General features: G+C 42.8%; 1 protein-coding gene across 1 annotated transcript; it reads left to right on the forward strand.

Moving 5' to 3' along the window:
• The first annotated feature begins 5,994 nt into the window (after positions 1 to 5,994).
• On the forward strand, positions 5,995 to 80,408 carry ADAMTS18 (ADAM metallopeptidase with thrombospondin type 1 motif 18). Its single transcript, XM_040408947.1, has 22 exons — positions 5,995 to 6,376; positions 11,646 to 11,962; positions 43,774 to 44,002; positions 44,116 to 44,306; positions 45,240 to 45,323; positions 46,345 to 46,504; positions 47,580 to 47,685; positions 49,571 to 49,708; positions 50,885 to 51,038; positions 56,121 to 56,216; positions 56,435 to 56,583; positions 56,676 to 56,848; positions 58,068 to 58,198; positions 59,464 to 59,587; positions 61,016 to 61,260; positions 72,569 to 72,707; positions 73,334 to 73,460; positions 73,635 to 73,839; positions 74,958 to 75,149; positions 76,669 to 76,881; positions 77,019 to 77,166; positions 79,396 to 80,408. The coding sequence occupies exons 1-22, from the start codon at positions 5,995 to 5,997 to the stop codon at positions 79,527 to 79,529; spliced, it is 3,837 nt and encodes a 1,278-aa protein (XP_040264881.1). The 3' UTR covers positions 79,530 to 80,408.
• Positions 80,409 to 144,179: the final 63,771 nt, after the last annotated feature.

A 144,179-nucleotide genomic window follows, 5' to 3' on the forward strand; every position in this document is an offset into this window, starting at 1 on the left:
CCATGGCTCGCTATACTGAAGTTCAGCGGCAACACCACTTGCCCATTAGATGTCTGATTTGTGACTGCCTAACGTGCTGGAACTCAACTTTGTATATACTTGATAGATTTCTCCATCAGAAATGTGCCATTAACGACTACCTGTACAAACTCTGTGGCAGGACAGGTTCTGGAGAGCTTGGTTTCTTTTCACCGCGCCAGTGGCTGCTCATGTGCGACGCATGCAGACTTCTGCGGCCATTTGATGAGATCACCAAACTGGTCAGTCGCAGCCAGGGCACCATCAGTGACATCGTACCTTACGCCTTCTTTCTGGAGAGTGCATTGTGTTGTGTCATTGATCAAGCCATCGAGAAACAGGAGCTGGAAGATGAGGAAGTCTCTATGCTGAATGAATTCCCATGGGGGGCTACTCCATCTGAGACAAGTCAGCAGGAGTCTGAAGAAGAGTCAGAGGAGGATGGTGCCTGGGGGGAGGAGGAGGAGCAAGAAGAGCAGGCTTAAACTTTTTGAGGATCCCTGGTGTTGTCCGTGGATGAGGGGAGAAGACTGAGGATGACATTCTCCTGGGCGATGAGCAGGAGCCAGGGCGCTCCACCGCTTCCAATTTAGTGCAAATGGGGGCTCCAGAGGGACCCCCGTATAAAAAGCATAAAGGGCAAGGACCACTACTGGGTGGCAACGTACTTAGACCCCCGGTACAAGCACAAAATGGCGGACATGTTACCAGCATCACAGAGGGCTGGCAGAATGCAGCATTTCCAGGCCTTGCTGCGAGAGATGCTGCATTCTGCTGTTGTGGGCGCTGGCAGAGGAATTTCCACCCACAGAGAAACAGTTGCGGGTACCAATCCTACCTGCAAGAAAAGGGAGGTTTGAAAATGTGTTGGTCACTTCAGATATGAGATCATTCTTGCAAACATCCCATCGACAGCCACCCTCCGGATCCAGCCTCAGGGAATGCCTAGACCGACAGGTGTCTGACTACATCGGGTTAACGGCCGATGTGGACGCTCTGAGAAGCGAAGAGCCCCTTGACTACTGGGTGTGCAGGCTTGACCTGTGGCCAGCGCTGGCACAATTTACCATGGAACTCTTGGCTTGCCCCTCGTTGAGTGTCCTGTCCGAAAGGACGTTCAGCGCAGCAGTGGGGATCGTGACCGATAAGTGCACTCGCCTAGCTCACGACAGTATGGTCTACCTCACAATTTTAAAAATGACTGACTAATGACTAATGACTAATGTTTGGGGCCTGTATTCCGCTGGCCTGCAGAAAAATTGTTATGTGTTGACCGCCTAATGTACCTCCAGCCACATAATCACTTGATCTTTTCTGCCTTGTGAATGCCTTAATGTTTGGGGCCTGTACTCGACTGGCCTGCAGTAAAATTGATATCCAATGACCATCTAATATACCTCCAGCCACATAATCACTTGATGTTTTCTGTCCAGTGAATGCCTAATGTTTGGGGCCTGTACTCCACTGGCCTGCAGTAAAATTGGTATCCAATGACCGTCTAATATACCGCCAGCCACATAATCACTTGATATTTTCTGCACGATGAGTGCATAATTTTTGGGGCCTGTAATCTAACTGACCAACAGTAAAATTGTTATACGGTGACCACCTAATGTACCTCCAGCCACATAACCACCACACAGAACAAAGAATGGTCCCTGTCTTATGTAAATACAGTGGCATAAAAGGCCTTTTCTGTCCGGTGAATGACTAATGTTTGGGGCCTGTATTCCGCTGGCCTGCAGTAAAATTGTTATGCGTTGACCGCCTAATGTACCTCCAGCCACATAATCACTTGATCTTTTCTGTACGGTGAATGCCTAATGTTTGGACCCTGTACTCCGCTGGCCTGCAGTAAAATTGTTATACGTTGACCGCCTAATGTACCTCCAGCCACATAATTACTTGATCTTTTCTGTCCGGTGAATGCCTAATGTTTGGGGCCTGTACTCCACTGGCCTGCAGTAAAATTGATAACCAATGACCATCTAATATACCTCCAGCCACACAATCACTTGATGTTTTCTGTCCGGTGAATGCCTAATGTTTGGGGCCTGTACTCCACTGGCCTGCAGTAAAATTGATATCCAATGACCTTCTAATATACCTCCAGCCACATAATCACTTGATCTTTTCTGTATGGTGAATGCCTAATATTTGGGGCCTGTACTCCAGTGGGCTAAAATAAAAAATTTCTAGGCTCCAGCAGGGCACATTTTTTTAGAATTTCCCTTTTGACGCATAAAAATGGCCCATGATTAAAATACATATTTTTTGTGGGAATTTTTGTTACTGATCCCCTTCTAGTATGTCACTGTCCATGTTGTGGGACTATTTGTGCACTTCTAGTAAGTATTTGGTGGCTGCAATTATGACCTGAAGGTTTTTCAGGTTCGCCTGCCAATAAAGTGAATGGGGCCTGCCGCAAACTTGCGTTTCGCGAACATTTGATCGCGTTTGCGCATTTGCGATTCGTCCCGGCCGATGTTCGTCCATCACTATCCTTGAGTCCTCCATGTGAATGGAGTGGTAGTGCACATGCGTGAACACTGTTCTACTTACTATTATAGGTCTGCTGGAGCTCTCTACTCGACAATACTATAGACTTGAAAAGAGTAGTGCTTATACAGGGACTGGGCACTGCTCCATTGACAAAGAGGACTCAAGGATCCATGTTCCTGCGATTGTGGGATTCTAAACTGTTGGAACCGTGTATGATCTGCCCTGTGGGTAGGTGTTAAATTTAGCTTGTGCTAAAGTCCTTTAAAAAAAAGTAAAACAATAGAGTGGGCTTTTACAATGTGGTAATCATCGTATCCAAATGGTGAACAATCAACGTCCATGATCGTTGGCCAAAATAGTCAAAATTGTCCATTTTGGCTGACATTCATCTTCAGACACTGACAGATACCATAGTTGGGGCTTATCTTCACTGAGAACAAAAGAATTAGTCAGACCAATTCAACATATCCAATCGTTCCTTGCCCCATCATTATCTGTTGGAAGGCTCCCATGCACAGTCAGCTAGTTCCAAAATTAGTGGGTTTGGCCAACTTTTCTCCATGTTTATGTTAGTTTGTAGTGAACTTTCTAGATAGATCTGGTTCCCTTGTGTTTGGGTTTAGTAGAATACCCTACATAATAAATGCAGAGAAAATAAAGCTAGTGATGACATCACAGTGCGGCCAGCGTGATAATGTGGTGACATCTTCATGCTTTCCGCAGGTCCTTTGGTGGGTTTTATTCAATCAAGACAGGAGCAGATGGCCTCTCCACCATCAAGTGGATGAGGTGAGTATAACTTTTTGATTTTCAGCCACCATTTTAGAAAAATGGATTGGTTACCATGAAGCACAAGGAAGTTCGGATTCACTCAACACTAGATCCAGGCTCACAAAACTTTGTGATGATTTTGATTGCAGTTAAATTTTAAATAGGGTGCAAATCCGGGGGACGTGCATTGAAATCTGCTGCGATGTCACGTGTGCTCCTCCCTTCACACATGAGAACAATTTTGATACAATGTTCCTTAGATATGAATCATATGATCATTCACATGTACCCTAACAGTGGAGCACAGCTACATTACTGTTCATTTAGCACAGAAATAAGACTGCTTCTTTAAGCTCTTTAACATGCTGCCCCTATACTGTATACAGTAATTAAAGGGCACCCAGTACCACTTTTCCCAAACATTATTGGTTTATGCATCATACTTAACAGCCTCCAATGTCCTGGGCACCAGAACACTGCATTTCCAGCATTACCTATCCCATAACCCATTATCATGACAATCTTTTCAGAGTTCTGAGAGCTTGCTTTGCTGCTCCTACTGGCTGCCTTGCTCCTGGGACACACTCCAGAGATGAGGAGAGGAATGCAGCACCTGCACGCTGGCGCTAGTCTTCTTAATATATTCTGCGGATTTGCCACTTCACTGGCATTCTGTTATGATGGCTGCCTGTGCTCACCACTGCTTTGCTCCACTGGGCAGGCATGGGAGCCATGTTACTCACCCTTCTTTTCTTGCTCAGCAGCCGGGATCCACTCACAATCTGCTACCAGAATCCCATGCGGCTTCTGCAGGCTGTGACTTGTGCTTCTTAAAGGTCTTTCAGTCTGGCGGTTAAAGGTCCAGAAAGTGTGCCAACCAATGGCTGGCCATTAATGTGTATTTCAGACACCTTCTCCTAGTGTTCTAGTTAACCAGTGAAGGTGTACTGTTCTGACTATCTGCTTGTGTACCATAATCTTGCCCGTTTAAGAACTCTGATACCCTCTGCCTGCCCTGGCCTCAAATTAGTTTCTAAGATACGTATGAAGTCTGCCTGTCCTGACATCCGATTAGTTTCTCAGATATGCACAAACTCTGCCAGCCCAGATCTTGGCTTTTTTTTTTCCTGATTATAAATGTTGCCTGATCCTTTAGTGCTTCACAGCTGTGGGTCAGCTGTCAACTACACCACCAGAAGGCAGCTTTTTGGTTGGTTCCTTACAGCAAAGTCCAGATCCCTGTACAGGGGTTAAAGGGTGAATACAAGAGGACTGCCAGGACAAAGCCCTTAGGTTTAATGTCCAAAGATAAAATGGTTAGTTGGCACAGTGGGTCCACGCCCACTGCCCATTATACATTCAGAGGGCTGCACTGGACTGAAGCACCATGCTTTTACCCGCAAAGGAACTGGAGACCAGGAGAGAGGAGACTGACTGCTGAAGATGCTTGTGCAATGGGTCCCCCTCCCTCCATGAGCCCAGTTGTGGTCGCACCCCCAGGGACCGCAATTGTTACGCCCCTGATAATCACTAGGAGAGCATAGATGTATACAGCGTCATTAATTTTCCCTCTGGTTATCAATTGTGCACTGCAGGTTCCAACAAAGGCTCCAAGATTATCACTCAATGATCAATCTCCTCTTCTTCCACAAGGTATCCAGAAGAAATAGCCTTTCTAGCCTTTGTTCACACTAGCATCATGACTTCCCTTCATAACAGAACCATGACATATGCTTTTTTGAATGGGTCTCAAGTCAATTGTGATGGATTCCAATGACATATTATGGTCTCTATCAGGTTCTGTTAATTTGTATCATCACAAATAGCTATGAAGACCAGTGATGGTCAGTTCGCAGTGTTCGCCAGCGAACTCATGCGGGCTGCCATCTTTAGTAAGGTAGACTCACCCGTCTGGCGATGCACAGGTAAGCCCTTACCTGTGCCTGTGCCGGGAGCCGGTCTGAAATCAAACGCAGTGACTGGGAGCAGGCAGTTCTGAGAACAGCCCGATGAAGGCCCCCGGCGGCTGTTCTCGGAACTGCCTGCTCCCTGTGACTGCGTTTGATTTCAGACCGGCTCCCAGCACCGGCACAGGTAAGCGCTTACCTGTGCATCGCCGGACAGGTGAGTCTACCTTACTAAAGATGGCAGCCCGCATGTGTTCGCTGGCGAATCACTGATGAAGACTACATAACTCTTACTTGAACCCCTAAAAGTGAATGATGCAAGTGTGAAAAGACCCTCATAGACGGAGTCTTGACCTCCTTGCATTTTTCACTTGCACTGTGAATTTGGGGATTTATTTTGAATGTGTCTAGAAGGCTTTACAGCTGCAGCATGTCACATTTTGTAGTGTAGTTGTGAATCAATTCCCATCTGCTCAAGTTTTTAAAACTTGCATCTCATATGTTTATACAATTCACTATTGTTGTTGCCTTTGCAATTTGCCCAAAAAAAAGTTTTCACAACAGAAGCTAAACCTGCAGTATGATCAAAATTTCAAGGAATGTACTTGACTTGAGTGACAGAAGGAGGCGTGAACAAGGGAAGGGGGCAGGAGAAGAAATCCTATGCTGCTTTTAGAGTGCATTGTATTATTGGGAATGCTGCTGCATGAAGCCGAGTCTAGGGTTAAGATGATCAGTGCAATCACTGGCTCTTCCTCCCACTACCTGAGAACATCAGCGAGCAGAGGCACCTTACATGCCCTTGATGCAAACATGCCACCTACTTCAAGATGATGAGAACATCCTGTCTGTTGCTCTGCATGCTTCTTGGAGCAGATACAGGCTTGCACGCTGTGCAGAAGATGGATTATTTTGTACTCCTCCTGTGGACATTACCTGTCACCATCCTGAAATGTACCTCTATGCCTTTTTTGACAATCCTGTGGATTGGAAGCTTGGACAAGGCAGGTTCACTTATTTTGATGAACTAAAATGTTTGAACAGGGCTCAATCCTTCCATGCACGTATGTCACTTCTATCATCTGTTCTTGTTTTTCAGACACTTCAGCTCTACTGCCTATGTGTATCCTTTGCTGCCTCCTTAGCTACTGACAGTGGATTTCCAGGAATTAATCACGGTTTGTATCAGCCCACTTTATTTATAGAGTTTTTACCATTGCATATCTTACTTTTTATTTTTTAGTATGCTAATAATTAAAAGTTATGGACATGCAATATACCCAGTCACGTCTCGTCATATTTTCACAATGTATGCTGGTTTACATGAAGGTACAGGTAAATCTATTGAATTATCTCAGGTCTTCACAAAGCGCGAGTGATGTGGCACTAGAGAGTTTCATGACAAATGAATTAAATAAACTTTACAGATTATTTATTTATAAAATCTTTTTATCATACTATTTATTTATAAAACATCTATTTAGCAAATCTATTTGTTTATAAAATAAAAAAAATTAAAAATACATTCTTTCCTTTAGCTTGCATTAGGCAGCACCTACACGCGATCTTGGCCAAGACACCTGTCGTGCAACCAAAGTTCTCTGTGTAGCGATGATTGGACATGCAGCACAAAGCAAAAGTTGCTACGACCACGACCTCAGAATCATATAAAATTCCAACACTGATGGATTTTTTTGTAAGCTCTTCTGGGGATACGGTAACTTGCGCGTTGTGTTGTGACCCCATTCAGTTCAATGGCTGCACTGCTTCATAGCGATCGTTCGACGCGTGATAGGTGATGTGGCCTTAATTTTACACTGTTATTTCATGTTATAGCTACATAATATACCGGTAATACTGTATATATTAAAAAACTATCCATTTAGCGTTAACAGGATCCAAAACCGAATTAACAAATATTCTGAATCGTCGGACACTAATGATAATAAAATTATTTATGAACGAAGAAAACCAACTAAAATTATTAGTCTTCTCAATGTCATAATTCTGATCAGATTACCATGTCGGGATTATCCTACTCCAGATCAAAGCATTTTTTTTCTCTCCGTTTCTACATTGAAGCTGCCACTTCAACAAATCCATTTATTGCACTCCTGATATCTATAGTCTGTAGAGTGACAATAGGAAAGGGTTAAAAAGCCAAAGGAGTTTTGGTTTGGAGGAACATATTTTCTCCTGTAACCCTTTCAGGGCATTTCATGCCTGCCCCGTCCTGACAGGATTAATTTACTGTCAAGTTTAATGACTAGGCCTCACGGTGGGGCTGTAAAGCCCTGCTCGCTCTGTGATATAATGAATTAATGACAGGTCTAGTGCATACTATGAGCGTTGCCTTTCAAGGTTGCTAAGGAATTCCCTTCTTCTGCAGATGTTGCTTCCTGAAGACCTGGTCTGGGAACCTCTGTTATTCATTTATTTCAGCTACATTAGCTACAGTCGACTTCTGCTCTTTCACAAGGATTACGATTTATATACCAGTATATATAAGTACGTAGCTAAATATCACATGTGCCTGGGATACAAATGTGCTAGAGTCTTCTGCAGATATGAGCTTAATATTGCCCCCCACTTCACCAATAATACAGGAAAATGACCTTTACAGGAGTAGGCACAGTGGGTACTGGCACGTGGCTTTGTTTGCCTTATAGGCCAGCAATCAGTGTGACCTCTGTGATTTCTTCTGCCAGAACTTCATATAGATGACTTTTACCCTCTACTCAATAAACCTCAGGGGTTTTTATTGTATTACTGCTAAAATAGTGGATTACCTATCATTGAGTTGTTTGAGTTGTATGGTTGTGTCAACAATAGCTTCCCTCCTCCTTTCTCCAACATGGTCCGTACCTGACCATTTTATTTTGTAGGTTATGGTCTACAATGAAGTATGGCCTGGACTATCTGACCTAAGCAAACATAAGATCAATGGGTGTTATGACTTTTAATTGCAAAATAAGCTCTTCAGATAAGCAGAATCTGACTAATTTGCCTGTGGTGGCCATGGACATGGTACTTATTCTATTTACCGCAGATGTGTCATCACATGCTCTTAAAACTAAGGGTGGCCATGCACATTAAACAAATGTCAGATGAACCTGCCAATTTCTGTGGGACTGTTCAGCCGTCTAATGTGTATGGTGGTGTTGTGACTCAACAGCAGGTATTGGGAGGGAATGAACGGTCGGGTCCGTTAGATTTTAACATGCCTGATCCTTTGTTCTCTGTTGAGATGAAATGCCTCCAGTCGGGTCGAGCATGCTTGTGTATGAGGAGGATTGAGAAGACCAGCATTTAACACATATGGCCAACTTTTAAATCTTTTACTAATGATTCCATTCCTAGCGATCACATTGATACTGGACTCATTGATAAATATGATGGAAATTAGGTTGTCTTGTACCGGCATTTTTCTGCTTTTACGACACGGTTTCAAAAATCTAGAGCACACATGGAAGCTTGCCCTTAATGGGGGAGTCCTGTGCATTTACTGTTATTTGTGGTCAAGTTGCTCATTGATCCTTGTAATTGAATATTAGGCCTTGTGGGGGTTATGCTGGCCCTGAAGATTGGGGTTAGGTGATCAATATCTGATTGTTGGGGGTCCCACTCCTGGTGCCCCTGCCAGTCAACTGTTTGAAGAGGCTGTGGACACTTACTAGGTCAGTGATATCACATTAATTGTTCACATGTCCTATGTGCAGCTCAGTCCCATTAAAGTAAACAGGCCTGGGCTGCAATACCAAGCACAGCCACTATACAATGTGTGGTGCTGTGCTTAGTATGCTGTAAGGAGACTGTAACGCTCATCGGCAGGGGTTCTGGGAGTCAGACCCCCAACAATCAGATATTGATGACCTATCCTGAGGATAAGCCATCAATTCTGAACTCCTAGAAAACTCTTTTAAAAACTTTAGGCCAAGCAAGCTCATTCAGTTGACATTTCTTCCTCCCAGTTTCCCCATATACAGTACAGACCAAAAGTTTGGACACACCTTCTCATTCAAAGAGTTTTCTTTATTTTCATGACTATGAAGGCATCAAAACTATGAATTAACACATGTGGAATTATATACATAACAAACAAGTGTGAAACAACTGAAAATATGTCATATTCTAGGTTCTTCGAAGTAGCCACCTTTTGCTTTGATTACTGCTTTGCACACTCTTGGCATTGTCTTGAAGGTCACCGGACCTGAACCCAATCGAGATGGTTTGGGGTGAGCTGGACCGCAGAGTGAAGGCAAAAGGGCCAACAAGTGTTAAGCATCTCTGGGAACTCCTTCAAGACTGTTGGAAGACCATTTCAGGGGACTACCTCTTGAAGCTCATCAAGAGAATGCCAAGAGTGTGCAAGGCAGTAATCAAAGCAAAAGGTGGCTACTTTGAAGAACCTAGAATATGACATATTTTCAGTTGTTTCACACTTGTTTGTTATGTATATAATTCCACATGTGTTAATTCATAGTTTTGATGCCTTCAGTGTGAATCTACAATTTTCATAGTCATGAAAATAAAGAAAACTCTATGAATGAGAAGGTGTGTCCAAACTTTTGGTCTGTACTGTACATACATGGCTGGTTGGCTGAGCATGTATATTTATTTCAATGGAGAAAGGGGAATAAACAGCTGCAAGCCACAAAAGTCATCACCATTGGAATAAAGAATTGGGTATGTTAAAATCCAACAAGCTGCACCATTTTTTCTCCAAACATCTGACATTGGCAAAAAGTGAAGAGGCCTTCATACACATTACGTCGTTGTATGATCCTGCTGACATTGGCAGGATCTGTGTTTTGTCTAATGTGTATGGGCACCTTTAGACTAGGCAGCAGAATTGTCCTATATGCAGTATGGACAACCCTTTGGATCAGAAAATGTTACACCCCATCCCATCTGACCCATTAACACATTTCATAACATAGGCAATGATGGAATGATCTGTAATTTTTTAAGACATGGAAGTCTCAGAGCAACCTTTTCTTAAAAATACACAGTCAAAAAATTCAACCAATTGATGGAAATATGATGTGGAATCTGTAGATTTTTTTGGTTGTGGTTGGATAAAAGGATAACACATTTGGCATGGTCACCAGTCAATTAGTATTCTCTGGCTTGCCATAGTTGATGTCCGTGTCAGAGGATCATTATGAGAGGGGCTAATTTATTTGATAGGCAGAGCATGAACAGAGCAGGCCCTTTAAATCATTTATTTGTTGACTCGTATTGTGCTGGATGAGTAATCAGTAGAACCCCCTGGTGATGACAAATGTTTTTTTTCTAAAGGGCTCATTGTGATCTTTCTTTCGAAAGTCGTAGTTTGACTAATCCTCTTTTTATGCAAGTACAAAAACATAAAGGTGGAATCCCTTGTTGACCTCTATTGTTTTGAATGAGTTGTCAAATGTGCATTTCAAGAACTCTTGCATCAGAACAGCCCAAGTTGCCTTTGTGGTGTAGTATTAGCTGTAGCCCTTTCAGTAGTACATAGCATTACTCAAATGACATTATCAACTGGGTTGTATTCTACAATGTCTCTTCTTAGGGTTCATTCACACATCCGCAACTATTTTGTGCTCCGCAAATTGGATGCGGACAAGAATAGGACATGTTTTATTTTTTTGCGGGGCCGTGGTACGGTGTGCTGTCCGCATCTTTTGCGGCCCCATTGAAAATGAATGGGTCCGCACCCATTCCGCAAAATTGCGGATGCGGACCCATTTAGCGGACGTGTGAATGGACCCTAAAATTGTTTTTATTTCAAGAACTGAAGCTTATTCATTGAGTAATAACCACCTATATACTATACATCCTGTTTCAGTTCCTTAGAATTTTAAGATCTCCACTTGGAGTCAACCAGCAGGATCCTTCATTTTTTACTGTCAGTGAATACAAAAATGACAGTAGAGTTATTGGATCATTATCACATATCACATGAAATATGCTTATAAATCGTCAACTTGACAGTCATATCCATAGTGTTCGTCCATGATGCCCTGTCTTTTTCTTAGACTGTGGTCTTCATCTTGGAAGCCATATCCATAGCATTCCTCCTCAATGTCCTGTCTGTTGCTTAGACTGTAGTCTTCATCTTGGCAGCCAGATCCATAGTGTTCCTCCACAATGTCCTGTCTGCTTGGACTGTGGTAGCTTCCACCAATTGTGTTTCTTGGTCAACCTCTTTCTCTTGTCTTATCTCAAATCTCAATTGCAAGGACCATGAACAATATTGGCTCAGGAAGTTGTAACCCTTTAACCTTCTCCGGTTTCCATATCTGATGCTACTTTTCTATTCAGGATGTATTCCCCCAACAGAACTATATCTTATCTACAAAGATTAAGGCAGGCCATACACTTATATAGCTGTTGGCATCTTCAGTCGACAGATATCCCTCCTGAACATTTCTGATCTCCTACTTTCTTTACCTGCAGATTATGTCTTCATTACACCAGTGGAAGTGGACTCCAATGGAGCCTACATCTCACATGATATCTTGCACAGTAGTAGGAAGAAGAGATCTATGCAAAGTTCAAAGACTTCCTTGCACTACAGATTTTCAGCATTTGGACAGGAACTACACTTGGAGCTCCAGCCCTCTCCGCTGCTGTCAAGTCAGTTCACTGTGAATATTTTAGGTCAAGATGGATCCTTAACAGATGTGGAACAGACTGCGGAGCCATGTTTCTATCAGGGATTTATCAGGAACTATGAGAACTCCTCAGTGGCCTTATCTACATGTGTGGGCATGGTAAGTAATTTTTAAACACCTTACGTCTCCTATAAAAGAGTAATTGACAAATGAAAATTTGATGTTGCTTTAAAAATAAGTTCAGTTTCTCAGTTTATCTCCAGCACTACAAAACACCATATGGCTTTTTAAAACAGCAGATATTTATACGCACTTCTATTTCATATGCACAAAAAATATACTGAGATGGATTACAAGACCATCTCAGTGGAGTTGCATATAGAGTATGAGTCAAGGCACTGAGTGTCTGCTTTAAAGAGGACCTGTCACCACTTCTGACATGCTTATTTTAATTGCTACTTGCATTCCCCATGTAATAACAATTCTGAAGCATCTAGTCTTATGACTCTATGTTGCTCCATTCCTTTATTATTTCTACTAGAAGTTATGACTTAATTGCTATTAGCCTTCAGTAAGGGTACAGAGGGGAGGTAACCAGTTGGGGGTGTGTACCTGCACAAACTCACTCTATCCAATCAGTGCTGCCATTTTCAGCCTGTGCAGGTACACCCCCCAACTGGTTACCTCCCCTCTGTACCCTTACTGAATGCTAATAGCAATTAAGTCATAACTTCTAGTAGAAATAATAAAGGAATGGAGCAACATAGAGTCATAAGATTAGATGCTTCAGAATGGTCATTACATGGGGAATGCATGAAGCTATTAAAACAGGAATGCCAGGAGAGGTGAAAGGTCTTCTTTAAGATCTGGTTATCTGGTGTATGTATTGCATTACAAACTCTATATCCATTGTATCAGGGCCTAGTTTCACTGGAGGATCCAGGTCCACTGGTCGACCAGTCAAACCTTGGTGAAGCCTATTAATATTTATCACAACCAATCAACCCAACAGTTATTATAAGACCATCTTGTTGGAGTCATATATAGAATATAGAGTAAAGAGGCTAGGGAAAAGGAAGGTTACAGCCAGCTCATCTTTGGTGTCCTATGTAGTGGTGCACGGGGCGGACTCAAGCCAGTCCTCAATATAGATCCACAAAGATAGAAAGAATGCTCCAGCAGGATCATGACTAAGAACACTACTGTTCGAAACACGTAGATCTATTGGGAATAAGTGGGAGCCAGTGCCACTGACTGTTGTATCCATTCGATGCATGGTGATAAATAAACACCGGGATTGTTGAAACGTCTACGTTTGGTGCTGGAGCATTCTTTCTATCTTTGTGGATCTAAAGAGGCTAGGGGTCTGACTTCCTTGAGCCCACCGGAGGAGATATCCATCATCCTACTGGAGGAGATGTCCATCATCCCACCTTTATCTGGTCTTTATTGCAATATAAATTCTATATCCATCATATCAGGGCCTGGCTTCACTGGAAGGTCCTGACCCATTGGTAGACCAATCAAGCCCTGGTGAAGTCTTATGTCATTTATCATGACTAGGGATGAGCAAATGGACTTCGGATGAAACATCCAAAGTTGATTTGCATAAAATGTCATTTTTAATACCATACGGAGCAAGCGTACAGTATTAGAATGTATTGACTCCGATGAGCCGAAGGTATTACTTTGCGAAGTCTCGTAAGACTTTGCATAATAACTTTAGAAATGTATTTATACTGTAAAAAAATATTTCCCGAACTCAGGTTCGGTTCCAAGGTACCACTTGTGGCTCATCGGAGACAATACATTCTAATACTGTACATAGCACTCGCTCCGTACAGTATTGAAACAAAGTTTTATGCGAATCGCTCATTCCTAATCATGACCAATACATAAATCAAGGAATGAACTGCGCCACTACAGTCTATGGGTTGTATCTGGTATTACAGCTTTGCATCAATCAAATGAGGCTTTTTGTAATCTAATATGGCTACTTTAAAGAGGTTTTGTGAGATAATAAAAAATGTCCCTAAAGCTAGGAATTGTGGTAAAATAATAGAAGAAACTATACTATTTAATCCAGTCCTACTTGCTGGGCTTTATTCTCCTGGCTGCAGCAATGACATGCCTGTATATACCCCACTTCACTGCTGTAGCCAAACACTGGCATCAGTGGTATACGGCACAACTGCTGAGGCCATTAAATGGCTGCCATGGTCATGTGGGATGAGGCGTGTCATCACCGCAGCCAAGTAAACAAAGGACTGCAGTGGTTCTGGATTGGCAGGGGATAAATGGGTAAATATATAGCTTATTTTATCATTTCATCACAGTTCCTAACTTTGGGAACATTTTTATTATCTCCATCTGTAAAATGGCACTAAGTCTCACCAATCATCCCCCATATTGTGATTTTTTTCTTTAATGGACAAATCCTTAATTACCAATCTATTATCACCAAATAAAATTCCTATGACCCTTTTCATTTGGAAGAAAGGCACAGGGCTGACAGACGTATCCAGTTACAGGTAAATGAACACATGAAAATGGTTTGCAGAATGAGAGACTAACCATGATCTAGACTCCACCCGCGGCACATTTACAAAGCTTGATTGATTCTTTTGTATCCCCAAATCCAAAGCTGATTTTTCCCCATGACAAGTATTACATAAAGTCCTTTGATTTTACCCATCCATCTGACCCTGTCTCCTTATAGCTTGTGTAGATGCATACATTCTTACCTTACATGAAAAGGAGCTCAACAATTCCTTTTTTGTTGCTTGCATCTTCAAACAACAAGCTGATCATAGGATGTCCCTTGTGTCGCCAGCAATCAGCTGTAATACATGGAAAAAACAAGTGTTCAATTTCCCTGCAGTGCTCCCGCAGGCGAAATGGAGCATCACACAGTGGACTTTGACATAATTGGGATATCTATGTAATGCACTGACGTGCTGGTTCCTCCAAAGCAAGATATGCTCTTTGTAGGCATTATGGCTAAGAGATAAGGTACCTGAATAGGATGTATGAAAACTGAATTAGTAATTCCACATCCCATGGTCTTCAAATCTTCCTGACTAGTATCAGCATGGCTCTCAGACATGCCATGGTATGGAACTGAAAATAGTAGTTAATTGTAAAGAGATTGCTTGTTTTGTTACTTGCTTGCTTACCTTTAAAGGGGGTTTCCTTGAGTAGAATATCCTCAGGATAGGTCATCAATATCTGATCGGTGGAGGTCTGACTCCTGGACCCTCGCTGATCAGCTGTTTGAAGAGGCTGTGGTGCTCTGGTGAATGCTGCAGCCAGTTGCATCATGTTCATTGGTCACATAGCCTAGGTGCAGTTCAATCCCATTCAAGTGAATGGGCCTAGGCTACAATACCAAGCACAGCCTCAATACAATGTACAGCACTGTTCTTGATAGGCTGTGAGGAGGCCACATCGCACACAGGAGCACCGTGGCCTCTTCAAACAGCTGATCGTGGCTTTGGACCCCCACCTTTGGGATGCCGATGCCGTATTCTGAGAAGAGGTCATCAATATTGTACCAAAATAGCCAATTTTCTTTGCAGCTGTTTTTTTGTCGCTTCATCTCTCAAAAAATAAATAAATAATAAGTGATCAAAAAGTCATACACACCCCAACATGGTATTAATGAATAAGCCCCTAGGAGGTCTGTAGACATACATATAAAAAGTTATGTGGGTCAGAATATGGTGATGCAAAGAAATAATTAGTTTGTTTCAAAGTTTTTTAAGTGTTAAAACACAGGAAAAACTACATAAAAGTGGTGTTACTGTAATTTTACAGACTCACAGACTTATAACAGGTCAGTTTTACCACATAGGGAACGGTATAAAATGAAACTCATAAAACTATGGAGGAATCAAATTTTTCCCCCATTTCCACCCCATGTGAATTTTTTAGAGTTAGGATAGGGGGGTATCTGTTGTTACTCCTGACTACTATATCCCCCCCCCACCATACACATGTACACTTGCTTTAGTTGAGTGTTCATGGGTTATGTATGCCAATAGGGCAGTAAGCTGATGGTGGGTTATCTCCTCAAAAGCAGCCTGATTCTTTCATCCTCTGACACCTGCCCATACACATTAGATAGTTGGCTACTCCTGACAAAATCATTAGGTTCACCATCATTAATCCATTGTGGATGGCCTGCCATACTTTCCATATTTAAGGTCTACTCTTTGGTATACTCGGTCATTTTTGGATGTACCAAGCATTGGAAAAGTCCTACTATAAGATGTGTGTTTAGGGCCAACTCTTTAGAAGAACGATGACTGATGATGTTGCAAAGTCATGCAGTAGTTGTGGACATAGGGGTTGCTACCCAAATATGAAAATAACAAAGAGTCCAATCAAGTCCAATCAAAATTAAAGGGGTTCTCTGAGATTTTCATACCCTCAGGATAGGTCATCAATATTTATTCGGCAGGGGTCTGATTCCTGGCATCATCTGTTTGACAAAACCATAACACTCACTGGATGTCCAGTAAGCGCCACGGCCTCCTCGCAGCTCAGCCCCATTCACTTGAAAGGGACTGAACTATGCCTAGGCCACGTGAATGATAAATGGGATGTTACATGGCCTAGGAAGAGATCTAAACAATCACTGAGCGCCGCTGCCTTTTTCGAACAGCTGATTGGCACCAATTAAATATTGATGAACTATCCTAAGGATAGGCCATCAGTATAATAATTCTGGAGAGCCTTTTAAATGTAAATATTGATCTGATGGACCATGACTCAAGAAAATGAGTTGCATGGTTCTTTTGAGGCTCATTTTGCTCTTCTAACCCAGTCCTTCATACGATAGTACTTTGAATTGGGCGATGGCCTGTCGAATGATCTCTGTTCGGTTCTTTTTCCCTTTCTGTCCTCTTTTCCACGCTAATAGTGAGCAGGTGTCTACTGGTAAGAAGCTGTTAGCCCTTTTAATCATGTCATTTCTGGAATCCTCCCCACAGGGTGCAGCAAAGCAGACCTGCTAATTACCTAATGATGTGATATGTTTAAGCTTTCTTAGTAATTTGGATGCTGATGAACGAGTGTAATTAAAAGCATCCTGTGTTCTCACCTTGTAGCAAGTTACTCTTCCTCTATCAGAGTCCTGCCTCTGGCTTTCCTTCCGACGGAGCTAGGGAGTCAAGTAGTTAAAAATAAGTGTCTGTTTAGCATTTGGAAAGTGCAGTAGACTGTCCCCTCAGAGGCCAAGTTTAGCCATCACAGTGTCAGTCTGAACAATATCTCCTAGATTGAATGGCTTCAATATCCTTTTTACACCAATTACTTTTGTCACTTGGATGCCCCTCTTTCCAGCAGGCTTTGTTCAATGCAATTAAAGTGGAAGTGGTGGTTCTTTTATATAGTTGGCAGCTCTTATCTTTTCTTTGTGTCTTTCATTAGCAGTAGCTTCACAACAATAAAAACTGCAACGACCCTGTTCTTTCAAGCCCCCAGTCTCCACAATGGGACTTGGAAGAAAATTGCATTTCAATAGACTGCAAGGGTCTCTTTGATCTAATTTTTGGATGACCCAAATGATTCAGTCATTCAGTTCACTGCTGTCTTCGAATACTCGTCTTGAATGCTCTGCGGTGAAAGAACTCATTTAGAAGGGGGTTGCTAGGCTGACAGAGGAACCACACAGAATCATACACGTATGTATCTGCACACTGATCGATGGCTTGCTAAGGCAAGTGTTTTTTTCCATTGTACATACAGAAACTTGATCCATTACCAGAAGTGGCAAAGACTGGGAGAATGTGTAGTATAATGATCTATGGGAACATCTAAGTTTCACATTCCTTTGAATATACGTACAAATGGGTTGCTCTTCCTTTTTGGGGAGTCTCTAGCTTGGCTGACATGCTCATTTACGTACAATCTTTGTAGAAAAACTGAATGCATTTAAATGAGACTTAGCTTGCAGTACCTTTCTCTGCCACTACACAGTGTACGGAGCTGTGCTAGTTCTGGTGCACTGGGCTACTTCTAACAGCTGATCGGTGGGAGTAACGGGAGTCAAACCCCCACCAATCTGAAATTGATGATTTATCCTAATGATAGGTGACCAATAGCTGAGCCCAGGAAAATACTTTTAAAGGTTGAAGGTGTAACTAGGGTTATATAGAGGGGCCAGAATCTATGCAGATGAGAGGTTTTAGAAGACGGGAAGGAATATGAGAAAAACCTAATTGGATAAATAATAGTCCCTTTGTTATCTCATCTTTATCCCGTGTTCTTGTCCTTGCCCATCTATAGTTACCCTTCCTATATTGGACTTTTACTTGGCAGTAGAGCACACCTTTAGAGGGATTCTCTGGCCTAGGAGTCAACAGTCCAGGCGGTTAGGAGATGTGTCCCTTAATAAAAAAACACCTGTCTACAGACCCGCTGTTCCAGTGGTAACGTCCTGGCCAGACCGGCAGTGGCTTGGTCTTGTGTATGTGGGTACCAGTCATGTCCTCAGTGGTTACATGTGCTTGAACAGCACATCCATGCTAGACTATTGTTAGCTGCAACGGTCATGGGAGCCAATCCACATTTAGTCAAACATGAGGTGGAGTTGGTTAAAAACAGGGCAGCGGTGCTAAAACGGTTGGGCTGTGGGCTGGTGACAGTGGTGAGTGTTTTTTTTTTTCAATGGTGCATAACATCCAACCACTGGACTAGTCGGCTCCTAAACCAAACAACACTTTTAAGGCAAGCAACCTAATACTAACTCAAAATGCATGTGATGGACATTTGTGCCCAAAGATTTACTTAAATCCTATAAAAACTTGCATAATTGTAATTTAGCTTTTCAGGTATTTTCTTAGTTCCTTAAACAAGTTTTTTATGCACTGATGTGGATGAACTCCTCCATAGACTTCTGTGCCAGCCGTTCTGCTCCATCTCAGGTGGTCCTCTCCTTTGGCTGGATTTGTTACACATTGTGATTTAATCCTCCCACGATTCCCAGTGCCCCCCCCTCCCCAAATGCAGATTTCCCACTGAATCACAAACGGATTTGAGGAGGTCAAATCCAAAACAGAACGTATAGTTGGACGTTTAGACCCTATTTATCTTTTGGAAGATTTTTCAGTAGAAAGGTCTTCTCCATGTAATCAAATCAAGTGATCAAAGAAAACTCTCAGATTTACTTGACTACGAACTAGATATGGCAAGACTTCTATTTTTTGCTTTGCCTTTTAGAAATTTTTGCTGTTTGTATTATTGCAGTGGTGACACCTTGCACTTATTGAAAGCAGTTTATGAGTCTAACGACAAGTGACAAGCCGATGTCACAACTGTTATGATGACGAGAAAGTTCTTTAGGTTTACAGATTCCCTATGGCTATTTTACAAGCTCCGACCTGTAAAAAGAGCTTGGGAATGGTGCAGATTTACGATATATGGCATCAAGGAAACTCATTGTGTCTTTAGTCCCCTTGAGATGTCACTTATTCTCGATTCCTCGATGGCTCAATTCACAAGCCATAAATAATGAAATTTTTTCCCCTCTACTAATTTCAGCTTCCCTTCTAGACGGCACAAGGGATGAATAACATTTGTTCTGCCATATCAGAGAGTGGTACATCAAAGGGACACATTTCTTTGCAGTTTTCTTTTCTTGTAAAGTTGTTAAGGTTCAAAAACCAAGCAATTCACACATGCATACAACATGAGGGGACAATGTCCTATTAAGATGTAAAACCAGCAAATTCGGGGCAGTTTATAGCCAATTGTAAAATTAAAGGTCCAATCAATATTGGTTTCCTGGCTTTCGAATGACCCCCCATAATGATGGAGAACATGGATTTTGCTACCTGTGAATTTTTGGGATTGTGAAGAGGATGAGCAAATATTTGACTTTTTTTTCCCATCCCAACAATCGGGATTGTCAAATGCAACCATTGGGTTAAGGGTGGGATAGATTGGAGGGTTAAAAAGATAGAAGCTTTTGCATTACACTGTATTGTCAACTCATATTATAAAATTATATATGCCTGCCGGATCAACTCTGCCGCAAGTGTGAAAGTAGCCTAAACCCCCCCCCCCCCCACCCGGCGGGACCTGTGATGGGAAGCATACTTAACTGCTCCCAGCTGTAAACTTCTGGCATTGATAGGGTCACATGCACTGCTGAAGCCAATGACTGGTCTCAGTGGTGATGCGTCCCCAAGGGGCATGTCACTGTTGGGTCATGTGCTAAGGTCAGTCATGGACGTTACCCAGTCCATGTCAGAAGTTTACATGCGGGGACCGACGAGCAGTCAAGGCAGCCCATGACCCTTGGACTCTTTACAGGTCCCTTCACATCTTCCCCTCACAGGTACGGTTGGGGAGAGGGTAAATTTGAAAGGCAAGAAAATCATGGAATATCTCTTTGAGATTCTAGATTGCCAAAAAGGAGATTTAGACTATTTGGGGTCATCACCTTTTCATGACGTGAACAAATGTGACAGATGCCAACCAAAGGCAGATATCTGTCAAAAAGCTGATCTGCCATTTTGGATTTTTTTTTGTCATTGTCAGGTCATATGCTTAAAAAATCATTAGTGCCAAATGACAGATCTCCATCCCATCAATAAAGACCAGACTAGGTGACAAATCAGTGTAGAGATCGCTTGGCGATTTGCCGTTTTATCTTATGGCATGCTCATCCAAGACCAAGCAGGAACAACAAGCCATCTGACATTCGTAATGTATGGCCAGGTTTAAAACTTGGTCGACGTGCTATAAAATGTCCACAAAAGCCTGAAAAAATTAAGAAAACTTTAAAAATAGAGAGGCTTCAAGAGGTTTCAATACCACATCAAAAGCACAAAAAAGCAGCAGATGGAGAGAATCTTAGGAACGTTCTCCTCATTCCCAATGTACATGAAAGCCCAGGACGCAGGTGTCACACCGCGATCAGTTGTCCCTTGATTTTTTTGAGATGTGAATCTGGAAAGGTTTTCATGTCATGTTTATCTAGACCTATATAATGCTCTAGTGCACAGAGATAATGGACCATCAAGTGACTGCATGTCCCACACATAAACCTTTAATGCTCTGTCCCTCAGAGATAAAGTCAAGTGGGTAAACTCCTAAATCATGACTACCACATGTAAATCGAGGACAAGAGGACTTGTTTTAATTTTATGGTACATTTACAAAGCTATAAAAATATTGGCAAGTCCTTGTGATGAAATGACATTAACTGGTCTGCATTACTTTACAGGTGAGCTGTGAATTCGCAAATTTCTCATACCCAAAGTGCATATATCAGCAGATGTTAAAGTATCAGGGAGCTCTGAGCTAATAGAAGGGGGTCTCTCATTCAGGACCCTCAAATTATAGCTAGGGCAGAGAGCAGCTACAGATGAAAGAGCATATCTCCCTTCTGGAAGACTTGTAATGTCGTTAAGTCACATCCAAAAGTAAGAAAGTCGAGGAACAAATACAGTTCAGATGGTTTATTTCAGATGCAACCACAGACTTTATAGCGAAACTGTGCATCTGGAATAAACCATCTGAATTGTATTTTTATGGAGTGCTGCCTCTACTTTTTTTTACTTTTGGATTTGAATATTGGAGTGAGTTGGACTAAATCCTGCAGCAGACCTCCCAAGTGTCCCTCTTTTGGAGGGACAGTCCTTCTTTGTGACCCAAGTCCCTCTGTCCCTCTTTGCTCTGTAAATGTCCCTCTTTTTGATCTGAGGTATAGACTTTCATTATCTCATTTACATTACTGATGCAGAAAATGCTTGGCTGGTTCTCCTCTGTATATTAGAGCCCACCTTGGATATTATTTAATTGCTTGATGCAATTAGAATTTTAGAAATTTCAATTTTTAGATAATTTTTGCTCTTTTCATAAGGGAAAACTATTAAAGTGTATAGATATGCAGGAAAAATTGATATTTCACGCAATAAACCATAAGTGTTCTTCTTTGAACGTCTAAAAAGTTGGGAGGTATGCCGCAGTGGTGAGCACCCACATTACTTTTCTTTGGCTGTTTGGACTGCTGTTCCCGGTTTTTATGTTACATCAACAGTTCATTGATGCCAGTAGGCCATGTGTTATACTTAGAGGAGCAGTCACCTTCCCTGCTGGGCTGGAGAGATATTGAGCACTTGGGAGGAGATTTTTCAAGCTGGTCTTGATATCCCATGCTCTGCCGGTGTAAATGAAGATAAACTCGTTTTGGATGTTGGCCATGCCCCTTTCCCCATCCTTGCCATGCCTCCTTTTGGAAAAATGGTGAGAGGGCTTAAAAAGAGGCACTTGTGACTTTTTTCCTTCCCAAAAGTTGCATTTAAAAAGTCGCAAAGACACAGCTTGTGACTTTTTAACACCGGTTTTGTGGCGCATGGGAGATAATAAATCTCCCCCTTGTTGCCCAGTTTCCCCACAGCTTACATTTGATCCCTGGGTGCAGCAGAACCCCCTGCCATCAGCTTATTGTAATTGAATCCTTTCAATAGGAATGTATTGCATCCCCCTCTCTGTTTGATGCACCTTCTACACCTCCCATAACATGCACTGTTTGCATACTAACTACCTCGGCACTTTTAAGTTATAGGATAAATAGTATATGTGCGTAATATGTACCCTATAGGATAAAAAAATAGGAAATACAGAAAGTAGCTCTCCTCCAGAAGTAAGAAACATGTCTCTCTAATGCCACCTATACGCAGCGACTTATTAAAGAGCCAAATCAGTTTCCTCCAAAAGAAAGAAAAACCTATCTGCAAACAGCTTTTTCTGGGTTCTTGTTTCCTGTCAGTACAGAGTAGTGATGAGCGTCAGGGGCAATATTTGAATTTGGGATATTTCATGAATATTTGGTAGAATATTTGTCATATATTTGCGAATTCAAGATAATTTTCTTGATCACGAAAAAGTGACAATATAATATTAGCGTAATGCGCGCGAAATACAGGCGTGGGTCACTATAGCTACATTTTTCAAGCTGCTAGAAGTTTCCCGAGACTGGAGAAAATGGTTGGCACGGCAGAACATTACAATACCTTTATATGCAGATAGAGTGCTCCAATATAATCGCGATTGCGAAATCGCCACTAATGATGTGAATACTTTGGCGCAATACGTGCAACTTCACATTTTAGCAGGTCTGACTACTTATTAGTGATTGGTGCACTAAGTATTGTTGTGACATCACAGCACTATGTCTGTAGCATGTATGTATGGACAGCAGAACCTATCAGCTACACTATATCAGGATATAACCTACACTGACTATCTCCCACTAACTCTCTGTATTATATATAGAAGCTAACTAACTAACTAACTAACTAACTAACTAACTAACTGTCTAATGTAATGACACAGCAAAGCACAGAGCACAGCAATGACACTACTCTCTCTCTTAGAACTCCATAAAACTACAGAAAATGGCTGCTGGGGAGGTTCTTATATAGTAAGGGGGAGGCAGATTTCCTATTGGTTGCTAGGGATGTTGCTAAACTCAGATAAAGACATTGCAGCCTTCTCATTGGCCCACAAGCAAGAAGGGAGGTTACTGATGAAAAAAAAAATCTAGAATATTCGAAATTACGAATATATATCACTATATTCAAAATATTCGGGAATTTTCGAAGTGCCGATATTCGCGATTAGTATTCGCTATTCGAATATATTCGCGCCCAACACTAGTACAGAGCAGAGTACTGGTTGCCTGGCTGAGAGGCCTATGATGTAGCCTTTGGGGGATACTCTTTTTTCCTTGTAGACATGCTAGCTGGCATTGTTAGCCTCTCAATCAACCAACCAGCACCCTGCTCTGTACTGAGAAAGGGGAAAGAACCCCAAAACTGTCTACAGATGTGACCCTCATTTTTAGAGAAGACTCTCGCTTGGCTAAAAGCCCTAGTCATGGTCAAATCTCTTTAATAGGTCAGACATTGACTTACAGAGCACCACTCTATAGGAGGCATTAGATTCTTCTGGATGAGAGCTAATGTGCATACCTTTTTCTAAGGAGCATTGCCTGTATGACTGCCTACGCAAGTTGGTATCTCCACAAGGAATAAAAGTGCCCCGATACAAAGTATGGACTCTCATTGATTGCTGTTGGATTTGGTGGTCAGAGCCCAAGTTGGGAAGAATGTCCATGTCAGGGGAGATAGGCATCAGCCATATAGCAATCTGCTGTGGCTTAAAAAAGGCTATATGTTAGATATCCACATAGATATTCATATACTGTAGCCAGTGTTTGCCTTATCTGATGATAATTCAATGTCTGTAGCCCATAAAAGATAACGGATGGTCAACAGATGCCACCAAAATGCCCAGAAATATCTAATGTCTATGGTGGCCGGCCACTCTAAGTGTAAAATGCAATTGGATGAAAATCTTGGACTGTGACAAATGGGTTCAGTCACTGATAATGACAATGTCATTTGATTGACAAGCTGGAGAACATACCCCAGGGTCATAAATTAGCAGTCACTTTACTCAGATTACAAGCAATTAAGACCTACTCTGTTTTGTAAGAGGGGATTAAAACAGTATTTTCTTCTGCATTTGTGCAGCAAGGGTTTTGTGTTTTTGCTTTGTTTTGAGCTTAGATAAAATACTGGATATGGAAAGAATCTTGGAAAGAATCTACCACTTTTTTGTCTTAAATTGGGCATAACAAAGAAGTTAAAATCTTTGTGCTCAACCCCATATATTACCAAGCTACTCCGTCCCATTGTGAACCTATTGTACATGCAAAATGAAATAACTTGATGAAGTTCTTATTTTTTAAAAAAAGTTCCCTTTCAATCCAAATTTTATAGTTTCATTTTACATCTGATCTCCAAAAAAAAAAGTTCAGTAAGTTTGGGACTGTACTGTATCACTTATCTTCTACAGCTCCTTAGTTGTGGCCTTCACTGTACTTGTAATTAATATTCTGCTGGTTGCACTAAATTGTAATCCGTTTCTTTCGATGTTGTCTCAGGTTTTTAAGAACAAACATCTCTAAAAAGGAAGTTTTTTTTGTCAAATCTGTTGTTAATATGACGATAGAAAAGCAATAGGGGGCAATTCCTGACCTGGATACAAAAGATGCAATGGTTGGCACAGTTGCAAGAAAGAAAATATTGCAAAGGCACCCTTAAAGGGGCATTCCCATCTCAGACATTGGTGGCATATTGCTAGTAATGGCCACCAATGTCAGATAGGTGTGGCTCTCACCCCTGAGACCTGTTCCTATCTTCAGAACGGGCTTTCCAAGGTGAAGGTGAGTACATGGCGCAATATACCCCTGTATATTTCTTGTCATGCCAATTTGATACGTGTTTCATATTATTATTTTTGAAACCGTCCACTTGTTGAACAGTTTGGCCCTACTGCAAGATTTGGGCATATCTAAATACCAGGAGACAACACCCAGAAATGTACCCAGGAAATGTAACTTCTATTGCTGAAGCCAGGGGTGGACTGGGAACTTAATAAAGTGGTCCTGGAATAAAAATAAAAATAAAAGTGACCCCTATGTTGTCTGAGGGTTTGCATTGATAGAAGGTGGGGCCAGAAATACTCTAGTGCAGCACAAAATACTGCCACTTCCGCTGCACTATTCAACTGTATCACTGTCCTGAGGATAGAGATACAGTGGATTTCAGGAGGGTTCCTGTGGTCGCCTGCCAGGCACCTAATGCTACTTGCGTTAATTAATACTGGGCATAATAGAGTGCTAGGTACTCGGACGCTAGCTGTGAGGAGGGCTCGGGCAGCACCTTGGGTATTGGCCAACCATTTGGCTCCTGGCTGAAGCCCTGTTCTTCAGTCTTGTGACCAACCAGCATCATTACAAGGGGCACCTTTAACCTTCAGCTTACCATTCAAATTACATCAAAGTTTGCCAAGAAGCTATTGCGTAATAGGACACCCCGAATGCCCCCTAATGGCAAATGTTGGATTAAAGAAGAGTCAGTCATTGTGGATCTCAGCATGCTCAGAAAATAATCTATTGCAAAGTGTCTGGCAGTCGCATACTCCCTTCTTCTCATTGAAATAACCATGCATGCTTGTTTTTGGTCCAGACAGGAGAGTTTCCTGCCAGCAATCTAATTTCTATGCCCACCTTTACGCTACAAAGAACCACTGTCCAGGCGTGAAAATTTCCCTCTTTGGCAATGACATTGATACCAATGATTGGCATGACCTGATAAGCTCCTAACCTAAGCTTTCCTATACTTGAAAAAATAGGAAATTTAGGAGAAAGAAACTAATGTCTTGGTCCTATTGGCTCATAGATCATAGGTTTAGCATCATCTGGTAGATGTAGCTATGAAGACTAATGCTAACAAGTCCTGTCTATTTCAAGGCAGTAATATAATAAGATAGGATATGATATCTTCAGTGGGTTTATGACAGATTAAGTGGAAGATGGCTTCACGTGGAAATGTTTTTACTATTTGGCTCCTTTTATTGAACAGGTACTTCTGCCTGTCTCCAGTGCTTGTCTCTTCTTGTCTTATAGTTTGCCCACCTCACATTACAGCTTATTGAAGTTTACAGGACTGACAAGACAATGATGTCACAGGTTACATCATTCCATTTAATGGCCATTTTCATGGTAATTGTCTTGGAAAAAGCAAATCTTCCACTGTAATGCACCACTTAAAGATCGCTTTTGCTGATAGAAACTTGGGTTTTAGTGTTACTAATCAGATCGAGTTATGGCTTAAAGAGACATAAGCTTTTGTAAAGGCAAGAAGCGGCTGTTACAACATGTTCCTTTGACGTCCATGTACCATATCATCACTCCATTCATTTTTCAGAGAAATATATTTATTCTTTTAACTATGGATATATCTTTTGAGGCAGGAATCACAAAACCCTAAAGCTATTAGACAATGTTGCCTGCTTTTCCAAGCAGCCACGTCCGCCTCTCAGTTTACTTGCTCACCCCACTCCGGGTTCCAGTGGCTCAGACCCACCGGCCTCCATCTCCTCCTTCCTAGTGGGTTTGCCCCCCGGAGTACTTCTGCTTTACCTTTCAGGCCGATAGCCGATAATTTATACCGATATGTTTTATATTATAATATATATTATAATATATATTATATTAGTTGCTAGTCACTGAGGTGGTGGAAATTTGTATTTGGCACTAGTATATTATAAATGGAAATTATAAATTAATAAAGTTTAACTAGTTGGTAGTCAATTTATAATTTACATTTATAATATACTAGTGCTAAACGCAAATTTCCATACCATCTCCCTGACTTTATTAACCCCTATCAGACCTTAGATCCGACTTTAATTAACCCCTATCAGACCTCAGATCAGACTCTATTTTTCCCCTATCAGACCTCAGATCAGACTTTATTTAACATCTATCAGTCCTCAGATCAGACTTTAACCCCTATCAGACCTCAGATCAGACTTTATTTAACCCCTATCAGACCTCAGATCCGACTTTAATTAACCCCTATCAGACCTCAGATCAGACTCTATTTTTCCCCTATCAGACCTCAGATCAGACTTTATTTACCATCTATCAGTCCTCAGATCAGACTTTAACCCCTATCATACCTCAGATCAGACTTTATTTAACCCCTATCAGACCTCAGATGAAAAAATAAAAAAAAACCTCACCTCTCCTGCGTCGCGGCTCCTCTTCATCTCCGGGTCCGGCGTCTCGCTCCCCTCTGTTTTCCGGCCCACGCTGCACTGTCACCTGACATCACTGTACGGGGTCAGGACAGTGCAGGGCGGGCCCCATCAAAGAAGACCAGGGAGGGTGAGTATCGGAAGCGCTTGCTGCGCTTCTTCCCTGCTCCTGGCACCCGATGCATACCAGTGAGCGCTTCCATAAGCGCTCACTAGTATTCACTTTATACGCATTATCAGCATATCGGCAAGGTTAGATGCTGATACCGATAATGTGCAAAATCCTTAATATTGGTTGATAATATCAGTACTTCCGATACTCGGTCAATCCCTAGCCGATAGGGCCGATGCATGCCCCCTCCTGTTCTCAGAGGGCCAGGTCAAGTGCATCCTAATCTTCTCTAGCCAATGTCGGGCTACCCTTGGGTACTTAAGGCACCTTACCCTTGTGGGAAGGTCCTCCAATACAAAAATACCTCCACATAAATTAATCAAAACTCCTTTTTATTGAATACAAACAAATACATAGACATAAATATAGCAGTCGATACTCCAAAAGAGGTCATCAAGGTCACTGCAGAGTCAGTCTACTCAAATCCACCTATGCCAAAAGTAAAATAAATTGTTATGCACTCAACACTTACTAATCGTCATATAGAAAAAGCTCAAAAGAACCAGTTAATAGCTTAGACGTAGTGATATGGGGATCGTGTCATTACATAGCAATAACACCTACATATGGATTACAGGCCAACTCTGCAGCGTCCTCTTCCCAATGCCGTTTCGTCCTAAGGCATTAAAGGGATTTTCCAGGATTACAATTTTGATGACCTACAGCATCCTCAGGATAGGTCATAAACAGTAGGATTATGACTATGATCATGAACAGTGGGGTCATGACTCTCGGCACCACCCTGATCAGTTGTTTGAAGGGGCCACAGTGGGACCTCCTCACAGCATTCCAAGCATGGCACCATACATTGTATAGTGACTGTGCTTGGTATTGCAGTCCAGGCCAACTCACTTGAATGAGATAAGAGAGATAGATGATAAATAGATGGATAGACAACACTTTCCCCCAGTGTTTTGGATCAATGCTTTTAGGAGGAAAGTTGTTGAAGGTCATGCCACAGTGTAAAGAACATAAACCACATATTCAATATGAGCTTAGCTAATAATCTAGGTAGCATATATCTAAAGCAAAAAAAACAACAAAAACTCAAAGGGTAATACAAAAGATTGCACGGTTCGTTACACAGGATTACAACATGTGCATTAAATAAACTCCTTACAGCGGGGAATGACTAATGCTATGTTAGAATATCAGACCAATAAACTTTCCATGACATTGTTGCTTTTATCCATTATAAGGACGACGTGAATACTGCTTAATACCATATGGCACAATTATAGAAAGATTTAGGGCATTAAAGTAAGCAGTTCATCCCAGCAGTGTAACGCAATAGGAAATAATTATAAGTGAAGCGGCCAGTTTAAATATTTTGGTGGCAGATTTTTGTTATTATGGCTTTTATGAGTTGGCAGAGTATTAGTAATACCATTTATTTAGAAGACTCCAGTCTATTCTACATGGCCTTTCACGTAGTATGCATGTCATATATACAGTAGGGGTTCCCTCACACACTGCGGATTTGGTTGAAGAATTTTCAGTCGCAGAAAGTTCTGCACCAAAATCTGCAGCTGGTATGGGGACCTAACTGGCCGATTCTCGGTCAGACAATCGCTAACAAGCATTCATAGGAACGCTTGTTAGCGATCATCTGGCAGTGTAAAAGTGCTGCCAATTACCATATGAACGAGCAAAATGCTTGTTCATCGGCTAATCGTATCATTGAAGTGGTCACAAAAATCGTTGTTTGCCGGCAGCCGATTGTTCTGTGTAAACATTGGCTTCCACTGTGAATACGATTTTCTCATCTAGTCCCAGTGGTCAGCGCAAATCTTTCTAGAAAAAAAAAGAAAGTTCTTTTAAATTGTGGTATATAAAGCCTAATACTTCCAAAGTTGAACTTTTTGTAAATAGCCTGAACGCTTATAGGCAAGGGCAAGAGTAGGAAGTTCTTAGTGTATTCTTCATTACAAAATCTCCTTAAGGTCCTTCTACGTGGATTGACGAAAAGGCAATTATCGGGGATGAGTGTTCCTAGGGCTGCCCTGTGTAATGGTGTCACTGATCACCCAACGAATGAGAATATGTTTGTTCATCAGGTGATCGTATCTTTTGTCTAACACCCATAATCATTGTTTTTGGGGCAGCAGATCTTTTGCCCAAAAACAATGAATCTGTATGGGGTCAAGCGACCACAGTGGTGATTATTTGTCCCCATACGGAGGAGATGATTGCTGTGTGCAAATGCAGCTTCGCCTCCACTGATGATCAGACAATTATCAGGAACCTATGGATTGTTTCCGATAATTGCCTGAAGAAGGTCTTATCTGATCTTGGTGAGATTCTAGGTGTTTAAATGACTTTATTAAGATTAAGCTAATTGCTTGTGGTTAAGGTGAGCTCTAATATGCCTTGATGCAAGTCTCTTTCATGTTTTGATGTAAGTCTCATTTTTAAGAAGATGCCAAGCAAAAGAAAGATCATTTATGATTTAATCATCTGACAAAATGACAAATGACATCATTCCATTCAATCGGTATTGAGATGGGTGTTGTATGTGTTTTATAGTCATGGTTTTGAGCATTAAAGGGATCACTATCAAACATGATATATAAATGTTTGAAGATGCGTGTACATATAAATGTCCTTATTAAAGATAATTTATTAACCACAAGAAATGATGGTATAGTCCTGGTATATAACATCACTGTCTGATCAGTGGGCTTCTGACTAGGACTCGCTTTCACCCTTAGACTGGTGAATCTGATTCCACAGCACTATTGCAGTTCATCAGTGGAATTACATCTGTGTAGTGATCTGCAACCCGTCCACAATCATTTGAATGGAGCTTTTTTGCAGCTCCTTGTACACTGGGTGATTGGGAGCATTGCTATACAGTGAAAAAGGTGATGGAACTATGGTTCCTTCGTTTTCTAAAACAGCAGGGCTACCAAGGGATGGATTCAGATTGATCACAATGCTAGTGCTCTGGCTATCCTAGTGATAGGCCAAACCATCCTAGACGGAAACACCATTTGTAGTGATTAGGGGCTGAACTGCAATATCAGACATAGATCAGTGCAGACCTAAAACAGGACAATTTAATATGGTTATTTTTAATGGAGATGAACGTGTGATGGCTGGTGTGTGGTGCAGAGGAGTGGCAGCTTCCCAGACAGGACGACATATGAAATTTTTATTTGTCATAACTCTCAGGCTAGTTTCCCACTAGCAATAAAAAAGATTCGGCAAGCTATTCCGGCAGGAAACAGCCTGCCGGAGCTATCTAGATCAGGCATTGCCGGACGTTACCTGACTCCCACCAGCCTCATTAACTATAATGGAGACCAGTGGAGATCCAACTGCAACCTGGCAAATATGCTGAGAAATGGCTGGACAAAAACCTTGTCTGGCTGACTCTCTGCATATTTGCCGGGTTGCGGCTGAATCTCTGCCATTCCCCAATATAGTTAATGGTGCTGGTGAGCATTCAAGTAGCATCCGGCTGAGCTGGAACCAGAGTGCTCCGGCAGGCTGTTTCTTGCTGGAACAGCCTGCTGGATCTCTTTAACACTACTGTGAATCTAGCCTTAGCATTTACCACTCAGGAAGTGACAAAAAGCTTGTTGGTTACAATTAGGTGGAGACACAAAACTTGTTGGTTACAGTCAGGCAGAGGCACAAAACTTGTTGGTTACACTTAGGTGGAGGCACAGTCGCTTAAACCAAAACAACATCAGATGAAGTTGTGATAGCCTCTGGAGTAACAAAATCCCAACCCCTACCCACCAAAGATTAAGGAGACTTGCCGGAATTTATTTTCATATTGATGGCCTATCTTCAGGATAGGTCTTCAATATTTAATTGGTGGAAGTTCGACTGGCAGCACCCCACTGATCGGCTATTTGAGAAGACCACAGCGCTCCTACGTGCACAGTGGCCTTCTCGCAGCTTACAAATATCAGTGGCGTACATTCGATAGCGGCTGTGCTTGGTATGGCAGTTCAGCACATTCACTTGAATGGGACTGAGCTGCGCCTAGGCCTTGGATTTGGCCTCACTTAGGGTCACTTTTGCAAGGGATAGTTATGTCCACCTGCACTGGGTCCTTAATGCTTTGATGTCATAATGCTCTACTACAGTCATATAGGCTCTTTCATCTGGTGCTCCTCAGCCATCTTTATGCCAGGCTGGAGTTTTCTTTCAGTTTAAAACCATCATACTGCTCCTAGTCTTAAATGGCCCCTGCTATCCACTACACTTCCCTCTGGACCTATCTTGACCCTGCGTCAAACCGGGGTTCTACGCTGGACACGGAAGATGCAGATGCACACGTGCTCAGCAATACACCCAACCTGACTTTTTGGCGCCACATGTAACAGGACTCCAGTCCCTCTCACAGAACGCCCCAACACAACAACTATGCAGCAACATGTTATAAGATCATCCAGGGTTCCATAGCAAAGGTCCCTGTAAGTGAGAAAACCTCCTGCAGAATTGCAGATGGACTCTCGTACTGGTCTTCACTGTTCCAGTTATAATATGAGATTGCCCTATTTTAGGAGCCCAAATTGACCCCTTTCCTAGGACGCCACCACCATACATTAATGTAATAACATTGTAAAATGCAAACACACAAAAATAAAATTTGAGGCTAAGTTAAAGGGGTTTTCCAGGTACACAACTTTGAAACCACATGGGAAACAAAGCATTGGTAGATGCCTTTTGAAATTGAGCTGTCCATTTAACACATGTTGGGTACTGAAGAGCAAGAGGCTCTAAGAAATGAGGCATTGAACCAATGGACTGGCCTCTATTAAAGGGGTTATCCCATGATTAATGTAAAAAATTAAAACCATACATCGTCTAATACATGCCAATATCTTTCTAACTAAGCTAGAACCAGCCCTGTACCTTATGTGCCTCTAGAGATCTCCCCATTCATTGCTCAAATTGCTCTGCTAGATTTATATCAAGCTGGCAGCTCAAGGCGAGTGTCCTTTCTGCTGCAGCTCTCTTGGTATCACAGGTCAGGAGGCAGTTGACAGATGAAACTGAGCATGTGCGGCCATTTTAGTGAGCCGGATAAAAAAACAAGAAAAAAACCTACAGCAGGTGGCGCTATACATACACATTTTATTGAATAGCTCATTGGCTATGCTACATTTTCAATTACACACAATTACAAAAGTATCAGATCCAGGTGCTGGTTTGAAAACTGTAGAATATTTTTTATGGGACAACTTTTTTAACTCCAAATGCCCAAATTATGTGTTTGAAAATTATTTTTGTAAAGCAGAATACTGCATTTTGCAGTTTCTTTTTTGTAATATTATACTGCATTTTTTTTTAGATTAGAAATCCTTGAGTGTGACAAATATGCAATATTAAAAGACGCCTGGAAGGATGCAAAGCACTGTAAAATGGTACACAGATTGTCTTTGCCTCGAAAAGCATTTAATTTCGAAAACTGATTTGTGCATGGGCTTTTTGACAGATGTTCTAGCATTTCCAGAATGTTTGTCACACAGTCTTTTTGATATTTAATATATAAGTCATCTCTTCAATATTATATATTTTTTGCTGCAGATTTATGACATTATTTTTTTCAATCTTCTCTCTCCTGATTGACAAGCCTTTGAACATGCTGACTTCCTTCCCCAGGTGCATTGTGCTGCCAGTCTTCATAAATAACTCCATTAAAATGTATTTAAGAGATCAGAGTGTGGTCGGCCAGATGTTGAGAGCAAAAATTAAGATTCTTTATTTTCTGCATCAGGAATGAAAACCCTGTTCAGGATCAGCACTTGACATTTTTCTAAATATTATGTTTATGGAAAGTTTTGTGTTAAGTGATCACCCCCAAAAATTCTGGTAAGATTTTGACCTGGAAATGAGCACAATCTTCCAGTCCCACTAGCAATGCTTGAAAATGTGATCTGTGAAGCTTTTTGCCACTGAACCAGTTGCTGTTTCATAAAAAGAGCAAATTAGTCACTGGGGATTTTCCTCCAGTCCTTAAGGAGCCCTTCAAAAATTTTTAACCAAATGAAATATTCGTTGGGTGAAATTTAACCAACTGACCCTTTTCTTCTGCTCTATCTGACAAAGTTAGAGAGTTGGGGACCAATACACATTAAGTGGTTGGTCATTCCAGTGAAAAAACTAATTTAATCTAATGTGTGCGGCCAGCTATGGTCACTAGTACACTAAACAACCTACCATGAAAGAATGTTTCCAAGATTGTTCATCAATCACTCATTTGCATGATTGTTGATGTCAATATGACCTACAAAGTCAATTGTTGGTCCATTTCCCCCTTCACTTATGGGACTAACCTAGATAGCACTCTGTAGGTCCCATAGAACCAAATGGAACAGTGGACCAACATGTGCACTATAGCTTCATTCAGTTAGGGGACTCGGGGACCTCTTGGTCTCAGAATCAAAGGGGTTCCCAGTAGTGGGCTCCACCATGATCTGAATCCACATACCATTATTGCCCCTTGATGGCGTGTCGTCCACAGCTGCCGGTCACTACCACATGACTGTATCTTACTATGGATAACATGTCAGTATGGTAGAATCGAAACACCAGTGTGAGACGAAGCCATGGAGACCGACATCGAGACAGGCACAAACTTTCAAGGATAAGTATATTACAAAGTGTCTTACTTAACATTACAATATACAAAAGTTTTTTTTATTTTTTTTTATCACAAAACACAAAATTCTAGCCGCAGTTAGTCCAGATAATCTTCTCTGAAGCAATTCTGTGCATGCTAAATATCCAGCATGAAACCCCATTTGGAGCCTACATTAGAGCTGATCATGTGAGCAGGGACTATTCTGCTCCAGAAGCCCGGCAAAGAGGCAGGAGAGGTCATAGCCTGAGACTTGTGATAGAGAGGTAGGAGAGGGCTCGGCTTGAGGGTTAATCAGTGAGATCTGTGCTCTACTTAATTCTTGCAGTGAAATTGCTCAATGTCAGTTATTGTAATTTCAACCTGGTCCCTGTGTGAGCTAGATTCCTCTGTGCGTTTTCGGAGTCTTCACTACCACCCACAGGGACTGCTCAGGGTTAACTAGTTAAAGTGGTTATCCCTTTTTAGACAATGGGGGCATATCGCTAGGATATGCCCCCATTGTCTGATAGGCGCGGGTGCAGGGGAGAGTTGCGGCTGGAGGACCCCAGGTTTCCCGGGGTCCGTCCACCACCAGGCGCAGCTCCCTGCCTCTCCTATTGAAGTGAATGGGAGCACACCGCGCATGCGCGGCCACCGCTCCCATTCATTTCTATGGGGCTGACGAAAATAGCCGAGCCAGCGCTCGGCTATTTTCAGCGGCTCCATAGAAATGAATGGAGGGTGGCTGTGCATGTGCAATGTGCCCTCCTCAACTTTCTCCGCTCCGTTCTCCTTGTAGGTGCGGGTCCCAGAGGTGGGGGCATATCCTAGCGATATGCCCCCATTGTCTAAGATGGGAATACCCCTTTAAGTTACAGAGTGATATCTCCCTTATTAGGGCAGGCTTTCCAATATAGGCAGGGCACTTGTAGTTATAGGGTTTTTTCAGGGCAAGTTGGGCAGCTCTTGCTGAACTGGGTATTTGGCTCCAACTCTGGCAGCGGATGTGCAGTTTGTTGCACACATTACTGTGCCCAAGCATCCAGCACCAGACAAATGTCCCAGGAGCACCCCCCCCCTCCCCTAACATCCATGGATAACTACAAAATGTATGATGCAATTAAAAGTGGGCATGCCAATGTTTTATATAGGAATCTGAGGGATGCAAGCAAAATATGTAACTTGCTCTGAGAAAACCCAATGTAACCTGAATCCGTTTTTCATAAATCTCAGCTGTTATACAGTCAATCATTTCTTTTCATTGCATTGCAAGATCCTACTATTTGCATTGCCCTTACACCAATTGTGCCTCTTTTGTTAAACTTACAGGAGAACATCAGCACTGTTGCGGTTGTACTCGGTGAATCACCTTTAAATAGTTGATCTTCCAGTCAAGCAGCGATGAATGTATATAGTAGAGGTTATTTCCTCTACGTGCTTTTGTAGTTTTTAAGCATTTTGTAAACGCCAACCCCTATAGGTATATTGTCATTCGGTACTTTAAAGATTACTCGTCTCTTTTAAACGTGCACAATGGGGCAGAAAATGAGTCTTGTAAAAACACCATCTCAGCGCGAGCGGTAATTGTACAGATAAATGGTAAATACGGCGTCGTTAACTTGTCAAAACAGCTCTTTCATGGTCCTATATCAAACACTCTTTCCTTTGTGTAGGGTCAGTGTTGTCACCTTGCCTCAACCTGCTCGGAGGGCATTGGCCATTTTGGCACTTTGTTCTGTTACTCGAGCACAAAATGTCCCTGTTATGCCGAGCAAATCTGTATCTGCGCCTAAAGCTGGAAAAGTAGGATGAGGGAGGACTGGAGGTTGCTAGTGAAACTGAGTCATTTCTAGGATGTACCTTGTTTCAACTTGTCTAGGGTAATTTAAAGTCCAGGTGGTGTCAGGTTCATTCACAAGGCTTGCTCTGCTTCACATGACTTTCACTGAAAAATAGAATTTTCCAGTTACTAGAATGTTGCCTGTTGTAACCAAGACCCTTCATTAATCAAGGGTTGTATTATCTATGAGTAGGCCGGGGACATGGGATTGTTTATAGAGAAACCACAGTTTGCAAGAAACAAGAAAAAGAAAACACTTTTTATTGCTTTTTTTTAATGGCTCTTTATACCACCATTCTGTTGGTTGTCTCACCTAAGGCTTTCAGCCTTTCCCCAATGGTGTCAAGACTTCTATTCTGAGCAGTTTTTTTTGGGCGGTCCCTCCTCCTTTGATTGGTGGCACGGCCAAGGGATAATGTGTGCTCCCGACGTCCCCAGGTATACTCATGACTGTATAAAACATCTCCAAGGTGCATGTACTGGAGCTGTTCTATATTAAAATCCATAGGACATATGAGGTGGTTGGTGAGTAGAGCTTCAGGCAATATGAGGTGGTCTGGGATGGGAGCTACTGTGCATGTGCAGGAGACTATGTGTGCTCGCTCCCGATATCCCAACCACCAGAAAGGCTGGCTTTTTTTCCTTCTAGAGCAGACCCTAGTGATGACCCAAACCCAGACCCTAGAGATGAGCAGCATATAAAAACAAACAAAAAACAACATAAATATCACTTAAAGGGGTTGTCCGGGTTCAGAGCTGAACCTGGACATACCTCCATTTTTCCCCCAGCAGCCCTTCTGACTTGGGCATCGGAGCAGTTCATGCTCCGATGCTCTCCTTTGCCCTACGCGATTTAGCGCAGGGCAAAGGCATTTTCTTTTTGATCCGGTGGGGCTCTCGATGGGGCTACCAAGAAGCCTGCTGACGTCACCGGCACTGATGGGCGTGATTTAGCGCTGCCCTAGCCAGTAAAAAGGAAGTTTCCGCCCGGCAGTGTGTTATGATAAACAAAAGAGGCCGTGCCCTGCACGATTTAGCGCAGGGCAAGGGAGCGGAGCGCATCGGAGCATGAGATTCTCCGATGTTCAGCTCTGAACCTGGACAACCCCTTTAATGAGATGAGACAACCCCTTTAAGTACTGATAGCCTATCGTTGAGATAGGTCAACAATATCACATCCATGGGGTACACCCTCGGAGATCAGAGATACAATATTGATGATCTATCCTAAGAATAGGTCATCATTACTTATAGGCATTGTCCAGATTTTTTTTTTAATCTGCCCCCTAGGGACCTGGGACCTGTGGAGAAATCCATAGTCACGTGGTCCCTGCCCCTGGGCTCTCGCCCCCGTGCTGCCTTCACTAGACTTTCAGGCTGACTGGCCTAAGTGGTGACGTGTGCCCAAGTGGCACATGACCCAGCAGTGACATGCCAGTTAGCGACATACCACCACTGAGGCCAGTCATTGGCTGTAGTAGTGCATTTCATCCTGTCCATCTAGAAAGTTCATAGATGGAGACCACAAGTCAAATGAAGGAAACCTGTGTGCCAGAACCCAATAGTAGGGACCAGGATGACTTTTACCACAGGTCTTATTGGCTGGGGAGCAGATAAAAAATAAAAAAAATACTGGATTACACCTTTAAAGGGCTTCTGTCACCCCATTAAACCGTTTTGTTTTTTTTCTTTATTAATAATCCCTACACTGCGATCTCAGCATACATAAGCTAATTAATGATTTTCGTTCAGTAGAATTTGCTAAAAATCGATTTTTATAATATGTAAATTACCTTGCTACCAGCAAGTAGGGCGGCTACTTGCTGGTAGCAGCCGCATCCTCCGATCGTAATGACGACCCCCTCCGCTTGTTGATTGACAGGGCCAGCGGACAGGATCTTTCTCTGCTGGCCCTGCCTGTTTTCAATCAATATCTGGCGCCTGCGCAGCGGCCGTAGCTACTTGCTGATAGCAAGGTAATTTACATATTATAAAAATCGATTTTTAGCAAATTCTACTGAACGAAAATCATTAATTAGCTTATGTATGCTGAGATCGCAGTGTAGGGATTATTAGTAAAGAAAAAAAAAAAAACGGTTTAATGGGGTGACAGAAGCCCTTTAAGTCCAGGAGAACCAATTTAAAGGATGTCCAAAGAACAAAATGTATTACTAATCCACAGGATAGTGATAAATGTATGATCCCCGGAGGTCGAACCACTCAGATACATACTGATCACCCCAAATCAGTAGTGCCTATGTGTGACCACCACCCCATTCATTTCTATTAGACTTGTGAGTCCAGCGCCCAGTACTGAATAGAGCAGTGGTCATGCATGCAAAACACTGTTCCATTACACAGGAGGCTTGAAGACCCCCGCCCTCATGATCATTTGGGGTCCCAAAGTCAGGCCCCCTGAGATCATATACAGGATAGATGACAAATGTTCTTCATGGGCAAACCCCTTTTATGAAGCTATGTCTTGCATGGCAGATTCCCCTGAATTTTGATGGATCCTATTGACTGACATAATGGAGTCCATCAGGTGTCCGGAGCTTTTGACAACAAGAATAGCATGATACGAGATCTGAATAAATAATTACACATTTACCGATTTCCACGATTAGCCAGATCTGACCACTTGGCCAATTTCACCGAACCATATTATACTGTAGCTACTATGCACAAACCGCTATAGTTCTCCTGAAGAGAACTGAGATGACCAGAGGTTTGTAGAACCACAGATGTCCTGATGTAGCAGCATAATACAGACACCTAAATGTATATATAATGGAGGTGTAAAACTGGCCATTTAGTTTTGTTTTCTCTGATTCACGAATTAGCAAATTACTAGGAGGAAGGCAATGAAAACCGGCTGCAGGTGAAGTAATGGAATTGAGTGAAAGACTAAAAGACTCAAATGGTTTCTCAGTGTTCTCATACTGACTGCATATCTAAAAATGACAGGACACTTCTGATGATACATCCTTAGGCCTCTTGCAAACGGCTCTTGCCCCGCCGTGGCCGTATTGCGGCCCGCATACCATGGGTCCGCAATACACGGGGCACTTGAATGGGTCAGCGAATCCGGAGATGCGGTGTGTTTCCGTAGGGTTCCGTTCCGTGCTTCTGTTCCGCAAAAAAATAGAACTTGTTCTATCTTTTTGCGGAACGGACAGATCGTGGACCCCATTCAAGTGAATGGGTCCGCGACCCGTATGCGGCTGCCCCACGGTCGGTGCCCGTGCATTGCGGACCGCAATTTGCGGTTCGCAGCATGGGCCCGGCCAGCACACAGTCGTGTGCAAGAGGCCTTAAGCAAATACCGCAGTTCTAGCGATCTAAGAGATGACGTGGTGTAGTGTTGCATTTTGATTTCATGCCAAATAATTCAGTGCTGTAAACTGACAAATCCAGAGAAAAAGGAATTCAGTTTCAAAGGGAAAAGAATGACATCTAAATTGACCAACTTTATTTCAAGAACAAATGTAGATAGATAGATGATAGATAGATACACTGAACAAAAATATAAACACAACACTTTCGGTTTTGCTCCCATTTTGCATGAGCTGAACTCAAAGATCTGAAACATTTTCTACATACACAAAAGACCCATTACTCTCAAATATTGTTCACAAAGCTATCTAAATCTGTGTTAGTGAGCACTTCTCCTTTCCACTCCACCGGTGTGGCATATCAAGGTGCTGATTAGATAGCATGAATGTTGCACAGGTGTTCCTTAGACTTCCCACAATAAAAGGCCACTCTGAAATGTGCACAGTTTTGCCTTATTGGAGGAAGGGGGGGGGGGGGGATGGGGTGTTAGAAAACCAGTCAGTATCTGGTGTGGCCACCATTTGCCTCAGTGAAACACATTTCCGTCGCATAGAGTTGATCAGGTTGTTGATTGTGGCCTGTGGAATGTTGGTCCACTCCTCTTCAACAGCTGTGCGAAGTTGCAGAATATTGGCAGGAACTGGAACATGCTGTCATATACCGCGATCCAGAGCGTCCCAAACATGCTCAATGGGTGACATGCCCGAGGAGTATGCTGGCCATGCAAGAACTGGGATGTTTTTAGCTTCCAGGAATTGTGTACAGATCCTTGCAATATGGGGCCGTGCATTATCATGCTGCAACATGAGGTGATGTTCGTGGATGAATGGCACAACAATGGTCCTCAGGATCTCGTCACGGTATCTCTGTGCATTCAAAATGCCATCAATAAAATGCACCTGTGTTCGTTGTCCATAACATACGCCTGCCCATACCATAACCCCCCCCCACCACCATGGGCGATCCACAACGTTGACGTCGGCAAACCGCTCACCCACACACGCTGTCTGCCCTCTGCCCTGAACAGTGAAAAACCGGGACTCATCCGTGAACAGAACGCCTCTCCAACCTGCCAGACGCCATCAAATGTGAGCATTTGCCCACTCAAGTCGGTTACGACGAAGAACTGAAGTCAGGTCCAGACTCCGATGAGGACGAAGAGCATGCAGATGAGCTTCCCTAAAACAGTTTCTGACAGTTTGTGCAGAAATTCTTTGGTTATGCAAACCGATTGTTGCTGCAGCTGTCCGGGTGGCTGGTCTCAGACAATCATGGAGATGAACATGCTGGATGTGGAGGTCCTGGGCTGGTGTGGTTACATGTGGTCTGCGGTTTTGAGGCCGGTTTGATGTACTGTCAAATTCTCTGAAACGCCTTTGGAGATGGCTTATGGTAGACAAATGAACATTCATTGCACGGGCAACAGCTCTGGTAGACATTCCTGCAGTCAGCATGCCAATTGCACGCTCCCTCAAATGTTGTGACATCTGTGGCATTGTGCTGTGTGATCAAACTGCACATTTCAGAGTGGACTTTTATTGTGGGAAGTCTAAGGCACACCTGTGCAATATTCATGCTGTCTGATCAGCACCTTGATATGCCACACCTGTGAGGTGGGATGGATTATCTCGGCAAAGGAGAAGTGCTCACTAACACAGATTTAGACAGATTTGTGAACAATATTTGAGAGTAATGGGTCTTTTGTGTCTGTAGAAAATGTTTGATCTTTGAGTTCAGCTCATGCAAAATGGGAGCAAAACTGAAAGTGTTGCATTTATTTTTTTGTTCAGTGTAGATAGATAGATAGTGTGGGGATTCGCTCTGGCAGACAGGACAAGCGGGTGCAGTATAGAGGCAAAGACACGTTTGTAACTCAGAAACAGTCCAGTGTATTCACACTAGTTGCAGGTTCACAGTATGACAGTCCATTTTCAGTATTGGTGTTAGTTCACACCCAAAACAGTCTATACAAAAAAAAATATATTCACCTTTGATCCTGGGTGTTTAATCCACACCCGGCTGAATGCTCAGCCTCAGAAAGTCCACCTGCAGGGTTTAGGCGGCCTGCTCGCCCGACACAGTGTCTTCAGCTTCCAGCCCACACACAGGCTTCAGATCTCAGCAGAGTTTCACACAGCTCCAATGTCAGAGAGGAGTAATCCATCCACCTGACACTGCTGGCTGTTTTTTATAGGCTTGTCAAAACCCTTCCTGGATCGTGCGGAGTAGTCACTCACCCAGCACTTTGACTACTCCCAGTAAGAGCCGTCCCGGATCAGCTATTTACAGCCGTACTAGATAGCAAGGTGTCACACAGCAACTGCTGCTGACACATGAAAACTGGATCTTACTCCACCGAGGCCAGGAACCTCGGTGACACATACCTATCATCCGCGATGATTCCTTGTACCTTCTTACAATAGATAGATAGAAAGAAAATAGTAATGAAAGCGGCACAGTGATCAGAAAAATTGCGGTGTGCCAGCGGCTGTGGAGGTGATCCAACATCCACTAAAATAAAATAACACAACTTTTAAATCACATCTGTGGGAGTGCCGTGGATTTTTATTTTATTTTAGATAGATAGATAGATAGATAAGCAAACAGAAAACCACAGGATTGCAGATTCCAAACCGTGTATTCAGACAGTCATGTCCACCATACAAAAATGCAACATTTCGGCAGTACGACTGCCTTTTTCAAGCATTTGTACTGCTTATACATCACATTTTTGTATGGTGGACATGACTGCCTAAAAAAACGGTTTGGAGCCTGCAATCCTGTGGTCTTTTGTTTGCTTGTACATTCCGGACGTTCATTTGGTGATTGCGGGCACAGTGGCCAAGTGACTCTGGTACTGATTTTCGTGGATTGTGTTTTAAATAGACAAATAGATATAGATAGATACGTTCATTGACAAATAGAATAAGGCGCCAAGAAGTAGTTGTTGAAATAGAATGAACCTTTCTATGTGTGAACGTAATATGATACATGGAAGTGATTACAATACTAGAGCGAAAGGTGAATTTTATTGGGGAAAACTGAATAGAAAGGAGGCTCTAGGACCCTGTTTGTAACCTCTAGCCTGGATACAAGATGACATACGGTTTGGCATGGAGGCATACAGGTTTCGTATGGTATCCTGCAGCACATTTGCCCATAGATGTTGTAGCTGGGCCGGCAGATCCTACACATTCATAGGATGCCCAACCTGGCGTCCCAGCTGGTCCCATAAATGCTAGTTTTTTGGTAAATCTGGTGACCGGGCAGCCAAGGAAGTGTTGTAATCTGGAGGAGACATTCCTGGGAAACGCTTGCTGTGTGTGAGAGAGCATTATCCTGCTGAAAAATACCAATTGAAAGCCTTGCCATGAGAGGTAGCCCATTTGACTGCAGGATGTCCTGCACATATCACTGGGGTTAGTGTTTCTCGTATCACTAATAGGGATGACGGACTTATAAGCAATGGTTCCACAGATCATCACACCAGCAGTTGGGGCAGTGTGTCGCTCCACAGCAAAGGCAGGACTGAAGTGCTCACCACAAGGCCTCCATACTTGAACCCCACCATCCTAGGATCCCAAACAGAACCTGGATTCATGGCTAAAGATTTCACGGTTCCAGTCCATGGCAGTCCAGGGTTCTCATTCATAACGCAACTGCCCAACGAAGGTGACAGTGGCTGGCTGTCAATGGCAAGACAGATAATGGGAGCTGTGACAAGAAGTTTTCTTCTACTAGGTGCTTATAAAGGGTCCAGTCAGAGACAGAAGTGCCACACGTGTCTGGATGGTGGACGGATCAAGCAATCCTCTCTACTAGTGGTCTGACTGGGCTGTCCGGAGCTTGTTTGACCTGTGTGCATGCCCTCATGTAAGCATTACTCCCAACCATCTCCTAACAGCTAGGTCAGAATGACCTAGATAGAGGGCAATTTGTTATAGCAACCATCCTGCTTCTATCAGTCCAATGATGTGCCCCCTTTCAAAGTCTGTCAACGGGGCAAAATATCTAGAGACATATCTAGCAGTCAACAAGCTCTCTCCAAGGGGTACTATACCCAAAAGTGACCTCTGAGAACATTTTATAGGGCAGTGGGGGAAGAGCTTTTATTCCTTCTTGTGGCAAAACCCAATGTCTACTCAGTTCACATCTGTAATCATATATATATATCTGCCTGAGACCTAACTGCATGCAGCGATCTGCATTGCTATCTGGGTGCGGTATTCATTTTTTTTGTCAATGATTGTAGATATAGAATATAGATAACACATAGAAGACGTGGAGTGACCTGTCTCACCAGGTGATTGGCTGAGCGGGGCTTTCTTAGCATTTTTCGGTGTGATGAGCGGCGGGGACTGGAGCAGCTTTGTCATTTAATGAACTACACTAATAAAATCTCTTGTTTTCAGTCAGGTTTCTTAAGGACACGTTCAAGTGAGTATTTTATATCACCGATACCGAAGCATCTTGCTGAAACGCACAACTTTACCTCTCCTGAAGGACACCACCCCCATGTACTGTATAAACGATCAGCAGAAAGTAAAGTAAAACTACACTCAGGAAAACCATACGACAGCTCTACCAACCAATCACATGGAAACGTGCAAAAGCAACATTTCTGTGGAAGACGTAAAAAGTGTAAGTAAAAAATTATCTATCTATCTACATATATCTATCTATCTATCTATCTATCTATCTATCTATCTATCTATTTCTATAACATGGCTATCCTTCTATTCCTTTCTTTCTAGATATGAATAGAAACAACACCAAATTAAAGGCAGATGAGTACGTCCATCTGTCACGATCTAAGCGCTCGGCAGCAAAATCTCAGCACAGTGGGAGTTTGGTTGTTGAAACCCTTGTAGTTGCGGATAAAAAAATGGTGGAGAAGCATGGCAAGGAAGGAGTGACCACCTACATACTGACAGTGATGAACATGGTAAGCCAACAGCTTTCTGTACTTACTACTATATCACATGTTACTATGATTTTGGATTTAATGCTCCCTCAGTGCAGGGTTCCCTCTACGTATTACATATAAAGCCTTTTCAAAGGATAAATTAAAGTGATTGTCCAGACCTTCCCTTTATGAAGGAGCATTTAGCAGTTGGACTCTGCCTCATAGAAATCAGCTCTTCATGCAGCCTGTGATAGATGTGTATATATACAATGCAGCCAATCTGAGGATGCAGAGCTGGAGGGGGAGGGAGAGAACAGCTGTATGAACCAATGAAAAGAGAGGGGGCGTGTCTCAGTCTACCTCAGACTCCGTTTAGCCACTGTAGCTAAACTGTAGTCACAGATCACATTTTTGCCCTGATGGAGCTGAGCCAAAAAGCAGGCAAGGAGCAAGCAGTGAGGAAAATCAACACCAAATAAGCATCACCTATAGATACTGACTTTTCATTTAAGAGCTGACTGGACTGTTACTTTAACAGATGTGATCATCCAAACCAACTACAAATGATCATAGCAAGGCTATATGAACACGAAAGTGAAAAAAAAAAGTCAGTTAAAAATAGATAAACTGTCCATTTTTAACAGATGTTTTTTCCATTGATGCCTTTTGGAGAAACAGACGTTAGAAATGGACCTATTCAATTGTATATGGGCAGTCGGCCACTAAGAAAAGGATAAGATAGAACATATTACATTTTTTGACGTACGTTATTCATTGGCTGTCAAAAAAACTGCCATGTGAATAACCCCATAGACTACCATTGGTCTTAAAACGGACGTGTGATGGCCATTATAAAAGCGTCCATCACATGTCCATTTTTCACTGTCGTGTGCATGTAGCCTAAGGATAGGCACGCAAGGAAAGTATGTACCAATATATGACTATCTTTTTGTTTTTTTCATATCTGTTTAGGTATCTAGTCTATTTAAGGATGGGACCATTGGAAGTGATATTAATATTGTTGTTGTGAGTCTTCTACTTTTGGAAGAGGAACCAGTAAGTTTCTTTTGTTTATGATCACTGTACAGGAAGATATCTCATGATCTTGATCTTTTTGGCCAAGTTCACCAAATGACCTTTTTCGTGATATGAATTAATAATAATAATAACGGTTTTTCAAATAGATTCTAAATTAAAATCAAATTCATTATGATTTCCATAAAACTTCTGATTCTATTGAATCTGAAACTTTTGCGATTCGTTTTAAACAAGTCCTTCAAAATGGTGGCCACCATTTTTTAGATCAAAAGACAGAGAAGAAGGCATCTGCCATAAAAAAAAGTCAGCACTTTTGGACCATTTTTTAATTTAAAAAAATCAGACAATGCAGTGCTTTACAAAACGGCTTTCATCCATTTACCCATAGCCGTATACAGTATGTCACTTTGACATTACTAATGATGTACAGTGGTCCCTCAAGTTACAAAATTAATTGGTTCCAGGACCAGCATTGTATGTTGAAACTATTGTAACTTGAGTAATCAGTTCCAAAGTTCTAAAATGTCATCCAAGATAAGAGAAAATTAAGATTTAAGAAGAATACGCAGATAACTAAGACAAAAAAAACAAGTTGTTACATATAACAGGCAACTAATATAGCGAGGTTACCAGAGAAGTGGCCTTCATTTGATAGATAGATCTAATTTATTGTATGTTGAGTAGTTTCAACTTACGATGGGTCAGAAAAGACCATTTTAAGTTGAAAATATTGTTTCCTGAGGCCATTGTACCTTGAGGGTGCACTGCATTGGCTTTAAAAAGCTTGAATCGGTTTGGATACAGTCCTAGTAGACCTCAAAGTCTCCTACACAACTTCTCAGAGCAATTGGGTCACTTTTAAGCCAGGTCAAATTTATTCAGACCTGAATAGAATCGGACAAATCTGTGTGTATTGGAACTAAAATGAATTTCACGAAATACACTCTTTTCTAATTATGAACCCTAAAATTCAAGCTCAACTCTACTATTTTTGTCTTTCCTAAAGCAATGCTTAAATTCTTCTCCCAATTTTTTACAGGCTGGGCTTAAGATCACTCACCACGCCGATCAGACCTTAAATAATTTTTGTCAGTGGCAATCTGCTCTTATGGGAAAGAATGGGAAAAGACATGATCACGCCATTTTGTTGACAGGACTGGATATCTGTTCTTGGAAAAACGAACCTTGTGATACTTTAGGTAAATATTCTAGAGCAACTATAACATGTTGGCCTACTGGCTATGTCTACCTTTGGAAAAAAAAATTTTTTGTATTCCAATGAAATTAAAGTGAAGCAACTTTGCAAAAGATCCTGGTAGCAGACTACAAGGGAGTTTCTGTGTAGTCTGTAACCATGGAAACACACTTGTCGGCACAGATTTAGAAAAAAATGCTAGGAAGTTTTTTTTACTTTCTTCATTTTTCATTTTAGTTGCACAGGGACAATTATTTTTTTTTAAAAAGAGGTTGTTAATGTGATATAGTCTTTTATTCAAGCAATATTTCATATATATTTTGGTATATTAAAATAGACATTTTTGAAGTGATACTTTTGCAGAAGAAGTGCAACGACCACCTGAGGAGCTGGTATAGAGTATAGGATTGGTACTAGCCGTGATTAAGTATTTTATCAGGGTGTACTCCATCAGGGATATAGTACAGTAAATAATAGAGTACTAAAAAAGGAGGCCAGAGTTAAAAATAACAAAGTGTTTTTTACTAAGTACAACGTAGAACTGGAAATACACACAGTAGCAGCAATCTCCAAGTATAATTCTCTCTGGCACCAGCAAAGAATCTGGAGGCAGGTTGGATGGCTGCAGTAAAGCACTGAAGGTGTACTGGCTTAGTAATGGGTGCTTTAGCTATGGTCCCTCACCTTACAGCAGTGTCTGAGATGCTGATGTAGCAGTTCATGCTGCTGTCTGGAATCTCAAGGCTTCACTTAAGGACAATTAGAGTAGTTCTCTTTGGAGAATTTGGTAACAGGAGCAGGAGCACTGCAGGTTACTTCCTCTCCTCTCTGAGGTTACTCAAGGACTCCTCCTCTTGGCAAGGAGCAGGGTTAGTCCACTCCTACCAAGAGGGAAGAAGGAACAGGGTGGTTAGTCCTGTTCCTAGCCAACCTTTGCCATCCAGCCCTTGGTGATAGCTATGGGCAGAAATAAAACAAAGAAAGACATTATGCAATACACTATAGCAATTTGGTCTGGGGTACTACACAAGCAAATCATAATGTTGATCAGGTTTCTTTATTTGTATCTATTTTAACAGGTTTTGCACCGATTAACGGCATGTGCAGCAAATATCGCAGCTGTACCATTAATGAAGACACCGGTTTAGGTCTGGCATTTACTATTGCTCATGAGTCTGGTCACAAGTAAGTCCATTACCTATACATTAATTACTGTACAAGTAAATAACTGGTAATAATCAGATTCATGTGCATTAAGATATCTTCTGTAATAACATCAGTGGTGTACCTTCCACGCAGGGCCGGCGCAACCATATAGGCGAACTAGGAGTTCGCCTAGGGTGCCGGCCTGCTGGGGGCACCCTGGTGGGCTCCGCCTGACTGGGGCTGCAGCACTGGGCGACAGGGCGAGCGGCTCTTTAGCCGCCCCCAGCGCCATTACAGGGGGCCAGGATGTGGAGGTCCTTCTTAAATATGGCAGAGCAGGCATCTGCTTACCCTGATGGCAGGTGCCTGCTCTACCAGTAAATTACCGGAAAGGAGACAGGTGTCAACACTGAACCCATTCTTTTGTTCCTGGTATGAAAAGACTGCATTTTCAGCTGCCACTAGGATAAGCGCAGTGCAAAGAGATTTTTTTTTACAGTTTTCATTGCAGCCAGTGGTATCTGTATTTATATATCTATGCACTAAACTCCCCCTAGTGGTGGCCCCAGGTAGACATTTTTGTAATACACTGCAGAGCTGCAGAGTTAGATCTATAGGAGGGTAGAATTATCAATGTATTTATGCCAGTTTTATGGTGGATATGTTTTAGAAAATGCAATATCATTAAAAGGGACGGGGTGGCTATTACATCCTCATTGTGGGTCAATCACCAGTGTAGGGTCATAATTTCCCAAGAATGTATGCAGCAGCCCCTGTCCTCCTGTGTGATGGTACCAGAGATGGTACACAGCATTGAGGTGGGAAAATCTTCCTCAAAGCAATAATTGATCCACAACAGGAATGACCATAATCCCATGTGGATCCCTCCATAAGGTCTGGGATCTCTCCCTACTATGAAACTAGCGGTATTTTGCTTTTAAAATTATTAGGGTTAAAACCATATGGATCAAACATGGCCGCTGGACTATTGCAGCAACACTGTCCCTAAAGCATGAACACTTGCCATGTCTCTCCCTATGCTCAGTTGACATGACAATGGCGGAGACGGCGCGGGGTGAGGGCTTTATAGGGCCGTGACATCACAGGTGATGGCTCCCTGCGGATTGGTTGCCTGCACGACATTATGGGTCATCTCACATTCCCAGGCTTCTTACTTTCACTTTGTAACACGTACATTTTAGGAAAACCTGATTCGTTACGATGAAGCGCGAGGAAATTCGGCTTTGTTGCGAATCAAAGTTTTGCTAAACTTCAGACCAAATTCCGCTTTGAATGCTTTGCTTTGCTCAACACTATTCATGAGTATGAAACAGTTGGACAACACCTTTAAATGGGTGTTGCAGCCTAAAGCATTTATCAGTTATATAGCAGATGGGTGAAAAATGCTGGATCGGTTGCTATCTGACAGCTGTGACCCCCACCAATCATCAAAATGAGGATGCCTAGTCCATTGTTTCTTGCAGCCACAAGGCCACATCTAGGGGGAGTTTGAATGGAGCAGTGGTCAGGCATGCATATGGCTGCTCCAGTCAAACAGCTTGGCTCTGTTTTTTCCATCAGTGCCATAGACTTTGAAGAGCGCAGCAATACACTAAAAGAAATGGTGCTTCATTCAAACCCCTCTTAGCCATGGTTTTACAGTTGAGGGGACAATGGTCTGGTGATACTATTTTAGTATTTATCCACTGGATGGAATACCTCTTTACTGTCACCTTGAGCATTCCTATATTGTAGACCAAAGAGAGTAACCATCTTGAATACAACCTAAAAAGATAGTTGGATGGTCCTTCTTCACTTTTGTTTCACCTTCTCTCAGTTTTACTGCAGCTGTGCATGGTTGGTGATTGTTTGAGAATGAAAAAGTTAATTTTAATAAGATTTTTTTACATTTATTTTTAATTAGCTTTGGAATGGTTCATGATGGAGAAGGGAACCCTTGCAGAAAGGCTGAGGGCAACATCATGTCCCCCACTTTATCTGGAAACAATGGTGTGTTTTCCTGGTCCGCCTGCAGTAGACAGTATCTGAAGGAGTTCCTCAGGTGAGGATGACTGTCTAACAAACATACACAGCCTGAATATTTTGTTTTCAACTAGTGCGTTGAGTTTTTGAATTTTACATGTGATAATGGAGCTCCTACGAATTCCAGTAGGATCGTAACTGGCAACTTTATTAGTTCTTATATCTGTCACTTCTGTCAAAGCCGGTCCCAAGCCTGCATCATGTTACTGCTGAAGAAGAGCAAACCAGATGTTCTTCTTGTTATCTGAAAATTGAGCGATTCTGAAAAAAATGACCTTTTGTTTCGATCTCCAGGTGTTGCTGTTAACCAACACCTTCCATTTTACTCCTGTTTCCTGTTAACGACTTAACAGAATTTCTGTGCATGTTGGAACATCTTGGAAGACTGGACTCTGTACATGTTGGCATGAATCTAAAAAAAATTCCCATGACCCATAAAGCCATATTTTTCGTTTTGTTGGGAAGTTTCAGGCCAGAGTAGTAACATAATGCATCCTGCATTATCATAAAGTTGAGCTCCAGATGTATTTATTAGCTTAATAGTGGTAAATCTTCCTATGCCTTTTTGTTATTGCTTGCTTCTATTTTCCTTAAGGTGGTTGTCCACTTTTGGCTAAATGGGTTGATTATCAGAAATTTCTGTGTAAAGGGAGTTTGGGTACAAAAACAAACAACTTAGCTCCTCTCCTCTAAGAATTGTGTGGGTCCCTTTGTTTATTTTTCACAGAAGGAGAATTTTTTTTACATTCTTTTATGGAAGTGACAGCCGCCCATACGTGGTCATCCTCCATGCATGGTCGCCTGCTCTCTCTTCACTTTGAAGGCCTCGCTCTGGAGATAGAAGAGGGTCCCAGATGTGGATGCCTCATTGTCCCAGATGAGCCAATCCCTTTAACCATATACCTGGCCATCCTTATTTTAAAAAAACAAAATAATTGGGTATAAAAATTTGTTTTCTGCATTTTTCAGACATTTTCTGCTGTAACAGTATATCATTTCATATTCAGCTGGATGTTAGACGCACATTATAATGCAGTCTAAGTGATCTACAGAATTTGTATTGCAAAACCCATATGCTTTGGTTAAAATTGGATCAATTTCACTAAATTGTCATTTGATAAAGCATGACTCAACTGAATGTAAACCGGTTAACAGTGGTCTATGAGGGAATGAATCACTCTGAATTCCATCACAGCACAGCTCAATCCTCCTGCCTCGTTGACGAGCCAAAGCAATTAGGACATTTCCAGTACCCTGAGAAGCTGCCCGGGCAGATCTATGATGCTGACACTCAATGTAAATGGCAATTTGGACCAAAAGCAAAGCAGTGTAGCCTGAGCTTTGTAAAGGTACGTGAGCTGTTATCATGTTTTTCGTGTAGCCAAGACTGTTCTGAATTACTAATGCATAATTCAGTGATCCCTAGGGTAATCCTCGGGATTTTTTGGGATTTCCAAATATTCATCTTATTGTAGTCCCAATCAATAAATGTGGTTTTGGGAAAAGACTGGCAAGTATGTCAAGGGTCGGATTGGCCCACCAGAGTGCCAGAGGATCCTCAGATGGGCCCAGGTACTGATTTTATAGTGGGTCTCATACAAAAGGTCCAGGAGAAGAAAAAAAAACACTTGGAACTGCCTTTGGAGATTTTCACTTACTATTTGGGTCTATTTTTTTTTAATTTAAAAAATACTAGACATTATTCATGATATAGAGTTTGGGCCCTGGAAATAATTTCCTCTGGTGGGCCCAAGGCTCCTTGATGTGGACCATTTTGTCAGAGAACACAGTATAATAACTTGGGGTAATGGGGTAAAACATAGGGTAAAATGTAGGTGCAAAGTGTCAATGGCTTTTGGTGCTACTCAGAGATTTCCACTGATGGAGCTCTACAACATGATTCTAATGATTGACCTCTTGGACAGACTGACCATTCAGGCATAAGGGAAGTGCACAAGGATCCATGGCCCCATAGTGTGTTACCCCTTACTTTTTAAGTACAGGACCTAATGCAAGTAATAAGTGCTCCTCAAATGCACTTCTATCGCGTCTATCGTGGCTATAGTGACCAGTCAGGGGTGCAAGAGCTTTAAAGGGAATTGGTCACCTAGATGTATTTTTTTAATAATTAATTTTATTTTTTTATTTACTTTCTGTACATAATTATGATGGAGTCCATCTTGCCTAAACTGCTAGTCTGCTCTGTTAAAGAGGTTGTCCCATGAAAAATATTCTACAGTTTTCAAATCAGCACCTGGATCTGATACTTTTGTAATTGCATGTAATAAAAGATTTAGCATAGCCACTGAGTTATTCAATAAAATGCATCTGTACAGCGCCACCTGCTGTTTGTTTTGTTTCTTATTTCTTTGTCCTGCTTACTGAAAAGGCCGCACATGCTCAGTTTCATCCTTCAACTGCCTCCTGAGCTGTGATAGGGAGAGCATGGACACGCCCTCCTGAGTTTTGATAGGGAGAGGATGGACACACCCCCTGAGCTGCAGCAGAAAAGACACACCCCTTGAGCTATCAGCTTGATATAAATCTAGCAGAGCAATGAATGGGGAGATCTCTGGACCCATGTGAGGTACAGGGCTGGTTCTAGCTTTGTTGGAAAGAGATTGTCATGTACTATATGATGTCTGATTCTCATTTTTTACACTAGTCATGGGATAATCCCTTTAAGAGATATGCCTTATGACTGACAGATGGACTCTTAAAAAACAGTAGTTTGGAGAAGTTCATTGACTTCTGTGAGAAAGTGTTCATGTTCTGTGACCAATATAGAGGTCACTGTGCAGCGAGAAGGAGGCTATGAGCTCTATCACCTGTTGTCATTAGTGGACCCTGTGTTCTCTGCCTCATTGTAATCCTGTGTGATGATACTTAGATGACTACCAAGAAGTGATTTCTACAGAAAAATAAGTTCAAGCCTATTATGAGGCTCATTGAAATGCATATAATGACACAGAAAATAAAAATATACATCACAAAAAGTAAAACGAATTATGCTTTGATTTAAACAATAGGTCATTATCTGACAATACATTCCATTTAAAGCAGATGGGACATGTCACTGATTAAAAGACATTTTGACTTGTCAGTTCATACATCATGGCAGAATCTTCCTTTAAGAGATGTCCTTTCCCCCTAAATTGGGCTCAACAATGACAATTTTAGGTAAAAAAAAAATCAAAACTGGAACTTTTCTTGAAATAAAATCATATTAAAGGGGTTTTCTCAGGATGCATATACATATTTATATATCTTCACCAAATTTGGCACACAGGTACATCAGGTGCCCGGGAAGGTTTTAGACTGGGTCTCAGCTCTCTAGGATGTACCGTTCCTGAGATATTCCCAAAAAATGACCCACATTAGCCAATACAAGTCTTTCTCTTCAAATCCCAACTGCCATAAACACAGTTTTACTCCAGGTTTCCATAACAACCCAGCCATTTTTCTTTACTGCTTAAAGGGGCGGGCACTGTGGAGGTCACTGTTTTTAAATGGGCAGGCACAGTGGAGGTCACTGGTATTAAAGGGGCGGGCACCGTGGAGGTCACTGTTATTAAAGGGGCGGGCACTGTGGAGGTCACTTTTATTAAAGGGGCGGGCGCTATAAAGGTCCTGTTAAAGGGGCGGTCACTGTAAAAGTCACTGTTAAAGGGGCGGTTACTGTTAAAGGGGCTGTCACTGTTAAAGTCACTATTAAAGGGGCAGTCATTGTGAAAGTCACTGTTAAAGGGGCGGTCACTGTGAAAGTCACTGTTAAAGAGTCGGGCACTGTGGAGGTCACTGTTAAAGGGGCAGGCGCTGTGGAGGTCACTGTTAAAGGGGCGGGCACAGTGGAGGTCACTGTTAAAGGGGCGGGAGCTGTGGAGGTCACTGTTAAGGGGGCAGGGGCCACTATTAAAGGAGCAGCTGCTGTGGAGGTCACTATTAAGGGAGCAGGGTACTGTGAGGTCACTGTTAAGGCAGCAGGTTACTTTGGAGATAACTGTTAAGGGGTCTGCACCTGAGGATGTCACTGTCAAGGGAGTGGGGTGCTGTGAAACTCACTGTTAAAGGGGCGGGCTGCTGTGAAGGTCAAAGTTAAGCGGATGGGCTGCTGTGGAGGTCCAATTTTAAAGTGGCGGGGCACTGTGGGGGGGTCAGTGTTAAGGGGTGGGGGACTGGGGAGTTCACTGTTAAAGGCGCGAGGTGCTGTAGAGGTCACTGTTATGGTGGATACTGTTGATATATTTTAACGACACACACAAACATTAAATTAAATAGATGAAATATATCCGTGTAAAGTCGGGTCCTTCTGCTAGTAGTATATAAAAAGGGGATAGAAAAGGTAAAAAAGAGTAGCATTACTAACCTCATTGATTCCTTGCCACTGCTGTTCCACTGCGACTCCAGTCACCATTGCTCTCCACTTCATGTTTCCAGCTTGACACACAGGAAATGCCTTGGAATGCCCTCTCAGCCAATCACGGCTGCAGCAGTGACACTCCTCAGTCAGTGATTGGTTGAGTGAGCATTCCAAGCCGTTTTCTATGTGTAGAGTCGGGATCAGTAAGTGGAGAGCAGCAGGCGGGAGCGGGATCAGTGAGGTAGGTAAGTATAGATTATTTTTCATTCCTTCTTTTATTATTCCTTCCTTTCTGACCCATTGAAAACTTATCTACCCAGAAACCCCCTTTAAAAGAATTACATATAAGGCTACAGTTGACTTAACATGGTAATAGGGATACACTGCGTGCAGAATTATTAGGCAAATGAGTATTTTGACCACATCATCCTCTTTATGCATGTTGTCTTACTCCAAGCTGTATAGGCTCAAAAGCCTACTACCAATTAAGCATATTAGGTGATGTGCATCTCTGTAATGAGAAGGGGTATGGTCTAATGACATCAACACCCTATATTAGGTGTGCATAATTATTAGGCAACTTCCTTTCCTTTGGCAAAATGGGTTAAAAGAAGGACTTGACAGGCTCAGAAAAGTCAAAAATAGTGAGATATCTTGCAGAGGGATGCAGCACTCTTAAAATTGCAAAGCTTTTGAAGCGTGATCATCGAACAATCAAGCGTTTCATTCAAAATAGTCAACAGGGTCGCAAGAAGCGTGTGGAAAAACCAAGGCGCAAAATAACTGCCCATGAACTGAGAAAAGTCAAGCGTGCAGCTGCCAAGATGCCACTTGCCACCAGTTTGGCCATATTTCAGAGCTGCAACATCACTGGAGTGCCCAAAAGCACAAGGTGTGCAATACTCAGAGACATGGCCAAGGTAAGAAAGGCTGAAAGACGACCACCACTGAACAAGACACACAAGCTGAAACGTCAAGACTGGGCCAAGAAATATCTCAAGACTGATTTTTCTAAGGTTTTATGGACTGATGAAATGAGAGTGAGTCTTGATGGGCCAGATGGATGGGCCCGTGGCTGGATTGGTAAAGGGCAGAGAGCTCTAGTCCGACTCAGACGCCAGCAAGGTGGAGGTGGAGTACTGGTTTGGGCTGGTATCATCAAAGATGAGCTTGTGGGGCCTTTTCGTGTTGAGGATGGAGTCAAGCTCAACTCCCAGTCCTACTGCCAGTTTCTGGAAGACACCTTCTTCAAGCAGTGGTACAGGAAGAAGTCTGCATCCTTCAAGAAAAACATGATTTTCATGCAGGACAATGCTCCATCACACACGTCCAAGTACTCCACAGCGTGGCTGGCAAGAAAGGGTATAAAAGAAGAAAATCTAATGACATGGCCTCCTTGTTCACCTGATCTGAACCCCATTGAGAACCTGTGGTCCATCATCAAATGTGAGATTTACAAGGAGGGAAAACAGTACACCTCTCTGAACAGTGTCTGGGAGGCTGTGGTTGCTGCTGCACGCAATATTGATGGTGAACAGATCAAAACACTGACAGAATCCATGGATGGCAGGCTTTTGAGTGTCCTTGCAAAGAAAGGTGGCTATATTGGTCACTGATTTGTTTTTGTTTTGTTTTTGAATGTCAGAAATGTATATTTGTGAATGTTGAGATGTTATATTGGTTTCACTGGTAAAAATAAATAATTGAAATGGGTATATATTTGTTTTTTGTTAAGTTGCCTAATAATTATGCACAGTAATAGTCAACTGCACACACAGATATCCCCCTAAAATAGCTAAAACTAAAAACAAACTAAAAACTACTTCCAAAAATATTCAGCTTTGATATTAATGAGTTTTCTGGGTTCATTGAGAACATGGTTGTTGTTCAATAATAAAATGAATCCTCAAAAATACAACTTGCCTAATAATTCTGCACTCCCTGTATGAATGTAGGATGGTGTTAACATGAAAGGATCAGTGGTTGTGTAGGTATTCCCATACTCTCAGGGTACGTTGAAGAATGGATGGAAGGTGAAAAACTGTATATCACATACTTCTTTTCTCTGTAGGATATATGCAAGTCCCTGTGGTGCCACAAATATGGGCACAGGTGTGAGACGAAGTTCATGCCAGCTGCAGAGGGAACAGTCTGTGGTCTAAATATGGTAAGATTTTCCCCTATTAATACACTGCATGACTCAACAACTCCAGTCATGTTAGTACCCGGCTCCAAAAGAAGAAAAGCTTCTGTCCTAGACTATAATTTGATGAATATCTGTTATACTGTTCTTCAACATTGCCCACAACGCTTCGGTTATTATTACATTTTATTACACCTCCTGGGAAATAATACAATATTTTTTCTATACTTGACTGAACATAGTGGTGCCGAAGAGGACAATGTGTGAGATTTGGAGACAATGGGCCAAGACCAGTTAATGGAGGATGGTCAGACTGGTCGGATTGGTCCCAGTGTTCCAGAGACTGTGGTGCCGGAGTGAAGTATCAGGAGAGGTTCTGCAATAACCCAGTGTAAGACACTAGTTCTCTTTTGTCCCGGTTAAATTTGATGACTAATAATTTGAGTGATAGGCTAATGATGCCATGTTCTTTATGTTATATAGACCTCAGCATGGAGGGAAATACTGCCAGGGCTCAAGCCGTATTTATCAGATTTGTAACACCCAAGCTTGTCCTCCTAACACTCCTAACTTCCGAGCACAGCAGTGTGCTGAATTCAACAGCAAGCCATTCAGAGGGTGGTACTACAAATGGAAGCCCTACACAAAGGTGGAAGGTGAGGCGCATAATAGTTCAATTGATAGTCTTACGTAATTGCCAAACATTTTTTTTGATCATTGGTCTGTCAAATTGAATCTAGTTAGACTTTGAATTGAGTCTACTTGCAGTTGTAATAAAGTTTCAGCTATAGACAAACACAATTTAACTAAACTAATAACACACAAACAGTTGTACCGTTCATGTCTTGAGAAAACAGATACAGTGCTTACATGTAGTAACCTGAAGATCGCCCTTAGCAGCAATCACCTCCACCAATCATTTCATGCAGCTGCAAATAAGATTTGTCTACTGTTCAGGAGGAAGTTTGGACCATTCCATCACAATTGGGTTAAGGTAAGGACTCTGACTATGGGTCATTGTCATGTCATCACTTGTCTCTTCAGCTTGAGGTCATGGACTGCTTCCCTTACATTCTCTTGTTAAATATTCTGATACACATTAGAATTAATTGTTCTCTTAATGATCACAAAGGGTCAAGGTCCTAAGGCAGCAAAGCAATCCCAAACCATGATGCTCCATCCATTGTGCTTCACAGTTGGAATGAGGTTTTTGTGTTAGTGTGCAGTATTCCGATAAACTAAAACACATTTGCAGGGAGGAATGTTCCAACATTCCTCTACACATTGTACAAATTTGCAGATACAGGAAACTTTGGTGGGGGTGATTGTTACTAAAGGTGGCTCTATGGTTTATTAAAATCAAGGGTTCACCTACTTTTCCCCCCTGCATTGTGGGTTTTTACTCAATGTGCTCCATGAAAGACTAGGGCAATTCAACTGTGTGTTATTAGTTTAGCCAGATTGTGCTTGTTTTTAGTGTGCTTGATTGTAGTAACTTTCTAATTAAAGACCTTAATTTAGTTTAAAATTTGGATTCTTGAAACACTTTCAATGTGTTTTTGTCCCAAGTTGCTGCAAGCGTATGCATTCAGCCTTCTGGTATCTCCCTTTTGGTCCACACTCTTACGTTTAGTAATAATCCAAGTGGCAAATATTGTAACATTTCAATCCATTCAATGTGAGCCTGTGAATACAATTGACATATGCCTTAGGAGCTTTCCCAGAACTAAAGCTTTGAGCTGTCCTCTTGCGTTTCTTTTAATCTTTCATTCAAATCCATGCTTGAATGAAAAGACCAATGGGCCAGGAAACCTATCACTGATCTTCTGCAATTACTTATTGACGGTCTTCGTGTGAATCTCTTATGTGTTCCAGAGGAGAATATCTGTAAGCTGTACTGTACTGCTGAAGATTTTGACTTCTTCTTTGCCTTATCCAACAAAGTAAGAGATGGAACACCTTGCTCTTCCAATGGACTCGACATTTGTATTGACGGCAGTTGCGAGGTAAAACCACTGAAATTAAGTAGCCTTTTTTGGCAATTTCAATGAGGTCATCTGGATTCAACAAACCCTATACCAGTACTGTGTTCAGTTGACAAATGAGGATTTTCCATTATGTGTCCCTTTCTGTTAGCTAAATGGAGATCTGTGCCTAGCACACGTCTCATCTCTGGAGGCATGCAAGGTTCCTTGAAGTAAGTCATTGAGGAGATGCCAGCAGATTGACCAAGTATTAAATTGGCTCTCTCACCTTAGACATTTATAGTGTATCCACAAGATATACCATATGATAAATGTCTGATATGGAGATCCTACCATTTGAACTTCGACTAGAGAGCTATTTAATTCAAAAATTTTGAAATTTTCCAAAAAGTTCTGATTTTAACCAAATTTGTGTGATTTGATTTGGGACATGAGAAAGAGAAAGGCTTTTTCAGGCAATTGGGACACTTTCGATACCAAATTCATTTGGACCCAAATCGAATTGGCCTGCTAGTTTGGCCAAATCAGACGCTAAATTGAATTTTATAAAATTTGTTCATCTCTACTGGCGACTTTAGGGAGAATAGTAGTCCCCTGATATCTGTTCTGCCAGCCAAATTGGCGGCATCCAAAAAGAGACTAAATCAAGAGGCGTCCATGCATGTCTATTGGTACACTAAATGCCTAAATATAGTAGTAAATATTTCTGCTTTTACAATACAACTGTTTAATCTATAGAAGTTTTCAGTAAGTGGGTCCAGCAGATTATACACCTGGGATCAATATGGTGCAATAATAGATTTTTTTTGACTTTTGGACCATATCTTTTTTACAATGTCTTACCTTGATCAGCATGCATCATCTAATGTACATCCCATTAAAAAGCATCATTTATATCCACTGATATCATCTCCAATGTATCCAATCCCTATGACTAGATAGATAGAAACGGCTGAGCATTCCGTAACTGCACAATATCATCAGAAATGCAAATTTATCTAACTCGAAAAATAAAACTACAGTAATGTCAGCTTCAATGCGGTATAATTCATATTAACCTCAGAATGGCAGATAACTAAGTACTTAATTAATTGGATTTCTATTATCCTTTGTGGTGTAAAATATCATCTTACTAAATGCACTGTGCGGGCGCGTGAATGGATTTTAATTTCACTTTGGCTCAGAGACAGCATGAAGAAATGATCTCTCTGCATCCTGTGATATGATACGTTCCAACACTTCCGATCTCCTAACGCACATTTTATTTCTGTAAATTCCGGTGCCAGCTTGTAGGGTGTGATTATGTCCTTGGATCAAAAGCAAATTTCGATGCCTGCGGGGTCTGTAAAGGTGATAATTCAACATGCAAGTTCTACAGAGGACAGTATCTGAACCATCACAAAACTAACGGTAAGAACTTTTTGTAATGGTCTAGCACCTAATCCAGTGACTTGACTCAAGAACCTTGTGTGAGTCTAGACCTCCATCCATGTGGCTCTCCAGTTGTTAGAACCTGAAGATACAAATTTGCATCAAGGATGTTAAAGCGTTGCTAAAGTTTGGCTGGAAGGATAGATCCATAGGGCTGGCAGGTGGCACCACATTAAGAACCATTAATTGGCGCTTGGTTCAGGATCATATAACAAACACTTAGTACTGCAGAACCAGACTGTGCAAGGTCGATTTTTTATGGTCACTTGATATTTTTCACAGTCTTATTTTTTGATTATTACATTGTTATTGCAAATTTGTTGGAAACTGTGAAGGGCGCTGTTTAGACAGGACGGGATAAGAGAGGGTCAAAATAGTTCATAGTTGGTTGTTTGCATTGCTGGGTCAAGTGAGCTGACTCATAATCACTACAGTCACAGTCTATTAACTGTCTGGTATTTTTTCAGGTTCATACAAGGTATAGATTGCCATGTACAGTATGTAATACATTTCTGGAGTTGTCCCACCACATTTACAGGATAGGGGATAAGTGTCTGATCAGTGGGGATTCAACCAATGGGGGCCCAATAGTCACGAGAATGTGGGCCCGTGCTCCCCAATTTGAAGGGAGCAGGTCAAGCATTACAATAAACCCTAAGGGCCTTCAAGAGATGGCCAAACGCTTGTACTTGACTATTTCCAGCATTCCCATAGAGTTGAATGGAACGATGGACATGCATGCATGTCTGCCTCTCTATTCAAATGGGGTGCTTGGACCCCAATTCTCGTGATCAGCGGGGCTACAGCTGATCAGACACTTGTCCCATACCTGTGGTTAGGGAATACGTTGTCGTAATGGGACAAAATATTACAGTATACATTAATTTCACTCTAATGCAAAGGCCTAAAAGTTTAGAAAAACTTTCTGAGCATTTGAAATGTTGATCAGGTTTAAAAGAAACCTTACTTTTGCTTATCTTGCTTCCTGATTTGACATGTTTTCTTCTCCATTTACATCCAAAGTTAACTAACTGGGGTTTCCATGGCTGCCTCTTCTTCAGAAACACCTTCATATACCTATCCATGGTTTGTGCACGGTATTACAGTTCAGCTCTATGGATATCAATAGGGTCCAGCTGCAATACCATACATAACCTGTAGACAGGTGTGGCACTGTTTTTAGAGAAAAGTAGCCATACCTTTCTAAATCTGAACAAACTCTTACTAGCTAAACACTTTCTAGACTTTCTGATGAGCCTGTTTTCAGCCAGCAAGGAAAGATAGTGTTTTAGTGGCATGTAGGTCACAGTACTCAGACCCCACAATTGATCACTATGACATGAAACATTTTTGAAGCTGCATTTATGCCTTGAAACTAAAATAACTTTGTCATTGTCTCTCCTGTAGACTACTATTCTGTAGTCACTGTTCCAGCGGGTGCTAGAAGCATCCATTTCCGAGAGCTCCAGTATTCCACCAGTTACCTCGCTGTGAGAAACCTCAACAGAAAGTACTATTTAACAGGAGACTGGACCATTGACTGGCCTGGAAAGTTCTCATTCGCTGGGACCACTTTTAATTATCAAAGATCAGCACAGCAACCAGAAAGTCTTTATGCAGCTGGACCAACCAACGAAACTCTGGTTTTAGAAGTAAGTACCTATACACTTTTATTTAATACTTTTTTAATGGTGGACATGTATGGCAAATAAGTAAAACTATGTATTGTTGAAAGTTGTCATGAAGGAGCTTTGGGTGGGGGAAGGTCTTAGGTTCCCCAGACCTCCTCACATTCCCTTTTGGTGTGCCCTTTGTCCACAGGAGTCATAAATGATTGAGCCATACTATGTCTGTGAAGGTTCTCATTCATCCAGGTCATACGTATTATATACGTAATAATTCAGAGCAACTAAACTTGTATTTTCTCTTGACGACGTTTCGCTAGTCATCCACTCATTTGATGACAGCACATGTTGAGCACAAAGGACACTGGTTTGATGACAGCAAGGTTCGCATCTTAGACTCAGAGGAGGACTGGTTCAAAAGAGGTGTGAAAAAAGCTGTCAAAATAGAGAAACCGAGCTTGAACAGAGGTGAAGGCTGCCACCTACAATGCTGTTCTAACACCTTTCCCAAAGAAGTTAAATCACAGCTATTAGATTAATTCATACTAATTGCAATCAACATCTTGCCTCCATGAGGTCCTTGACAGATTATACTTACTGAAGCATGAGTCTTATTTTTTAACATGTCTCCTATGAGTGGCATGGTATGGAAAAACAAGACTGGAAAACACGTGAAAACTGGCAATGTGCCTGCATATTAGGGAAAATTGGTTGTGGTTTTAGAAGTGGCAAATGTGTCAAGAGGAAGTTATTTATTTTTAAGATATTATAAAGGTTCCTGCTGTCAAACTGTAGTAAAAACTGATATACCGCAATATGCTCACAGCATGGAGTATTTCTTTGGTGGTCTTGGATTCCATGGGTCATGCTTTGCCCCTCAAGCTCTGTGCTTAGCACAACACAGAGTATCAGCTTTGTCCAGAGTTTTCCTTTAAGGACAATGCTCTGTAGCCGTACTATGCGCTATACTAAGCTAAGCAGCTTAAAATAGAGCCAGACTATAAATCATCCAAACTGTGTTATTTGTGTTAAAACCTGCCATGTGAGCCAACTTTATCAGCCTATGTGCACTAATCCCTTCCAAGTGGCCCCAACTATTAATTTGAGGTCAACACGATGAACATTCAGAGATACTTTCCCAGTGACCCGTGGATGTTGAAGATATGAATCACAGATTTGGCTACAAGTATTTTTAGTCAAGCTGAGACAATGTGTGGTTTGCTTGAGATCAAAGCTCTAACTACAACAAACCAGACATATCTGACCTAATATAAAAGTACAATAGTAAGTAGGGCTGACTGGGTGCCACCCATGATGTTTATAATGAATGAGATGTGGTGTTGACAGGTTTCTGGTGATGTCTGGGACTTAGGGCCTTATAATAAAAGCCTTATGAAATGTATGTATGGAGTCCGGTTGGCTAAGTACCCTGCTACTATAGACGGCACTCGAGAAGCATCATGATACAGTGATACAATGGAACATTGCAGGATTTGTATGGATTTCAAGAGAAAAAAACATGTGGGTGCTATATTATGGCTGTGGACAACTAGGAACTTGGTACACAGCAATATTATAAGACAACACTGTAAAACAAGACACTAATTCAGCTTACAACATAGGACCAACCACCCACTGGTGGAAAGCCTGACCCTTAGAAATAGATTTCTTAACATGGGATCCACAAAAGAAATGCAGCATGAGAACGCCTAGGTGTTCTCATGCCTTATTGGACCAATCACTCTGTCGTTCACCACCAATCCAGGACCAGACCAGACTGTCACAACATAACTAAGTATCCCCTCCCAACAGATATTAACAGAGCACACATTAGAGGGGTTATCCGAGTTATATCTATATATGTTATGGTGGCTTATAAGGTTATTAAAAATACATTTGTAATTTACTCACATTTATTCTGCAGGCTTTCTGAACTGCCGATGTGGGTCACGTGACCCCTGACGTCATCCACCAGGCTCCGGTGGTGACGTCTCGTGTACAGGATTCTCCCTGCCTTTAGGGAGTGGCCCGGCTCTGTACACGAAACGTAAGAGCCTTGTGTGCCCGCCACCCTCTCTCTCCTCGGCTCCTGTGAGGGATCGCGCATGGTCGATCCTTAGCAGTTCCGACAGCCGTGCGGAAAGATCCAACAGTGTGCCCGCTCCCCCCCTGTGATCCTATCTAAGTTATATGACAGCTATATGTATCTAAGCTATATGACAGGCTGAAGAAATTCCACGGCACATCCAAGGCGTAAAATAGTAGAAAAACTTTATTCACCAGACCCGCGGGTCTGGTGAATAAAGTTTTTCTACTATTTTACGCCTTGGATGTGCCGTGGAATTTCTTCAGCCTATTATTTGGAGGGGGATCGCCTCCACAGCCGCTGGCACTCCGCCTATACCTTTTATACATCTGTGCTGCCCAAATTTTCATTTCTTTCTAAGCTATATGACAGCTATATGTATCTAAGCTATACGACAACTATATGTATCTAAGCTATATGACAGCTATATGTATCTAAGCTATATGACAGCTATATGTATTTAAGCTATATGACAACTATATGTATCTAAGCTATATGACAGCTATATGTATCTAAGCTATATGACAGCTATATGTATCTAAGCTATATGACAGCTATATGTATCTAAGCTATATGACAACTATATGTATCTAAGCTATATGACAACTATATGTATCTAAGCTATATGACAGCTATATGTATCTAAGCTATATGACAGCTATATGTATCTAAGCTATATGACAACTATATGTATCTAAGCTATATGACAGCTATATGTATCTAAGTTATATGACATCTATATGTATCTAAGCTATATGACAGCTATATGTATCTAAGCTATATGACATTTACTGGCCAAGGAAGAAGCTACAGCACCGGAGCCTCTTCAAACAGCTGATCAGCAGGGCTGCCAGAAGTCAGACCCCCTCCAATTAGATACTGATGGCTTATCCAGGAAAATGCCTTTAATGCAATAATACAGATATATACGATACTAAGCAATAACATAATAGAGAGGATTAGTTTGGCAATCTAGTGAATTTAACAATTTTTCTTGCAGATCTGGCAAGTACCAGGCTTGGAGTCTGTGGTTTTAAAATGAAGAAACTGTAAATTTTATAAGTCTTTGCTCTGTGGTCAGGCTTGCTGAGTGATGTGTCTGAAGTCAGGTGGCTTATGTGTCAGTGGTAGACCTAAAAGCTTTGTTCCGAGCCTGTCCGTACATTAAGACCTCGATCACCAGCTTTAAATGTAGAAGTTATTTCCACTTGGCTGAGTCGGTTCTGGAGGAAGGCCAGTTAAGTAGGCTGTAGCCCTGGAGGTCCTTCCAACATGAAAGGTTTACATTTCTGGTTCTACATCCAGATTTTTTAATGTGGAGTTGTTAGGAAATAGCTTAATTTATTATTTAGGAAAATTTTAAATTACAGTTGGACTTATTCCACGTGAATCTTAGGAAGTGAAGTGTTACAGTAGAGACCGCGTTACCACTACTTTGAGGGCAGATTTCAGAAATAGCAATGACATGATCAATGGGATCTTTGTTTTGCGCTGCTGCAAAAAACATTGCTTATCGGTCTCTATCCAAGAACTTGTTATCTATCAGTTTCAGTAATATTTCATGTGAAATGATCACAAGGAATGCCTTTTTTTTTGTGGGAGGTGGAGGGATCCTTACACACAAGACATTACAAAACAGGGGCACAGTATTAAAGGGGTTGCCCGAGTGTTTAATACTGGATAAATTCGATTTGCCGCAAAGCCGAATTTCCTTGTGCTTTCTGGTAGCGAATTGATTTAACCTGAAATAGTGTAAAAAACAAAAAAAATCATACTTACCTCCTCCATTTGCTCGCGATGGCTGGCGTGACAATGTCATCTTGGTCCGCGCAAGATTTTGCGCCAGATCTTCAAGCAAGATGGCAGCGGCCGGCCAGTCGTGAGCAAATGGAGGTGGTAAGTATGATTTAATTTTATTTTTCTGTTACTTTTACACTGTTTTTACTCTCAGATGCTGTGATCATGTATGATCGAGGGAAGGGAGGGGGGGGATGTCATAGTAGTTTATCTGATAGAAACACACTTGTGATGTCATAGTAGTTTATCTGATGGAAACACACTTGTGATGTCATAGTAGTTTATCTGATGGAAACACACTTGTGATGTCATAGTAGTTAATCTGATGGAAACACACTTGTGATGTCATAGTTGTTTATCTGATTGAAGCACACTTGTGATATCATAGTAGTTTATCTGATGGAAACACACTTGTAATGTCATAGTAGTTTATCTCATGGAAACACACTTGTAATGTCATAGTAGTTTATCTGATGGAAACACACTTGTGATGTCATAGTAGTTTATCTGATAGAAACACACTTGTGATGTCATAGTTTATCTGATGGAAACACACTTGTGATGTCATAGTAGTTTATCTGATGGAATCACACTTGTGATGTCATAGTAGTTTATCTCATAGAAACACACTTGTGATGTCATAGTAGTTAATCTGATGGAAACACACTTGTGATGTCATAGTAGTTTATCTCATGGAAACACACTTGTGATGTCATAGTAGTTTATCTGATGGAAACACACTTGTGATGTCATAGTAGTTTATCTGATGGAAACACACTTGTAATGTCATAGTAGTTTATCTGATGGAAACACACTTGTGATGTCATAGTAGTTTATCTGATAGAAACACACTTGTGATGTCATAGTTTATCTGATGGAAACACACTTGTGATGTCATAGTAGTTTATCTGATGGAATCACACTTGTGATGTCATATTAGTTTATCTGATGGAAGCACACTTGTGATGTCATAGTAGTTTATCTGATGGAAACACAGTTGTGATGTCATAGTAGTTTATCTGATGGAAACACACTTGTGATGTCATAGTTGTTTATCTGATTGAAGCACACTTGTGATATCATAGTAGTTTATCTGATGGAAACACACTTGTGATGTCATAGTAGTTTATCTGATGGAAACACACTTGTGATGTCATAGTAGTTAATCTGATGGAAGCACACTTGTGATGTCATAGTAGTTTATCTCATGGAAACACACTTGTGATGTCATAGTAGTTTATCTGATGGAAACACACTTGTGATGTCATAGTAGTTTATCTCATGGAAACACACTTGTGATGTCATAGTAGTTTATCTGATGGAAACACACTTGTGATGCCATAGTAGTTTATTTGATAGAAACACACTTGTGATGTCATAGTTTATCTGATGGAAACACACTTGTGATGTCATAGTAGTTTATCTGATGGAATCACACTTGTGATGTCATAGTAGTTTATCTGATGGAAGCACACTTGTGATGTCATAGTAGTTTATCTGATGGAAACACAGTTGTGATGTCATAGTAGTTTATCTGATCAAAACACACTTGTGATGTCATTAGTTTATCTGATGGAAACACACTTGTGATGTCATAGTAGTTTATCTGATCAAAACACACTTGTGATGTCATTAGTTTATCTGATGGAAACACAGTTGTGATGTCATAGTAGTTTATCTGATCAAAACACACTTGTGATGTCATTAGTTTATCTGATGGAAACACACTTGTGATGTCATAGTAGTTTATCTGATGGAAACATACTTGTGATGTCATATTAGTTTATCTGATGGAAACACACTTGTGATGTCATAGTAGTTTATCTGATTGAAGCACACTTGTGATATCATAGTAGTTTATCTGATGGAAACACACCTGTGATGTCATAGTATCACAGCATACTACCTCTTTGAGACTCACTTATGATTTCACAGCAGCTTACTTAACAGAAATACATTTGTGATGTCCCGACATATTATATTACAGAGACCCACTTGTGATGTCACATTATTTTACCTTCCTGAAACCCTCTTGTCACAGCAGCTTACCTGACAGAGATTTGTGATGTCACAGCTACCTACTAGAATGAACCTAGTGATATCAAAGCAGCTATAAACAACAGTATGTGAGTCCTTGATACCCAACTACTAATTTCTTGGTACATAAGCCTAGCTAGAAAATAAGCTGTTATGTTATCTAACAGATAAATGGAACTACTATGATGTTGGATCCTTTTGCCAGCATGGCCTCTGTATAGCTGCAAAGGTTGTAAAAGCAGTATGTGCCCCGGGGATCTTCAGGTTATATCTTTGTCACAAGGTAAATCCTTGTGACTGCTTGTGCCATAAACTACAATATCATCACTCCCATCATTGTCTTAATACAAGGCATCCATCTTGGGATCCACTAGTAGTCAGTGTTATCATTGTCAATAGATAGAGTGTTAACCTGTAACTGCCCTTCTGTACACCTCCGGGTCACATACCTGTGCCATAGAGACACAGCAACACTGTAAAGATTTCATGGGCTTTCAATTTTTAATTAAGTAACGGATAGTAATGTGATAACAGACACGTGCATAATAACTCTACTAAAAAATAATACACAAATTTTATTGCACAAAGGTAATACTGTTTGGCTAAGAGCTCTCTGAGCCACCTAATGATCAAGTCTGGTACTGCACTATTATACAAAATTTGACTAACATGGAATATCCAGTAGATGTCTATAAACAGAAAACAGTATGTAAAACAACTGAGTCAAATATCACTCCAGTCCCGATTTTATTGCAATGTCTTTATGTACAAGTTGTACAAGCCTCATTATTTTTGATTTGTCATTAAAGGGATACTACCATCAATTATTCTGTCACATTAACAACCTCCATGAGATTATTCTTTTTTTATTGAAAATATTGATAGTTTTCTTGATATAAGTATTGCTCTCATTCTAAGTATTCAACTTCCTGTCCTGGCTTTTTTAACTTCCTCTTTGGACCTTTAGCACAGCAAACAGCCTCACTTAACTTTTTCCGCCAGAAAATTCACTCCAATGAGACAGATCCCCCTATAGTGACTCATATTAGAGAATTAGAGCAGTGTTTCCCAACCAGTGTGCCTCCAGCTGTTGCAAAACTACAACTCCCAGCATGCCCGGACAGCCTTTGGCTGTGCAGGCATGCTGGGAGTTGTAGTTTTGCAACAGCTGGAGGCACACTGGTTGGTTAACACTGAATTAGAGCATCTCAGATTACACTAATCGATGCATTACTCATCTGTGGACATCTTTACCTGGGCCTATCAAGCAGTCATACTGTCTTGCGAATTCAACACCTACTATTATCATGAGGATTACCCTTTAGATTACATATTCCCCTCACAGCAGCTGTGGGTTGACAATGAGTTCTCTGTCGACAAAGGAGTTTTTTTTAACTCTCTGTGCTGACTACTGCAGACGGACAATATTTTGTATTTGTTTTTTAATGGTATAGAACTGCAGAAATGAAAAACAGCCAAAAATAAAAAAATGTTTACTATGAATTTAATATGAATTTAAAGTTTTAAAAACTACTCTTTCTGATTGAAGTATCCCTTTAAGAAAGCATCAGTAAATTTCCCAAGTCCAATGATTATGTGAAGTCTGTAAAGTAATTAACATGTACATAATAAACCCGGGTGTGCCTTCTTGAAAAATTCCTGATTCATATGTGTCTTAAAGTGGCCAAAAGGGAAAAAAAAATATTTTGAGGTCATTAATATATTTAAGTGCAATCCATTAAATCCAATGTTATTGACCTTGACATAAACACTGGGTTAAAATTGATGATTTTTCCTGTAGTGTTGCTTATGAAGGCATTTTATTATTCATCTGGAACAACGTTCACATTTTTGCATTCCCACTTGTGTTAATTAAAAAAGTTATATTCTATTTTCTCAATCATAAAATAAGTAAGCACTCCATTTGGCCAGCGCTGAAGCCTTAGGCTGTCTCAACAGCCACCAAATGGGATTTATATTACTTCCGAAGGAATGAAACTGAACAAAATATCTGTCCAAGGGCTTGATATGGACCACAGTCAAATTTATGGCAATAAGGAGGCTAAAGATAATTCACATTGGGAGCCCCATGATTCATAGCACTAGAGAAAGAGACGTTAATGTATAGACCATTGCGTTATCATGAGGGGTCCACAGTGCATATTGTTCAAAAATATTTCCATAATAATTTCAGTATTTCTATATTTTTCAGATTTTTTAACTTTTTAGTTACAAGTAGAATTATTTATGGGCTCAGTTGAGGATTAACAGTAAAACTATTTATCAGTCTGCCAAGAGTTATTTTACTATGTGAATCAAGAGAAAATAAATTCTGAACTAAAAACATTGTGCATAAAAGCAACTTTTAAATACTAGTTAACATACTAAAAAAATTTACAAAAATCAGACCAATTATTGATTTCAAATAGTCAAATAATAATGATAATAATAATAAAAAACATATAGAAGAGAATGAAGCATCATTAAGGCACGTACTCAACCACTTGCCATGATTAATATAAAAATAAAAATCAGACATCGTATAGTACAGGACAATCTTTTTCTAACAAAGCTAGAACCAGCCCTGTAGCTTGCATGGATCCAGAGATCTCCCCATTCATTGGTACAATTGTGTTACTAGATTTATTTCAAGCTGGAAATTCAGGAGGGGTATCTTTTCTCAAGGTCTGTGTCTTTTTTTGCTTTTGATGCTGATGGCAGTTGAAGGATGTAAACGAGCATGCGTGTCCACCTCAGTGAGGTTGACCGAGAAATTGTGAAAAGAACAAACAGCAGGTGGAGCTATACAGATGGATTTCACTGAATTACTCAGTAGCTATAATACATATTTAATTACAGGCAAATCTGATCCAGGTGTTGTTTGAAAAAATGTAGAATGTTTTTGTGGACAACCTCTTTAAGCTGGCCATACACATTAGACAAAAGTTGGCTTGAATGGCCAATTTTTGGCCATTTGAGCTGACTGTCCTGAATGCCCATAAATCACAAATTCTGCTGTGAAATATTTCTCTTATGACTCTAAGGCCTGATGCACACGACCGTTGTGTGCATCTGTGTCCGTTGTTCCGTTTTCCGTGATTTTCTGCGGACCCATTGACTTTCAATGGGTCAGTGGAAAACTCGGAAAATGCACCGTTTGTCATCCGCATCCGTGATCCGTGTTTCCAGTCCGTCAAAAAAATAGGACCTGTCCTATTTTTTTGTTGGACAACGGTTCGCGGACCCATTCAAGTCAATGGGTCCGTGAAAAAACATGGAGGCACACAAGATTGTCATCCGCGTCCGTGATCCGTGTCCATTTTTTTCCTATCATTTTCAAGGCAAACTTGACTTGACTTTTTTTTCACTTAGTCTTGTCTGGTGATCCTCCAAAAATCAAGGAAGACACACAGGAAAAAAAACGGATACGGATCACGGAACAACGGAACCCCGTTTTGCGGACTGTGAAAAAATACTGTCGTGTGCATGAGGTCTAAGGGTACAACCACATGGTCAGGTATCCTGATGCAGGTTTGGAAGCTAAATTCAGGAGTGGATCATAAAAGAAGAGAAAGTATAAAGGACAGATACGACATCCTCTTTTTTCAATCTGGTACTTTTTTTTGGCTTCCAAAATTGCATCAGGAAACTAGACCGTTTGGCCGTACCAAACACAGTAGAATCGTTCTGTAATTCTGGCCAGAGCTGGATGACAACAGGGTAAAATGCCCCAGGGGCCTCCACAATCTAATGGCCTACACCACCTTGCTCCAGACAGTTATAGTTTTGGGCAGTGAAATATATTCTTTTGTAGTCGTTTTTATTGGACTATTGTTTGTAAACTTTGTCCCTTTCCTTCCTTACCCAACAAGGGGCAACAACAGACTTGGATCAGACCTTGACTAAAAGTGGCTCCGTTTTGTAGTTGCATCCAAACTAATGGAAGGCAGGGCAATACCATATTGTGGCACATTATACCACCCCAACAGAGTCAAATACCACAGTCCATCGTAAAATACTGCCAGCAGCACAAGACACATCCCCAAAAACCTTTATTGGCCAGCCTGTAAGGTCTATGGCCAATCCGCCCCTGACTGTAGAAGTAATTATGGTGGCCATACTTGATTTCACCACTGGTGTGACTTAAAAATCCTGATCCCCAGTGAAATATTTGTATTGACATGCGTCATTTAAAATACTATAGTGCTTTAAGTGGTAGAGGGGCATCTGGGTCCCTTTGGATACAAGTGTGAATTCTACCTCTGCACCCCTATTTCTATGTTTCAGGCTTTCACATACATTTCCTATTTTGGAGCATTGCAGAAGACAGTCACTTGAGGACTTTTATATTGGTGTTTATTTTTTATTGCATTTTTTATATAAATACTTTATTTTTAATATTAGATGTGCATTCTTAAAAGGTAATTTTACAGAGTAACTGCACTTTCACACAATTTTTGTTATTTTATAGTGACATTCCAGAAGTTCTCATTGGTGGGGCAGAGCCCTGTGCCCTTTCAGCTGTGATCAGTTCTTCTCCTTAGCTGAGGATAGGCTAATAGATATCTAAGAAGCTAATAAGAAAAGACAAAAACAACCAAAGGGTCACACAGATGAGCACTTCTGCCCCTTCATTTCAATGGTGGATGAGGTTTCAGTATCCGGACCCCAACCATTCAAAACTTCTGACATATCTCAATGATGTGTCAAAGGGCAGTTACTCTTTAAAGGGGTTATTCCATGATTAATGTAAACAATGAAAATCAGACATCATATAGTACATGATGAGCCCTATATCTCACATGGATCCAGATATCTCCCCATTCATGGGTTCAATTGCTCAGCTAGATTAATTTCAGGCTGGCAGCTCAGGGGATGTGCCTCGATTCAGGGGGCAGGTCCTTTCTGCTGCAGCCGGTGGCAGTTGACAGATGGAACATAGCATGTGCAACCACGTCACTAAGATGGATAGAGAAATTAGAAAAACAGCAAACAGCAGGTGGCGTATATGGACACATTTCTCTAAATAACAGAGGATTTACAAAATTTCATGCAATTACAAAAATATTCAGATTAAGGTGCTGATTTGAAAACCGTTGAATATTTTTCGTGGGACAACCCATTTAAGCACTGATGGCCATTTGTTCTGCAGTTTTTAGGATTACTGGGGGGATGGGAGGTGAACTCCTCCCATCGCACATTGATGACCTACGTGTCATTGGGGATCAATGTCAAATCTCAGAACCTCTATAAAAATTGGCCTGGTATAGGCCAGCCTTGCATAGCCTGTTTGTCAATACTGTGCGCCCCTTTTTCTAAAAATTTTTATTTTCTATTGGCGAAAGTATGGACTGAACTAAAGCAGAATTTCTAAACTAGAGCATTGTCAGTAAAGACATGTCATCTTCATTCTAGGTTCTTTATCAAGGAAAGAATGGGGGATTTGCTTGGGAGTATACATTACCCTTATCTACAAATGATGAAAGACCGGTGAAGAAAACCAGTTTTGCATGGGCCCCTATGTATACCGAATGTTCTGTGTCATGTGGTGGGGGTAAGCAATTTTTTTCTCAATGCATGGTATGAAATACTTTTATAGAATCTAAGGCAGGGGTGTAGCTCAGGGGGTGCACAGGTAGCGATAGCCTCTGGACCCAACATTAGAAGATGTTAAAAGGGGCACATGGTAGGTGCACGTTCTGTTACAGATTTTACACTTGGGTTGAACCTGCTGACCTAACAGCTAGTGTGTCTGCACCTATTCATATTGTATTTTATGCGTTTTACTGTATGTGTTGTAGTGTTCTCTAAAGTGACTTCACCCATTATGAACTTTTTTTTTTCCAGCGAGGACCCATTATGTACACAAGTCATAATTTTATAGGGATTGTACAGGGTTATACAATTAAGACGGCTTTCTTCCTTGTGTCTGCTATTGCAGGACAGGTCTCATGTGAACGGAATGGGGCTCAGCTGCAATACCACATACTGCCTGTGGACAGATGTGGCACTGTTTCGGGAAGAAAGCAGACATGTTTTTTTTTAATCCTGTACAACCTTTTAAATTGTAATCTATCCAATAATACTGAATATTTAATAATACATGCTATATTAAATATCATATACTGATCTGTATATCAATAAGTATAGGGTATTAATGAGACTTTCTATATTTTTAAGGTCAAATGAATGTGAAACTTGTGTGTTTGCAAGATCTCCAAATTCAAGTTAATTCCAGCATGTGTGGCTTGTTGAGCAAACCTCTCCTGGAACCAAGATTGTGCAATACCCAACCATGTCCAGCCTAGTGAGTAGCTTTCAGTAATCCAATTTCTGTCTACAGTATCTATCTATCTACCTACCTACCTACCTACCTACCTACCTACCTATCTACCTATCTATCTATCATCTATCATCTATCATCTATCTATCATGCCTTTCTGATATATGTTTTCTAAGACTTTATTATTGTTGCTTATAGTTGGTCAACTGGCCAGTGGAGTCCATGTAGTGCTTCTTGTGGTGGGGGCCAACAAACCAGGACTATTAAGTGTCTCCAAAAAAAGATGATGCAGGGTGAGGAATTGGTTGGACATTCCAACTGCCCAGTGACTACTCCAATCCAAGTCCAAAAGTGCAATACCCAGGACTGTCCAGCAGAATGGAGCACTGGACCCTGGTCTCAGGTAAAATGAGAAAGAGTTCTTGAAGAAGATAGAATAGGTCTTGATTTATTTTATTAGCCTTGTTGCCTTTCTGTTGGTTATGTAGCATTTTTGTTGGAGGTTATGTAATTAGTATAGACTTTTAGACTTTTAGACAGCCACAATCTTCTCTGCATTATATATCATTTTTTTACAGTTAGAGGGGTTGTCCAAACACTATATATTTTTTTTTTTTAATGGGTCAAAATGAGAAACAATAAATGTTATGCCTCACAGACCCTAATTGTTCTTGCTGGTATCTACTTCCTGGTCCCTACTGACACATAGGAAATAACTGCACATGGTCATTTTCTGTGTGTCTAGTGGAAAACTAGAGGTGGATTGGTGAGGTGAGTGTCACATTTTTTTATGCCATTCTACCTTAAAGAAGTACTTACTTGACAACCCCTTTGAAAGGACTTCATGGGTTCTTTGTAGTGTTCGGAAGCATTACATGGTACCCAGTGAAATCCACTAAGGCCTTCTAGATCAGAAATGGTGTGTGACTCTGGTTTTGGGTAAAAGGAGTCCAATAATAAACTAATTTTCTTCACATTAAGGCCAGTCATATTATATATGCAATAAAACTTATCCAGACATGGAATCCATCAATCAGTAAATATTAAAAGTTTAGAGGTCTACTCGTGAACAAGTACATTTTAGGTACAGCATCCCTGAAAGAAAGGTTGTCATATACTTGATTAATAATACAGGGGATACACCCCGGCCTAATAAAAGCATCAATGACAAAAAATTCTTAGATAGTAAATTTATCTGAATTTATATTGTTCTCAAGAGCCATGCAATGTCTCCTAGGCCTTGTAATAAGCCAGGGCTTGTAGCTGTCACAAGTTAAGTAAAGGTGCATCGGCCAAGCTGTCTGGTTTCATGACTGAGACACTCAATGTAAAGATTTATTTTGGGGAACAGTAAGCTTAGAAAAATTCCGTCTTGGCTTCATACTGACTCCAAAGACCCAAGGTGTTCACCTCTGATATATATCCATGTAAGTTAGCCCTGCTAATGTCATGTTAATATAATCTTTGTCCATGAGCTATGCATCTTAATGTCTGACAGCTTGCATTCCTCATCCATTCCAGTGCTCCCGATCTTGTGGAAAGGGAATTAAGAAACGAGAAGTTTATTGCAGAAGTGTCAACTTGGAGAAATATAAAATACTTCCAGAAAACCTGTGCATAGCCAACTCAAAGCCGGAGTCCACTGAGAGCTGTATGTCAGCACGCTGCCAGAAAAATGACAAATTGCAGTGGGTGATATCTGCATGGACTGAGGTAACCTACATAAAAATCTATGTAAATATTAGAATACATTAGAAAGTTTTGTTTTGTTTTTTATTAGTCTTTAATTGATGTTGGAATGCTTGTCCTCATCTTGGCAATGATAGCAAGTATGTTACAGTAGTGGGTGTGGAAGCATTGTGTCAACCAACCAGTTTGGATCTGGACTTAACCTTAAGGCATTATCCTGGCGGTTCAGTGGTATTAATCTTTTAGCCCCTATACAGGAATCTGTACTTCGCTGCAGGGAACCACCAGACTGCTACCTCCTGTATGGTTGACAGCTGACCTATGGGGTCAAAGACACTGTTGCAAGGCATCGAAGGATCAGGCAAAACATGTAGTTAGAAACAGGCGGAGGTCAGGGCAGGCTGAGTCTGTACAAATCCAAGAAAGTGGTCCAACTTCAAGGCTGGCAGTGGAGGAAAACAGGCATTGGTCAGTACACAAGCAGACAACAGGAAATAGCGCACCATAGCAAGGAACTTAGCAAACTTGGACCCTAATTGCTCTGGCATGGAAATGAGGTCAGCAGCACAGAGTCATAGCAGGAGATGATTAGCAATTAGAAGCAGTTGTGCAGAAACACACAGAGAAAGGGGATAAGGGGAATGGTAGTGAAGGCAAAAAATGGGAGTAGTAGTTGTTCAATAAGTAAAGTTCTTAGTGGAAGTAGCAGAGCAGTGACAGACCCAATGTAGCAATGTAAATTATAAGGTGGAGAACAACTAGCAACTAATGTGCGTATAAAATCTCCCATGCCTTTTAGACTATCATCAGCCAAGCCCTCTATTTTTGGTGGGACTGGGTAAGAGTATAATGTGTATGGTGGCCTCCAGACCCTCCACCGATAGATGATGTTGGGGAAGTTGGGGGGTTAACGCTCAATCCTTTTGTTCTCCAGGGAGCTAAATCACCGTCAGAGTTGCCTGACAGTGACTTTCTCTCTCTATAGAAAACACATACCTGCCTGAATTGAGCATGCATTGTGTAATTGTAAAGTCAGGAGAGACTGCGGTCACTTGTACAAGCATCGGTGGAACAGCTGTTGAAGGTGCATTGGCACTTTTAGAATCACAAAATATCTTTTCCTCTATGTTAAAGGTTTGTCCATATGGAAGAACATGTTAAAAAAGCAGAATGTCTTTAAAAAGTTTAAATATTAATGTTTCAATTTTCAATCCGTCTCTCTTCAGATGCTGAAATATTTATTAGAGGGCGTGTTTATTTTTGTAGAAAATATAGCAGATCATAACATAGCTCTATGGATCTCATATTTGGGAAAGAGTAAATAAGATGCTAGGGCTTCATAGGGGCAACAACTGAATTTTTTGCTTTTGCTTGGAAATCAAGAAGAAAGGATCTACAAATATGTCACAAATGTGTCAAAATATCTGCAGATAAATTCCTGTATGTCATTTTTAGATATAGAAATGCATTGGATATTTGGTAATCTAGTGGATAGTTGATTTTATTTAATGTTATTAATAAATTACCATTTGCTTCTCCATAGTGTTCAGCAACATGTGGTCCTGGTGTAAAAAAGCGTGAACTGAAGTGTGGAGAGCAAGACAGTCATGGTAAACTTGTGACTGTTCCTCAGAGAAGATGCCGTAGTCTCAGAAAAGTGAATATACCCCTGGAGCAGTCGTGCAATAGCAAACCATGCCCTGTGGAGTCACCCTACTCTGCATTTTATGGATGGCATACATCACCATGGCAACCGGTAAATCCTTTATCCTTATGCCACAAAAACATTAGTTGCTGTAAACGTTATTTTATATATAAGTATAAAATAAGTAAAAAACGAAAAAACCTATGTATACAATGCATGTAACGAGAACATGTGTCTATTCTGACCAGTGTACAGTTACATGTGGTGGAGGCGTGCAGATGCGAAATGTCCAGTGTCTTCATCAAGGTAGACCTGTGGTAGGATGTCTGCCTAATCAGAAGCCATCAACTTCCCAAGCGTGCAACATGAACTTCTGTCCTTCTTCAGGATCCAAAGGTATGGATTCTAAAAATCAAGGAAATGCTTAGGAAAGGTTGTATAGGTGGATTATTTTTATTTTTTTCTGACTTTCCGATGTTGCTGTGGTCCCTGGTGCTCTCTACTTCCTGGTCCTGTCTGAAAACGCTTGAGCCAGGACCACAAAGTAGAGAGAAACAAGGACAGGCACAGTGTCGAAACAGCAGCAGCAGGGAATGGGTGAGGGTGAATATGACTTCTTTTAACCCACTGTGAGCCATGAAAATGCTTCCCTACATGACCAAATAATATGGTCATGATTTACCAATACTCTAGTATAGTGTTGGAATTCTATACCATGAGTGAATAATACTGTTAGAGTCTTGCTAAATAATACTGCCATACAATGGCCAAGAAATAATATCATACAGCTATACAATTACTGATTAATACCACCATATAGTGACCAAATAATTACTTAATACTGTGACTGAAGAGAAACACTATACCACCATACAGTAGCCAAATAGTTATTTAGTATATTGACTGAAAAGAAACACTGTACCACCATTTATTGGATCTGAGCAATAATAGCAGTTAGTATCTTCTCTGATTGTTCCCATTCATTTTCCCTTTCTTCTCCATCTGGCCCAGACCATTATGAAGGCTTCTTCTAGCTCCCAAATTTTGCTCCATGGATATATCTGTCTATTATTTTTTTGCAGTAGACACACCCTTAATTCAGATAATACAATCTGATGACAGTTTTTGAATACCAAATGCAGTACATGTTACAGTAGCCCATTAAAATGCCAACGTTATTGACTCAAAGCATTGTCCCATTACCCTTAAAACAGTTCTGGCAGGGTGCCTTCATAAAATGTCTGCACTCTTTGCAGAATCCTATTTGCATGCATTGATCAGGCATTATCCTGGTGGTGTAGGTATACCACCAGGATCAAATTGATTATAGGTGTATTGTATGTAGCTAAAAGGCCAAGCCTGTGTCCTTTATTGTGCTGAAATATGGAACCAATGAAGATCTTACATAATATAATGAGGCTTTAGAGTTTTGTCATATAAGTCTACAATCTTATCATGGTGTAATTAGGCTCAAATTAGTGTACATAATTTTAAAATCTGCCCGACAAGTGAACCATGGCTTGGATAATTACAATTTGTTGGCCAAAGTCCTGATAAATATGAATGACAGATTTTCTAAGTAGCAAGAGACACAAAAGCAGGGGGCTTAATACATTACAACTAATGAATTGCTAATTATAAAGACATAAGCATATAATTACAGGCTCTAACTGAACTGTGAGATTGCAAACACGGCAGATCAATCATAGGCTGCTGTGTCTGTAAATAGAAATATTTTTAAAAGTTTTTGGACAAAAAAAAAATATTTTTGAATGTTTCTTGCAGTGTTTTTATGATATGATATTTGTCATAAGGCGATGCAGTTTGTTGCAGGTTGCTGCAGTTTGGTTTCCGTCCTTGGATGTGGAGCAAAACGGGGAGCAAGTCAATGGGGACGGATCCGTTTTCTCTGACACAATCTGACACAATAGAAAACTGATCCGTCCCCCATTGACTTTAAAAGAAGTTCATGACGGATCCATCTTGGCTATGTGACAGATAATACAACCAGATCCGTTCATAACTGATGCAGAAGGTTGTATTATCAGTAACGGAAACGTTTTTGCTGAACCCTGCCGGATCCAGCAAAAACTATAGTGTGAAAGTATCCTAAGGGAGGACATGATTAACCTGTACAGATATATAAAATGGACCATACAAAACATATCGAGAAAAGCTATTCTGTGTGAACCCCCTAAAAAAAACAAGGGGCCACTCCCTACTCTTGGAGAAAAAAGGTTCAGTCATAAGAGACGACAAGCATTCTGTACAGTAAGGGCTGCAAACCTCTGTAATAGCCTGCCACAGCAGCTGGTCACAGCAAATACAGGAGATGGCTTCAATAAAGGTTTATATTACTTTTTATTTCAAAATAACATTGACTCTAATGACAATATAAAGAAATAATGTTCTGCACACACTTTCCCTTTGGCCCAACCACTTTTTAAAGGGAAGATGGACATTGATTCAGGGATTTGTTCCGTGGATCAATATAGCAGGATTGCAGTTCAAACTTGGTGGACTTTTGTCTTTTTCCAACCTTAACAACTATGTAACTATGATGTTTTCTTTAAAATCATGAAGGTAAAAGACCATGTAATAATGTCTCACTTTCCCGCTTTACAGAAGATCCATCGTGTGTGGACTACTTCAGCTGGTGCTCCCTTGTCCCTCAACATGGAGTTTGCAACCACAAGTTTTATGGGAAGCAATGTTGTAAGTCTTGCACGAGAAAGAAACACTACAGTGACACTGGATGACCTCCTGGTATTGGCCATGACTTGTCTTCACTGCAGAAAATTTCCTCTGAAATAGAAATTCATGCAACAAAAGTTAATAATCTCTGGAATATTGTTTGATCTTAAGGCTGGAAAATCACAGACAAATTCCAGACAATCAGATTTTTCTCTGATTAAAAGTTCCTAGGTGTATTCAAGCTACAAGCAAAACACTGAATTTGTACTGGAAGGAAACTAAATCCTGAGGAACCATGGCTGTGGGCTCCAGCAAAAGCACCACAATGAAATGTGTCCCTGAACTAGATGCCATGGCCTGCAGAAGATACAAGAACTAAGTTCCACCGGAGGTCAGGCACAACTGGTAGAAGAGAAAGTCCATGTTTGTAAACCATGTGTGGCAGATATTCTGGTGGACTGTATCTGAATCTACAGATTGTTTTCTTCATGAGCCAATATGTAAAAAACGTTTGGACACAAATCGACTCTTATGAGAGGTCATGTGGTGGTTGGACATACAGTATATAAAACATTTGGTAGAAATGGAGATCTGTAATAATGGACTTTGTATTTCAAATATTTATCGTACATCTCATCCTTTAACCTGAATCTGGAGCCGTAAGATGGTCCTGCTTTGGTGCTTGTATGTAGGTGCTACTACTATTTGGTCAGCGTTAGAGATGGTGCTCTTTACCTTGCTGCTGGAAAAGCAGGGTGGTTATCTTGTGAACTTATGTTCTGAATTTACATTCATATCAAATGTAAAATCAGATAATGAAAGACATATGAACATACCACAGAACACTTTGGAATGAATGCTTGCCCTCAACTCGGAGAAACGGATGAGTTTTAGAACATATTGCCACATGGCTACATACACTACATGAGTTGCATTTCCTGACCACTGACCTCTCATGTGTTTGGGAGCTTCCAATGTCTACCCTATGGCAGATGTCAGTGAAGTGAAGGATCAACCAGTTGGACTTCAACATGCATGATCCTTATGTTCTCAGGGGAGCTAGGTATTTGCCAGAGAGGCTTACTCCTCTATCCCTGTTCAGAACACATACACATTGGTCGAAGTGAGCAGTCAATCCACAGTTAAGATGTATGGCCTGCCTAAGGAGGTGGTCATAAGGTTATGTAGTCCTTCACACCTACTGTAGTTGGGAATTTGATCTTGAATAGGAGCCGGAACTGATACTGAATGTGATAGGCATACAGGAAAGTTATTTCTCTCATGGCGCCATCTCTCATCTGTGTGTTCCACAGCTTCAAGGCAGTTGATGACTCATAAAATCTGTTTTTAAAAGAGTTGCAAAAAATTTGAATAAATGGTCTACTTTTCTTTCCTGAAACAGTGTTACATACCAAATACATCCATGGACAACAGGGACACTATTTCTGTAATCTTAGACAACCTCAATTAGATCTACCAGGTAAAGATTCTGGTTCGAGACCTTTTCCTGACCACTTTAGTCAATCCCCTACAACTTTAAAAAACTAAATCTGTCTCTTTAAAATCTAAATTCCTTTAAGGGAAAAAAAAAAGGCATAAAAAGCATAAAACAGTTGATTCAATTGCCAAAACCAGAAGGGCTCAGACATGGTTGTGTCCTACTATAATTTTATGAGGAGTGGCAATACAGATTATATTTATGGCATTCCGCTAAACACCACAAGTTATCGTTGATGAATGAAGTTTAGTTTAGCTGAAGCAGTAAATGTAATGTTTCAATTCCATGATTACTTAACTCAGCATTAATTTTAGATAGAGGTCACTTTTAATGAACATCTTTGAAAATGAAGAATGCCAAAAACATTTTAAAATATATATTTTCAGAAGCTCAGTTTTTTTTATTCTTATGGTCACATATGCAGCAAAGGAGATTTTATTGAGCAATTTGCCTTGTTATGTCAAATGAAATATGATGTTAAACATTACAATTTATTACATAGAAAAATACATAACTGTGTTCATAATTAGGTTTTTCTCAAGTTTTTTTTTTATAATTTTCCTCCGTTTTTGGAAATTTGGAATAATCAGCTCCCTCTACTTGTATTGTACACTGGGCCAGATCAAGGTTAGTGGAGCCTAGGGTTGCCACCTTTTCTTAAAGCCAAACCCGAACAGAAGGGAGAGAGGGTGGGCATGTCTAAAGTCAGAGCCGCCCTGGGCTAGCATAGCATCACTCCCAGCTGATCGCTGTATCCGGGTCTGAGAAAGGCTTGTACCCGGGCACAGGGTACAAACCCGGACTGTCCGGGTCATTCCCATATAAGTGGCAACCCTAGTAGAGCCCCAGGTAAAAGAAAATAATGTGTGAGTAATTTAAAGGGAGTGTGTCACCAGAAAAGTCACTGGTGAACCAGCCACAATGTATTGTAGGGCTACCTCAAGGAGGGTAGGTCTAAGCCACTCTGTGCACCAATGCTCCACCTACTTCCTCCCTATCCTTTTTGATTGACAGGGCCAGGTGATAGGACTATGCAGGGACCAATCAAGGAGAGGGAGGGGCTGGCAGAGGAAGCAGTAGGAGAAAGAGTCCAAAGAGTGGCTTGAGCCCACCCTTGGTGCACTTAACTGCTCATTTGCATATGGATTAAAAATGGCTTTTTCTCCAAAATGATTTAACGGATCAGTAAGTGAAAGGTATCAATATATTCCACTGATAAAACCTCACAAGACATTGTACCTGGTTTACCAGTAAATTTCCTGGTGCAGACTCCTTTTAAAGGATTATTTTCAGGAATTTAAAGGTGCTAATTTTGGAAGCAAACAGAAAATAAATCCTAACCTAATATCTCTCTGTACCTCAGCTCTCAGTGAACCATCTCCCTGCTTATACAGTGGCCAGACACTAAGCCATTGAAACAATTTGTTGGAGGTAGATTTTTCAAATGCCCTCATCTAGTCTGATGAATTCGAAGGCGGAGCTCCTATTTGGTGGTGGCACCTAGGCCATTGCCTATAATCCCATCCCTGTGTCCACAAGAAAAATAATAACAGGTCATAAAAAATACTAACCAAATACAAAACCCCGCGAAAAAGGGACAATAATGAATATAAAAAAAAATATCAAATACAGTATGTTTAATTATATTTATTTTAAAGAACATATTCAAATGCTACTTTGGTCAAACACATTCCACACGCTAATAAAACAGTTGCTAAAAGTTACATAATAAAAATGAAAAAACTATGCAGACTGGTCTGTGTTTTTTAAACTGGAGTAAGTGCGAAAAAAAATCATTTTGTTTTTCTTTTTTAATTATTAATTTTATTTGATATAAGAATGAATGTTTGAACTTCTTTGGCACTAAAGGAAGCCTGTTCTTTAAATGTTTGTAGAGGAGTAAAAAAAAAAAAAAAATATATATATATATATATCAAATCTATGGTATGATGTATAATAGCAAAGAATTTTGGAATATTTATTTTATGTTTTATAATAAAACTTTTTTTCATCAAATTGTACATTTCACAATAAAATATTTGTAAATGAAAAAAAAAATGCATTGCTAGTTTATTATTATAATGTATTTTTTTTATCACTGTTATCGTTACAGACTGTTTCAGGGTATTGGATTTATCAATATGTCGAAGCTTTGCTGCATTTTTCTAGCTGCTCTCCTTTTAAAAGCATATATGGTTTGGTTGCCTTTTTAACTTTATTTTTTTTGTTTTATTTAATATCATTTTTATTATAAAAAAAAACAAGAAAAAAAACATGCATTTGCCATTTTGCTGGTGACCAAAAGTCCTAAATTTTTGCCCAAGCTTCAATATTTGCAAAAATATTATCAGCATTTTTTATTTTTATGCTGTTCTGGACATTTTTTGACAATATCTGTAGTGTGGCCTCCTACGGCCTGACAGATATGCTAAAATGTATTCCAGGTACTGTGCCTCTTAATAAATTCTGGACATCTTACTGCAGCACATTTTTTAATGCTAGACCCTTAGACCCCCCCCTCATCTAATGTGCATGGGAGCCTGCTGATTCTCCTTTAATAGCAGAAAAGGATCGGGGAATGAAGGATCGGGCAGTTGGATTTCAAATGCCCAATCCTGAAATAGGGGTGTTTGGCCAAGGGGTAGAACTTTTTCACATGGGTTAAGACACAGGCCAATGATCAGGAATGAATGGTTCACTGCATTCACGAACGTTTGCTCATTGGTAGGGTGATCAGTGATACAATTATATGGGCCAATTATCAGGAATGAAAGTTGATAGCAATGTTTCCCATAATTTCCCCAATCCTTGACCCATGTAAAATAGTCTCTACTCCCCTCTCCCTATAGAGAACACAAGCATGCTCAACCGAGCCCAGCGTGCATGTATTTGGGGGAATCTGGGGAAATTCATCAGGCTGTCATCTGTATGGCTAGTCTTACTCCTCCTGGGCTATCAGCTATCACAAGGGTCACAGATGATACCCCAGTACCCGAGTTGCCCTCTTCCATTTAACCTGTTAGTTACATCTGGTTCTGCGAAAGGTTTTAAGTTCCCACCATAATTCTCTACAGGAAAGGATATAATGTAGGCTTTATTTTTCTGGCTTACATAGTAACAGTGAAGGGTTTATTCATTAGACTGGATTCCCCCAGGCTGTTTTTAGTAATTACAGAACATTCTCCACATTGCTGGCTCCGATCTGATCTTCTTAATGGTCTTTTTGTTGTGGCTCTTTTGTGTAGTCTCCATTGTTTGGTTACAGATTACTGTATATTCTAAAAATAATATACACTGATACACTTATAAGCTCTACCTTATATCAACAGCATATTATTGTATATCCCTTTAATTGACAAGACTAGGGTCAATCTTTGAGTCAGACCCTTAAAGGAGTTGTCAGAGTGTTTAAAATTGATGACCTATTCTCAGGATAGGTTATTATATCTAACCAGTATCTGATCTGAGGGGGTCCGACTCCCATCAGCTGTTTGAAAAGGCCATGGTGCTTGCGGGAGCACTCTCACTTGAAAAACACTCCGAAAACCCCATTAAAGTTGTTGTCCAGTAATTTTATATTGATGGTCTATCCTCAGGGTAGGTCATAGTATCAAACTACTTTCTGATCTAACAGGGTTTGACTCCCATCAGCTGTTTGAAGAGGCTGCGGTGCTCGTGGGAGGACACTCACTTGGAAAAAACTCAGAAAAACCCTATTAAAGTTGTTGTCCAGTAATTTTATATTGGTGGTCTATCCTCAGTATAGACCATCAATATTTCATCAGAGGGGGTCCTACACCCAGCTCCTCTACTGTTTATTGTGTAGTGGATGGAACTGTTTACTGCAGCACTGCTCCCATTCTTTTCAAAGGATGCCACGCATGTGTGGCCAATTGAACAACATGGATGAGTCTGAAAGGGGCCAAAAAAGTACACACTAGGAGCTTTCCCAGATACATTATGCCTAAGTGTCGACTAATAGTGATCATACAGTCACTGGCTACCCACTGTTTTATACATGCCCTAACCTTTCCTCTGTATATCGACAATGTCTCTACATAATATGGAGTCAGACCACATGGCTCCTATGGGGCCATTGTAGCTGGCCAGCTGGGACCTGTTCTGGGTTGCTAGTGTAGCTTGTATGTGTATACAGCTAGACCTGCTGATTGCCTTAATACAGTTCCTATGTTTATGTGTTAAAGACAAAAGCAGAGTTATTTACTGTGACATCATGTTTTGGATGTCATATAACTGTTATATATTTTGTGTTCACAGAAGCAGAAAAAGATAATAAGCCTTTAAGATTTATTTTGTTATGTAAGGTAAGCTCAGTGACACAGTAGAAACAACAGAAAGTATAGTGTTAATCTGTTGTTGCTGTGCAGAAGTCTAGACCAATCACAGCCAGCATCTCCCACAGCAAGAGTTTTCACCAATCACAGCCAGCCTCACACACAGCCTGTCTGGAAATTCCCCCAGCTCCTGCTGCTTGAATCATTATTCACCAGAGACAGGACATTCACTCCACTGAGAGCTGAGTTTTATAGGAACAAGAGGCCAATATACGTATTTAAAACAGCTTTATAATGTTCATATTGTTAGTATTGTGTTTAGAACTGTATACTGAACAAGATATATACAGTACAGACCAAAAGTTTGGACACACCTTCTCATTCAAAGAGTTTTCTTTATTTTCATGACTATGAAGGCATCAAAACTATGAATTAACACATGTGGAATTATATACATAACAAACAAGTGTGAAACAACTGAAAATATGTCATATTCTAGGTTCTTCAAAGTAGCCACCTTTTGCTTTGATTACTGCTTTGCACACTCTTGGCATTCTCTTGATGAGCTTCAAGAGGTAGTCCCCTGAAATGGTCTTCCAACAGTCTTGAAGGAGTTCCCAGAGATGCTTAGCACTTGTTGGCCCTTTTGCCTTCACTCTGCGGTCCAGCTCACCCCAAACCAGCTCGATTGGGTTCAGGTCTGGTGACTGTGGAGGCCAGGTCATCTGGCGCAGCACCCCATCACTCTCCTTCATGGTCAAATAGCCCTTACTTTCAAAGTTTTCCCAATTTTTTGGCTGACTGACTGACCTTCATTTCTTAAAGTAATGATGGCCACTCATTTTTCTTTACTTAGCTGCTTTTTTCTTGCCATAATACAAATTCTAACAGTCTATTCAGTAGGACTATCAGCTGTGTATCCACCTGACTTCTCCTCAACGCAACTGATGGTCCCAACCCCATTTATAAGGCAAGAAATCCCACTTATTAAACCTGACAGGGCACACCTGTGAAGTGAAAACCATTTCAGGGGACTACCTCTTGAAGCTGATCAAGAGAATGCCAAGAGTGTGCAAAGCAGTAATTAAAGCAAAAGGTGTCTACTTTGAAGAACCTAGAATATGACATATTTTCTGTTGTTTCACACTTGTTTGTTATGTATATAATTCCACATGTGTTAATTCATAGTTTTGATGCCTTCAGTGTGAATCTACAATTTTCATAGTCATGAAAATAAAGAAAACTCTTTGAATGAGAAGGTGTGTCCAAACTTTTGGTCTGTACTGTATGTGTTTACTTACAGTTTCACCAAACTACAATTGTGAACTACAGATACCATACAAACAAATTGCAAATACAAATTGCAAGCTACAAATTTCAAGCATTCAGATTCCATATTGCAATCCAAATTGCATACAACCATACCAGATCATACTCAACCAATCTGCAAATAGTCACTGCTAACTGCATACTGCAAGTGAACTATTAGACCTCAGATATACCTCTCAGAGAGATAATAAAGTGTTTAAATAACTTAAAGTGAGAGTACAAATACTTAGGAGAGAAATATATCCACCATTTTATGTTGAATGACAAGATTGAACAGTAAAACCACCATCTTATGCATACCGCCATTTTGTGATATCTTTTCAACACGTGTTTTGTACATGGACTATCTGCTGTGGAGGCGGCTGTGTTATATGAAGAAAAGTTGAAGTTAATATAGAAGTTATTTGAAGCATTTGGTGTGCTCTTTAAACCTACTGTTTCCATAGAACGGCGCTAGAGGAATTACAGAGTAAGAGACAGTCTGGTTAGACTAAAAGTCAGAGATACCAAAATTCTTCTAATGCCACAGCGCAAAAGGCACTTCATAGTGCTGCGCCTGCCACAACCCTTGGCCAGTGCTAAGCCAGTCCCCTCAGAAAGACTCCCATTATTAGCTCACATTTAGTTGCTCCAATGATCATAGAAAGAGTGTGAAGGGAGATACAAAGACCAGGTTTGTTTGTCCTAGGTGGCAAAGCCTGGCACAATTGCAGCATGCCAGACTGCAGGGATGTGTGGCGATGGCCAGAAGGAGAAAGCATGGTAGTAGTGGAGGTGGCAATGAGGGCATTAATAGTCTTTATGATGGCTAGTCCCTCTCCCTTTAATGTTCCCTGGGCCACGTGCAGTGGTTGGTGTGGTGAAACCCTTCTCTCCCTTGGGGCACTCCTTGGACTTTTGGGGGCTCCTGACTGGTGGTAGTCAGGGTGCCCTTGATGATGGATGATAGTCAGGGTGCGAGGCAGTAGGCCTGGGCCACATAACAGCTGATTACGGTGCCAGACAATGACCAGGCCCATTTTGTTACAATAAATTATTTTTTTACTGAATTGATGAGGAGAGTCACAATACATATAGCAGCAATAAGCACAGTTACAAAGTATGGATGGCCAGTCCATCTCAAAGTGCAGTGGGTGCCAAAGCAATATACCCTAACCACAAGCAGTAAAGTCTTTTTGCCATAACCGTGTGGTCCCTTAGCGTCTTTCCAGGCACGGCTTTGGTTCTCTACAATCTGTTTGGATTTAAGGCTTCAATTCTCTCAGGGATAGTGTCAGTTCACCAGTTGCTCTTCCTGGAGGCATTCAGTCTCAAGGATGAAGGTTCTATAGACTAGGCTTAGTTTTCAGGAGCTGACACACACATGTGCTTCCTTTGAGGCTAAGACTCATGAACCACAGGGCAGGACCAGTCTATCACTGAACTACTGAGCTAAATTTAAATTAAACCTTTTCAGTGGTCCATTTGGTTACTGCACAATAATGAGTCCTCATTTTTTTTTATCTGGGGTCCTTTCTCTTCTATGTGTGCCACTGGAACAGAAGAGGTTACACAGATCAACAATGAAAAACTTCTACTAATCAGTCTACTCCCACCAACCATGTAAGACAATCCTTTTAAGGTTGTGGTAGGAACACATAATTTCTCTTGAAGTCATTCCCGGCATATTTGTATTGTCATGGTAGACAATTATGAAAAGCAATGGTAGCAATAATTCCTTCTTTGGTAGCAGACAGCCCTCTTTGATGGAGCACACCTGGGCTACCTGTGGGTACTTTACATCTATAATGTGCCTTCTTCTCTGGTCCTCACCAGACATCTCATCAATGCAGCCATTGTTCCTCCTCTTGGTCTACAGGTACAAGTTATGGAAACATGGCATGAATTTGACTTGTCTCTTAATGGAGACACTTTTCTACTGCGTAGAGGAGAATACCAGGGACATGTTGAGAAATTGAGGTTATTATTTCTTCATTATGGCTGCTTAGTGTTCTTAACATACCTGTACCCTTCATGTACGTGTAACTTACTTATATATTCTGATGTCAGAACAGAAGATCTTGTAAATCATGCCTTGCTTAGTTTGGTACTTGAGTAGAAGTAAGAGGAAACAGATGAGGTCATTGGTTCTGCAGTTGTCCCAGGTCAGGTACAAGTCTTATTGTTCGTCTGTAGGAAGGAAAGGTTGCTCCAGTACCTAGTTTCTCAAACTATAGTATGTGTATCCAATTGGATCAGAAAGCACAAGCTACCTATGATGACCTCAGACTATGCCTTTGTCAAATACTTCATCGTTTCATCTCTTTCTCTGTTGCAAGATCCTTCTGTCACAGTTGCAGGCTGGTGCTTTTATTAGTACACTGTTGCATGATGCCACTGTTATGTGGGTACTGTTAAAAGACTGATTCTGTTTTGGGAGGCACCATTCGTTTTGTTCCAGGAGGCACTGTTAGTTTTATTTTAGGATCACTGTTTTAAGCCTGGTTCTGATTTTGGGTCTGTTTTTTTTTTATAGGCACTCTACTGCAAGACTGGATCTCTTTGGGAACACTATTGCAGATTTGGTTGGGTTTTAGGGCATTACTGCCGGTAGAGCTAATCCAAGCCTGGTTCTGTTTAAAGGGCACTTGGGTCTGTGTTACGATCTTGTGTCTAAGTCTAGCAAGATGCATCAAAAATCATCAGGTCCAGCCAGAACTTTTCTTTTGTTATATTTATGCAGTTTTTTAACTAACTAGATTGCCAAAGGACAAGCAACATTTTCTAACAGTATATCACCATATTTGGAGAAAATGGCTTTTCTAGTGTCTGTATGCTGACATCTGGTGGCCACGATGAGAATAACACCTTAAAATTCATGAATCATAGGAACCATTGCCTTCAGATAGAGTGGCGCAATACAATCACGCATAGACAATGACATCCTCTTAAGTGTTTCATGGTAAATACTTTAACCCCTTTCTCCTTTGGGCCATAATAGCACATTACAGGGGGGAAATAGTTAACACTTGCTGATGTACTATGAAGGTGCATTTATGGTGCTGGCTCAGGATCTGTGCCTATGACATTATTTGCGGTTGCCAACTATGTCACATGGCTGGCATCCAGCTGTAATGGCCAGGATTGTAGATAAGTCTCATTACAGTGATTCAACCCTTTGTATCCTTTTGTCAAGGCTTCTAATTGGTTAGACAAAGGGAAGAGATTCCCATTGTCACCTAAGCACCCCAACTGCAATGTGATCGTGGGATGCTGGGGAGCTGCCTAACAATGGCCTGCAGGTTTGCCATGTATGGATGCCTTTGGCATTTTATACGTATTGTATTTGCATTTTTCTCCGTGGTCCGCATTTTGCGGGCAAGTATAAGACATGTTCTATCTTCTTGAGGAAAGCAAACGGAGCAGCTGTGTGCTTTCTGCATCATTATGTACATTCCACAAAAAGATAGAACATGTCCTATACTTGCCCGCAAAATGCGGACCAGTAAAAGTAAAAACAAAAAGAAAAATTGACTCTTTTGCTTACTAACGTCTTTATTTATGTAAAAAATGCATAATTTGCACTGCTGCCTCTGTAATGACCCCTACAATAAAATGATCACATTACTTATCCTGTACGGTGATTATTGTACAAAAATGCCAAGATTGCTATTTTTTGTTCATTCCACCTCCAAGAAAGTAGAATTCAAAGTGATCAAAAAGTCTTATACCCCCCCAAAAGGCACCAATGAAAATACCACTGTACTGCCAAAAACAAGAGGATTTGTCCACTGGTTATGATGTCTAGGTGAAAATAGATAGATAGAGTGGTGGCTGAACATCTATAGGAGTTTGCTGAACAAGTGGTCTGGGGTGATCCTGTGATTCCCATAGAGGTGAAGGTGTAGAGGTCCACCACTCTCTTCATTCTCCATCTGGATGATGCTTCACCAGGTAGGATGGAGGTTCGAGAGTCCACCATTCTGGAGGTAGGTGTAGGTCCCTGTTCTGCATGAACAATTAGACAACAAGTTTCCTGAGACAGTAGGGCCATAGTTGTCTGTATAGAGGCGTGCTACTTACTCCACAGTCATCATCCAGATTAGCTCATCAATATCAGATTGACTTCTGGCCACCCCAGCTCATCAGCCATTTAAAGAGACCATGGCGCTCCTGTATGCGTTGTGACTTTTTTCTAGGCCATCATCGGTTACATGGCCTAAGTGAATGAGGCTGAGCTGCAATTCCAAGCACTGCCACTATACAATGTGCAGCGCTGTGCTGGGTAAACTGCCAGGAGACCACGACATAGCTGGTTGGTGGGTGTCCTGGGTGCTGGACCACCAGGGCCGGACTGGGGATAAAAACCAGCCCTGGAAAAAGTTGCACACCAGCCCCACAGCATTGCGTCATTATTTACTTGTTTATAATAGGAGAAAGCATTCATTTTAAAACACGTGTGTAAACACTAATATGAACTTTGCCCCACGATAGCTCTTTTGTAGAACCCCCATAAAAACTTACAGTTACTTGACTTGGCCCTTGGGGATCTCGGACGCCACTTCAACACTTTGGCCGGGGGCTCGGCAGGGCTGATGTTGTGCTTTATCCTAATGAGAAAGATTTCATAATAAGGATTTGGAGAAGGGGCAGAGGGTTAGCAGAGCAGGGGGAGGCTGGTGCTGCTACTAGGGGGTCATACCATGGGGGAGTAATAAAGTCCACCATAATGCCCCCCCAGTAGTAATAATTCTCCTTATAATATGCAAAACATAACCCTTTTGTAATGCCCCCAGTTGAGCTAATGTTCCCATAATGTGCCAACATAAAATACCCCTTCTCAGTGCCCCGTAGATGACCCCCATAGTGCTCCCCCCCTTCCCCATAGTACCCACCATGTGTCCCAGTATAAAATGCCCCTATACAGAGCCCCCCATATAAAATATCTTCTTTTTAGCCTCAGTAGATGCCCCTATAGTGCCCCCCAATAATCTGCAGTAAGATGTGCCCCCATAGATGCCCCCAATCATGTGCCAGTAATAAGAGCCCCCCCACCATCATGTGCCAGTAGTCAGAGCCCCCCCATATCATGTGTCAGTAGCCAGAGCCCCCATATCATGTGCCAGTAGCCAGAGTGCCCCCAATCATGTGCCAGAAATAAGAGCCCCCCCACCATCATGTGCCAGTAGCCAGAGCCCCGCATATCATGTGCCAGTAGCCAGAGCCCCCCCCATATCATGTGCCAGTAGCCAGAGCCCCCCCATATCATGTGCCAGTAGCCAGAGTGCCCCCATATCATGTGCCAGTGGCCCCCCATATCATGTGCCAGTAGCCAGAGCCCCCCCATATCATGTGCCAGTAGCCAGAGTGCCCCCATATCATGTGCCAGTAGCCAGAGTGCCCCCATATCATGTGCCATTAGCCCCCCCATATCATGTGCCATTAGCCCCCCCCATATCATGTGCCAGTAGCCCCCCCATATCATGTGCCAGTAGCCCCCCCATATCATGTGCCAGTAGCCCCCCTTATGTGCCAATAGCCCCCTTATGTGCCAGTAGCCCCTCTTATGGGCCAGTAGCCCCTCTTATGGGCCAGTAGCCCTCCTTATGTGCCAATAGCCCCCTTATGTGCCAGTAGTCCCCCTTATGTGCCAGTAGTCCCCCTTATGTTCCAGTAGCCCCCCTTATGGGCCAGTAGCCCCCCTTATTATGTGCCAGAGCCCCCCCACCATCATGTGCCAGTAGCCAGAGCCCCCCCACCATCATGTGCCAGTAGCCAGAGCCCCCCCATATCATGTGCCAGTAGCCAGAGCCCCCCCCCATATCATGTGCCAGTAGCCAGAGTGCCCCCATTATCATGTGCCAGTAGCCAGAGTGCCCCCATATCATCATGTTCCAGTAGCCAGAGTGCCCCCATATCATCATGTGCCAGTAGCCAGAGTGCCCCCATATCATCATGTGCCAGTAGCCAGAGTTCCCCCATATCATGTGCCAGTAGCCCCCCTTATCATGTGCCAGCCCAGTAGTCCCCCCTTATCATGTGCCAGCCAAGTAGTCCCCCCTTATCTGCCAGCCCAGCCCAGTAGCCCCCCTTATGTGCCAGCCCAGCCCAGTAGTCCCCCCTTATCATGTGCCAGCCCAGTAGCCCCCCTTATCATGTGCCAGCCCAGCCCAGTAGTCCCCCCATTATCATGTGCCAGCCCAGTAGCCCCCCTTATCATGTGCCAGCCCAGCCCAGTAGTCCCCCCTTATCATGTGCCAGCCCAGTAGCCCCCCTTATCATGTGCCAGCCCAGCCCAGTAGTCCCCCCTTATCATGTGCCAGCCCAGCCCAGTAGTCCCCCCTTATCATGTGCCAGCCCAGCCCAGTAGTCCCCCCTTATCATGTGCCAGCCCAGCCCAGTAGTCCCCCCTTATGTGCCAGCCCAGTAGCCCCCCTTATCATGTGCCAGCCCAGCCCAGTAGTCCCCCCATTATCATGTGCCTGCCCAGCATTGTACCTATATAAAAAAAAAAAGAAAAAAAAAAAAGAAAATACTTATACTTACCTCCAGCAATGTGATGCGATGCAGGCCGCCTCTTCCGTCTGTGTCCCTCGCTATACGGCAGTCAGGCGACGCGATGACGTCATCGCGCCGCCTGCACCGGCCTCTGATAGGCTGCCAGCACTAGGCCGGCAGCCTATCAGAGGAACAGGAGGGGACACACCTCTCCCTCCTCTGCCGCAGCACAGGCATCTGTATTGCCGTCCTGAGGACGGCAATACAGATGACTATGGAGATGAGCTCATCTCCTGCTCTGCACTGCCTCCGGCCGCGGCCGCCCCCACTTGTCACTAGGGCCGCGGCCTTGCGGCACTCAGGCCTGCCGGCCTACCGGGAAATTTCCCGGTATCCCGGCAGGCCAGTCCGGCCCTGTGGACCACTACCGATCAGATATTGATGACTTTCCTCAGGACTAGTGTTGATTGCGAATATTCTAATCGCGAATTTTTATCGTGAATATCTGCACTTCCAGAATTCACAAAGATGTAGAATATAGCGCTATATATTTGTAATCGCAAATATTCTAGATTTTTCTTTCCATCAGTAACCTCCCTTCTTGCTTGTGGGCCAATGAGAAGGCTGCAATATCTTTGTCTGAGCTTAGCAACATCGCTAGCAACCAATAGGAAAGTTGCCTACCCCTTACTATATAAGAACCTCCCCAGCAGCCATTTTCTGCAGTTTTTTTGCAGTTCTGAGAGAGAGAGCAGTGACATTGCTGTGCTCTGTGCTTTCATCTGGATCCTATTCCTTATTCAATTACTTTAGATAGTTAGTTAGCTCCTATATATAATACAGATAGTTAGTGGGAGATAGTCAGTGTAGGTTATATCCTGATATAGTGGAGCTGATAGGTTCCAGTGCAGGGTGTTAGGTAGTGTGATAGGAATTACTGTTTCTCTGCTGTCCATACATACATGCTGCAGACATAGTGCTGTGATGTCACAACAATACTTAGTGCACCAATCACTAATATCTACTCAGACCTGATAAAATGTGAAGTTGCATGTATTGCTCAAAAAATCTGCGCATCATTAGTGGCGATTTGCGCAATCGCGAAAATAATGACTGGAGATCACAAATTCTAGAATTTGCTCATTTATTGCGAATATAATGCGAAAAATCTGCTAAATTTTGCGAAAACGAATATTGCCTATGGCGCTCATCACTACTCAGGACCGGCCCCAGCTTCCAATCTCACGACCTGAATTAACAGCATCATGGCTCCCTTGCTCTCATGTGAAACTGGCCTTAGGATGCATTAGAATGTAATTTTCTTGAGGAATATCAAAAATAATAAGAATCCAAATGATGCCTCGTTGTACCAGGCAAACCAGCAAAATGGGTGACTTAGCAGACTGTGCACATCGATTCTCCTTTCTATCATTTTTTTTTCTTTTTTTGAAATAGCAGCAAAACCCAATGTCTCGATGTTCTTCCCAACACAGGGGTGAATTTTCTTTTTTTTTTGCATTTCATTCTATACAGCATTTTTTATATATATATTCAGAAGAATAGTTGCAGCTCGTTCTTGGATTGTGAAGACAAGGAAGGTTATCAATCAGACAATTATCCTGCTCTATAATCAAATTCAATGATTCAGTGAACGGTTAATGCAAAGCTCATATGGGCAAATCATATGGGTCCTAAAAAAGAATGAAGTCCATAAGAAGGGGGCACAGGCGGGCCGTATCTAGATTGAAATGGACCTTGAAATCTGCTGCAGTATAATTTGAGTGACATGAATAGTAGCTGCGGAGGAGGCGCCTCCTCATCATGATGAGGTGATGAGGGTTCAGTCCTGCCGCATCGTTATCATTCCATTAATTGCTAATTGTTTTGGCATTGTTCGCCTTATAATGCAAAATGCTTATGAATATCATGGAGTCTGGAGCGGCATTTTATTACACTTCTGCAATGCTTTGCATTATGTTTAGCATTCTGAATATAATAACAGGTATGAAGGCTGGGGAACTCTAACTATATGAATTCCGTAATTTGCTTCTGTTGTCCGAATTGCACAGGAAACCGTCTGTATGCTTGCAAACTTTTTGAAAGTGACATCAGGGTGATTATGACAAGTGATTTAGCAAGAAATGTGTGACGTGCAGCAAAACACTTTTTACCGCATGCTTTGCCCATTTATATAGGGCACATAAACTAACAAACTTTTTGAAACAAAAGTAGTGCATATGAGCCCTTTCATCATTCAAAGACATCAGACCTCCAAAGAAACAGAGACAAGACCAAGCCCACTAAACAAATACAGACTATAGACCAGACCCCCTAAAAATGTAGACCCAAGACCAGACCCCCTAAAAAATACAGACCCCAGACCAGGCAGGCCCCCTGAGCAAATGCAGACACAAGACCCTCTGAAAATACAGACCTCAAATCAGACCCCCTAAAGAAATAAAAACCCCAGATCAGACCCCCTAAAGAAATATGGACACTAGACCAGACCCCCTAAACAAATGCAGACTCCAGATCAGATCCCTGAACATATACAGATCCCAGATCAGACCCCCTAAACAAATGCAGACTCCAGATCAGATCCCTGAACATATACAGATCCCAGATCAGACCCCCTAAACAAATGCAGACTCCAGATCAGATCCCTGAACATATACAGATCCCAGATCAGACCCCCTAAACAAATGCAGACTCCAGATCAGATCCCCTAAACAAGCAAAGACTCCAGACCAGATACACTCAACATATACAGATCCCAGATCAGACCTAGGAAACAAAGACAGACCCCAGACCAGAGCTGCAAAAAAATATGCAGATTCCATATCAGACCCGCTAAACAAATACAGACCCTGTATCAGACCCCTTAAATAAATACTGAACGAAGACTAGATCTGCTAAACAGACCCCAGACCCTACCCATTTAATAACCACAGATCCAAAACAGATCCATTTAATAAGTACAGATCCCAGAACAGATCCTCTGAACAAATATAGGCAGAAGATCCGAGCCACAAAAACACAGACCACTGACCAGACACCTTAAATAAATACAGACCGCAGACCGGTCTCTTACACTCTGCGGCCTGGGGGCCACATGCAGCCTGCCATGCTGTTCTATACGACCCCCAACCTTTGAGACATGCTATGTATCTCCTGATATTTCAGAAAGACATGGCGGTGTTTTGTTCTATGCCTGGCATTATTATGGTGACGCATTGTGTGGCTGGCGCTGTTATGGGAAGCCTGAGGAAGTGTAAAGCACAGGTGGACATGCGACAATTAGACTTTGACAGTAGTTGCATTTAAATATTTCTTAGTACTGTATAGTGGTGCAAGATTCACAGCACCCACATGCATAGAACTGGTAAGCAATATGTATTTCAGCTGTCTCTATATGCTGCGCCCATAGTAACTACAGCTACAGTCTCTTGAACAGGTCACTTGTAAAACTGGAGACGGGAACAATTAGATTTAGCAACAGCCTCTGCACTTCCCTGGATATCAGTTCTGTACAATCCATCAATTGCCCTTGTTCATGTTCATATGGCTGCCTGTTTATCAGCACACACCTGCTCTGCACAGAGCGCTGCACACAGCTTCTCTGCACACAGCTTCTCTGCACACAGCTTCTCCGCACACACCTTCTCTGCACACAGCTTCTCTGCACACAGCTTCTCCGCACACACCTTCTCTGCACACAGCTTCTCTGCACATAGCTTCTCCGCACACACCTTCTCCGCACACACCTTCTCCGCACACACCTTCTCTGCACACAGCTTCTCTGCACACAGCTTCTCTGCACACAGCTTCTCTGCACACACCTTCTCCGCACACACCTTCTCCGCACACACCTTCTCCGCACACAGCTACTCCGCACTCAGCTTCTCCGCACATAGCTACTCCGCACACAGCTTCTCCGCACACACCTTCTCCGCACACACCTTCTCCGCACACACCTTCTCCGCACACAGCTACTCCGCACACAGCTTCTCCGCACACACCTTCTCCGCACACACCTTCTCCGCACACACCTTCTCCGCACACACCTTCTCCGCACACACCTTCTCCGCACACACCTTCTCCGCACACACCTTCTCCGCACACAGCTTCTCCGCACACACCTTCTCCGCACACAGTTACTCCGCACACACCTTCTCTGCACACAGCTTCTCTGCACACAGCTTCTCTGCACACAGCTTCTCTGCACACACCTTCTCTGCACACACCTTCTCCGCACACACCTTCTCCGCACACAGCTTCTCCGCACACAGCTACTCCGCACACAGCTTCTCCGCACACACCTTCTCCGCACACACCTTCTCCGCACACACCTTCTCCGCACACAGCTTCTCCGCACACAGCTTCTCCGCACACAGCTTCTCCGCACACAGCTTCTCCGCACACACCTTCTCCGCACACACCTTCTCCGCACACACCTTCTCCGCACACAGCTTCTCCGCACACACCTTCTCCGCACACACCTTCTCCGCACACACCTTCTCCGCACACAGCTTCTCCGCACACAGCTTCTCCGCACACAGCTTCTCCGCACACAGCTACTCCGCACACAGCTTCTCCGCACACAGCTTCTCCGCACACAGCTTCTCCGCACACAGCTTCTCCGCAAACAGCTTCTCTGCACAGAGCGCTGCACATAGCTTCTCTGCACACAGCTTCTCTGCACACAGCTACTCTGCACACAGCTACTCTGCACACAGCTACTCTGCACACCGCTTCTCTGCACACACCTTCTCTGCACACAGTTACTCTGCACACTGCTTCTCTGCACACTGCTTCTCTGCACACTGCTTCTCTGCACACTGCTTCTCTGCACACAGCTTCTCTGCACAGTTTTTCTGCCCACAGCTCCCCTGCGCGTTTCCTCTCCATGCACAGCTGCCCTGCACACTACTTTTCTGCACACTGCTTCTCTGCACACAGCTCCCTTGTACACTGTTTTTCTGCACACAGCTGCCTTGCACACAGCTTCCCTGCACACTTCCTCCCTGCATACAACCATGCTACACACTGCTGCTCTGTTCACAATTTATGTGCCCATAGCCTGGCTGCACAGAACTTCTTTACACACAGTTTCTATGCACACTGCTGCCTTGCACACAGCTTCTCTGCACATAACTTTTTCACCACACAACTTCACTGCTTCTCTGCACATAGCCATGGCGCACACTGCTGCTCTGTTCACTACTTCCCTGCACATAACCTTGCTGCACACTGCTGTTCTGTTCACTACATCCCCGCACATAGCCTTGCTGCACACTGCTGCTCTGTTCACAGCTTCTCTGCACATAGCCTTGCTGCACACTGCTGCTCTGTTCACTACATTCCTGCTCATAGCCTTGCTGCACACTGCTGCTCTGTTCACAGCTTTTCTGCACATAGCCTTGCTGCACACTGCTGCTCTGTTCACAGCTTCTCTGCACATAGCCATGCCACACACTGCTTCTCTGTTCACTACTTCCCTGCACATAGCCTTGCTGCACACTGCTGCTCTGTTCACTACTTCCCTGCACATAGCCTTGCTGCACACTGCTGCTCTGTTCACAGTCTCTCTGCACATAGCCTTGCTGCACACTGCTGCTCTGTTTACTACATCCCTGCACATAGCCTTGCTGCACACTGCTGCTCTGTTCACTACTTCCCTGCACATAGCCTTGCTACACACTGCTGTTCTGTTCACAGCTTCCCTGCACATAGCCATGCTGCACACTGCTGCTCTGTTCACTACTTCCCTGCACATAGCCTCGCTGCACACTGCTTCTCTGTTCACTACTTCCCTGCACACAGACTTGCTGCACACTGCTGCTCTGTTCACAGCTTCCCTGCACATAGCCTTGCTGCACACTGCTGCTCTGTTCAGATTCCCTGCACATAGCCTTGCTGCACACTGCTGCTCTGTTCACTACTTCCCTGCACATAGCCTTGCTGCACACTGCTGCTCTGTTCACTACTTCCCTGCACATAGCCTTGCTACACACTGCTGTTCTGTTCACAGCTTCCCTGCACATAGCCATGCTGCACACTGCTGCTCTGTTCACTACTTCCCTGCACATAGCCATGCTGCACACTGCTGCTCTGTTCACTACTTCCCTGCACATAGCCTCGCTGCACACTGCTGCTCTGTTCACTTCATTCCTGCACATAGCCTTGCTGCACACTGCTTCTCTGTTCACTACTTCCTGCACATAGCCTTGCTGCACACTGCTGCTCTGTTCACTTCATTCCTGCACATAGCCTTGCTGCACACTGCTTCTCTGTTCACTACTTCCTGCACATAGCCTCGCTGCACACTGCTGCTCTGTTCACTTCATTCCTGCTCATAGCCTTGCTGCACACTGCTGCTCTGTTCACTACTTCCTGCACATAGCCTTGCTGCACACTGCTGCTCTGTTCACTACTTCCCTGCACATAGCCTTGCTGCACACTGCTTCTCTGTTCACTACTTCCTGCACATAGCCTCGCTGCACACTGCTGCTCTGTTCACTACTTCCTGCTCATAGCCTTGCTGCACACTGCTGCTCTGTTCACTACTTCCTGCACATAGCCTCGCTGCACACTGCTGCTCTGTTCACTTCATTCCTGCTCATAGCCTTGCCGCACACTGCTGCTCTGTTCACAGCTTCTCTGCACATAGCCTTGCTGCACGCAACTTCTCTGGACAATGCAGTCCTGCACACCGCTTCCCTCCATGCTGCTTCTCAGCACACAATTCACATATTCTCTTAGGAACAGTTCTGCTCTCATGTGCACTGACTGGAACAACTCTACATTCCCACATCCTATCTGTGCTAAATCTCCTCCTGAGACATCTCTGACCAAAACATCTGGTGTCCTCTGCTGGGCGAGATACACAGGAGTAAGATGCTTCCGCAGTATTTCTCTGTGTTACTGAGACAGCGCATCACTATGCCCTTTATATTTTTTCTGTGGTGCCTCTTGAATCCCTGTGTATTGCACCACCCTCTCAGCCTAATGCATAATGTTCATATGCCTTAAATGTCTCAGATGGGAATACCCCTTTAACTTTTACTGCATCCCATGGTACAGTCTGACAATCTGGACCGCATAGTAGTGTGGAAGAGGTTAGGAGAAGCAGCATTTGGAGACATCGGATCGGCAAAGAGCACACGTTAGCTCTTACGTGAAACCAGGAAAAGCCTGCTCACCCAGCAAGTACATTATGGAGAAGGAAACTGTGCATTGTAGAAGCCATACAGTGTATGCAGATCTTACAGGTATGCTTTAAAATGGAAAATAAAATTTATTCATAAAGTTTTCAGACTCACTTTTTTCAAATTTTTGTTATGTGTTTGTTATATTGCGACCTTGTCCTAAAATAAAATTAAAATTAAAAATAACGTTTTCCCACATCAATCTGCATTCAATAATGACAAAGTAAAAACAGAACGCTTGAAATCTTTGCAGATTTAATAAAAAGAAAAAACGGAAATCTTGCATTGACATAAGTATTCAGACCCTTTATGTTGAAGCCCCTTTGGCAGTGATTACAGCCTCCAGTCTTCTTGGGTATGATGCCACATTTCCACATCTGGATTTTAGGAATTTTCTGCCATTCTTCTCGGCAGATCCTCTCAAGCTGTCAGGTTAGATGGGGACTAGAGTTGAGCAAATCGAGTTTATGTTCATAGATCTGAAGTTGATTTGTAAAAAAAACTTTGTAATGGTCTTTCCGAACAGCATTTACAATGTATTTGCTCCGTGTAAAAAAAACTTTGTCTCATCGGAGGCTGCGCGAGACTTCGGTAAATGACTTCAGTATTCCTACCTGTGGATTTGAAAACATTTTAAAATAGAAATCCGAAGTTGGCTTCGCTACTGGTGGGAACCTCGGTACTGAAGCCAACTTCAAATTCCTATTTAAAATTTGTTTTTAAATCCGCAGATAGGAATACCAAACTCATTTACCGAAGTCTTGCGCAGCCTCGGACGAGACAAAGTTTTCCTACACGGAGCAAATACATTGTAAATGCTGTACGGAAAGACCAGTACGAACAAAGTTTTTTAACAAATCAACTTCGGATCTATGGGGACCTTTGGCAGACTGCTATGTTCAGGTCTCTCCAGAAATGTTCGATTGGGTTCAAGAACTTTAAGTCAGGGCTCTGGCTATGCCAATCAAGGACATTAAAAGACTTTTCCCTCTGTTGTCACTCCTCTGTTGTCTTGGCTGTGTGCTTAGGGTCATTGTCTTGTTGGAAGGTGAACCTTTGGTTCAGTCTGAGGTTCTGAGCACTCTTGGGATCACGTTTTCAATAAGAATATCTCTGTACTTTACTTCATTCAGCTTTCCTTAAACCCAGACCAGTCTCCTGGGTCCAGCTGCTGAAAAACACTTCCACAGCATGATGCTGCCATCATCATGTTTCATTGTAGGGACCGTATTGGGCAGGTACTGGTTTTCTCCAGACATGTAGCTTAGCATTGAAAACAAAAAGTTCAATCTTGGTTTCATCAGACGAGTGAAACTTTCTTTCCACAATCTGAGAGTCCTTTAGGTAGTTTTTTTGCAAACTACAGGCGGCTTTCATGTGTCTTTTACTGAGGAGAGGCTTCATTTTGGCCACTTTGGCCTCTTTGGCCATAAAACCCAGATTGGTGTTGTGCTGCAGTGATGGTTAACCTTCTGGAGTGACCATTGCATTATTGTTACATCTCTTACCAAGGCCATTTATTAATTCAAGTTCTTGGAAGAGTCCTTGTTTTTCAAACTTCTTCCATTTAAGAAATATGGAGGCCACTATTTTTTTTAGAAACTTTCAGTGTAGCTGAATTTTTTATTGTACCTTTATCCAGATAGGTGCCTCCACACAACCCTGTGTCTGGTCTCTACAGACGGTTCTTTCCTACTCATGGCTTGTTTTTTTCTGACATGCATTGTCAACTGTGAGACCTTATGTAGACAGAACTGTGTCTTTCCAATCATGTGCATCAAACTGAATTTACCACAGGTGGCCTCCAATGGGAGGCCCCAGAGCTAAATTTCAAGTGCCATAGCAAAGAGTCTGAATACTTATGTCCATGCTAAATTTTAGTTTTTCCTTTTTAATTCATTTACAAAAAATTCAAACATTCTGTTTCCACTTTCTCATTAAGGGGTATTGAGTGATTGATGTGGGATTTATTTTTTATTTTTGAACAAGGCCCCAACATGTGAAAAAGTGAAAGGGTCTGAAGATTTTTTGAATGCATTGTGCCTACTCTTTCTGAGCACCCAATCAAATAGTTTTATGTCAAACATATTTTGAAATATTTTTTTTGTTTTCCATGTCACTGTAAAAATCATGAAATCTAGCAGTTTTCACACTGGTCGCTGAGCCTCATAACTATTGATGAGCGAAGCAAGCTTCGGATGCTACATTAGAATTCGCTTCGTTCAAAACTTCTGATTAAAACTGTATGGAAATCCGTCTCCGTACAGTATTAAAATGTATGGGCTTTGATGAGCCGAAGTAAGTTATTCGCGAAATAGCGCATGACTTTGTTGAATAACTTAGTTAATTTTTAAAGTGGGAAACCACTTTAAAACTTGAAACTTAACTCAGCTTCGGTTCTGACTGGTACCTCAGAACCGAAGCCGAGTTCGGTTCCAAGTTTTAAAGTGATTATTTAAGTTATTCAGCGAAGTCACACGCGACTTTGTGAATAACTGACTTCGACTCATCGGAGCCCACACATATGAGACGAATCTCTGTACAGTATTAATCCAAAGTTTTGAATGAAGCGACTTCGGATGTAGCATTCGAAACTCGCTTCGCTCATCACTAACTGCAACTTCCTGTTCTATAAAGATCACTTCTCAGCAGTCATCTCATTATCATCACAGACAGTATTACAATGAGATGTGACAACTCTGTAAAGATAACACAGGATCCTCCACAAAAAAATAGGTGATAGACACCACTTCTATACTCTCCCTCCCTGCGCAATGACCTCTTCACAGGCCACAGATCATGCCTAGAAAATCCTCCCATAGAATTCAGTGAACACCTTCAGTCTACAGGTTCCTATGGTCCATGTGACCGCTGTAAATCATACCTCTCAATGATGTTAACAATAGCTCAGGTAAGAGGACCGCCCTAATAATCGCGTATAGGAAATAAAATAACAAAATCTAGAATCAGAAAATAAAAATTAATTACAAAAATAATATTTTTCAGCGTCTTATTATATTATCAAAATAGCATAATATAGGGGATACATTCCCTTTAAGGAACATTATGTAGGCCTGGTTTTCCTTTAATTCATTCTGTGATATTCTAATTAGGAAAAGTTCACAGTTAAAATAATTGGTTTATCAGAACCCTGTAATGCTGCAATGCTTCACAATAGCCACTGCTCAATAATTCACATGCAATTAATGGCCCTTGCCTAGATTTTTTTGGAAGTCCATTAGCCTGGGGGAATACACTGATGAGGGCCCCGTGAGAGTCCGGTTTTATGGGGCATTGAAATGATTTTTTGTGCAGGGATAATGCAAAACTACATGGGTAAACAGAACTTTATTTTGTTGAGTTTCACGCTCTGTTTCCTCCTATTTCTACAACTGCACAATTCTCCTCTTTGTACGATAAGAACTTTCTTTGCTTTCGATTGTAACAAAGCAAATTACGAAGAACAGGGCTCATATTGCTTCTTCTTGGATTATAAGGGAAAAATAGAGAGCGGCTCGAAAGAAGAATAAGACATAAACAAGGGAAGAACGAGGTAAGAAAGCTGTATCACAATTCATCATGGGGCTTTTAAGGAAATGGGTGCAAATTAGGACTGTGCAGTTGGTTGAGGTAACCAATCCAGTTGGATTGCTTTAATATGTGACCATAGGAGCTAAAAGTGGGTTCCTATAGGCCGGGGTGTGCACAGTAGTCATAGTGGTCATAGCAAAACAACCAGAATGTGAACCCTGACTGAAAGCTCAGCCATAAGTACTACTTATTAACCCCTTCTTGCATGTACATCATGGCATGCGGTCAACTGCAGCTTTCCAACGTAATGTATGGTACAGTCGCATGATCACCAGAGGATCCCAGCTGTAACTGACAGCGCTTCAATAGGCAGGATCATAGATTACTCAACGCATCATATCAACACATGCTTATTCATCGCATATAATGCCCTCGCATATAAGCCCTTCGCATATAATGTTTTACAGGGTCAGCTCACCATTCTTTGTAAACCCTAGAAATGGTTGTGCGTGAAAATGCCAGTAACTGAGCAGATTGTGAAATACTCAGACCGGCCCGTCTGGCACCAACAACCATGCCACGCTCAAAATTGCTTAAATCACCTTTCTTTCCCATTCTGACATTCAGTTTGGAGTTCAGGAGATTGTCTTGACCAGGACCACCCCCCTAAATGCATTGAAGCAACTGCCATGTGATTGGTTGACTAGATAATTGCATTAATGAGAAATAGAACAGGTGTTCCTAATAATTCTTTAGGTGAGTGTATAATGTTTTAGAGGGTCAGCTCACCTGCAGGCACTCACCTACAACCTTTTAGAGGGTCAGCTCACCAGCAGGCCCTCGCATATAGTTTTTACAGGGTCAGCTCACCAGCAGGCCTTCACCTACAATCTTTTACAGGGTCAGCTCACCTGCAGGCCCTTACCTAATTATACCTAATAGGTAATTTGCGCGCATGCTGCCTTGCTTGGATATGGTAGCCGTAGCTGTTTCTCAGGCTCATTCTCCGGAATCGAACCATGATTCCCCTGTTACCCGTGGTCACCATGGTTTGCGCTGAAAAAAAGCATCGAAAGTTGATAGGGCTGACATCCGAATGGATCGTCGCTGTCACGGGGACGTGCGATCGGCCCCAGGTTATCTAGAGTCACAAAAGCGGCAGCAGGCCCTCACCCATAATGTTTTAGATGGTCAGATCAGCAGGCCCTTGCTCCAAATGTTTTTGAGGGTCACCAGCAGGCCTTCACCTACAATCTTTTGCAGGGTCGGCTAACCTGCAGGCTCTTACCTAATTATACCTAATAGGCAATTTGCGCGCATGCTGCCTTGCTTGGATGTGGTAGCTGTTTCTCAGGCTCCCTCTCCGGAATCGAACCATGATTCCCCCGTTACCCATGGTCTACAAGGTTTGGGCTGAAAAAAACATCAAAAGCTGATAGGGCAGACATCCGAATGGATCGTCGCCGTCACGGGGACTTGCAATCGGCCCCAGGTTATCTAGAGTCACCAAAGCGGCAGCAGGCCCTCGCCCATAATGTTTTAGATGGTCAGATCAGCAGGCCCTTGCTCCAAATGTTTTTAAGGGTAACCAGAAGGCCATCAATCATAATTTTTTAAAGCTGTGTATGATGCCCTCCTTTATGTGTAATAAAGGGTGTATAGGAATGCCGGTTCCTTGTAATTTTTGGCAGCCCTTTCCATTAGTGCATAGGCTTTATAGTGTAGGAGTCCCACTACCTGAACAATTGTACCACAATGTGAATGAGGCCTTCCTTTATGTGATATACAGGTTGTATCGGAGTGCCTCTTCCTTGCAATTTTTGGCAGCACTTGCACTTTATATACAAGTAAATATACAGGAAAGAATGTTTCCTAACAATTTTCCCTCTAAAATCGATTGTATCTTTGCTTTGGTGCGTTTTTTTTTGTCAGTCTGTAAAAGTGGCGTACTACTCAAACAACATCGTTCCCAGCAGCGACCTGGGAGTCCAAGATGCATCCAGACATTCTCCCCATGCTGTTCCCGAACCATTTCAGTGGTGTTTCCATCAATTTCTGACCTTTTTCTATGAACCAGGCACCCTCCCCTCTTCAGAGCAGGGGGTGCCTGGTTTAATGCTCGGGTTCTCCTGTTGACTTCTGTAACGGATCACCTGGCACCCCGACTGGGTACCTCTGTTGACCGTTGATGGATGCTCCTAGTGCTTCCCAAGCACTCCACTTGACACCATAAGCACTGCAGACCCCACGAACCGCCGCAGCTTGGTTGGGGTCTCGCCGTCTCCTACCCACCCTGGACCTACGACAAGGCTCCAGGCTCCAGTTGATGAACCTCTCTTCCTTCAGAGAGCGATGCAGGAATAAGCTCTTAAAAGAGCTCAGTGATTATAGCCAGGGAAGTATACAGCGTATACCAATCCCCAGTGTAGATACAGCCTTTCCCCCCTTTTATGCAGGTCTTCCAGCAAGGGACACTACCCCTGTGGACCTTGTGGAAGACTGCAACAGTTTATACATTAGCCAATCACATGCATTTTCAGTATTGAAACATTCCCAGCAATTGTACACAACCCTTCCCCCCTGTCTGTGATGCAATCAAAAAAATACAATGGGCATTGCCTGTTATACAATTACCAAACATAATAGGCTAACTTAATCACTCACAGGCAGAAAACACACATTTTTCCCAAAACACAGAAAACACCTCAAAACCCCACATATCCCCATAATTCATACATCCATGGATAGCTCTGATCTGGGCAAACACCATATCCAAAAATCACCCAGATCCAAGCAGGGGTTCCCGAATTTCATGGAAGTCACATTTGCCTGACCGCAAGCATGGCTTTCCTGCTCAAAACAGCTCCACAGATTTAGGCTGTTTCGTCACAACTTCTATTATACTACCGAGCACCCGAGCACCCGATGTGTTAAGACAGGGAACTCGAGCACCCGAGAACTTTGGTGCTCGATCAATACTATTATTCATGTATTATGTAGCTAATCCACACATACACACCATGTCACTTTTATCACTTTTATGCTCTCAGAGGATGAAATAAAGGCATACAATGAGGTTCAAGCATCCTGTTGATGGTTTCCGTGTAGCTATAGGACACTTATTTTAGACTGCATATGGTAAACATAAACTAAAAATAAAAAATGCAGTACACCACCACTACACAATGGATGGAGCCTTCTGCTTTGGTCACAGTATAGTTTCCAGCCCCTACGGCTGCCCAAAACAATGGTGGAGGTTCTAGGTGTCGGACCCCCGCTGATCTGATATTGATGACCTTTCCTGAGGATTTGCCCTCAATATTTACATACTGGAAAACCCCCTTAAAAAGAATAAAATCGGCAGATGTAAGTGGGCATACATTAGATCTTATCAATTTTTGGAGTGGTCTTGGGCTTCTTTCTGACAAGGGTGGTAGGTTCCTGTCTAGACACAGAGGGAGAAGGACACAGCGTGCATTGCTACTTCTCGCCACCAACCAACCTGCCTCCATATCCTTGCTGGTGCTAGAGAAGAATTGCACTAAAGCCTGCTGTTACTGTATGTATAAGTTCTATGTTGCACTTAGTAAAAGGACTTTGTTATGTCAACTCTGGCCTTATTCTTCAGTGCTATAACTTTCACTATAACGAACCCCATGGAGTGACGGCTTGAGGTAGGACATTGTGACACAACTAGACAACATCAGGGTCACTACCACCCCAATCCTCTACACTGGCTCCCATGAGGGGTCACTGCATAGATAAACTAAATCTGTTGGCAGAAAAAGCCATGTGATGGCGGCGTAAACAAGGAGTACAAGTAGAAATGAGCCAATCAATCAAACTATTTGATTTCGGTCTAAATCAATTCTACTTGAATTGAAGGTCTTCTAATTGGTCTGATAAGTTGTGTATGATGCTCCAAGGTCTCCTGGGACTCTAGGATCATTTTTCTCTATTTTTTGTACATTTTTAAATTATCCTAAGACACACCTACGATTTAGAGGAGAAAAAAAAAATGTAGATTAGACCCCCAATCTTCATCAGACCCCAAAATCAGACCCCCATTCCTCATCAGACCTTAGGTCAGACAAAAAATATATAAAATAACTTACCTCTCCTGCTCCAGGTGGCGCCACCACTCATGAGATAATACATGCACTAACCTCTCCCTGGTTTTCTGCTGGCGCTGTGTTGCATCGCGACCTAATACCTCCCAGCGTCAGGTCATAGTGGCGCACTACAATCCAATGTTGTATGCAGTCAGTACACAGCACAGCGGTTGCCTGGCAGAAGACCAGGGAGCGATAAGTACAGCCAGCACCAGGAGCTATATATTCACCGCTTTCTGGTTCTACTGTACTAATGAGCACTTCCTTAATGGAAGTGTTCATTAGTGTTCGCTTCAGAAGCACTGCCATTGCACCCACTTTTGGGGGAAAAAGTGGGTCTTATGGACTAAAAAATTCCGTAATTTTCTCTTTCCCTCTCTCAAATTCTCCCTAATCAAATCACCCGAAAATTTGGATCGGCCTCAATTCTTTACAAAATTTCGATTGAATCTGATTAATTTAGAACCAATAGGATCATCACTAAGTTCTAGCAAAGATATGAGAATGTGAGGCATTAAATGAGTTTCCCACACTGTCCACAGGAAAGGGATAAGTTTGTGACCACTGGGGTCCGACTGCTAGGACTAGAGATGAGCGAATCGAAGCTGACGAAGTGGAATTCGATCCGAATTTCAGAAATAATAATAATCGCAACAAATGCGAATTTCCTCACGCTTAGTGGTAATGAATCGCTGAGGACATGGGGCAAGGAACTCTGGGAATGCGGGATCACCCAGATTGACATGTATGCATGCAGCCAATCTGCAACCAGCCAGCCCTGTGAATTTTAGGCTGGTTGCATTTTAGATTCTGCCATTTTCAACCGTTCTGAGTGCAGACGTGAGACGGCACTTGGAACAGCAATAGGAAAAACTTCATTGTGAACAAAAAACTGAAAAAACGAATTATAAGTGCAGGAAAAGGATAGGGAGGAATTATCTCACAGCATCTTAGTGCAGGGAGAGACATCAGAAGGCGCTAGGGACAGTGATAGGAAAGCGATTTACAAGTGCAGGGAAAGATTATTTGGAGATCCAAATAGCCATTAGACAGCTCTGTCATTCCAGCTATTTGTTCTTAGGGTGCAAGTGCTATGTTGAAAAGCCTTTAGTGGCTTATATCTGTGGAAAAAGAAAAATATATTCTCAGTTCACTTCTGCAGTTATATGTGTCGAAAGCATACAGAAATAAAAAATTATACACACTTCACTGGTGCAGTTATTTGTGGCAAAAGCATTTAGTGGCCTATTTCAGTACAAAAAGAAAAATATATTCTCAGTTCACTTTGGTGGATATATGTGTTGAAAGCATGGCTGGGATTAAGCAGGGTGGCAGCAGTGGGAGGTCGGGAGCTGAACGTACCCTGGGTAGACCACCTGCTTCGCAGCAGCCTACCTGCCTTGGAAGTAGAGGTGCAGGGGTACACGGAAGCAGCGGCGGTAGCAGTCAGTTAGTGCGGACTGTTGGGGGGGAAATCACCTTCTCGGCAGTGTGGCAGTTTTTTGTTAAGCCGTCAGAGGAGGTTAACATGGCCATATGTAAAATTTGTGGGCAGAAGGAGAAGCGTGGCCAGGTTGCCAATGTTGGCACCACAGCCCTGCGTCAACATATGCAGCGTCACCATATGTGGTATCCTGATGCTGCTGCTACTGCCATCTACACACTATGTCACCTTGCCACTTTGTGGTCTCCTGATGCAGCTGCTGCTGCCATCTCCACACTATGTCAACTTGCCACTCTGTGGTATCCTGATGCTGCTTCTGCTACTGGTCATTGTGCCACTCAGTGGCCTCCTCATACTGCTGCCAACTCCAGACTTGGTCATTGTACTACTCGGTGGCCTCCTCATACTGCTGACACCTCCACAATCTCTTGTCGTCATGCTACTCTGGCCTCCTCATGCTGCTGACACCTCCACACTTTGTCTTCGTGCCACTCTGTGGCTTTATCATGCTGCTGCCACCTCCACATTCTCTCGTTATCGTGCTACTCTGTGGCCTCCTCATGCTACTGCCACATCCACAATCTTTCGTCGTTGTGCCACTCTGTGGCCTCCTGATGTTGCCGCCACCTCCAGTATCTGTCATTGGGCCACTCTATGGTCTCCTAATGCTGCTTCCACCTCACCACTATGTCATAGGTCAACTCTGTGGACTTCTCATGCTGTTCCCACCCTCCCCACTTCATGACTGGGCCACTATTTTGCCTTTCGGCCTGTCTGGCATCATCATTTATTTGACCTTTCTTCTGATCTGTCAGAAGGAAGGGAAAATGAGACGCACAATGGATTCTGTCTGTGTAGCAGCTGTAAGGCCTGTATTGTCCCATCAGAATTGGCTTATGATTTGGTAGCCAAAAGCAGGAGTAAGTACAAAACACAGAAGACATGCAAATATTCCATTCACGTGTCATCTCTGTTTTAGATCCACTCCTGTTTTTTTTTTGGCATTAGCAAAACTGATGGATTACTGACCAAATGCTGACCGAGTGAAGGCGGATGCTCCACAGACAGGATCCGTTTTTTGTGGGTTATTGTTCTGACGGATCAGAGGAAGGGCAAAATAATCAGTGACGTCAACACAAACTTACTGCTGACACCCTCTCCACTCTGTCCGGGGGGCTCTACTTGTATACGCGTTTAATAGAACAGGTTCTGATAACATCTATGTGGAATCAGCTGACGAGGGTGTAATAGGAGTGCGCTTCTTCTTGGCGCTAACATCGACCTGTAAGGCTGAGTTCATACTTGAGTTATTTGGTCAGTTTTGGCCCCGTGACTGCCCTAATAAGTGAAGTGTGCAGTGATTCTAAGAGCGCAATTTGCCGCAAATATATTCGGATCGAACCGGCGAATCAAATTTTTGAAAAATTCTCTCTTCTCTAGCTGGGACCCCCAGAAATCATGAGTTTTCCATGTGAATGAAGTGTGAAGGCTTGACATGTGCTCCATTTATTTCTATGGGACTGCCCGACAAAGCCGAGCACTGTGCTTGGCACTCCCATAGACAGGCAGTAGGGCTATGGACACACACATGCACACCACTGCTACATTCACTGAGGGGACTCGAGGACCCCATGAGGTTCTCATGATCGGCTAGTGTTCTTTGTGGGTATACCTCTTTAAGGGAATGACTGAGAGAAGTGTAACTTAAGACTCAAACGAGGAGGGGTGACAGTCCGTTCATTTGTGGGGCAAAGCCTGTCTATGAAACAAATTATGTGGGTGTCCTTTCAGCCATTTCAGAAAATTAACAGGAATACCAAATACCAGAGCTTCTCCAGTTGACCACTAGATGTCAGCATTGCTCCATGTTCTGCTATGAACGCTTTGCTAATGTAACATAGATGTCTGGTAACATTTCATCATCCTCCTTTTGGGCATCTGTGCCAGTAAGACCACATTAAGGAGCTGGCAATCCTTTATTAAGGAACAACAGCTGCACTTAATATAGGTGCTAATAACATAAACCATTCATATTAGTGCTTGATGACTTGTAAGGCTGAACAGCAGCAGATTGCGGAATACAATGAATACTGTACAATGGATGGGCCATCTGCTCCTGTTGTAAGGCCTCCTTTAGGTGCGCCCAATGCGAATAATCAGGAACCTTAGCAGCAATGCAACCAGTTATTAGGTGTTTCAAACTTCAGTAACTTTTGCTTTAGGCCTCATGCACACAATCGTATGTATTTTGCGCTTGGCACCTGTGTTGGTCCCATGTTCCTATGTGCCCGCATTGCTGAGAAAAATCATCTTTTAATATATGCAAATGGACCTCTAGGAGCAACGGGGGCGTTACCATTACACCTAGCGGCTCTGCTCTCTCTGCCACTGCTGCGCCCCCTGCACTTTGTCAGGACCAGGTGTGATTGCGTTTTCAATTTCACTGGCCCCGTCAATCAAAGTGGAGAGGGCTCAGCAGCTGCAGAGAGAGCAGAGCCTCTAGGTGTAATGGTAATGCCCCCGTTGCTCCTAGAGGCTCATTTGCATATATTAAAACATCTTTTGTCTCAGCAATGTGGACACATAGGAACATGGGACCAACACAGATGCCTCCAGCTGCCAAGCGCACATGTAACATGTTAGCCAGTTTTATAGGTACAAAACTGCTGACAGATGCCCTTTTACTGCATAGAAAACTAAAAATTAAAGTGTGCATTCCCATTACGAAAAAATGATGCGGCTCCGTTCAGATACCTTGTAATTCAGAATATCTGACATCCATATTGCCCAATAGAAACGTATCCAACTCCCACATCATCGTGTGAAGAAGTAACTGCCCCCGTGCTATGGATTTATCAGATTTTATGCAACTATCCCCAGCTTCCAGTACGATCCAATCTCTACAACAACTATCCTGCTCACCTTTCATCAATGCAAATGTCAGCACAAGCCGGATAGCTTTATGTGGAGTGACCGCAGCTTGTTTGCTTTGTGCTCCATGGACCGCGTCGGGTCACCCCACAGAGGATGCAGTACTATTACAGAAGAAGAAAGGAACAAGCCTTGAAGCTTCTCCACACTGAGAAGATATCCACTTGGTATTAGAAATTATTTCTCTCCAAAAAAACACATTTTAGGATGAGAAAGTGGAAGCACTTAATAAATACCGCCATACAATATCAGTATAATACCTCCATATAGTATCTAAATAATCCTACCATATAGTGTCTACATAGCACTGTCTTTCTAACCCATACAACACTGCTACTCAATAAGATAAAACTTTTAAATAAAACCGCAAATAAAACATTTGTATAAAACCAAATCAAATAAAACCGCAATTTGGTAGCCTCACAAAATGTAGCTATTCAAACCCTCAGTATACCGCCATATAGTATCTGCAAATACAACTTTATAGTGGTTGTATAACACTGTCTTTCTATCCCATACAATTCCGCTACTCAATAAATTAAAATATTCATTGTCAAAATAATACTGCAATCCAATATCCTTGCACAATACAGCCATTCAGTGCCAAAATAATACCCCATATGGTATCTAAATAATACTACCATATAGGGGTTAGACAACACTGTCTTTCTATCCCATACAATACCGCTACTCAATAAATTAAGATATTCAGTCTCTCCTCATTCAATACATCCATTCAGTGCCCAAATAATACCCCATATGGTATGTAAATAATACTACCATATAGTGATTATATAACGCTGTCTTTCTATCCCGCACATTACTACTGCTCAATAAAATAAAACATTCAGTGTCCAAATGATAGCCCTATACAATGACAAATAATTCAGTGCTTCTGGGCAATGCCTTCACACAATACATCCACTCAATGCCCAAATAATACCTCCATATAGCATGTAATATACCGTAATCGTGGCCATATAACTTTCTCCTTATTTCCCAAATGTTTCTTCTACTTAATAACATAAATTTTTCAAATACCATTATTTGATGTCAAAAAATACTTTTATACAATACCCTCACACAAGACAGCCACCCTGTGCCCAAATAATTCCTCCATATACTTAGCATCTAAATAATACTACAATAGAGTGGCCAAATACTTGTACTACAATAGAGTGGCCTAATCTTTGTATCCCACATATTACTGGGTTCTACATAATGCTGCCATATCATGACTAAATAGTAATACTATTCTCTGGACATGTAGGGCAGTCAATGATGCTCTAGGACAGTAATGGAGAACCTTTTACTGACTGAGTACCCAAAGTGTAACCCAAAACCCACATATTTATTGAAAAAGTGCCAATACGGCAATTTACCCTGAATACTACAGTCTACAGTATATCTTTCATGTACTTTATCATTTAGCTATAATAGCCTGCCTACATTCAGTGTGCTGCCCGTGCCGTTCATGGTGCGCCCTGCGCTGATGAATGGCAGGAAAAGTCTAAGGCATATTGGTACACCATAGACTTTTTCCAGGGTGCAGGTGCCCACAGAGAGGCACCCGATCTATAGGTCCGCCACCTGATCTATAGGTCCGCCACCACTGCTGTAGGACAATGATTGAAATGCTGTCCCAGTCTGCCGTCACATTTTTTTCTAGTTAGGTCAGATCTTGGGAGCTCCCTAAGAAACGCGGGTGCTGCACAATAGCCCAGACTCCCTTACCTGGCCTTGCCTTCGATATGTCTCAGTAGCATATCTGAGAACATAGCTTAAAGTAAATCTTGGGTATACCAAAGGAAATGATCCTGAAAGTCCGAATTCCAGATAATAGGAACAAGAACATGCCCACTTTTTATTGCCACTTAAAGGGGTTCTCGCGGAATTAAGAAAATAAAAATACTTACATATTACTTTATTATAAATATATACCCAAATACCTTTCATTAGTTATAATGGCTCGTATTGTCTGGGGAGCAATCATCAGGGGAAACAAAATGGCTGCCATCCTATTAGTACACACGTAACCTGTTCTAATCACACAGGAGGACAAGTTACTTCACAACACTGAGCTAAAGAGCTGCCTCACCCTCCTCTCTGCTCTGCAATTTTAAAAGTAGGATCTGAAGTCAGCTTCGGTACCTATTGATACCTAGGTACTGAAGCCGACTTCGGATCCCAGTTTTAAAATTGTTTTCAAGTTGAATAATTGATGTCCAAAGTTATTCAACAAAGTCTCGAGTGACTTCGGGGATAATGAATTTCATCTTGGCGAAGCCCATACATTTGAATACGGATCTCCTTACAGCATTCAAACAAAGTTTTGACCGAAGCAACTTCGCTCAATTGTAATCATAATCTCTGACAAGCTGAGCAGAAAGGAGGATGAGGCAGCTCTTTAGCTCAGTGTTGTGAAGTAACTTGTCCTGCTGTGTGATTAGGTATCAGCAGTCTATACCTGATGAAGGGGATCTTGTCCCACGAAACACGTTGTACTATCTGCTAAAGTAATAAACCGAGTTCCTGTCGACATTAAAGGCTGGTTCTTTGCGCCGTGGGATCTCTTTTTTTTTCTTTTGGATCCATTTGCCTTCTTGGGGACTCCAGGCATCACTACATGGAAGTGCTCGTATCCCTAGCGGCATGACCACCCACCTCTGGGGTTTGCAATACCCTTCTTCAAGCCCACAGTAGCGTTGTGCCTATTATATGCACAACATGACAAGGTGAGCCTCCTTTTGGAGTGATTTATGTACATTTTACCTGACTTTATTACCTTATGGTGCGCCTATTTTGTTTTTCATAGAGAAACATCGCTGTGTGATTAGGACAGGTTTTGTGTGCACTAATAGGACAGCGGCCATTTTATTTCCCCTGATGATTGCTTCCTAGACAAAACGAGCCATTATCACTAATGAAAGGTATTTGGGAATATATTTATAATAAAGTAACATTCCAGTATTTTCATTTTCTTAATTCCTAGAGAACCCCTATAACATCTACGGTTAGCATTGCACAGACACCAGTCATATCATATATGGACCTATACATTATTCATTTATTTGTAACTTAAAGGGATTCTCCACTACGGGCTCTTCCCACTTGTTTGAAGGGTCCAAGCAGATTACAAACTGCCTCCTGGATGGGATCTTCAATGATCAACTGTTCTCTCTGTGGAAACCTGGCAATAAGAGTTCAGTTTTCCTGCAGCGCCACCACAGGGGAAACTGAGCATTACAGAGTGGCCACTCATATCAATGGGAAGTGTGCATAATGCAGGACAGGACAGGTCCTCCAGAGTGAGATATCTTGCCTGTCTACCGATTCTGCTCCTGGCCCGATCTTGGGACTGCTACCTGGACTAAGCATGTACCCAGCCTGCCCTGCTACCTGCCCTACCAGCCAGCCCTGCCCTGCTACCTGCCCTACCAGCCTGCCCTGCTACCTGGACTACACATGTACCCAGCCTGCCATGACCTTGGACTGTGTTCATACTACTCCTTTTGCCTGAGTCCTTGCTGCTTCACATTGGTGTCTCTGACCCCATGGGTCATCAGCCATCTACACCAGGCTACTCCACGAGGTAGTGGCCTGGTTTCGTTCCTGCGGCAAAGTCCAGATCCCTGTACAGGGGTTAAAGGGTTAGCACCAGGAGACCGCCAAAACAATGCCATTAGATTTAGCTCAAAGTCAAACTGGTTTGTTGGCACAGTGGGTCAATACTCAAGCATTCACATAGCATGCTCTCACTGCTGGAGAGAAAGCGAGATGGGCTCAATAGAAAGTCTATGCATTCATCTTGATTCCATACCATGCAGTGAGGAGAGAGAGGGCACTATGCATGTTCTTCTCTCTCCTCGTTCTAGTGATCAGAGGGTCTCTGCACACAGAACCCCCACCTCTGGAATCAGGTAAATGGGAGTCTGCCAGTTCCCGCCTGTTGCATTCTGCATATACTTCAGTGGAGATGCAGTGAGCTCCCGAGGAGCAGATGCAGAGGATGGGAGTAGTTGTGGCCCTGATGAGGTGTAGTATCATGGTGTACTCAGTCAGGCCATTGCTCCCTGGGGATCTGTGCAGTGGAGATATTGTGCTGTAGAATGAAATAATGTATAAAAGTCTATCTTTACTTAGTGTAAAACTAGTGACACATCCAACACAATTAAGAACAGTTTCTGGCCCCAGATGAGGAGATATGGTGGCTGCTTGAGTGGTAATTAAATGGTGCTTGCAGGCACTTATGGATATTGGTTTCCACTTGATGTTAGTCTAGCCTAGTTGATGTTCTAGGTCAGGCATCCTCAAACTGCGACCCTCCAGCTGTTGCAAAACTACAACTCCCAGCATGCCCGAACAGCCTACAGGTATCAGCCTACAGCAGGGCATTGTGGGAGTTGTAGTTTTACAACAGCTGGAGGGCCGCAGTTTGAGGATGCCTATTCTTGGTGATGGGTGTATGACCTGCTTTCCCTCACCAGCAGCAGGGTCTCTAAAGCTGTAATTTCGACGATCACTCTGCTGTTTTGGCAAACTGAAGCTCCTTGGAGGTAGTATTCTTGATTCTGAAGATCTCTCTAGAGCAGTGGTCTCACAGGAGAACACGTTACAGTCCCTCGCATGTGCTTCCTCCTACTTGCTGTGTAGACTCAAGCTCTCCCTCCTGGCAGGACGCAGGATCAGCCCACTATTACCAAGAGAAGAGCAACAGGGTGATTAGCCCTGTTCTTGCCAACCATACTTCTTCTGCTGGGATGAATGGCCTGACGATGCATGACATGACATAACAGTACTAAACATTACAAACCATGGCAGATGCCACCAGGTCTGGGATACTGCAGAGACATGGCCGAATGCAAATGTTTCCACCTTTTCATTGAAATGTATGGAGAATACAGTGGACGGAATTGTGGAAATTAGGGTCATGTCATTTGTACAGTACAGTAGATCCCCAGAATGAATTGTACTGGTAGACCTTGGGCCCCTCCAAGTCTGACACTGATTGACTGGTGGCCTCTATTATCGCGCAGGCTAATAGAGGTCAGATCCTGAAATGGAGACAAGTCTACTCGCTAGTTCAAGTCTTGTTCAGTAAAAGACAGAATTTTCTTTTAAGTCACTCCATAAAGAAAGCCCTATAGTTCATTTGGCCTGCTGCTCTGGAAGACCGAACGGCTGCAGTGACACAAACAGTCCAGGAGGGGGCAATATTGTACATGGTAAAAACCTGAAGCTTCTAAATTGTCGTCTAAAATATTAAGCCGCGCGTTCTAATATTGCAGACTTATAGACTCGTCAAGTAAGAACATAATAATAAAGGCAAACAAAAGCCTGCACATACCTTACACGAGGACGATAGATTCGATTACGGTGACGGCGTTAGCCTCCTCTCGGACGCGTCATTTGTTCTCTGATGATAACCTCCACCCTCCCCCCATTTTCATTGCTTTGGCGCGAAGGGGTTAAATCCGCAGGTGATTTGCATAGAATGCATTTCAATATGCAAATGGCGTGATGAAAGCGTTTGGAGGAGCCGGGTATTCAGCCGCCGTGAACAGCACAACGCGGGCTAAGAGTTACTATTTCAAGGAATGAAATACAAAGTAATAAACTCACACTGTGAACTGGTGTGACTCCAAGCTTTTACCTCTTTGTAGAAGCGAACGGAGCTGCAAAGAAAGGGATTTACTTGTCGTTAGGTGCCAAAGCGACAGATATAAATATAAGCTTTTAAGCCAGAAAATCCATAAATTGCAGCCGTTGCCGTCGTGTCCGTTTTTTTTCGTCATTTTATTTTATTCTCCATCTCTCTAACAAAATGTATTAGCTTTTCTTTGGGGAAGAAAAATCTCCGACGTATTGTTATTAATCGTCTGTATAATCTGTGGCCAGACAATGAGCTTGGCTTTAGGCCGCATCTCCTGAGGAGTGGAGTCCGCAGACGGTATATAATCCGCCTCCTATGGAGACGGCCGAGGAATTAAAGGGCATCTGTCAGCAGATTTGTACCTGTGAAACTGGCTGACCTGTTACATGTGGGCTTGGCAGCTGAAGGAATCAGTGTTGGTCCCATGTTCATATGTGCCCGCATTACTGAGAAAAATGATGTTTTAAAATATGCAAATGAGCCTCTAGGAGCAACGGGGGCGTTACCATTACACCTAGAGGCTCTGCGCCCTCTGCAACTGCCGTGCCCCCTGCACTTCAATTGGCAGGGCCAGCCATTGAGAATATCATCACACCTCCGTCCTGTCAATCAAAGTGCAAAGGGTCCCGCAGTTGCACAGCCTCTAGGAGTAATGGTAACACCCCCGTTGCTCCCAGAGGCTCATTTGCATATAACAAAACATAATCTTTCTCAGCAGTGCGGGCACATATGAACATGGGACCAACACAGATGTCTTCAGCTGCCAAGTGCACATGTAACAGGTCAGCCAGTTTCATAGGCACAAATCTGCTGACAGATGCCCTTTAACCTCTTTGGGGATGGAACACTTGATGCTGGGAGCATGGTGTTGACTCGAGGGTTAACAAGGTACACAATGTAGGATTTATTCCTGAATTTTCCATTCATATGAAAGAGAGATAAGTAAATCAACCTCATTAAATTATTCTAGGTTTGCACTGGAAAGTTGCAAAAATTAAAATGGCGCCCCTTCCAGTGTTGCTAGATACCACCACACCCTGCGTTACCAGAAGACTTTATGCTTTCTTGGCCCTCGTCCTCTTTCCATGACACTTGGGTTGACTACTCACACCCTTGGAGAGGGGATCACCACAAAGTTACTCACCAATGATTATAATAAGGGCTGAGCCTCCTCTTTCCAGTTTTCCTTCAGGAGTGCATGGTCTCTCTCCATGGTACTTAAGCTCTTGCCCCATACCAATCAAAGGAGACGTGGTACACTAGGTTAAAATAAAGAATTGATGGTCGGTCCTGAGGATAGGTCATCAGTATCAGATTGATGCTGGCGCCCTCACTGATCAGCGGTTTGAATATGCTGCAACTCTTCTTTGAGAGCTTACCAAAAACAGGGCCGCACCTTGTGGATGGCTGTGCTTGGTATTGCAGCCCAGTCTCATTCACTAGCCCAGTCTCATTCACAATGAGCAGCACATAGGCGGTGTGACCGATGAAAGTGACGTCACTGGCCTAGAAAGAGATGGTGGCGCTCAGTGAAGAGATGTGGCCTTTTCAAACAGCTAATTGGTGGCGGTACTGAGAGTTGGACCACCGCCGATCAGATATTGATGAAGTATCCTGAGGACATGTAGTTCCCCAGAGGGGGCACTTCCATTCCTTCACCCTTCTACTGTCTCTAATGGCTAACATTAATATCACCTATGTGTTTATTCCAGATCCTCTTACATTGTGCATTCATAATATTGCTAGGAAACAGTTATGTTCATGTAATGTGCCTGGTCCACCAGCAGGTGGCAGTGTATCTGAGACAGAGAGAGAGAGAGAGATCTTTAGATAGAATGGAACTTACCATTCCATTTTCCTCCTTTTGGGCAGAAGTGGGCTAGTCCTGTTTCCTACCAAGGGAGGGGTTGCAGGAAGATATGGTCAGTCTAGAGTTGAGAGTGAAATTGAGAGTTAGAAGGAGATGAGAATCACCCTCACTCCTTAAAGTTTACAGACAGAGTATTAAGAGGGGTCAATAGTACCAGAACAGCTACAGAGTCCAGTAATCAGACCAAAGCCAGAGATTAGCAGAGAAAGATAAAGCAAGGGATTCAAGTTTGCCTGCCAGTCTAGCCTAAAACCTGCTGGAGCCAAGAGAAAGATCACTTATTGTCTGGATGCAAGTTTATTCAAGTAAAGCTATTGAACTATACAAAGTCTGGACTCTTACTCCACCAACTATCACTCTCCCCTTTCTTAGTGCGGAGCCTAACCCTGGGGAGTGACGGTATCCAGGTAGGAGCACCGTGACACACACAAAACTAATATCACCACTCTGCATTCCTAAAAACCTGGGACACAATCGGCCCTTGGGGGGCGGCACGTTGCAGATAGACCATTAATATCAAATTCCCAGACAACCTCTTTAAATAAAGCAAACCTCATGCAATACATTTATTAAACCATGAGATGTGGAACAAGACAAGACTGTTTAAATTTTTTCTTCAGGACTAAAAAATTGATAGCCTGTTCCTAAACGGGGCCTAAAAGTTTAATGACACCACAGTGGTGCAGCAGTGCTTCTCAGAGTTTCATCGGATCTTCTCAGAATTTCTGGCATGTGGAGAGTGGATCCACAGAAAGCATATGGGATCAGTACTCAGCTGGCTGGAAAAGCTGAGCAGAGCTGATGAAAATCTATAAGAAGCGATGCTGCATGGCCGTGGTTTCATCAAAGGTTTAGGTTTCCTTCCTGTGGCCAGGAGCTGAGGTGCACCAAGGGGAGAGGTCCCCTTCCTTGGTGAACCGTTTGTATAAAGAATAAAAGTATTTTTTTTATCGGGAAGTCCACAACCGATTTTCACAAGACAAGATCAACCCCTCCAGGTAGTATGTGTAGTGTAATAGGGTCGGTCCTGCTGACACTTGCTCTTTAAAGAGACAATTTATTGTATATGCCTTATTATGAGCATCATGTTGTGGGTGTTCTCCTATAGGGACTACCCCTATTAGTCAAAGCAGAGAGCGGCTGAAAAGTGCAACTCCTGCTCTGTTAGACCTGCCCTCTTGGTATACTCCTCACTTAGATCATTCATTTCAATGGCAGGTAGGTTACACTCTATTTCTTCTGTAGTGAGCATTGCAGAGGTAAGTACAACCAGTCGCAACTTCCCCTGGTAATAACAGCTGATCACTGGGGATTTTTGAAGCAAGAGTCACAGGATTCAGGTAACTGCCTGGAGGACTACAACTTAAAAAAGTTATTTTTTATGGGACCCTCATTTAAAAGGGGTTGTCCTATGGTTAATTAAAAAAAAAAATGAAAGTCAGATATCATATACTGTAGTACAGGACAATATTGTCTCTTTGTAACAAAGCTAGAACCAGCCTTGTACCTCCCATGGATCCAGAGATCTTCCCATTCATTGCTTCAGTTGCTCTGCAAAATATTATTCGGGGACATGTCCTTTCTGAGAGGGAATGTACTTTCTGCTGCAGCTCTCTCCCTATAACTGTCACAGCTTCTAGAAGTAGATAAAGCTGGTGCCACCCTTATAGGTCTCCCTATTAGCGGCCCCACCATTTTGCAGGTTAGCAGCAGGTTTACTTGCAAAACTTTGTGTCCACTGACAATGAGCTTGCAAAGCATGCGGATGAGTGCCCGATAGGGCTGCATTTCACAAACCCGCGCCCGCTTTGTGTGGCCTTATCCTAAAGGCAGTCACAACTATTAGGTGGAGGTTCGCTAATAGTTATCTGTTCCGGATACCCCTTTAAGAGAAATTAGGACAGTTGGGGTTTGCAAAAGGATTGGGGTGGGTGCTGCTTTTTGATACCATGTCAAGGATCAGCAACCTGCGGTACTCTAGTTGTTGCGAGACTACAAATGACAGCATGCACATGTGCTGTTCTCGGAATTCCCTTAGAAGTAAATGAAGCATACTGAGAGTTGTAGTTGTACATAGTTGTACAACTATGCTGGTTGCTGACCCCTGCACAAAACGTAGAAACTTTATTTTTTACTTTTTTGTGCTTTTTTATATATATATACATTTTGCACTGCTACATCCTCTACCGTTGGTTTCTGCATCTAGCTATACAGAAGGCAGAAGTGGTTAATGATCACTTTTTAATGTGACCTGTTGGGGGCACCCAGAGACTGATGCCAGGGATATCTGTATGGATGAAGTCTCTTTTTGATAAGTTTACACTTTACAATTTACTAAAATAATGAGTTAAGGTATATAAAAAAAAGTGGTAGAAGTATTTTTTGGAAATAAGGGTTAATTTAAAGGGAATCAATTTTGGACTGTTATCTACAGTAATGCATGCATAGTATTGCAGATAAGGAGTTCGGATCACTACTTTTTACTTTCCTACTGCCCCCCCCCCCCCCTTCCCCTGCTGTCAGCTGTTGTTCTGTTCCAATACAATGGAGAGAACTCGTGTGCATGCACGGCAGTCCTGACTATGTACCGCATTTTTCACCCCATAAGGCCTCTTTCACACGACCGTATGGCTTTTACAGCGTTTTGCGGTCCGTTTTTCACAGGTCTGTTCTTCCGTTTTTTGTTTCTGTTTTGTTTCCGTTTCTGTTCCGTTTTTCCGTATGGTATATACCAGGGGTGGCCAACCTTACATACACAAAGAGCCAAAAAACAACAACGTATGACTACCAGGAGCCACAAGCTATACATTTACACAAGCTATACATTTTTCACCCTACAAGATGCACCTAGGTTTTAACAAAGAAAAATACGATAAAAAAATATTTTTCATCCAATCTGAGGTCTGCTAAAAATATTTTTTTCTTATTTTTCATTAGCAGAGAAAAAAAGAAAAAATATATTTTTCATGAGACCTCAGATCAGACTCCTAAATCATATCCCCAATCCTCATCTGACCTACAATAAGATCCCCAAACCTCATCAGACCCCCAAAATAAGACCCCCAATGCTCGGATCAGACAACACAAAAAAGACTCCCAGTGTCAGACCCTCAGTGCTCAGATCTCCCCCCCCCCCATGCTCAGACCTGACCAACCCATTCTCAAATCTGAACCCTCATGCTCAGATCTTCCCACTCATGCTCAGATCAGACCCCCATGCTCAGATCAGACCCCCATTGCCCAGATCAGGACCCCCCTCCCATGCTCAGATCAGAACTCCCATGCTAAGATCAGACCCCCATGCTCAGTTCTATAATTTAAAAAAATCTCTTCCCTCTCCTGATCAGGCACTGGGCTCTTTCTCGGGCACCTGCTACTCTGCAGGTCTGACACTCTCTCCACTGTGACCTGATGAGCACAACGTCAGGTCATAGTGCGTGTCTCCACATACTACATGTGTGCATCAGGACGTAGTGGAGAGTGAGCTGGAGCTGCAAAGTAGTAACAGTGCCCGATCAGGAAAAGAGATCTGAGCATGGGGGGGGGGAGTGAGCCGGCCTGACTGCTTCCCGACTCCTCAGCTGGAGCCGCACTTGAAGAAGCAAAGAGCCGCATGTGGCTCAAGAGCCACAGGTTGGCCACCCCTGGTATATACAGTATACAGTAATTACATAGAATAAATTGGGCTGGACATAAAATATATATATTTTTATATATTTTTATTTTAAATACATTATGGTTAAAAAAAAAATTGTTTTTGTTTCAGCAACCTGCACCTAGAGCCGCCAGCAAGGATCCCCCAGTCGCCTCCAGAGTCCGCGGGAATGAGTCGTAGACCTGTAAGTCTTGATTAAGTAGTTCTAATTTGCATTTTATATTCAGATTTTCTGTTAATTTTGTATTTCTTTTTCTTTCAGGGTTCCAGAGGCTCCACCAGAGAAGATGAGGACCTCGGGGTCCCTACCATTGATAACGAGCTCCTCATCCAACTGGTGGAGGCGCGTCCATCTTTATGGGACCACTCCGACCGCCACATCATCGGACCCAGCGGCTCTGGAGGGACATATGTTCTGAACCTTTTGAGACCTGGGGGGATCTAAATGCGGCGGCTCAGGAGAAATGTGGTAAGTACAACAATATGTATTTTACTACATTCATATCTTTTTTTTACCTTACATGATGCTAAATTTTATTTTTATGTTTTTCTCTACAGTCAAACAGGTTACCACGCGTTGGCGATCTATACGGGACCGCTTCAGGAGGGATTATAACAAGGAGGTTCATGGCCCCGAGTGGCTCCGGAGGAACCTCAGGGACCACATACATCTATACAGTGGCCCTGGGGTTCCTACGACCCACAATGGCACCAAGAAGGTAAATATTTTTAAGGACTGTAAAAATAATTTATTTAAAGGGTCTGTCTGAGACAGCGGAGCGTTTGGCTCCCCTATTTTGGCCAGCCCCCTACAGTCAGAGGGACAACAGTTCTCTCCGTCTGAGTGTAAGGGGCTGTCTGAGACAGCGGAGCGTTTGGCTCCCCTGTTTTGGCCAGCACCCTACAGTCAGTTGGACCACTGTTCTCTCCGTCTGAGTGTAAGGGGCTGTCTGAGACAGCGGAGCGTTAGGCTCCCCTGTTTTGGCCAGCCCCCTACAGTCAGTTGGACCACTGTTCTCTCCGTCTGAGTGTAAGGGGCTGTCTGAGACAGCGGAGCGTTAGGCTCCCCTGTTTTGGCCAGCACCCTACAGTCAGTTGGACCACTGTTCTCTCCGTCTGAGTGTAAGGGGCTGTCTGAGACAGCGGAGCGTTAGGCTCCTCTGTTTTGGCCAGCCCCCTATGATATAAGGTAGACATAGCATAGAACATGGGTGTTTTATTTAAAGGATAATTCTTTACTTTCCTTCTTTTTTTTTCCTACAGAACTGCCAGCAGCACTCGGGAGCCTGAACAACCTTTTGAGGCGGAACCGGAACAGATCGCCAGCGCCAGCCCTCCTGTTCCTCATGCATCGGCTCAGGACAATCCGGGTCCTCTACCGGATCCCTCCTCTCAACAGAGGCTCTTTGGTTTCCGCCCAAATTTGAGAGCCCTGGTGAGCAGGCAGAGATCCGGTAGGCCAAATCGAACTGATTATGTGAACCTTGTAGAGGCCGTTTCCGACGCTCTGGAAGGTTTTTCCGAACATCAGGAGTTTAGTGCTGACTTGATTCGCCGCTGGGAGAGGGGGGAGTTGGCGATTTAACTCAACCTTAACTACCATTATGGGCTAAGCATAATCAGTTTGATGGACTCAATGACGCCCGAGCAGTTGCATGAGTTTGAGATCATGCTAGAGAACGGGTCATGGCAAATTATGCATGTGTTCCCTTCTGTCTCTTATTCTTCTTCTCCTCCCCACTATTTTCCTCCAACTTCTTTCCAAACTCCCTCCACCTCTACACATGCTCGGGTCCCCTCCTCCTCAGACCTTTACTTTCTCCACACCCCACAATTTCACCCTGCATCCTTTCCTGTGGCCCGTAGTTTAAAGGGAGTCTGTCACCTACCTGACCGGTTTCAAACAGGTGACATTGTTCAGTGGCGCAGAAAGACATGACACAGATGTTACCCGTGTTTAGTTCTTCTGATGCTTCAAATCGCCCAAAAAGTAGTTTTTATCATATGCTAATGAGCCATCGCAAGTGCCCAGGGGCGGAGAGTTTTCTGAAAGTGCCCAAGTTCCTCCGCCTCACTCGCGCCTACCTCCGCCCCTCAGTAAGCTCAGGCCAGCCCTGTGGCTCTGCAATATCATATTTCCCTATAAGCTGTTCGCGCATCACTGCCGGGCCCGGGCATGCGCACTGTTCTGCCCTCTGTGGTCAGAGGGACAGAGATATGCAGTGCGCATGCGCCAATTTCACGCCAGTAACTGGTGCATGCGCACTCCATATCCCTGTCCCTCTGACCACAGTGGGCAGAACACTGCGCATGCCCGGGCCTGGCAGTGATGCGCGAACAGCCTATAGGGAAATATGATATCACAGAGCCACAGGGCTGGCCTGAGCTTACTGAGGGGCGGAGTTAGGCGCGAGTGAGGCGGAGGAACTTGGGCACTTTCAGAAAACTCTCCGCCCCTGGGCACTTGCGATGGCTCATTAACATATGATAAAAACAACTTTTTGGGCGATTTGAAGCATCAGAAGAACTAAACACGGGTAACATCTGTGTCATGTCTTTGTGCCCCACTGAACAATGTCACCTGTTTGAAACCGGTCAGGTAGGTGACAGACTCCCTTTAATCTCAGAGAATCCACAGGACAGGGGGGCTACCGTTGCCAGCCCCAGACCACCAACCCCACGACAGTCCACCTCCCCAACAAATTTTGCACAGTTGTGAAAATTTTAATATGTTTATATATTATTTTTTTGAATGTTTTTAATTATAAAAAAATAAAAAAATTATAGTTTACTTCACTGTGTCTGTGTTTTTATTGTCCTGTACAGGGTAACAGTAACCTTGGCCACTACAGCTGCGGTGAAATTAAAACTACCCTAGTCTCACTACTGTGCGTTTATTATAACGCCCTTGGTAGTTTTTTTTTCAAAACAGCATTAGTGCCAATGGTGGATGAACCGTGAACATGACCATCAATAATGAGCTATCTTTTGGCTCTTTATTGATCGTAGACCCTATGATTGGCACATGAACAAGCAAATGCTTGTTCATTGTTCAATCTTGTGCCCTTTCATATGAGCCCTTGTGGGAGTCACGGTCCATCAGCATCATCACGAATTCATTAACAAATTGTAATTTTACATTTTGATTAATGATTTCCCGATGACGCTCTGACATAACTAGTGTGATTTCCACAAGGGACACGCAAGGGACATACAGCTGTTAAAGGGGTATTCACAATAGACAATGGGGGCATATTGCTAGCATATGCCCCCATTGTCTGATAGGTGTGGGTTCCATCGCTGGGACCCGCACCTATATCGAGAACGGAGTTGGGGGCACTGTTGCTGGAGGACCACAGGTTTCCCGGGGTCCGCCCACCACCAAGCGCTAATCCCCGCCTCTCCCATAGAAATGAATGTAGGGCAGCTGCGCATGCGCAGTGTGCCCTCTTCCACTTTCAGGGCTCCTTTCTCAATATAGGTGCGGGTACCAGCGGTGGGACCCGCAGCTATAAGACAATGGAGGCATATCCTAGCCTCCATTGTCTGAGATGAGAAAACCCCTTTAAGGCCTCTTGCACACGAGTGTATGCCCTCAGAGACATACGGTCCGTGAGCGGGCCATATGTCCCATAGTGGCATTGATTGTGCGCACGGGAGTACACAGCATCATAGTGTACAATGATTCTGTGCAAGTCGAGCTGCCCGCTGGGCTATTGTCTAGCACTAATAGATCATATGAGTGCGGAACAATAGCCCGGTGTGCGACACAACAACATGGTCAGCATCATGATGCTCTGTACTCTCGTACGCACATGACGATCAGGGACATATGGCCCGCTAACGAACACTATACATCTTTTAGTGCATGTAGTTGTGTACAAGAGTCCGAAAGGTGTGGTCCGTGATCAAAGCTGAAACCGGACCGACTTGAAATTTCAACAAGACGGCCCCGGAGAGATTAGCAACGGAGCATTTAAATTCAGGGAAATTTCCCAGTAGGTTGATGCCCTGGGGGCCTCCCGAGCCCTCCTCACGTCCACTGGCCAAGTACCTAATGATCTGATGCTCTCAGTTGAGAGCATCAGGTACTTATGCACTTGGACAATGGCTGTAGGTGCCACTCTGAACTCAACTTTATCACTGTCCCCAGCACAATAATACAGTTGAATACTGTGGGGAGGGCGGCAGTATTTTGTGCTGCACTGTGATATTTGGTTTTGCTGGGGAGGTCATTTGTGCAGCACTACAGTTTTGAAGACTTCGCCTACTTGTGTTGCTTGGCCTTCTATCAATCTGGACCCGCCTACAACATGGGGACACTTTTAGTTTTTTTTTTCCTTGGCCAACTTTCCCAGTCCACCCGACCCTGACCTGTACACATCCAGGGGGGGTCACATGTTCCACTTGGGGACACAATTAGCTGCCACATACATGACACATAAGGAGTTCACTGGATCCTTTGCTCTGGAATGGAGCAGCAGGGAGCAGAGGAGTGGCTTTTTTTTTAACTTTAGGATTATTGGATGAACTGAAAAGTTACATCAAAGGTGACTTTCCACTGCTAGACAATGTCCCCGTCTCTTCTGTAAAGTTCAGCAGTTCAAGCACATTGAACACTTCTTGTGCCATCTTCTCATGCTTTCTGTTGCCTAAGTGAGAGAAACCTGTAACAAGTCTATGCATAATGGAAAAGCAGTCTCTTCTACAGCAGATAAGCCGCCCTGTAGGTACATGAAGTGAAATAGTGGTCACCCAGAGAAGAAGACAGTTGGTTGCTAGGCAACCTTAACTGACTGCAGTGGTGTGAAGGGCCTTAGCGCCTTGCTGGTGCCTTGCTTTGTCTACTACCCCTATAGTACATACATGTTGTAAATTTTGCATAAATACCGTAATTCGGTTTTTATTGTGCTGTCGGCAAACATTTTCCAGGTAAATAACCATTCTGCCTTTGAAGTGATAATAAACAGGAACAGCGTAAATGTTCCTCTCCTGCTTCACCTCTGATCTCGGAGAAATAAAATACTCTTCTATTAGTGTTTTTTATCCTCGCTTATAGGTTTCATATTTTCAAAGGCTCATCAGAAGAGCTGACGGTACACTGCATCTGGGTCAGCGCATCGCAAAGGGAAAGGTCAGCCATGCTATTAAACTTTCGGCTTTTGAAGAGAGTGTTTTGGATTTTGTTCTGGAAGAAGTGCAATTAGGACACTTCATTAAGGAAATAATGAACTTTTCATACCTCCGTTTGCTCGACCCTTATTTAGGGGGTCCTCATATCAGGCTCATTCATTAGTGATGCTTTAAAAGGTGGACAAATTGGGAATATTAAGCAAGTCTTGTGTTCTTAGTTTTTTTTTATTATTTTATGGGGTTTATAGTGTTGTATTATTTTATGGGGTTTGTAGTAGTATATTATCTTATCGGGGTTTATAGTGATGTCATATTTTATGGGGTTTATATTGTCCTATTATTTTATGGGGTTTGTAGTAGTATATTATCTTATCGGGGTTTATAGTGATGTCATATTTTATGGGGTTTATAGTAGTATATTATCTTATTGGGCCATAGTGATGTATTATCTTATGGGGTTTATGGTGTAATATTATTTTATGGGGTTTATAGTAGTATATTATCTTATTGGGCCATAGTGATGTATTATCTTATGGGGTTTATGGTGTAATATTATTTTATGGGGTTTATAGAAGTATATTATCTTATGGGGCTTATAGTGATATATTATCTTATGGGGTTTATGCTGTTGTATTATTTTATGGGGTTTATAGTAGTATATTATCTTATGGGGTTTATAGTGATGTAATATTTTATGGGGTTTATAGTGATGTATTATTTTATGGGGTTCATATAGTGTTGTATTATTTTATGGGGTTTATAGTGTTGTATTATTTTATGGGGTTTATAGTGTTGTATTATTTTATGGGGTTTATAGTAGTATATTATCTTATTGGGCCATAGTGATGTATTATCTTATGGGGTTTATGGTGTAATATTATTTTATGGGGTTTATAGTGTTAAAGGGAGTCTGTCACCTACCTGACCGGTTTCAAACAGGTGACATTGTTCAGTGGGGCACAAAGACATGACACAGATGTTACCCGTGTTTAGTTCTTCAGATGCTTCAAATCGGCCAAAAAGTCGTTTTTATCATATGCTAATGAGCCATCGCATATGCCCAGGGGCGGAGAGTTTTCAGAAAGTGCCCAAGTTCCTCCGCCTCACTCGCGCCTAACTCCGCCCCTCAGTAAGCTCAGGCCAGCCCTGTGGCTCTGTGACATCATATTTCCCTATAGGCTGTTCGCGCATCACTGCCGGGCCCGGGCATGCGCACTGTTCTGCCCTCTGTGGTCAGAGGAACTGCAATATGCAGTGCGCATGCGCCAATTTTTCGGCAGTAACTGGTGCATGCGCACTCCATATCCCTGTCCCTCTGCCCACAGTGGGCAGAACAGTGCGCATGCCCGGGCCCGGCAGTGATGCGCCCGGGCCCGGCAGTGAGCCCTCTTCACGTCCGCCAGCTGGCTCCATAATGACCTGATGTGCTCAGCATTAACTAATGCTGGGAGCATCAATTACTTATGCATCAGGCCAATGGTCTCAGGTGCCCTTCTTAACCCTGAGGATGGTGATACAGTTGAATACTGTGACAAGGATGGCAGTATTTTGTGCTGCACTGTGGTGGTTGGTTCTGCTATAGCAGTATTTTGCACCGCACAGGGATATTTTGTGCTGCACTACAGTATCGCAGGGCCCGCCTAATTTGGTTGTGCCTACTTGTGTTGCCCCTGTCCTCTGTCAATTTTGACTCGCATACAACATGGGGCCAATTTTAACTTTTTTTCCAGGGCCACGTTGAGTGCCAGTCCACTGCTGACCATAACGGTATCCTCCCAGTTTGTGGCTCATCACTCAGGGGGTGCAATTACTACATGAACATATACCCAAGCTTTCCAAGGCAGGAAGGGCATCCACTTTTAACATTTAGCCACTGTGAGGAGCACAGCATCCCTACGCCTATATGCTGTCATGTTGCAGAGGGTCACTCCCCACCAATCAAGGCATTTGCGGCCATATCTTAACCCAGCACCATATTGGAAAGGGCACAGGAAATATTAAAGTACAGTATACCAAAAACAGCCGGAATTTCCATAAAGCGATATGCTGAATATATATAATGGAATGAAATAACACAGTCATAAGAATAGGTGCTCCAGAATTGTTATTACATGGGGATGTAAGTATGAATGCAAGTTATTACTAAAACAGACATGTCAGGAGAGAGGACAGGTCCTCCCACGAACAGCAGTTATTACCTATCCATAGGATAGATGATACATCTATGATTGCTGGGGGTCAATCCAATGGGGGTCAAAGTGTTCCTGAGAACCGGGTTCCTTGAGTCCCTTCTGGTAAGGCACCGTATGGTCCACCACTCTATTCACTTCTATGGGATTGACGTAGATAGCAGTGAATGGAGCATGGACCAACACACACCCAACTGCTTCAACCACATTCTGGGGATTGCTGATGGTCTTTCCAGTCCTGCGATAAATGCTATTCATGGCAACCCCCGTATAAATCTGTCTTTAGGTGGCCACATTATTTTGAGCTAAAGTTGCTGTATCATGTGAGATGATCCATATTTATAGATATGCTTTCCTGGAAAGAGGCATTCCTACCAAGGCCTTCTGCTCCATGATCATTCATTTCCAGTGACTGAACACAGCAATATCTTCATTCTATGGAGATAAATGGTGGACAATAAGCACCGCAGGAATTCATACGCTGCCCCTGGACCACAAGACTGATGGTAGTATTTGCCTACGAAGCATACTGTGAAATACACATGCAGTGATGGGTTCCTTGTTATGTTAATCCGATACTTGACTTGTAATCTAATCCACAGCCTCTTGTGTTTGACATGATTATCCTCGTTTATGAAGTGCCTATAATCCTTTGTCAGCAGCACATTGCCCTGTGTAATAGGATTGTGCTGCCAACAAATGAAGAATCTATATGGGGATGAATGATCGCAGAAGTGATTGTTCAACCCCATACAGAGGGAAGGATTGCTGCTTGTAAATGCTGGAAATGATAGGTGAAGAATGGCTCATTCTTGGTCATTGCCCTGAGTATCAGGCCCTGTAAAAGTAACTGAATCCAGGCCATGAGCTGAATCCTCTTTAGGAGACAGTCCTGGCACTTGCTGCACTTTCTTGGGCACCTTGAAGCCTTCTTCTCAGCAACTGGACCTCTGTCCTTAAAGTTCTTGATGATTCGATAAATGATTGATTTAGATGCAATCTTACCAGCAGCAATGTTTTGACGCAAAGCAGTGATGACTGCACGTGTTTCCTTGGAGATAACCATGGTTAGAAGAAGAAGACAATGATTTCAAGCACCCCCTCTCCTCTTAAAGCAAGCATTCTGCTCTTCCGAGGCTACTTTCACACTAGCGTCTTTCCTGGATCCGTCATGGATCAGCAAAAACACCTCCGTTATGATAATGCAACCGTCTGCATCTGTTATGAACGGATCCGGTTGTATTATCTTAAAAATAGCCAAGATCCGTCATGAACTCCATTGAAAGTCGATGGTAAACGGATCCGTTTTCTATTGTGTCAGAGAAAACCGATCCGTCCCCATTGACTTACATTGGGTGTCAGGACGGATTCCGTCTTGCTCCGCACCACATCGCGGACAGAAAAACACTGCTTGCGGCGTTATTCCTACCGCGATGGGAGCGCAACCAAACGGAACGGAATGCATTTTGGTGCACTCCGTTTCGTTCAGTTCAGTTTTGTCCCCATTGACAATGAATGACGGATTTCAATAGTGGAGAGAGACATAACTCAATGTCATAGGTATATTGTGCTGTATGCTCTTGTATGTTTGGTAGTACTGAAGGACCAGGCAGGATGCTGAAGGTAGGGCTGTCTCAATGCTGTGGCCCATATCTCACCTCCTTTTCCATATCCAGTGATGGTCAGTTCGCAGTGTTCGCCAGCGAACACATGCGGCCTGCCATCTTTAGTAAGGTAGACTCACCCGTCCGGCGATGCACAGGTAAGCCCTTACCTGTACCGGAAGCCGGTCTGAAATCAAATGCGGTCACCGGAAGCAGGCAGTTCCGAGAACAGCTGCCGGGGGCCTTCATCGGGCTGTTCTCGGAACTGCCTGCTCCCGGTGACCGCATTTGATTGCAGAACGGCTCGCAGCACAGGCACAGGTAAGGGCTTACCTGTGCATCGCCGGACGGGTGAGTCTACCTTACTAAAGATGGCAGCCCGCATGTGTTCACTGGCGAACACTGCGAACTGACCATCACTGTCCATATCTTAATTAGACTCAAATGGAGGAGGAGGACAGAATGTAGCAGCCACTGCTGGTGAATACAGAGGGGCAGCTCTTAGGAAGGTATTTTGTGCTGTGTTTTGGTGCTGCTGGGACAGTATTTTGTGTTGCACTGTTGGGGAGGTATTTTCTGCTGCACCATGCTATTGCTGACTCCACCTACTTGTGTTGGCCCTGCCTACTTGTATTGTTCCCTCCTACTGTTGTTGGCCTCACCCACCCCTGTTGGCCTGCCTTCTGTCCATTTGGACCTGCTTAAAATCTGGGGCCACATTTACCTTTTTTCTTTTTTTTACACCATAGCGAGGCTGGGATCATGCAAGGTGCAGGCAGGTACATACTGTACATGACAGACAGACTATGTAGTTGTTCTGGGGCCCCGAGAGCCACTATTGTAATAAATACTTCCCCTATTTTTGTAAAGACCTGTGCAATGATCCCTTTTCTACAGGTCCTACACTGTCTGCAAGTGAGGCGGCGGGGAACTAACTCAAGGATCAAGGGAAGTAGAGGCGGCAAAAGTATACCTCCTGTCCCAGATAGTGAGGTGTGTGATAAAGCTAACCCGCACCATAAGGGGGCCACACTGTCATCTTTGCTAGGGGACTCTCCTCACCTCTAGGCATGCCCCGGAAAAATTACTATATTTCCAAACCCGTCGATCCTTAAAGGTTTGCTTCCCCTTTAAGAAATCACCCGTGTGGCCCCCTAACCAATTTAGCTATTATGTCGGCTCTGATATTATTGATATTTAAGGGAATTTCTTACCTACAGATTCCGGTTATTCTTTTTAGCGCGCTCTGTGTTCTATAAACGCATCTGATAATGCAGCGTTGGATCTCGCCATAAAAAAAAAAAAAACCCTGGCAGATGAGTGTCTCTCAAGGCTTCATTATATTTCTGATGTACGGAGCTAAGCTTGTATATTTAGAGGCTGACACTCTCAAAAACCCAACGCCTCAGCCCAGAACATGTGTTAAAAGCAATTTTTTTTTCTCCCTTCCTTCCCTGTACAAGTTTAAGTGGAACACAGATGCAGCCACGACGGACGGTCGTTTGATTGCAGACCGCTTAAATACAGCCTCGGACAACCGTTAACCCTTCTTGATCCATCCTCATGACCAGCAAAGGCTTACCTCCCCCACCCCCACCTTCTTCTAAGCTCGATGAGTGCAGCACGGCGTTCTGACATAAACTGTAAGATGACAGCGGGGAACAAACTCTTGCTATAAAAACGAATATTGGCGCAGCTAATTTCACTGGAGACCAATACCCTAGAAATCCAGTAGCTGAAGCAGAAAATGAGCCATGGAATAATGGCCGCATATCAGTCTTTTTAATAATGAGCAGTATTAACGAGTCGGAGAATTCTGCTCCGGCAAAAAAAAAAAAAAATCTTTTTTTTTTTTCCCTTGAACTCGGAAAAGCAGCAGGACCTGAAGGAGCATTAATGGAGTGTTATAAGAGGTAAATAATGTAATAGAGTATATAAGGATGTCAGCAGGAGCGGGGCTCGGCCTCCGACGTGTGAATATGATGCCTGGAGCTATTTTTTATCACCCCCATTCAGCAATTCCCACTTTCCTACTGATCTTTATTTATACTGTTTACTGCGAGAAAAAAAAGATGTTTTATTCCATCTGCAAACTTCAAAAGGAAAACTAAGTAATGGAGGAATGAAGACATCGACGTGGAAATTGCAAATGACACTGTGAGCAGAGGGCGCTGAGAATTATAGGAGAGGAGATTGAGTGAGAGGTCAAATTAGGCTGCTTTCACATTAGCGCTTTCAATTCCGCTATTGAGATCCGTCATAGGAGTGGAAGAAAACTCAATGGAAACAAAACTGAAGTGAACGATACGGAGTGCACCAAAATGCATTCTGTTCCGGTTGGTTGCGTCCCCATCGCGGACAGAATAACACCGCAAGCAGCGTTTTTTTATGTCCGCGATGTGGTGCGGAGCAAGACGGATCCGTCCTGGCGCACAATGTAAGGCCTCCTGCACACGACCGTTTTTTTTCCCCCCGTTTACTGGCCATATTTTGCGTTCCGTATACGGTCCGTATACAGAACCATTCATTTCAATGGTTCCGCAAAAAAAACGGAATGTACTCCGTATGCATTCCGTTTCCGTATTTCCGTTTTTCCGTTCCGTTTAAAGATAGAACATGTCCTATTATTTCCCGCAAATCACGTTCCGTGGCTCCATTCAAGTCAACGGGTCCGCAAAAAAACGGAACACATACGGAAATGCATCCGTATGTCTTCCGTTTCCGTTCCGTTTTTTGCTGAACCATCTATTGAAAATGTTATGCCCAGCCCAATTTTATCTATGTAATTACTGTATACTGTATATGCCATACGGAAAAACGGAACGGAAAGACGGAACAGAAACGGAAACAAAAAACTGAACAACGGATCTGTGAAAAACGGACCGCAAAACACTGAAAAAGCCATACGGTCGTGTGCAGGAGGCCTAAGGCTACTTTCACACTTGCGTTTGGTGCGGCTCCGTCTTGTATCTGCACAGACGGATCCGCACCGATAATGCAAACGCTTGTATCCGTTCAGGGACGGATCCGTTTGCATTATTCATAAAATAAATAAAAATCGAAGTCAAAACGGATCCGTCTTGACTTACATTGTAAGTCAGGACGGATCAGTTTGTCTCCGCATCGTCAGACGGTCACCAAAACGCTGCAAGCTGCGTTTTAGTGACCGCCTAAAAAACGCGACAGAGACCAAACGCAGCCAAATTGATGCGTTCTGAACGCATCCTTATCCATTTAGAATGCATTGGGGCTGAACTGATCCGTTTTGGGCCGCTTGTGAGAGCCCTGAAACGGATCTCACAAGCGGATCAAGAAACGCCAGTGTGAAAGTAGCCTATGTCAATGGGGACGGATCCGTTTTGTCTGACACAATAGAAAACTGATCCGTCCCCCATTGCCTTTCAATGGTGTTCGAGACGAATCCGTCATGGCTATAGAAGACATAATACAACCGGATCTGGATAGGTTGTATTATGGTAACGGAAGCCAGGGGCGTAGGCGTAGCTATAGGGGGTGCAGAGGTAGAAGTCGCTACCGGGCCCAGGAGCCTGAGGGGGCCCAAAGACCCTTGTGGTGCAAAAGAAGACACCAGTATTATAGAAAATGCATGGTGGTCAAGTTACACTTCTGGCTGGAGGGAAGGGGTTAGGTCAAGAATTTGGCATGGGGGGGGGAGGTGCCGTTTCAATTTTTGCCTTAGGCAGCATGAAGGCTATGTGCTCCCCTGCCCCTGGCCACAAAGCACTGAGGGAAGGGGGCCCAAGCTAAACTCTTGCACCGGGGCCCATGAGTCTTTAGCTACACCCCTGACGGAAGCGTTTTTGCAGATCCATGACGGATCCGCAAAAAACTCTAATGTGAAAGCAGCCTTAGCGGAAGTTGTTGGTAGACATGCATGCAATACATACAGTGCCTTGATAATGTATTTATACCCCTTGAACTTTTCCACATTTTTTTCACGTTACACGCACAAACTTAAATGTATTTTATCAGGATTTTATGTCATAGACCAACACAAAGTAGCAAGTGGAATAATATAGTGGCTCTCCCCTCCGTATTATTGGAACAAGGTGCTCTGCCAATTGGCCAACCCGCTGCCAAAAGTATAAAAAACCTATATAACAAGTTTGCCAGGCACACTTACATCTGGACATCGGACCTCTTGTTTTAAACAAATATACTGATTTATTAAGATAAATACATTCAATAAAACAAATTAAAAACTAATTAAAAATCCATATATGTACATACAAAATATGTCCCTATGGGTCAGCTCCCGATATGGATATCAGGTGGTGACGTATAGGAAACCATATATATTCAAGGAACCAAATCATAAATGGCTGACTGTTGTATTTATGTATTCATATAGAAAATACCATGGCTTGAATATTTTATCCAATGCCACTTATATTGTATCCAAAACATAAATGAGGAAGTTGATAATACAATTAGCTGTTGTCAGTTATCAGTTAGTTCAGTGCCCGGGACTTAGCTTTTGTAAGTACGTACTCTTTGTTAATTGGTAAGTATGCTAGTATTATTACTGTGGCTATTAGTCCTAATGTTACCGCTCCTGAAGTGTGCTTTGGTGTCCCACAGGATTGTTGAAGCATGCTGACCGATACTTTGGCGTCCCACGTGTGCGGTACTTTCCAACTTGGTGCGATCTGTAAGCCTCGCTGACTCGCTGTAGTGCGCTGTCTCGGTCCCCACTTTGCTTACTTTCTCTGCTGTTTAGCGTCCCAGGTGGCACTCGCAGTTTCTGATCGCCGGCATGGAATGGTAAATGGCCTAAGTAGATGAATAGGCTCAGTCCTCCAGCCCGGTGCATTATCTGTGGATATTCTCGCCATAAATATTTAAATGCAGATCTTCATCATATGTAGACTATCCACAAAAAAAAAATGGCTAGCATTTCGTCTGTTCGCTATCCGCCTATGCAATGAGCAGGACCGTGGTACGGTGGCCAATTATGCAGTGGGTCAGGATATGTGTATAAAAGTCTATGGTTTGTTCGTGACGCCAATTGCAGTTTGCGCAGGGTACTGTTGCAGGGCCCTTTAAGATGTTATAACTCACGTACCAGGTGAGGAATGCCAGAGTGGGGATAATGTCTCTGTGTAATGTCAACGGTGTCTCCTACCTGGGTACGGCTGGACTCCTGGATCCTGGCTCACTTGCAATAAAATGAGTGTTGCTAGTAGGAGTAACTGAGGAACTTTGGTAATATTGAATGAGATCCAGACTGGTAATAAAGTTCAACTTGTCTTTACTGGTTGCAGCTTTAATCCATACGAGATACAGCATTAGTCTTAGGTCCCAGCAGGTATTGGCAATGTATGGAAGGAATCAATATCTCTTCTGCTTCTATACTAGGTGCCTAGAGAATATGACAGGAATCTGTCTTCTGCTCTATCTTCTGCTTGGTGTGGGCCTGACTAGCTGAGGAGGAATTTGGCTTCTCCTGGTCTCTGGATAAGTTACTCACAGTTCTGCTCGCAGGGAATGTTTCGTCCTGGAGATCTGTAGTTCTGGAGGTGCTGCTTGCTTGTCAACCAGCTGAGGCTGAAGGCTCAGTCTGGGAAGGGTGCTCTTTGGTCTCAGCCGAGACAGATCCTGGTCTGGAATCCCTATTTCTGGGAGCTCCTACTAACACAGCCTTCCCCAAGCAGGGGGACTGGTACACTAACTAGAACTTCCTTCCCTCCCCATGAGGCAGGACATGGACCAGCCCACTTCTGCTCAAAGAGGGGGGAGCTAGACTGGAATGTACTATTCCAGTCTAGAAACACTAAACTGAACTAAGACCTGCTGAATACATTGCGGCCACCTGCTGGTGAGCATGAAAATTACAGCAAATTATATGTAACAGGCTTGGATAATGCACATTTTGAGAATATACATACACTTAATAGGATGTAGCGGGGAGAAAGAGCTTAGTAACATAACTCTGGGATGTTACACATCCATGTCCTATCATTGGTCGCAAGATGAGGTCCGTGGGCTCTTTAAAGTTAATTTGTCTGCAAAAAACATGCATTTCACACTGAAGCCTTCCATGTTTTGCGGACCCCTTGGCTGGAAGTCTAAGGGAAACATTTTTGAGCTATGTGGTTCTGCTGTTCAGGCTCTGGAAAAGCAAAGAAGATTGCAAATGCCAAAGAAAATGTCCAGACTTGACGTAATAAATGATTACATCGGTCCAGGAGCAGTCCCAATTAAGGGACACTGGTTCTGACCTCTACCGTGACCAGATCCGCAAAGATGCTGGCTGGGAAGAGGTCACCAGGGATCTGCAGCCAGAGGACTGGGAAAAAGCCAGCAGCAGCCTGCAAGAGATGGGTATGTTGTTTGCAGCAGCATGTTATAGATCAGGAGGCACTTTCTGGTCCTATTTAGTGATTACCAGCTATCTCTGTGTGTACAGTCATGCAGGGGCGGCTGTCAGCAGGGCCGACCTTTGGGGTGTGCGGGCTGTGCGGCCGCACAGGGCGTCATAGCAACAGGGGCGCTGGGCGGCCGACAGCTCGCAATGTAATATGCGGCAGACGAGGCTGCACTTGTGTTCTCCCTCGGGGCGCCCCCTCCATCTCCCCCTCCCCTGTCTGACCTGATTCCTCCTCCCCTGTGTCTGACCTGCCTGCTGCCCCCGCCGCTGCCAATAAGAAGAGAGACAGGAGGAGGAGGGGAGGGGCTGTGGCCACTGTGCCACCAACGTTTCTTATAAAGTTATACAAATACAGGAGGCGGGTGCCGGAAACAAATAGCCGACACCCGACCTCTGTGACAGGGAGCTGCGATCAGCGGCAGTTAACCCCTCAGGTACCGCACCTGAAGGGTTAACTCAACTGCCGCTGATCGCAGCTCCCTGTCACAGAGGTCGGGTGCCGGCTATTTGATTCCGGCACCCGCCTCCTGTATTTGTATAACTTTATAAGAAACGTTGGTGGCACAGTGCGCCCCCCTCCCCCCCCCCCCCAACACCCCAGTATAAGAAACATTGGTGGCACAGTGGGAAGTGCCAATGAGGGTTAAAAAATAATAAAAAAAACTAACTCACCTCCTCCAGTTAATCGCGTATCTGCCGGTCTCCTGTTCTTTCTTCAGGACCTGTGGTGACGTCACTGAGCTCATCACATGGTCCATTACCATGGTGATGGATCATGTGATGTATCATGTGATGAGAACAGTGATGTCACCACAGGTCCTTTGACAGGTCCTGAAGAAAGAACAGGAGACGATCAATTGGAGGAGGTGAGTTAATTATTTTTTTATTTTTTAACCCTCATTGGCACTGCCCACTGCACCACCAATGTTTATTATATTGAGGGGGGGGGGCGCACTGCACCACCAATGTTTATTATATTGAGGGGGGCGCACTGCACCACCAATGTTTATTATATTGCGCCACCAATGTTTATTATATGGGGGGGCGCACTGCGCCACCAATGTTTATTATACTGGGGTGTTGGGGGGGCCCACTGCACCACCAATGTTTATTATACTGGGGTGTTGGGGGGGGGCAGCACTGCGCCACCAATGTTTATCATACTGGGGTGTTGGGGGGGGGCGCACTGCGCCACCAATGTTTGTTATATTGGGGGGGCCCACTGCGCCACCAATGTTTATTATACTGGGGTATTGGGGGGGGGCGCACTATGGGCCAGTGCACAGGTGCGGTGATCGGATGGATGTTCTCAGCTGGACACCGGCCGAAACTGCGCATGCGCTGGGAGCCTCACCAGCGGTTAGGGTAGGGAAAAAGCACTGACCCGTACGTAATTTTTCCCTTCCCTAACCGCTGGTGAGGCTCCTGGTGCATGCGCAGTGTCGGCCGGTGTCCAGCTGAGAACATCCATCCGATCACTGCGCCTGCGCACTGGCCCATAGTTTTTCCCTACCCTAACCGCCGGCGAGGCTCCCGGCGCATGCGCACTCTGCTGTGAAATTTCCCTAACCTGTCGTTGTGCGCCTGCGCGGCGCTGCACACCTCCTCACGTCATGTCCGGTGCGACCGGAAGTGACGAAGGTAGGGAAATCTCACGAAGTAGGGAAGTAAAACATTACACCGGCCTTTGGGGTGTGCGGGCTGGTAACTATATGGTTGGATAGTCAGTCAGCCTATGCCATGATGCCAGCAACAAGCAGTGTTTTTTTTTTTTTTTTTTGGGGGGGGGGGGGCGCCACAAGGTTAGCTCGCACAGGGCGCCTGAACACCTAAGGCCGGCCCTGGCTGTCAGTCACTAAGTAGGACCGCCTGCTGTACTCCTATGTAGAGAAAGGATAGAGATTTAAATGAATAAAATGCAAGATATCTTGAATGTTTTCTCATAAAACTAGATGTCAATCTGTAAGGCTACTTTCACACTGCTGTTTCTGGGTCCGCCTGTGAGATCCGTTTCAGGGCTCTCACAAGCGGCCCAAAACGGATCAGTTTAGCCCCAATGCATTCTAAATAGATAAAGATCCGTTCAGAATGCATCAGTTTGGCTCCGTTCCTCCTCCATTCAGCTCTGGAGGCGGACACCAAAATGCTGCTTGCAGCGTTTTGGTGTCCACCTGACAATGAGGAGCCAAACAGATCCGTCCTGACTTACAATGTAAGTCAATGGGGACGGATCTGTTTTTACTGACACAATATGGTGCAATTGAAAACGGATCCGTCCCCCATTGACTATCAATGTTGTTCAGGATGGATCCGTTTTGAATTTGTTCATGGTAACACAAACGGATCCGTTCTGAATGGATACAAGCGTTTGCATTATCAGTGCGGATCCGTCTGTGCAGATACAAGACGGATACGCACCAAACGCATATGTGAAAGTAGCCTAAGATGGAGAAACAGCTCATACTGTTTCTGTACACAATACTTTATTAGAACTGTCATCCTGCATTTTGCCACAAGAGGCCGCTGTTTCCCCACACAGCTAACATACTGCAAGTAATTGAATATGCATTGAGAGGTGTGGTTACTAGCTGAAGAAGAACCAGGAAATGACTCGGCAGGCATGTTTTGCAGAGACAGGAGCTGGAAGGCAGCATCTAGTGGCATCCAGGCGTCAGTGAGAGTCACTGTTGGAAGTGACTGATAATGGTCAGCAATCCAGATGTCGTCTAGGAAAGAGAGGATCGGTTCCCGGAAGGCTGGAAAAGCTATGGGACGGAGCTACAGACCCTGCAGGGCCTCGTTGTGGATGGACAGACTTGTTATTTGGTTTTAGTCACCATCGAATGAAGAACAGATCCGAGTCGGTAAGCCAGATCGTGCACGCACCACAGTATATTGTGGAAGCCTGGAAGAAAACTAGAGACTGTGATCTAGCCTGCAGTTTGTTAGTCAGTTAGGGACTCTGGGTGAGGCAGGCTGCAAGGATTGTGCTATAAAGATTCTGAAATTACCCAACACCAGGACTTACTAGTAATAAGGTTATAGTTCACTCCAGGATCAACAAGGGACTTCACTTCAAACTTCAGCTACTCCAGCGTCTTGACTGGGAGTATTACGGACACTTGCTACTGTGTCGGTTTAGGAAGAAGGGGAGAAAAAACTATTGTATAAACCTGTAAGATTGCGTGCTCTTGTGCTGCACCGCGGGCCGCCTATATCTTGCACCCCACACAATTGTTCCAGTTTCCTAGGGTAAGAAGCGCTACGGAGAGGCAGTGATAGTTGTGTCCGCATTGTGCCCGCAAATTATCGCAAGTGGTGTCTGTCGGCCATCTTGGGGCGCCGTGCTGTGCAGCCCAGAGGTCTCGGCATTCAAGCCGAGCATATGTAACTTTATTATATGTTCATTACATTTGAAATTGTGTTTAATACTTCTGTTCAGTAAAGTTTCTGTTTTCATAAAAGCTGGTGTCGGTGTTGATTTCCTCGATTGTGACTTCCCTGTATCCTGGAGAGCCCACCCCGGTACACGGTCTTACAAATCTACTGAGCTCCTTCTGCTCCTGTCTTTTGGAGGTAGTACCTCCACCCGATTAAGATGCTGTGGCATGACCTCAAGAAAGCGATTCACACCAGACATCCCAAGAATATTGCTGAACTTAAACAGTTCTGTAAAGAGGAATGGTCAAGAATTACTCCTGACCATTGTGCACGTCTGATCTGCAACTACAGGAAACGTTTGGTTGAAGTTATTGCTGCCAAAGGAGGTTCAACCAGTTATTAAATCCAAGGGTTCACATACTTTTCCCACCTGCACTGTGAATGTTTACATGGTGTGTTCAATAAAAACATGGTAACATTTAATTCTTTGTGTGTTATTAGTTTAAGCAGACTGTGATTGTCTATTGTTGTGACTTAGATGAAGATCAGATCACATTTTATGACCAATTTGTGCAGAAATCCATATCATTCCAAAGGGTTCACATACTTTTTCTTGCAACTGTATATGTATATACATACGTCAGGTCAGGAGTTGTTAAAGGGCATGTTAGGATCAGCTATAGGAATACTCCTGCTGTTTCATCTTCTCCTGTCTATTAGCTTGTTTTGGGCAGTTGCTTGTTTTAAAGGGAGCTCCTGGTTGGTTGAACTTTAAAAAAAATATATATATTTCTGACTTCTACAATGGGTTGCTGGTTATAATGTGAGCTCTTATCCTCTCATCTCATATTTTTCTAGTATATTATTTGTTGTCTAGTGTTAGGTCTGCAGTACCCTTGTGGACACGGATACCCCACCACTTACCATAGCATCCGGCACCCTGGTCTCCGGCACCCTCTCCATGTCGCATCCTCCATCAACTTGCCTAGTGTGCCCTTAGGGTGCGAGCGCTCATGTCTAAACCTTTTAAAGGGCCAATACACAAGCTCAGTAAGCCTTCTCCAGCCAATGGCTGAGAGTCCCTGGATATTTAAGGCACCCTCTCCAGGCAGAGGGTGCCTGAGCCTTATGGTTTCCTCTGACCAGCAAAGATGTTTGGAAGACTTAGTGCTTCAGCCTTTCCCTTGCAATTTACTTGCATTATCCAGCCTATGTTACCGTCTGTGTTCCCGCCATCTACCAATCCTGCGTGTGTACTTCTGAACTCACAGTTCAGTTTCAGTTCAAGTCCATGTTTAACTTCTCCTAGTCTGTCTGCCTGTCTGTGCTACAGTATTGGTTCCTGCCTGTCTTGTTCCTGACTCCACCACTACCCTGCCTGAAAATTCTCCTAGTGTCTCCAGTTCAGTGTTGAAAATATCTGCAGTTCAGCTATTAGACACCGTTCCGATTCCATCTGCAATTATGGTGCAGTTTCCCTGCGTCTCAGCCTTCCAGCCTAGTTTCGTACAGTCAAGTTCTGCCAAAAACCATTTAATCAGTATAAGGTGCTGTTCAGACTGTATCTGTGTTTTTGCTGGGTTTTCTGTGCCTAAAGATACTAGTGCTTACACTGGAATCCCTGATCCCAGTAGGTGAGCAGCGAACTATGCTTGTACTATCCTAAAAGGTTGCAGTTGGGTTGCTCACCTGTAGTGAAGTCCAGATACCTGTAAAGGGGTTAAAGTCTAAATACTGGGGGAGCACCAGAATAACACCCTTAGTGTTTAGCCCAAAGCCAAACCATTTAGTTGGCACAGTGGGTCCACACTCACTATCCATAACACCTAGTTTGTATCTTGTCAGTGTAGTTTTGCTTTTGTGGTGATTTTAGTCTAGTCCTTGCTTTTGAGTCTTAGCTTTTAGTTAATTTTCTCTTAGTGTGAATCTATCTCAGGATAGGTCACCAATATCCAATTGATGGTGATCCACCACCCAGCACCTCTAACGATCAGCTGTTTGAAGAAGCTGCCAA

The sequence above is a fragment of the Bufo bufo genome, chromosome 10 (genome assembly GCF_905171765.1).
Source record: "Bufo bufo chromosome 10, aBufBuf1.1, whole genome shotgun sequence".
Classification (NCBI taxonomy): domain Eukaryota; kingdom Metazoa; phylum Chordata; class Amphibia; order Anura; family Bufonidae; genus Bufo; species Bufo bufo.

What these genes read in the sequence shown, in the direction of transcription:
- ADAMTS18 (XM_040408947.1), top strand. Translation starts at nt 5,995, where the DNA reads ATGCCCTTGATGCAAACATGCCACCTACTTCAAGATGATGAGAACATC. An exon ending in TATCTACATGTGTGGGCATG is followed by an intron (nt 11,963 to 43,773) that starts GTAAGTAATTTT and finishes TCTTGTTTTCAG; the next exon opens with TCAGGTTTCTTAAGGACACG. An exon ending in GCCCTACACAAAGGTGGAAG is followed by an intron (nt 56,849 to 58,067) that starts GTGAGGCGCATA and finishes TATGTGTTCCAG; the next exon opens with AGGAGAATATCTGTAAGCTG.